General features: G+C 44.0%; 8 protein-coding genes across 10 annotated transcripts in view; 6 read left to right on the forward strand and 2 right to left on the reverse strand.

Moving 5' to 3' along the window:
• Positions 1 to 4350, reverse strand: part of creb5b (cAMP responsive element binding protein 5b) — a 34442-nt gene extending 30092 nt beyond the window's left edge. Inside the window, exons 1-4 of the mRNA XM_084471325.1 lie at positions 4273 to 4350; positions 3369 to 3462; positions 1548 to 1669; positions 1 to 108 (exon numbers count right to left, since the gene is read on the reverse strand). The exon at positions 1 to 108 is cut by the window's left edge and continues 29 nt beyond it. Of these exons, the coding sequence (XP_084327451.1) occupies positions 1 to 108; positions 1548 to 1669; positions 3369 to 3462; positions 4273 to 4326 (378 nt within the window). The 5' untranslated portion in view covers positions 4327 to 4350. The remainder of the gene's footprint in view (positions 109 to 1547; positions 1670 to 3368; positions 3463 to 4272) is intronic.
• A 9539-nt stretch (positions 4351 to 13889) lies between these two features.
• On the forward strand, positions 13890 to 31070 carry jazf1b (JAZF zinc finger 1b). The gene is made up of 5 exons (XM_084471352.1): positions 13890 to 14148; positions 24831 to 24903; positions 26265 to 26464; positions 28093 to 28262; positions 28934 to 31070. Exons 1-5 carry the CDS (start codon positions 14034 to 14036, stop codon positions 29102 to 29104), a joined length of 729 nt encoding a protein of 242 aa, XP_084327478.1. The 5' UTR covers positions 13890 to 14033; the 3' UTR covers positions 29105 to 31070.
• A 25-nt stretch (positions 31071 to 31095) lies between these two features.
• tax1bp1b (Tax1 (human T-cell leukemia virus type I) binding protein 1b) lies at positions 31096 to 53835 on the reverse strand. Its single transcript, XM_084471351.1, has 18 exons — positions 53748 to 53835; positions 51322 to 51514; positions 48357 to 48459; positions 47793 to 47983; positions 47392 to 47550; positions 46427 to 46575; positions 46202 to 46292; positions 45424 to 45609; positions 44119 to 44370; positions 43468 to 43632; positions 43249 to 43324; positions 43050 to 43168; positions 42744 to 42869; positions 42177 to 42263; positions 40307 to 40490; positions 36056 to 36213; positions 32602 to 32687; positions 31096 to 32167 (listed from the first exon to the last, which is right to left on the reverse strand). The coding sequence occupies exons 2-18, from the start codon at positions 51457 to 51459 to the stop codon at positions 31969 to 31971; spliced, it is 2469 nt and encodes an 822-aa protein (XP_084327477.1). The 5' UTR covers positions 51460 to 51514; positions 53748 to 53835; the 3' UTR covers positions 31096 to 31968.
• Positions 53836 to 54279: 444 nt separating this feature from the next.
• Positions 54280 to 60989, forward strand: hibadhb (3-hydroxyisobutyrate dehydrogenase b). The gene is made up of 8 exons (XM_084471638.1): positions 54280 to 54366; positions 54996 to 55156; positions 55235 to 55344; positions 55436 to 55557; positions 57809 to 57942; positions 58038 to 58114; positions 58224 to 58380; positions 58664 to 60989. The coding sequence occupies exons 1-8, from the start codon at positions 54297 to 54299 to the stop codon at positions 58820 to 58822; spliced, it is 990 nt and encodes a 329-aa protein (XP_084327764.1). The 5' UTR covers positions 54280 to 54296; the 3' UTR covers positions 58823 to 60989.
• Positions 60990 to 62755: 1766 nt separating this feature from the next.
• On the forward strand, positions 62756 to 63892 carry LOC311352173 (homeobox protein Hox-A13b-like; the record flags this gene model as incomplete). 2 transcript variants are annotated; one of them, XM_084472392.1, is made up of 2 exons in its annotated part: positions 62756 to 63397; positions 63644 to 63892. In XM_084472392.1, the coding sequence occupies 2 exons, from the start codon at positions 62756 to 62758 to the stop codon at positions 63890 to 63892; spliced, it is 891 nt and encodes a 296-aa protein (XP_084328518.1). The 2 variants fall into 2 exon arrangements, with proteins under 2 accessions (XP_084328518.1, XP_084328519.1); XM_084472393.1 differs by having other exon boundaries at positions 62756 to 63392; positions 63651 to 63892.
• Positions 63893 to 72160: 8268 nt separating this feature from the next.
• LOC311351351 (homeobox protein Hox-A10b-like) lies at positions 72161 to 73948 on the forward strand (the record flags this gene model as incomplete). Its single annotated transcript, XM_084471471.1, has 2 exons — positions 72161 to 72923; positions 73381 to 73948. 2 exons carry the CDS (start codon positions 72161 to 72163, stop codon positions 73653 to 73655), a joined length of 1038 nt encoding a protein of 345 aa, XP_084327597.1. The 3' UTR covers positions 73656 to 73948.
• Positions 73949 to 76032: 2084 nt separating this feature from the next.
• hoxa9b (homeobox A9b) lies at positions 76033 to 77555 on the forward strand (the record flags this gene model as incomplete). Its single annotated transcript, XM_084471245.1, has 2 exons — positions 76033 to 76558; positions 76975 to 77555. 2 exons carry the CDS (start codon positions 76033 to 76035, stop codon positions 77211 to 77213), a joined length of 765 nt encoding a protein of 254 aa, XP_084327371.1. The 3' UTR covers positions 77214 to 77555.
• Positions 77556 to 89055: 11500 nt separating this feature from the next.
• skap2 (src kinase associated phosphoprotein 2) lies at positions 89056 to 98892 on the forward strand. Of its 2 annotated transcripts, none has more exons than XM_084471396.1 (12): positions 89056 to 89174; positions 89422 to 89527; positions 89644 to 89669; positions 89755 to 89853; positions 90681 to 90761; positions 90841 to 90924; positions 91024 to 91148; positions 91516 to 91579; positions 91744 to 91845; positions 92052 to 92126; positions 92837 to 92949; positions 98510 to 98892. In XM_084471396.1, exons 1-12 carry the CDS (start codon positions 89141 to 89143, stop codon positions 98600 to 98602), a joined length of 1002 nt encoding a protein of 333 aa, XP_084327522.1. In that variant the 5' UTR covers positions 89056 to 89140; the 3' UTR covers positions 98603 to 98892. The 2 variants fall into 2 exon arrangements, with proteins under 2 accessions (XP_084327522.1, XP_084327521.1); XM_084471395.1 differs by having other exon boundaries at positions 92837 to 92944.
• The last annotated feature ends 20565 nt before the right edge of the window (positions 98893 to 119457 follow it).

Raw genomic sequence — 119457 nt, forward strand, 5'->3', positions numbered from 1 at the left:
TGTGATGACGGAGCTGGACTGGGGTGAGGGCAGGGCCTGCTGGATCACCACGCTGCTGTCATGGCCGCTCATCCTGGAGTGGGACTGCTGGTGCAGCATGGAGACGGTCTGAGAGCAGAGAAGAACATCAGACACAGAGGAAGAGACACGACAGAGAGGGAGGGGAACACGAGGGGCTTTGTGAGAGTACAGAACTGCAGGTTATTGTTAAATGTCCCTTTAGCTTTATCACTGCCTAGCCGTCAGCAGCAAACCACCGGCAACAAGATGGTGGTGGTGGTGGTGGTGAGAAAGTATGTAAGCTGTGATCAGACGGGAGTCCTCAGTGGAGCTGGTGAGGAGCTCTGAGCGCCACGTTGTTATTAACTCACAATATGTTTGTTTATTTCCCCTTCAGCACAGGTGATGACCGATACATTTCAAAATAGCATACTAAGTGAAAATAATGAGCACTCCACCGACCGCAGCCCGTCTGGGTTCACAGGCTGAACACGTTAAGGTGTGGACCTTCACATCGACGCCTGAATAAAGGATACATTCAAATGAACAAAAGTTATACTTCATAGATAAACCTGGAGAGTCTGGGGGCTTTAAAATCAAAAGCTTCAGATATGAAAAAGAGCCCTGGGTATAATTTTATTCTATTTTTCATAAATGGAAATATTGGGTTTCAATATTATAAAAACCATTTGCACTGCTGGAGCGTTCAACGGCTCAGACATGGCTGACCAGCGCACAGACAGGCTCAACAAGGCCAGCGTGGGCCAGACCATGTTTCTCCCAGACGTTAGATAAGCATAAACTGTGTGGAGGCGATCTGGACTAGTCATCCATGTCCCAGGTCCACGGCCCCCAGGGCGGATACGTACATAATGACCAGCGCTGCTCCAGACAGACGTGAGCTAGCCCTAGCTCAACACTAGGCTGCACATGCATGTGACGTCTTAGCGCCCCCGCAAAGTGCTGACTCTCAATGCGTGCAGAGAAGGGGATATGATACGTCTCCCGCCCTCGGAGGTGAAGCGGGTGAGGCTGTTTGAAGTACAGGTGGAGGACTGGAGCTCTAATGAGGGTGAGAGCGCTCTGTGTGCGGCCGTCCCCGGGGACCCAGGCACACGTTGTCTGGACGTCTACTACTGCATATCTCTAGTACGTTATATTATGTGTTTGAAAACTGTAGTAGGTATACTGTTACATATACTATAACAGCATTTTAGCTCCTTAAAAATAAATCCATTGAGAGATTTTGGGACTGATGAAAAATGGACTGCAGTAATATAAAGATCTTATTAACTTTTTTGCAGTACAGCCACTGAAACCTCTACCTGGTACAATGCATTACAAACAAGTCAAAGAGTGAGCCCTGGTAGGGGACCATCAGCTCGTTAGGAACAGATAGGGGCTTGGTGCCTTGCTCAAAGACACCTCAACACTTTGTAGTTAGGGGAAGCACTGGGAATCACACCGTCATCCACCCATTGCTAACTACTGCGCTACTGAGAGATAACGAAGGAGAAAAGGCCTGAGGAGGTCTCCTCTGCGTCTACCTGTTTGTGGTCCTCCTCTTCCTGGGCCTTGCGGAACTCCTGCTCGATGGAGCAGTCCAGCTCGCTGAACAAGCCCACCTCCTCGCAGTTCTTCAGGAAGCGCGTCGGAGTCGGTGTCTGGTCTGAGATTTAGTGAATGTCTTTGAGTCAACTTAACAAACAAAAATCACTTTCCTCAATGTAACAATATGCATTCAATGACCTACGTGCTATCAGTGGATGAAAATGCTCAAATGATTTAATGTTTGAAAACTGTAATTCACAGGAAATAAAACATTGCACTCATAATGTTTTAAATAGAGTTAGATCCTAGCTCGGTGTTTCAACCGAGCCCAGGCCAACTGCGTGAGAGCCCCATCGCTTTGTCTCCTGCAAAGCTGTGATATTCTGCTTGACTTTGGGGAGGAATCAGGTTTCAGACAGTTCAGGTGATTTTTGGATCAAGCTTGTTTAGAGGACTAAAGCATACACTGTTGAGCTACTCTGGCTAGACTGGGGATTGACTTCAACATTCAAGCGCTGAGTACTCAAAATACAATTTTGCTCAAAATTTTCTCTAATTCAATCTCATTAAATCATTTTAAAGATAATAATGACATATTTAAATAGCTATCCCTCAGTGATGTTCTACCATACCAGTGGTGGACTCACAATACTGAAATAGCCCTCAATAATCAATGACTTAACCGCGGACAATGTTATGCATTATTACATTTCAGGCTCTCCACGACTGGACAGTTGTGAGCTGTGACTCAGACAGGATAAGGACACTTGGCCTAGAAAACATGATCCTCTTGTCCACTGGTTGTAAATAATGAAACAGGACAGACACAATCTCAGCCTCAGTGATCACTGTGGGCCTTCAGCAGAACCACAGCTTGGCCTTCATCTGCCCTTCACAGGTAGAGAGGTTGTTATGTACATTATTACACCACCTCAACGATTCTTCATCTTCCCTCACTTTAAATAGTTGTAAAGCATTGTCCTACACATAACCCATCGCCATCTTGACTGTCAGAGGGGGACTGACGACAGTGAGGGGGCCAACGGGGGTCCAGTGGAGGATTGAACAGTATTTCATCCTTGGCTATACAAATCAAATCCTATACATTCATACAATACATTCATCATAACACACTTTTGCTTCTGCTGTTCCTTCTGAGTTAAAGAGAAAAGCTGGTGGTGGAAAACGTTTCTCAGGACATTCTGCTGTTCACTCATCTTCTGTGTCACCGTAGGCGACTGGGACAGACATGTTGGTACATTGTTCTCAACCTAAATGCATGTCTGGTTGTGTGTGAGTCAGCAGCAGCAAACAGACCTGATTATAAAACAAGAACTCCACCTCCCCTGTGGGGATGGTGCGCAGTGTGAGGGTGGAGCTGGCTGTAGCTCCCCTGATGGTGCAGTGTGAGGGTGGAGCTGGCTGTAGCTCCCCTGATGGTGCAGTGTGAGGGTGGAGCTGTAGCTCCCTGATGGTGCAGTGTGAGGGTGGAGCTGGCTGTAGCTCCCCTGATGGTGCTCAGTGTGAGGGTGGAGCTGGCTGTAGCTCCCCTGATGGTGCAGTGTGAGGGTGGAGCTGGCTGTAGCTCCCCTGATGGTGCAGTGTGAGGGTGGAGCTGTAGCTCCCTGATGGTGCAGTGTGAGGGTGGAGGCGGCTGTAGCTCCCCTGATGGTGCAGTGTGAGGGTGGAGCTGTAGCTCCCCTGATGGTGCAGTGTGAGGGTGGAGGCGGCTGTAGCTCCCCTGATGGTGCAGTGTGAGGGTGGAGCTGTAGCTCCCCTGATGGTGCAGTGTGAGGGTGGAGGCGGCTGTAGCTCACCTGATAACAGGCTGTCATTCTTTATTGAGGGGAACTTCAACGTCATCTCATGCTTGTGTCGGTGAATCATCAGGTGGTCCTCGGTGGGAAATCGCTGTCATGATTCAGATTGTGAAGAAACACATTTAAGCTCTCACATTGATCACAGTACACACGCCATACATGTCTTTAATATTTCCTTCTAAACCAAAATTATTTCTAACACGTTTTATAAAAATGTCCTTGGGTGTTTATCTTGGTCATGTTGATGATATCAGTAGACATCTTTCTTCTTTTTTGAAACCTGCAGCAGAAAGGTAGTGAACTTTACAGAGTCTCTGACTGCTGTGTGAGCCGTATCCAAGTCCTCAGGCCTCCTGGTCATGTTACAAGTGTACACACACACACACACACACACACACACACACAGGCTAGTACAGACACACACACACACACACACACACACACACACCACACACACACACACACACACACACACACACACACACAGGCTAGTACACACACACACACACACACACACACACACACACACACACACACACTACACACACACACACACACACACGCACACACACAGGCTAGTACACACACACACACACACACACTCACTCATTCACTCACTCACTCACTCACCTACACACACACACACACACACACACAAAGGCTCGTACAGATACACACACACACACACACACACACACACACAGGCTAGTACAGACACACATACACTCACTCACTCACTCACTCACTCACACACACAGACACACACACACACACACACACACGCACGCACGCACGCATGCACGCACACATGCACACACACACACACACACACACACACACACCCCCACACACACACACACACACGCACACACACACACAGTGTGGTCCTGTCTGAACTCACCTGAGAACATCCAGGAGCGCTGCACACAAAAGGCCGTTCCTGCTCTGAGTTCATCACTCCAGCCGAGTCCTCATAAAACTGCAAACAAACCAGGCAGGAAAACAAGGGTTGAATGACTGCAGTTTACCCAACAGCACCCCCACACACACACACACACACACACACACACACACACACACACACACTCTAGATCAACACACACGCCCTGGCCCTGCCGTTCTACATGGAGCGAGTCGTTACACCTGAACACATCCCAGTGGTTGTTTCAGGTCATATGCTGCGTTCCTCCCTGCATCATCTACAGACATGACAATCAAGGTTTGAGTTTCAGGGGAATATTCTAAAGAAGAGGCGGATGTATGTTAAAAATGTGTGTCATTAAAAGTGTCATCATCATTTTACAACTTGGTACATTGCATGTTTGTTGCATGTGGTGGTAGGCATAGTGATGTTTGCCAAATTGTATAAAAAAACAACAAATAATTGGAAATGCTACATGTTTCATATCGATTGGCCGATAAAGCCCATCCCAAAACTCACTTGTTCACATTGAACTTAGTTGGATCTTGTTGTTAATTTGCTGCCAATTTAAAATGTATTTGAATTGGCTAAGTAGTGAAACATATAACAACAACAGAGAACCACCACCATCATGTCTGGATGATTGTGACAAAGGATGTGTAAATTAATTCACGTTGATTCAATAATGGCCATGCACAGTGACAGTGTGACAGGAAGCAACAGAGCATGAGAAAGACAAGTGCAACGGATTGATCAATTGGGTCAGGGAGACCGTTTTCTACTTTGTCGCTACAAGTTACCGACATTGGGCAGTGCATGCAATGCACCTTCTAATTGTGCCAAGGGTGTGTTTAATAAAGTATTCCTGTTGCCCATTGCCTCATTAACTATGACATGAATCCTGAAGATGAAGAAAAAAGTTTACCACTTATCAATGACTCTGTAGTAACTTGTAAATCAAATCCTTTTGTAAAGCTTGTTCTAACATTAATTTACACAAACAAGGATTACTGTCTGACCTGGTTTCAGCTTTCATTATGTTTTTTCTGTGCTATGAAAGAGAATCACATAGGCTACCTGGTCTTTGAGTTGAACAAAAATACCATGCATCCTATTGTCAAAGGGTAAATTAAAAAGCATTTTGAAAAGCAAATAGATGTACTGTTTTGTGAAAGATAGTACATATATTTTGTGTATGTTTATTTTAAACGTATTCAATATGTATTATATCCTGGTTATAACATTTTACATTTTATTTTATATGCTGTGTTTGGATTTGACAAACACAGCAGTTGCCTGTGGCGTCATTGCTAGATCTGTTTTCAGAGATATGTCACTATCCACTGCTAACTAACCTCCTCACATATGTCTCCATTAAAGTCATGCCAGATACACACATGGATATCAATTGCAAATAATTATCATACATTACAGGTGAGACTTTCAGCAAGACGAGAACATAAATGTATTATTTTCAAGCTGACTGCAAAAAAGCTTTGGAGGAAGAAATGATTATGGACATTTCTTGTATCCTCTGTGCTGCGCTTAAACAATATGACAATTATACAATCTAACAAAATCAGCAAGACAATGCCTCTTCCTCCAAGGTCCACGTGGAACTAAAGTGGCACCAGACAGTCCTGACATATTTATTTATTATTTATTTTTAACACCCATTAAGTCTAAAAGTGCTCTACAAGTCCCCATTAATACGGTGACAACTTGCCCCTGCACTAAGAAGAAAATCCTCCACACCTCCATCAGGTAAAGAAATAAAGGGTAAGAAAGGGATAAAAGTGTTTGACCGTAACTAGGGCTCTCCAAATCCATTGAGTACTGTGGTTAACATACAGCTGTCCTAGGGTAAAAACCTGCATAGATCCCCCCAAAAAAGACATTTCCGTATACACTGTGATATACTTATGTGTTTGTACACTGAAACAGGCTATTTCTTTAAGCCCAGTCAAAACACTTTAGTATTTTGTTATGGTCAGCAGTGGTGTTTTCCTAACAAGCCATACTTCACGACAGAGCGCGGAGAAAGGCTCTGGACAGAGTCTCTCTGTCAGAAGGAAAGGCTGCTGCTCTCTCTCTCTCACCAGCTCAGCTCATACGTCCTATCACCTGGCTTGTTTTGACATAAAGAACTTCAAAGTCAAACCTTTAACGTCTACCGATTCAAACACAGCTTTCTAGTTGAAGTTTGCATTTTGAAAAAGCTATTTATGTTGTTACAGCAAACACACAATAGGCCTACTATAATTATAATCGTAACTTTTTTTTCTTAGCTTTTTTTGTTTTTGTTTTCTCTACATTACAACTCTTGGTGACTGTTAATCGGATTAAACTCCTCATTTGTTTTTATTATTAAAGTGATTTGTTTACATCATGTTTACAGCTATGTTCATTTGATCTAGTTACACTATTAAACCTTTCCAACACTTGATTAACAAACATATTTGAAGGAAGTAATATTCGGACATATGGCATACATGATATCTGAAGAGTAGGGAATGGGTGAAAAACTTTTTTTCTTACCACATTCCTCTTTAAAAAAAAAAAAAATATATATATATATATATTTAGCAGGAAATCCAAACCATATGGCATTTAAAACAATGAACATGGATTCTGTCTTTACCTCTGTTAATTATCCAATAGCGTTCACACTTCAAATGATCAATGCCCAACATTCTTTCCTTGAAATGGGCCCTTGGATACATTTTGTATAGATGTTTTAGTTTAGCAGAGGAAATTTGGTTACACTTTACATTCACTAAACCCGGAAGGCGGGGAAGAATTAGGGGGCAGAGTTGGGGAGGAACTCTCCAGGTATAGGTCACAAATTAGAATTTAAACAATATGCTAACGAAAGGGAAAGGGGTGGGTTGGAGTGCACAGGCATAAAGGGTTATAGGAGCAGGCACAAACATGCACCACCGCTCCAGTCCTGCTCCCTGGCCTTTGACAGAAAGGTTCAGGTGGACCCCTCGGGCAGAGAACGGGGCTCTCTGAAACAACGCATATTGTGAACCTGCACTCTGCCAGCATAACAAAAATGTCATGATTAGGTAACCTAAAGTAGGAGTTTTGGAATAATATTGAATTGCTTATTCAGACCCGATCAAGTCTTGCGACCCGCTGTTAGATACCAACCGTGGTTTCTCTGTCTCTATTTCTTTCTTATTGTGTGATTGTTGCACAGAACTCGGACATTTTTATTCTGAATGTACATACAAATGTATAGGCCTACATTTTCAAAGGTAGGCCTATTACTTAGAGAAAATATTGGCGACATTTGGAAACAAGTAGGCTAATCAATGTTATGTGATATTTATTGCAGGCTATTAATTATTTGAATTGATTCTTAAAAATGAAATCAGGCAAAATAGTGTAACTTTATCATAAGTAGCCTACTTCTAAAATGTTAATTCTAACTTTTTAGTTAATCAAATAAATATTAAAATAGGCCTACTTCAAAACAGTAAACATAAATATGAGTTGCAGCTGAACCTGCCTGGAGCTCTGCCATCGAGCGACACGCTTGAAACGAGTTGTTATTGATCAACAAGCCCCGTCCGTGAACACAACAGGGGCTTTAAACCGTACAACCCCTTTCGACTCCTCTTTAGTATTGCCTTGACAGAAACCTCTGATCGAAAACCCAATCGATCAAATCGATCAAATCAATCAAATCCGGCCTGCAGAATTACGCGATATCGGTTATATTTCTTAATCCACAGACAATGCACATGAACAACTTATCACTATTACATATCGAGTCTCAGTCTCCTGTATTTTGGATAAAGCACAATTTCATCAATGAGATGATCCGTGAAGCGGACTCCTGCAGAACATCAGTGTGACGCCGGCTCCTATCCCGGGACGGGACAGCCGCGAACGGGACACCGTGCAGACAGAGCTCCCCTCGCGCATTCTGAGACCACTGTGGCGCTAAAATGTTTCTGGGTTTAAAGTCAAATGAAGCAACTGACATTGTTGTGTAATTTTTCTATTCGATTGAGCGCTTTTGACGTGATGAACGATATAGCCTACTTGCCTTCAATGAGGTAATCCTCCCTCATTGAAGGCTTTGACAGTCCGGAGCAGCACTTGACTCGCAGCGCAACTCCTCACAGTCAACAGATCGGTCCGATATCAGGATCAACATGAGATGCTACCCTCACACTAGCGGAGGAACGTCGCATGCAAGGCAAAACAACGGGTTATTATGCCTTTACTTTCGTGCAACACCAGAACCAATATGAATAGAACCATAAATGATTTAACAACTATCGCAAACCAACAGTTGCTGGATGCACCCTGTTCTTGATATTTACAGAATATTTGTAACTTACCAAACAATTGTAGAAAATGTGAAGCAGCCTCTCAGATGAAACCACGCTGGACTGAGAAAAGATTACAATACGATCTATTTAGAGAGCATCACGTCACCCTAGGGTGACGTCACGTGGGATTCCTGAACTTCTAAATCATTGCAGTCCGCTTGGAGGCGGTGCAGCACGAGGCTCGCGGGCACGAGGCTCACGGGCTGTGAAGTGGGTGTGGCGCACAGAATGGCGCTCGAGCACCACTGTTGACTAATTAGCTCTGCAAAGCACCACTTACAATTAACTTTGCAACAGTTTATGAGCGACATGCCTTAGCTAATTTGATCAGCAGAAATGTTGATCCGTTAAGTAGATGAAGTGTCTTAACTAACTGTAATTGGAAATGATAGGCATGAGATCCACATTGGAAACATAAATAATGAATGTAGGCTAGATTTGTATGTAATTCCGGCTTATATACTATATAACTTCATTCATTTGATAGGCCCACTCTTTCTCCCCCTACTTTATTTGCATATTTCTGTTTTAAACCATTTGTGAAATACGTTGTGAATATATGACTATTGGCTATGCATACATCTGTATACAATTGTCAGGTTAGGAAAAGCGTACAATATTAGAGCATCAGATTGATATGAAATGCATTCTGTGTTGATTAATACTAGATTTTACACACATGTGAAATATGAATGTATGTATGAATGTATGAATGTAAAATTTTGAGGCTTATACTGTTGGACTCCTTTGAGTCCACATAAAGAATATCGTTTGTAAGCATTGTTGTTAGCATATAGCTTCTTCCGGAAGTACATAGCACTTTGAGATAACTTTATGAAAAGTGCTTTACAAATAAAATTTATTATTATTATTATTATTATTATTACATCGTATATAGAGCTCGTAAGTTGCATGCTTCCATTTCTGGTGCATGGGACCTTTATGATCGATCTCTCATAATGAAGACCAAATGAAAAAGATTTTCTGGTCCTGTTTGAATTGTGCCATTGAATGTCAACATATGTTGTCTGTGAATTTTTAAAGGGGACATATTATACCACCAGGTGTGGTGTGATTAGCCGTTACATGCCGTTTTGAAAATGTGTCGCTTCTGACATCACAGGTGGGCGTGTCCACTAGATGTGTGACAGATAGATGAGCAACGTTTGCTACGGTCCACTGGGTAGACTGGTAGACTGATCTATCCAGCACACGTCTAGGTGGACACGCCCACCTGTGATGTCAGAAGCGGCACATTTTCAAAGCGGCTTGTAACGGCTAATCACACTCACACCTGGTGGTATAATATGTCCCCTTTAATATAATTTTTCGTGCAAAGAATGCTACAATTTAGCAGGTAGAAGTTTGATACGGTTAGTTTTTGAGTGAGAGTGCTTCGTGGACTACAACTCTTCGCTGCTCTCGACCCGTATGATATACGTCACCACTCGCACACGGATCCCACTCAGAACACATTCGGGTACAGAACACACAACAGGCAATCTGATCATGTGGATGGCTCTGCAGACCGTGGCAGAAGACGCAGCATCAGCACTGAGAGGTGGGAAGTGGAGGGAATGTTATGACTGAGGTGACGTCACATAGGCCACATGTAGTCTTTCTCGTTACGTCTTTTCCACAGCCGTTAGCCGAAGAATCGTACAATATACTATCAAACTCTTAACATGAAAAATTTTATTAAAAATTCACAGACAACATATGTTGACATTCATGGCACAATTCAAACAGGACCAGAAAATAATTATTTTCTCACATTTTCTCACACTTGCATTAACAATTTTTCAACCTAGAGGTCCACTGGGGTTTAGCGGAAGGGGCGGGACTTGCCAGCTCTAGTTCAGAAGCACCAGAGCTGGTCTATGGAGAGCCTTGGCACCCAGTATTATGCCCCATTGCGGGCGAGTGCAGATTGGGGGTCTATGGAGCTAGACGGCTGAATGTATCTCTTACACCTGCCTGTCGTTGAAACAACGCAGATTTTATTGTAGGTTCCGCAAGTTCAATATACAACATAGATTATAGTTCAAAAGTCGAATGAATGAGTATGTCCTTTCGATTTCTTACAGTTTGGGCCGTTGTTGGCCGTACACACTAGCATTCTGCTAATGAATGCTGATTGGTCAGGGACGGACTTGCGACTGATTACGACCAGAGACCCCGCTTGATGGCATCTGAAGCTGAAGCACAATCAGAAACATTATCTTAAGGAGGACTTTCCGTCAAAGTAAAAAAAAAAATCGTTATATATGTATTGTGAAAGTACATGGGTATAAATGGAACGCCCTCGCATGGACAGAGATGTTACCGCAACCAGTTCAGAAACAGGAAGTTACCAGCGAGTGCAAATTCTCTTCATATTAGACATTCTGGAAGCACGAGCTCCTAGTCACCAACATCCAATATATAACAATCATATTTCCAATTGATTAATCATTTTAGCATCAGTGAAACAAGAAGTACTGTAACAGTTTACGCTTAGCATTGTGCCTCTAGGTTAAATATTGACATTGTTGTGCTCCGCGACGTCTGAAATGGTTAGCTTTTGTGATAGCCTTAAGTGTGGCTATCACGTGATCCGCTCTAGCTCAAGCTAGAGCGGCTGATGTCATCACGCTTACAACAGAATTGTAAATAAATATATTTTAAAAGTAGAATATCTTAAAAGGTTTAAGATATTTTAGAAATTTGAATGGAAGCGCGCGATTCCAAGCTAATCTGAACATTTTAATGTCTTAGGTGAAAAATTGTGGAAGGAGTAGGGTCCCAAAGTTTGTAGAGAATAAGAAAGAAAGAAAGAAAGAAAGAATGAAGAAAGCCTAAGAAGAACAATAGTTGAGCGCTGCATGCAGCACTCACCTAATTAAAGTGAATAAAGGCTGTAGGCATAGGACAGAAGTAGACTACACTGTATCCAGGAAAATAAGCGTATCAATGATACAATCATTCAGAACGGTAGCTTGACAACTTCATTTTCCACCGTTTGTCTACAAACCGCTTTTAGTGGAAATGCAGTGTACAGCATTTTAAATGAGTTGAACGTGAAGGTGTTTCATAAGTCTGTACCAACAAGCCACGTCGACATTGTGCTACTTTGCAGTTCCCATAAAGGACTTCCCGCCATTCACCTGCAACGTCACAACCCACTCCTCCACGTGCAGTCAGTGCGCTCGTGTTTGGAACTGGAAGGTGACAGTGATGAACCGTGCGGGCCGTAAAGCCACTCTAGACGGAGAGAGAACCAGCCTTTACCTTCTGGGAGTGGAGCTCTGTGACCTGTTGGTGCCGGCTGGCTGTGATTTCTCGGGCCATAGACAACGGTAGTGAAGCTACATCCCCTCCAGGGATTAATGACTCCTCGTGAGGGAGAGAGATGTTTACCGCTGGCTCTGCAGCACTCCTCCAGAAGCAATAAGAGTCTGTCACTGAAACAATAACGCAGTCTGAAAAGTGGCCATAACTCAGAGCTCCTCCGCCGTGTCTGCTAACAAGCGCTTTAATCAACGTTTATGACATCCCTGTGTCTCTTTATTGCCGATATATTTCTCAACCAATCCAAACATTATGTTCCCAGAGGACGCGACTATTAGAGGTGTAAAGAGCCGATACAGTGTGGGTCAATGACCCCCACTAAAGCGGAGTTGATCTATATTATACTAAAGCTTTTACTATACCATCTAGCCCTTTTTCTGAGCAAAGTCACATTGAAAAACGGGGGGCTGTTAATTCCACTGCTGGTCGGAGTAGGCCTAGTTGTAAAATGAGCCAGAGGCTCGTATGTATTTCTTAAGGATAGTTTTGGCTATTGTATATGTATGTGTCCTATACCTCCTGGACATGACAGAGAGCTCTACATGGTCCGTTGTAAGGTTGAGCAAGCTGAATGACATTTGACCAATCCAAAGCCTGTGAAATATTACAATACTTGCAACTGTACAAAATACACAATATATCAATTATTTTTTGTTTATTTGAGTCATGTTTTACATATTATACACACACAAATGACAACTATCCTATTCCTCATATGCTTATTTGAATTAGTCCAATGGTCTTGGTCTTTACGTTAAGAATAAAGAATATAAAACAATTCATTTACATGTTACATTGCTTGGTAATCAGTGAAAACTGTTTTTAGCAGTTTAGACACTGTCCACATTGAGATGGTTAAACAACCTATTCCGTAATTGCTAGCACAGAGTATCACACGTTTAACTACTATTACCTCATCTTTTTTACTGGCCTGTAATGAATGAATTGAATGAAGAGTATTGATTAGTTAGTAGCTATCACTCATTACTAAAGTAAAAAAATCAACAATTCAGCCAGTTAACTAGCCTATTGTAATGGGGTGTGTTGCAATGCTTTTGCCGTATTATCCCACACTGCTCTCCAGCATCCTTGGAAAAATGAGTTTGCCATTACTTGTGTGCCTTGACGAAGGGTTGGGCCCAGCAAGGACCCATTACAGCACCACCAGGCCTAGACCCAAGGCTCTCCGCTGCCAAAGACACGCGTAGAGAGAGTAACTGGATACAGGCACCGTTTAATGGATTGGTGGAAAAATCAAAAGGTTATAGGAATAGGCAATGACATCTTTGGGAACACATTTCCAGTTTCATCATCTGCCTGTGTCAGATGGGTTTACCTTTATAATGGGGAACAATGGAGGTGGGAAAATTGTATTATCGTCATCATCGTTCATCGTTCATCGTTCACACCACCATCATCATCATCACCACCACCACAAACACAAATGATGAACAGCTTTATGCCTGTTTTTCTTCCACAACTGATTTGAACACTCGTACGCTAGGCTATCAGATCCCTGGAAGTTGATTGAGTTGAATAATGTCGTGACATCAATCAACAGCTGGTCTACTTGCGTTGCTTTACGGATGTATGATACTCATTGTCATCTTTGTATTAAGTTTGTGGATATCCTACTGACTGTTCCAAAGTCATTCACTGATGTGTTGAAAAACACTGCCACTCTGTGGCTGGTCGATATAAATGGATGTCTTCTTTATATTTCTCAACGGCGCTTATTTGTCACACTGCACACTGCAAGGGGTTGACACTTCCGTAAGTCGAGAGCTGTGATATGTTTATGGAAATTCACATATTGACAATGTGCACACACACACACACACACACACACACACACACACACGCCCCCAAAGGCGAGAAAGCTACCGCGAGCACTGCCTCTCCAGCTGTTCGCACCGCTGTCTGCCTGCTCTCTTTCTGCTCACCGCTGACTGTCTGTCTGTACATGTCTGTCTGTCTGTACATGTCTGTCTGTCTACACATGTCTGTCTCTGGCTGCTCTCTCTCTGCTGTCATCACTGTGTAACTAATGCGGCAGCGAACATGACCGCCATCGCCGCCGCCTCCTTCTTCTCCAACATCTGTCGGTTTGGAGGCTGCGGGCTGAGCTGCGAGTCTCTGGCCGAGCTGATCGGACACATCGAAGATCACCACATCGGTAAGAGTCTCAACACTATGCATACTCAGTCTACACTCTCAGTCTACACTCTCAGTACACACTCTCAGTACACACACTCCGCCATGGCCGAGTTTTGCCGCTAGCAAGTAGTGGCTAGCAAGCTAGCTAGTGACTTCCTGCGTCCTGACATTCATGTTACTAGGTGGACGGTCCTGTTACTAGGTGGACGGTCCTGTTACTAGGTGGACGGTCCTGTTGCTAGGTGGACGGTCCTGTGCTAGGTGGACAGTCCTGTTGCTAGGTGGACAGCCCTTTTGCCAGGTGGACGTTAATGTTGCTAGGTGGACGGTCCTGTTGCCAGGTGAACGGTCCTGTTGCTAGGTGGACAGTCCTGTTGCTAGGGGGACAGTCCTGTTGCTAGGTGGAAAGCCCTGTTGCTAGGTGGACGGTCCTGTTGCTAGGTGGACGGCCCTGTTGCTAGGTGGACGTTCCTGTTGCTAGGTGGACGGTCCTGTTGCTAGGTGGACGGTCCTGTTGCTAGGTGGACGTTAATGTTGCTAGGTGGACGGTCCTGTTGCTAGGGGGACAGTCCTGTTGCCAGGTGAATGGTCCTGTTGCTAGGTGGACGGTCCTGTTGCTAGGTGGACAGTCCTGTTGCTAGGGGGACAGTCCTGTTGCTAGGTGGACGGTCATGTTGCTAGGTGGACGTTAATGTTACTAGGTGGACGGTCCTGTTGCTAGGTGGACGGTCCTGTTGCTAGGTGGACGGTCCTGTTGCTAGGTGGACGGTCCTGTTGCTAGGGGGACAGTCCTGTTGCTAGGTGGACAGTCCTGTTACTAGGTGGACGGTCCTGTTGCTAGGTGGAAAGCCCTGTTGCTAGGTGGACGGTCCTGTTGCTAGGTGGACGGTCCTGTTGCTAGGTGGACGGTCCTGTTGCTAGGTGGACGGTCCTGTTGCTAGGTGGACGGTCCTGTTGCTAGGGGGACAGTCCTGTTGCTAGGTGAATGGTCCTGTTGCTAGGTGGACGGTCCTGTTGCTAGGTGGACAGTCCTGTTGCTAGGGGGACAGTCCTGTTGCTAGGTGGACGGTCATGTTGCTAGGTGGACGGTCCTGTTGCTAGGTGGACGTTAATGTTACTAGGTGGACGGTCCTATTGCTAGGTGGAAAGCCCTGTTGCTAGGTGGACAGTCCTGTTGCTAGGTGGACGGTCCTGTTGCTAGGGGGACAGTCCTGTTGCTAGGTGGAAAGCCCTGTTGCTAGGTAGACGGTCCTGTTGCTAGGTGGACGGTCCTGTTGCTAGGGGGACAGTCCTGTTGCTAGGTGGACGGTCCTGTTGCTAGGTGGACGTTAATGTTGCTAGGTGGACGGTCCTGTTGCTAGGGGGACAGTCCTGTTGCCAGGTGGACAGTCCTGTTGCTAGGTGGACGTTAATGTTGCTAGGTGGACGGTCCTGTTGCTAGGGGGACAGTCCTGTTGCTAGGGGGACGGTCATGTTGCTAGGTGGACGGTCCTGTTGCTAGGTGGACGTTAATGTTACTAGGTGGACGGTCCTGTTGCTAGGTGGACAGTCCTGTTGCTAGGTGGACAGTCCTGTTGCTAGGTGGACGGTCCTGTTGCTAGGGGGACAGTCCTGTTGCTAGGTGGACAGTCCTGTTACTAGGTGGACGGTCCTGTTGCTAGGTGGAAAGCCCTGTTGCTAGGTGGACGGTCCTGTTGCTAGGTGGACGGTCATGTTGCTAGGTGGACGGTCCTGTTGCTAGGTGGACGTTAATGTTGCTAGGTGGACGGTCCTGTTGCTAGGGGGACAGTCCTGTTGCCAGGTGAATGGTCCTGTTGCTAGGTGGACGGTCCTGTTGCTAGGTGGACAGTCCTGTTGCTAGGGGGACAGTCCTGTTGCTAGGTGGACGGTCATGTTGCTAGGTGGACGGTCCTGTTGCTAGGTGGACGTTAATGTTACTAGGTGGACGGTCCTGTTGCTAGGTGGAAAGCCCTGTTGCTAGGTGGACAGTCCTGTTGCTAGGTGGACGGTCCTGTTGCTAGGGGGACAGTCCTGTTGCTAGGTGGACGGTCCTGTTACTAGGTGGACGGTCCTGTTGCTAGGTGGACGGTCCTGTTGCTAGGTGGACGGTCCTGTTGCTAGGTGGACAGTCCTGTTGCTAGGTGGAAAGCCCTGTTGCTAGGTAGACAGTCCTGTTGCTAGGTGGACGGTCCTGTTGCTAGGTGGACGGTCCTGTTGCTAGGGGGACAGTCCTGTTGCTAGGTGGACAGTCCTGTTACTAGGTGGACGGTCCTGTTGCTAGGTGGAAAGCCCTGTTGCTAGGTGGACGGTCCTGTTGCTAGGTGGACGGTCCTGTTGCTAGGTGGACGGTCCTGTTGCTAGGTGGACGTTAATGTTGCTAGGTGGACGGTCCTGTTGCTAGGGGGACAGTCCTGTTGCCAGGTGAATGGTCCTGTTGCTAGGTGGACGGTCCTGTTGCTAGGTGGACAGTCCTGTTGCTAGTGGGACAGTCCTGTTACTAGGTGGAAAGCCCTGTTGCTAGGTGGACAGTCCTGTTGCTAGGTGGACGGTCCTGTTGCTAGGGGGACAGTCCTGTTGCTAGGTGGACGGTCCTGTTACTAGGTGGACGGTCCTGTTGCTAGGTGGACGGTCCTGTTGCTAGGTGGAAAGCCCTGTTGCTAGGTGGACAGTCCTGTTGCTAGGTGGACGGTCCTGTTGCTAGGGGGACAGTCCTGTTGCTAGGTGGACGGTCCTGTTACTAGGTGGACGGTCCTGTTGCTAGGTGGACGGTCCTGTTGCTAGGTGGACGGTCCTGTTGCTAGGTGGACGGTCCTGTTGCTAGGTGGACAGTCCTGTTGCTAGGTGGAAAGCCCTGTTGCTAGGTAGACAGTCCTGTTGCTAGGTGGACGGTCCTGTTGCTAGGTGGACGGTCCTGTTGCTAGGTGGACGTTAATGTTGCTAGGTGGACGGTCCTGTTGCTAGGGGGACAGTCCTGTTGCTAGGTGGACGGTCCTGTTGCTAGGTGGACGTTAATGTTGCTAGGTGGACGGTCCTGTTGCTAGGGGGACAGTCCTGTTGCTAGGTGGACGGTCCTGTTGCTAGGTGGACGTTAATGTTGCTAGGTGGACGGTCCTGTTGCTAGGGGGACAGTCCTGTTGCCAGGTGGACAGTCCTGTTGCTAGGTGGACGTTAATGTTGCTAGGTGGACGGTCCTGTTGCTAGGGGGACAGTCCTGTTGCCAGGTGGACAGTCCTGTTGCTAGGTGGACGGTCCTGTTGCTAGGGGGACAGTCCTGTTGCTAGGTGTGGTGCGTGTCCATGTACATTGAGGAATAGTCATTTCAGTACGATGCACTTCTCAGTTCACGACGAATAAATGAAACAATAAGCGATAAGGAGTAGACACGGAACACTGTACCCCCCCCGTGCAGACACGGGGCCGTGCGGGTGTGGACGGAGACCCCCCCCCCGTGCAGACACGGGGCTGTGCGGGTGTGGACGGAGACCCCCCCCCGTGCAGACACGGGGCCGTGCGGGTGTGGACGGAGACCCCCCCCCGTGCAGACACGGGGCCGTGCGGGTGTGGACGGAGACCCCCCCCCCGTGCAGACACGGGGCTGTGCGGGTGTGGACGGAGACCCCCCCCCGTGCAGACACGGGGCCGTGCGGGTGTGGACGGAGACCCCCCCCCCGTGCAGACACGGGGCCGTGCGGGTGTGGACGGAGACCCCCCCCCCGTGCAGACACGGGGCCGTGCGGGTGTGGACGGAGACCCCCCCCCGTGCAGACACGGGGCCGTGCGGGTGTGGACGGAGACCCCCGCGAATTGTTTTTCAACAAAACGGTTTCCCACCAAGGGTATTTGCTGTAGGTGTTGTAGTTTGCCTCTCGTTGGAACAGGCAAACTTAGGCTACTGTTCAATGACAAGTTAACACGAGGCAACTAAAGTTACAGTAATGCAGTAATTAGTGTCACACTATTGATAAAATGATTTGTGTTGGTTAATAACAACACGATTCATTTATTTGCGTCCATGATTTTCACAAGCCCTCTGACAAAGTCCCAGCGAGCCAATCAGTGATGAGTTCAATCATGAATATTCATGAGGGAAAAAAAATTGCCGCGCAATCAGCAATCCCAGTATTATTTATACTGGGTGATCTGTTGTTGGACAATATGTTACTCATCATCATATATCATCTTCTTTTATCAACATGTAATATAGGCCAACCATAGATTTTTGTAATTTATCTACGTGGTGCGTGAAATTACTTACATATTATTTGTTCTAGTTTTGCACACTGTTATAACAGAATAGATGGTATTAATGACTTGTCTTATCCACTCGACTAACTATGTCTACGAAGTAGGCCTATTGACCATCCCGGAGTAGATTAATGAGGCCATCCGGCATGGAATAATTTAATCGGAATCTATAGCTCTCCGAAACAATAGCTTGTCATATGCTGCATTTGGGAATAAATCGGGTCAAACTCGTATAAAGAAGATCCGCATGCACTGAGAAGGTGTCTCTGTTTATGTTAACATGTGAGCCTAAATAGAGTTTGAAGTTAGACTTGTTAACAAGTCTACAGGCATCACACTGTGACACAGAGAAAGGACTGGAACTCATCTATAATGTAGGTCACTGCCTCTGGGATCCACAAGGGCTTCTCATGTGCAGAAACACCAAGCTTCTTAAAAACTGAGTCGTGCCTTATTTCTGCTGGTTACAGAATACTGACCTTGTGTCTTATAATAGTATAATTTGTTAACATTGTTTTACTTTTGGTTATCATGAATCATTATTATTACTAATAATGATAAAAAAAATAGGAAGACTGAAACGCAAGAAATCATACAGTTTGGAAGGTGTTCAGAAAACGATGCTGACCTATATGCTTATACTAATACTGTCCACACTCAATCCCTCCCCCTCGTCCTGGCATCACACATGTCTATGTGGGCTCACCCAGGGCTGTGTGAATAGGTCGCTATGAACATAACAGGACAACTTTTGATAGCAAGTGATATCAAAATATGTTAACAAGAAAAAAAAAAAAGATTTGCAAGAAATTCCAAATCTGACAATCTTACTGTTTATTTATAGCTTTCAGGATGTCTTGAACACACAGAATGAACATGAGATGTGAGGAGTGATACAGTCCACATCTCCCTCATGTTACTGTCATGCCTTCCAATCTTAATATAGGTGTGGGAAACAGGATCTAAAAACATAAAATAACCATAGGACCCAGGAAATTGTCCAAAAATACTTTAAACATATTTCCAATGTGAGTGCTATGTGGCTCTTGAACGTTGAATCTTTAGATACTATAAATGTAGAGTAAAATCTACTCCACTTCCTCATGGTTGAGTGTTAAAACGTTGTGCCACTGGTCCGTTAGGGCCGGGTTCTGGCCTCAGACAGTGTTTACTGGCCCTTGGCCGGTTCAAAAGGCTTCTCAAAGTATTCACTCCACGCTCCCAGATCAGAGCTTTGCTGCCATCGCTACCTTTTCTCTTTTTGTTGACCTTGCGTCCCAATATTATGGTTTGCCTCGTGCCAATGCGTGCTGAGCGGTCGATGGCACATGTTTAATGTTTGTGCCTACTGCCTAATAACAAACGCAGGTTTCCATTTTAGAATCTTTTTATATTGCTTTGACCTGAATGGGACAGTGGGTTAAAAGCTTTACTGACCTGAATGCAAACGTTTTGAACTGGCATCATTTGGCATCCCTTATTGTTTTAATGTGTTCACGTGGACTCAGTCTTATTGTTTTAATGTGTTCATGTGGACTCAGTCTTATTGTTTTAATGTGTTCATGTGGACTCAGTCTTATTGTTTTAATGTGTTCATGTGGACTCAGTCTCCCTTATTGTTACAGAAGCAGGAAGTGGTGTTGTTGTACTGAACATAATTCTTTTATTTTCATAATATATTATAATATAATATATACATTTGTCTGCAGCCCCCCCCCATTCTCTCAGTGCACTTCTCAGTGTGTTCAATGATTCACAATTGTGCATTCCACCAATGGACTATATGTTATAATAACTCATAACACATAAACAGATTTTCCTTATCTCTGCTGCTGAAGCCTTTCAACTTCTCTCCAGTTGTAATTGAAGTTGACGCGTGCAGCTGCCTCTCTGTTGTTCTTGTTTGTTGCTTGACTTGTTTCAATTTCCTCCCCACTCTGGTTGTGTCGTGCATGTGTCCGAGGTGTGAGGCCGTGGGGAAAAAACTCGGAATGACTTATTGGGGAATAATGAGGCAATTATTTGGACTACAGTGGAAAAAAAAGTATGCCCCCCTTCTACCTCTCCTTGGTCTGTGCCCGCTTGGAGCCAGAAGTGAGAGATCTGGCGCGTCCCGCCAAGTGGCTGTGAAGCCTAATAACAGAGAGGGTGATAGATTTGGCCTCTCTTCCTCCTCATCTGGTGGCCGGCTGGTTAAAACACATTCTGCTTTATAATTAGGCGCCTGGAAAACTGCACAGCACATTCCTTCAGCATGTCTTCCCCTCTGACGCCTGCTGGTTTGGTGTTCAGCCAGCAGATGGCACTGCTCTACTGTGGACTGTGGAGGACCTGTACAACAGCACTGAGGTTTAGTAATGGCGCATTTCCACCGGCGGGTGCGCTTCGGCCCAGCGCTCCTCAGCCCAGTAGTGAAGGTGCGGTTTGGCCCGGCTCAGTTTACGGCTCGAGTCCGGACCACGCCCACTTTTGGCAGTGGAAACGCAATTCATCTCGGTGAGGCGTAATTACTTTGTTTAATTGAGAGTGTTATCATTTGATTTAAAGGATGCTGTTTCACAAATATATCTATATTTATTATGTAGTTGTCATGTGTTATAGGCCACCCATGAACAAAGGCAGTATGGACGGGGAGACATGTGTACATCACATTTGTTTGGTCTTATAACATAACAAAGTAAGTCGTTATTATACACCTCATTGTTGGCCCACTTGAAAGTATTTAAAAGTTGATAAATATCATCTAACTTTCTAACTAGGTAAACTTTTACTTGAAGCCCCAGTATGATCACTGGAAGTGGACTGTTTTCAAATGCCATTGTAAGCATGCATGTGTTCAGTATTCTCCTGAAGGGCAGGGTGGTCTTGTGTGGCATAAAAAAATTCCTCTGATTTGTTGACTGTGTTGCTACGGTTCTCTGCCTGCAAGGAGCAGAAGTGGAGTGCTGTTTTTGTTTCTTAGTGCTGTTGTGGCCTGTGGCCAAATAAAGTCCTGAAGTGTCAGAGCCTAGTAGTAGTAGTACCGCTATGCAACAACAATAGCACTGTGTGCCCCTTCACTAGGGCTCATTTAGAACACTAATTCACCCCCACCAACCTCTATCGGTGCGGAAGTAATACATTTGGGATGTAGTAACTGGTGCCCTCTGCACCTGGTCAACCTAATTACATTTCCTTAAGACGCCAGCACTCCTATTCTAGTAATGGGCCAGGTAGAGCGCTACACAACACGTCTTCATGGATGATAGTGTGTTGGTCATGGTGACAGTGCAGTGGGATACGTGAGGCAGTGATGTCTTTTCCAAAATGTTAGCTTTCTTAGGAGTTGCATTTAAGCACAGCGGCCTCACATTCACATGACGTAAACATCATGGCTCTGTCTATAACATGCAACATGGCCTGACTGCACACACCACTGAAAGGGGTTTTCATTTCCTCCGGAGAGGGTCCCTTCTTAATGAATTACCTGTGCCACCACTCTCTTAAAAATGTCCCCCACTGCTCGGAGCGCTCATAAACATGTCACCATGATTCTCACCACTCTGCACTTCCCACAGCGCCCTTATAGCCGGGAGGGACGGACGGGACAGCCCACGTCTGGTGGAAATGAGGGGGTGAGGTGTGACTGAGTCTGGGGCAATCTAAGTGTGTGTGTGTGTGTGTGTGTGTGTGTGTGTGTGTGTGTGTGTGTGTGTGTGTGTGTGGAGAGAGAGGGTGGGGGGGGTGAAGGGATGAAGTAGGCGTCACTTCCCCTGCTGCCTATGGTTTGTTGTGGGATTAATCCCGGGTTTCCTGTTGTGGGCTGCCGCGCTACAGCCGCTGCTCTAATGAGGGCCGCGGTTGTTGGCATCGTGTTTTTCCTACTCCCCCAAAAGCTCCTGCCTGCTGAGTCAGCAGGACGACTCACAACATGATGCTGGGTCGCTGTCTTTATTTAAAGAGTAAAAGACAATCCATGAAACCTTCGTAAACCATATCTTAAGCAACACAGTGTGTTGATCTCATTGCAGCCATTGTAATTAGACACTTGTTAGTATCTACCTATGATTTACATCTTCTATGGGATTGAAGGGAAAGCCTAAATGTCAAACGGGTTGACCACCAAAGTGGACCACCTGTGTAGCCTTATTAGACGGCTTTCCATCTCCTCTCATAAGCCCTAGTCCTGGTTCCAATCTGAGGCCCTAACAGGGGGCCCCGGGTGGGGTTCAGTGCTGGTGGCCCCACAGAAGAATAGAGTGGAGAGCTGGAGGTTTGGCCGTCCACGTCTCCGCCTCGCGCCAGGTGTGTGAGATTTACAGTGTGTGGGAGTGGACTGATCCACGGCTTCCATTCCTCCATGCTCATTAGGGAAGTGAAGAGTTATTTCTGCTCGTTGGACACACAAACACACCGCACAGCAGTGTGTGAACCTGCCCCTGGGGGGTTTGGCAGGGGGATGGTGACATTAATGTGTGTTTCTCACTTTGTGTTTCCATTAACCAGGTTGGACAACAGAGAGCGCTCTGCTGTCCTTCTCACTCGTGCTAAATCCACTGTTAATGAAACACTTGAGGCCCATCTCGTATGATCCTCTGAGGCGCTTTCAGCTGCTCCCAGGGCCCGTGGCGTGTCCGGAGGTATATTTATACATACAGTATAAACACCACTGGACCAGTGGTGTGTCTGGAGGTATATTTATACATACAGTATAAACACCACTGGACCAGTGGTGTGTCTGGAGGTATATTTATACATACAGTATAAACACCACTGGACCAGTGGTGTGTCTGGAGGTATATTTATACATACAGTATAAACACCACTGGACCAGTGGTGTGTCTGGAGGTATATTTATATATACAGTATAAATACCACTGGACCGCTACGCAATCAGGATTACAATAGCAGTGTTTCTTTACTTTGTGTTGATCGTTAAAATGATTAAAATGTTCTCTTAAATTAAAAAGGGATTTTCTTTTTTTCTGGAGGCAAATGTTAATGAATCATTTGACCTGTGCTTATTTAAAAAGCTTTTTTTCCTCTGAGCTTGAACAGTTAGCCGTTCTAGTTTCTGTCCTTTATGGCAGGATTAGACTTGTTCTTTGTGTTGCTAGCATGCAGTCAGCGTTGGGACTTTCCTTTGTGCATTGTATGAGTTACGCATCTGCAAGTCATTAACACTGTAAGAATCATTTGTTGTGTGCATGTGAACATGATGTGTGTGTCTGCATACTTCTGTGCCATTGCATGCGCTTGTGTGAATAAAACTTTAAATACAGTCTAGAAAAAAAGGGTCAGTAGAGCTTTCACTACAGTTCATTCAATTGTTTGAAAATAACACACACAATTAAAGGAGCTTACGGAACATATCATTATAGGAGGTGAAGCCTGTGGGCTCCGTCCTCATGCAGTTTGAACCTGACACCAGCGGCCCGAGCCCTGACACACCAAACACTGCATGTTGTCACTCCGTCACTCTTCGTATAATTTGGAGGTGCAATAAGTGGTTTCATATTTAAGTGGTTTATGCAGCAATATTTTGGTGTGAAACACCTGTTTTATTGTTTGAAGATCCAATGCAACTACAGCCAAATAAGAGGACTAGACTGCAAACTGTAGGTATCTTGGCTTTATACTTGCTGTATAGGAAAAAGCTAAAACTCTGTTTTAAAGAGGTATTTAGTTTGACAATGTGTTGCCGTTGTATGTGGGTCAAGACAGACATTATTATTGATCCAGGAGTCCACTTGCGGACTGGCTGACTGAGGTCACACTGGGTTCACTACTTGCTACAGAGCTTCTCAAATATAGCACTCTGACATACAGAACATCTAAACACATATATACAATATGATACATACAAGCATCTAAACCAGTCTTTGACTCATGCTTGTACTCAACGATGACTAGTCTAGACAAAGCTGCATGACATCATGTTGGGTCTGGTTGATAAACGCACAATATCCTGCAACTGCCACTAAAAAGTGTATTCATTATTTAATTTAATTGAGGAAACATGTGCCCACTAATACCCTGTAAACAACCTGAAGCACTTGGGCTTGAGTTAACTTTGATGTTTGGTTGCAGATGCCTGGGTGACTTGGGCTGAGTTGTCACAACGGAGGTTCCTTAGCCCTCATGTGTCCACTGATACAGGAACCTGCAGGCTGCTCAACACATTGGACGCATTAATGATGATAATGCTCAAGGCCTAATGTTCTCCTCCTTGTTCTCCTTGTTCTCCTCTTGTTCTTCTTATCATTCTCGTTTGTCTTGTTCTTCGTCTCATTTCTTGTTCTTGTTCTTCTCATTTCTTGTTCTTGTCTTCGTCTTGTTCTTCTCATTTCTTGTTCTTGTCTTCGTCTTGTTCTTCTCATTTCTTGTTCTTGTCTTCGTCTTGTTCGTCTCATTTCTTGTTCTTGTCTTGGTCTTGTTCTTCTCATTCTTGTGTTATCCTCTCTGTCTCTTCTTCAGACACAGACCCTGGTCTTCTGGAGAGACAGGAGCAGCAGCAGCCCACCTATGTGGCCCTGAGCTATGTCAACAGGTGAACATGCACCTCACAAGTAGCACACTTTCACAACAAATGAAGACAGCACAATCACATGTATTTGTGTATATGAAAGTATGGGCATTGGCATAACTTTACTCTTTGATTATACAAATCATTATCACAATTCCATCAGTATAAGTGGGATGAAAAGATAATATTTTAACTACGTGTTGCATTGAGGCAGGATAGGCCTGGTTTCAATCTACTTCAGATGCTGCTACTATGTCGATAATTAGTTTAATTTCAAGATTGATCTGTTAATAAACAGGTTGTGTTGTTGAGAGGCCCTGGGCCCACCCCTCTGACTCAGGGTCCTAAAGGCCTAACGTACAGCCAGGGTCCCCAGGTCTCTGACTCAGGGTCCTAAAGGCCTAACGTACAGCCGGGGTCCCCAGGTCTCTGACTCAGGGTCCTAAAGGCCTAACGTACAGCCGGGGTCCCCGGGTCTACCGCCGTCCTCCTGAGTTCACATCTTGAAGTGCTTTCAATTTAATCTGTTGATTCCACTTTTGCTTAAACTATGTCTGTGTGAACATTTCATTTTTACGATTTACGTAAACGATTTAACTATCCATTATAAAAAACAAAAAGCAACAATTAATCTTACATATTCCTTTGATGGGATCCGCTCTAATGATACATTCACTCCAAACAGACAGCTTCATTAGTCATTAGAGTAGGCAACTTATTTTAGAAGCATTTTTTGTCATATTTCTTGAAATTCTCTACATCCTGACAGCAATTAATAAATTAAAGGCTATGAACAAAAGAAGGAAAAATAAAGGTATGTGTGTCTCTTTTATTCGGGCCGAATGAAACTACTTGCAAGTACTCTGCCCGAGAACTCAATGCCATGAGCAGAGCCTTCCACAAGGCTGGTGGACTTAAAGCTAGCCAGCACAAGGCTGGTGGACTTAAAGCTAGCCAGCACAAGGCTGGTGGACTTAAAGCTAGCCAGCACAAGGCTGGTGGACTTAAAGCTAGCCAGCTAGTCCCGTGTTCTGGGGGCGTGGCTTTGGAGGGAACAGAGCGCTGTGATTTATTTTTTTGGGACACTCAAAAGAACAAGCCTTCTCTGGCTGGTTCCTCCAAACTGCCGACCCTACCTTTAAGGAGCAGGTAAAGGGTAGGCCCCTAAACTTGACGATGCCTGCAGATAGACTGCACAGACTCTAAACACACCCTAAGGCTTTTGGTGAGGGGTCAAACAACCTCACCTCTAGGCCTGTCCGACTCTTGCCCTCAGAGTCACCCTTAGAGACGGCAGCGTGTCTCTGGAGGACAGACTGGGGTAGAGATCCCAAATGGTGGATGAAGTCTCCCAGGCTCACCCTAACGTCTCCCCGGCTTGGCAGGTTCATGACGGAGGCGGCGCGGCGAGAGCACCAGCCTGTGAGGAAGAAGTCTCAGCCCAAGCTGTTGCTCTCCTGGAGCAGCGCTGGGGAAGGCCTGACCCAGAGCCTCCACACACCCACCCCCCGGCACGCCAGCCTCACCCCACCAGTCACCCCACCCATCACCCCCTCCTCCTCCTTCCACAGCAGCACCCCGACAGGTAACTGGGACAGAGAATAGTCTCTCCCTCTCTGTCTGTCTGTCTGTCTGTCTCTTTTCCACTGTGTTGAAACATATGCATGCTCACAGACCGGCAGTTAGAATACTTAGCGAAGATGGTGGAGGCGTTTTAGGCCGTCTGATAACTCTGAATTCAGAGTGCAGAGCAATATTTCAATATTTAAATTGCGATGGTAAATCTAGGAGGCTGTGTTTTTTAACTGATTGGAATGCAGAATAAGCTTTTTAATCCAAATGAGTGCTTAATTCACTGTTGTATGAACACAATGTCAACTTGGCACAAGATTAACTTTTCCCCCACTTAGCCAATCCATGGCTAGCCTGGAGAATACCTGGAGAATACTGATCTGTGTCGTTTTGGGACACTGATTGGTCCTCTAGCTGCCCACATTGATTAGGCGGCAACATCACAGTGCTAAAACGCTGCCACTGCCTTCGTTCAGAACTCCAACTCAGCGCATCGGCCAATAAGCTCAGAGTGGACCCTTTGGATTTGTTGGGTTATCGGGAGAGCACCACCTCAATAGTGCAGTTCAGATGAGCTTACTTGTTTTGGGCAAACCATAATACAGGAATTGGATTTTCTAAACACCCGTTTGGAATATAATGAATACCAATTGATTGCCAACATCCCAATTACTGAACGTGTCTGCAGAGCGAGATGGGGAGAGTTTAACAACAGTCATGGCTGATTTACATCTGGACATAGACAATCTCAAACATGTATCTGGATTCTTAACAAACTAACTTTGCAAGAGGCGGGTTGCGTGGTATTGGGGAACGACACAGGCCAGTGAGACGAGGAGGAGATTCTCACCAGAGCAACGTAGGCACTAGGGAGTACATTTTCCCATGTCTATGTTTGTCAAAGCTGATCTTTTGTTAATGTTAATTTGGCCTTCAGCATTTTGTTAGTCACACACATTTATTTAGCAACCTTATTTAATAATGATTACATGATTCACCTGTTCCCCAGGACTCCAGGGAGTAGGGCTTAGTGGTTTAGGTTTCTCACTGGCCCCAGGCCCCAGAGGAAGTAGGGAACCTGGGAACACAGAGCCGAGCCACGCCCAACATGGAGAAGGACTATCAGCACGAGGCTTTACCTTCTCTCTGCTAACAACCAGTTCAATCATTCAGCTAAAGCAAAGAGCCACATGTCTGATCTGCTGTCCGTTGCTAATGTTCTCACTCACGTACACATCAGTGGCTCACTCATACACACCTGGTGTCAACACACACCTGGTGTCAACACACACCTGGTGTCAACACACACCTGGTGTCAACACACACCTGGTGTCAACACACACCTGGTGTCACACACACCTGGTGTCAACACACACCTGGTGTCAACACACACCTGGTGTCACACACACCTGGTGTCAACACACACCTGGTGTCACACACACCTGGTGTCAACACACACCTGGTGTCACACACACCTGGTGTCAACACACACCTGGTGTCAACACACACCTGGTGTCAACACACACCTGGTGTCAACACACACCTGGTGTCAACACACACCTGGTGTCACACACACCTGGTGTCAACACACACCTGGTGTCAACACACACCTGGTGTCAACACACACCAACACCCCCCCAGGTAGCGAGTGTGATGAGGAGGACGTGGACTACGAGGACTCGGACAGCGACGAGTCCTGGACCGTGGAGAGCGCCGTGAGCTCAGAGTCCATCCTCGGCTCCATGGGCCTGAAGGGGGGCGACGAGAAGCCCTTCGCCTGCCCCGTGCCGGGCTGCAACAAGAGATACAAGGTAGACCGCTGTCTCTCCCTCGTGACACTGTCCTCGATACAAAGCCTGAGTGGTTCGTCTAGAGCTCTGTCTCCCTTCCAAAGCCCCCATCACCGCCTCACTGCCGAGTGGAGACACCACGCTGCTCCTAGTGGAGAGCAGGGTGTTAGCTGAGCCTCACAGCGTGTCAACACAGAGGCCTACATGAGTACACGCCAATGATTTAGAGTTTTTACTGCATTTTCCATTCACATCTGAGGGTGTGTGGTCGGAATAAATGATGTGCAGCTTGAGAACATTGCATGACTGATGTGAAGGACGTGGTTCTGGGCGAGGACACAGACTCACAGTGGTCAGAACTGGCACTACTGGACAACAAAGAGCAAGTTTACTGTTTACCCTGCAGACTGCAGAACTCTGAAGCTTTAGCTGGGAGTCCAACAGCCTCACCACCACGCCCTCCTGCCCACTATAACGTTCTGTTACAGTTACAAGGGCTGTGTCGTCTTTGTATTAGACACCTCAGACACTCATTCTTAGCCGGCCATTTGAGTATATTAGAATTGCACTCTTGTGAAGTTCCTTCTGTAAACAAAGGTGACGTGTGTGCTTTGATCATGAACACACACAGTTACAGGTGAGGAACACAATCGCCCCTGGGCCTGATTCATCATCTTTGCCTTCCTCTTCAGAATGTGAACGGGATCAAGTACCACGCGAAGAACGGCCACAGGAACCAGATCAGGGCGCGCAAGCCTTTCAAGTGCCGCTGTGGGAAGAGCTACAAGACGTCTCAGGGCCTCCGGCATCACACCATCAACCTCCACTCGCCGCTCTCCGCTGACATCATCTGCAAGATGTAGCAGTGAGGTGGAACCAGCAACCACCCGCCACTTCCCTTCTCCAGTCACACAAACAGCCAACCACCAGACAACACAGCCAACCACCAGACAACACAGCCAACCACCAGACAACACAGCCAACCACCAGACAACACAGCCAACCACCAGACAACACAGCCAACCACCAGACAACACAGCCAACCACCAGACAACACAGCCAACCACCAGACAACACAGCCAACCACCAGACAACACAGCCAATCACCAGACAACACAGCCAATCACCAGACAACACAGCCAATCACCAGACAACACAGCCAATCACCAGACAACACAGCCAATCACCAGACAACACAGCCAACCACCAGACAACACAGCCAACCAACTCTCTCTTTCTCTCTCTGGCCTCGGTTCTGCTTATCTTTTAGGTGAGACTTTTGAGATTAGATCTCTCCAGGATGGATAAGGCCTAGCTGTCGGGCACAGACGCTCTCCGATCAGATCTAGGTCGCATTTTGATCCAATGGGCAGGGTTGCATATGGTTTGGCCCACACTTTAACATTTGGTAACAACAGATAACTCAAAGCCCCCTGCCCTGAATGCATAAAACAGGAAAGCATGTCATGAGTGAGTGTGAGCTTTTGTTTGGCCTCCAAAGTGGTTTGTTTCATATTGTTTATGTTGAAACAAGATCTTATCACATGTCTGGTCACGTATGGTCAACATGGTGGATCTGGTAGATCCCATCACAATAGTACCTGTGATTGACTAGTCTGACCACGGCCTCTCTTTATGTCGCTATCTTTCTATTAGCTTTTTATTCCCTTACATTCATTCTTTATCACAGTGGTTGATCTAAAACCATTCTGTGTATCAAAAACACATTTTCTTTTATATGTTTCCTCAAAAAAGGTTATTTATACACATGAAGGCTCTGGCTTTAATGCTGGAGCTCATGTGGAGTTCAGTTTAGTATTTTTTGCACATTCATATTTATCGTTATTTTTCTTCATAAATGACTGAGGCAGAACACAGATATGTTTATAAGTTCATCACCACAACAAGGTGTGTTGGTGTGGAGGTTTAGTTAGCATGGCCACCAAGAAGCGATGGGAGAACACACTGGTGTCTCTATGGAGCCCAAGCATGAACCAAAAAACTATCATCTGAATCTTTTATTTTGTACTTGTTTCGGGAGGAAGTCTTGTTATTTAGGACCAGAAGATCTCAGGAGGCAATTTAAGCATTTAGTGCCACAATTCTGTCAGGATTTTTGTGGTTTTGACAGTATGCACTAAGTATGCAGTACGTCTTATTTCTATGTAAGAATTAAGCACTCTTTCTAACTAATTGGCCACACATAAGGAGGCTGTTTGGACCACATCTGTATTTAGAATATGAACCGGTCCATGATTATCAAAGGAAGGTCATTGAGAGCAGCTATTTTGAACTGCTCCCACCCCACCTCAAGTATTTTTGTATTTGGACCTTCTGTAGGACTTTCTTCAGTCATAAAACACTGCATTTCAGTCCTACTCTTTCTATACAGCCTTTTAACTGTGTGGTGAAGCAGGACCAGATTGTGTGCCATTTTCATTGTCTTGGACTGACTTGGGGTTTTGTACAACTATGTAACCATCATTAGCGTTACGTTCTTCAAGAATCTTCCCAGTTGAGGCATGCCTCTGTCGGTCTGTAAGGTTAGTGCCATATGTGTGAATTTGTGTGGAGCAGCTGTTTGCCCGAGAGATGCTACACAATCAAAAGAGCCATACAAGAGCCATGTGAAAAACTGTGGCGTTGATGGATTATTCAAGGCCAACGTCACTGCACGGCGTTGATGTTAAAATACCATTTGTATGGCGAAAAGTATTGTACTGCCAGTATCTATGGTACTGAAATATTATGTATAGTGAATGTATTGTTAAGTGCATTAAAGTATATTTTCATATATTTTGGGTAGAATAAAATATATACACACATCAATTGCTTTTGAAAACAAACCAATCAATGACTTTTGAACAGACTTTATTCGTTAATAAGCAATACATGGAGCTTGCTAAAAACAAATCAAACATTTTCAAATACATAAGTTATCGTTGGAAATCAGAAGAGAACAGAAAGACATAACAGAAGCCTGGCATGCACCAAAGACCCAAATAGATGCAAGGCATCATCCAGACTTTACTTACTTTGGATTTGTTGGTTGGGTTATCGGGGAGAACCCAAAAACTGAAATATGAAATAAAATTAAACATCCGAAGTGGACCAACACAGACAATAGACAAGTGTACATGAATCAAGGCTTTTACAACATCATTGTTTATATATATGAAAAAAACTAAGCATACGATTTCACCATATGAAATGATTAGTTAATGTAATCACACAAGCAATTCCTTCTCCGCTCCGGCATATTGTCCACTAGGCTGCTATTTGAAGAGGTTGTTTGAGTTTGGTTAGATGGACTCAAATGTACGTTTGGTAAACATGTCTTGCCTCTTTTCCTGATTTGTAAAATCGAGTGAAAAAAAATAGACCTACGACAGATAAAAAAAGAACAGAGTTATTTGAGTAGAGTAGAACAGTCTTAACTCTTAATTCAGCCATACCCAAATGATGGAAGCATCATTAAAAATAAACTATTTAGATCTGCACATCTCATTGCCGACTATAGTAGCCCTGGGTTATAAGTGAAGGTCAGATACAATCTCAGGGTTTATTTTATGTCAAACCACCTCCTAACTGGAACAAAAATAACAGCAGACAAAACCAAAATACCAAAAGGTCCTAAAGAGCAGATCTTCACACTAGAACATGCGTTAAGAGAAGTTGATGTGTTTGAGTGGAGGAAGTGTACAGGCCAGGCAGCTTTCACCACCGTCTACTCGTAGTTGAGCACGTTGCCGTCAAAGTGCGTCAGCACGTGGTTCTCAAAGATCTTCTGCTCGCAGTCGAGCGGGAACTGTTCGCTGCACATGGGGCAGACCTTCCAGTGGCTCTCCACGTGCTCCTCGAACTTACTCTGGTCGTAGTTGGGCGGAAAGATGACCTCGCAGAGGGGACAGCGCTTCATGTCCACACTGCGGACGAAGCAGACGACGGGGGGAGACGGAGGAGAGCTGCTGTTACGGTCGCCATGGAGGGATTTTCACAAATCAAAGGAACCGTTTGAATGTTGTGTCCACTCTAACTGGTGTCACTGGTGTGAGTGGCTTTGGTCCGTCCCCAGGACCATTCTTTTAAACAAAGAGGTCTGGGGCTGGCCAGCGTTTTAGATTTGAGGAAATGATTTGTGATTTTATCAATAAAATTTAAATCACTATTAAAAAGCATTGACTACAGATATGTCAAGATGACTTTAAGCTGTTAGCTAGTTGACATGTGACACATTGTGACTTTAATAGAAAAGGGATGAGCAGTAAAAGGCCTCTGGTTGTCCTGCTGCAGACTAACGGCAGCAGCAGGACAGACGTGTACACCACTGTGCTGCGTGGGGGGGGTGGGGGGGGGTTACCTGGGCTCAAAGCAGAAGGGGCTCTGGCCCTCGCTCATGAAGGGGCTCTGGGCGTCGCTGGCTGCCGGCGGCTCGTTACCGTTGCTCTGGGAACAACAAAGAAACCAGTTTAAAAACAGCCCACAGCGCCCTCACTTACTGTGAACTGTTGAGCAGAAACCATATGATGGGAGGCAATGTTTCATTACATATCAATGACCAAGCACCTGTTCCATAACCAACAAAGTCAACTTCACTTTCATTATAAGGTGGCAGACCACCGTTATATTACCCTTATATTGAGAATCTATTCTAAGCTGCATTTCATTTTGTTTTAATAACAGTGTATGCAGAAACAAACATTCACGCCAAGTTGTTACACAAGTAGAACACAAGTCAGTGAAATAAGCTTGGACATAAAGAAGTACAGCCGACGGGCCGTCCTCATCTGTAAACTAAAACACGCCCGTCTTTAACATCCCTGGTCTCTACATCGGGCCGCAAAACGGGCTCCAAGCAAGCAGTGATATGTTGAAGTTGGCGTCAAAATGGAGGTGGGGTTATATCGATGTGCGCTACAGCGAAGGTAAAGAGAGTTTAACATGGAGTTGAAACCAGCCCATGGCGGCTGAGGCCTTTATGTAGATATTTAATGTTCAAACCGATAAACTTTGTTGTTGTTTGCAAATATTCACTCAATTTGAATTTGATGCCTGCAACATGTTCCAAAAAAGCTGGGACAGGGGCGACAAAAGACTGGGAAAGATGAGGAGTGCTCAATAAACACCTGGTTGGAACATTCCACAGGTGAACAGGTTCACTGGAAACAGGTCAGTGTCACGATTGGGTATAAAAGAAGCATCCCCGAAAGGCTCAGTCATTCACAAGGATGGGGCGAGGTTCACCGCTGTGTGAAAGCCATATACCAACAACACCCAGAAACACCGCCGGCTTCTCCGGGCTCCAGCTCATCTGAGACGGACTGACGCACAGTGGAAAAGTGGGCTGTGACCAGTCCACATTTCACTTTTTTTTTTGGAAATGATGGACGTGGTGTCCTCCGGGCCAAAGAGGAAAAGGACCATCCGGATTGTTATCAGCACAAAGTTCAAAAGTCAGCATCTGTGACGGTATGGGGGGGTGTTAGTGCCAATGGCACGGGGAACATGCACCTCTGTGAAGGCACCAGTAATGCTGAAAGGTACATACAGGTTCTAGAGCAACATATGCTGCCATCCAAGCAACGTCTTTTTCAGGGACGTCCCTGCACACACACAGGTAACATGCCCCTGGCCCAGTGTGTGTGTGTGTGTGTGTGTGTGTGTGTGTGTGTGTGTGTGTGTGTGTGTGTGTGTGTGTGTGTGTGTATATGTTATATATATGTATGTTATACACACAGGTAACATGCCCCTGGCCCAGTGTGTGTGTGTGTGTGTGTGTGTGTGTGTGTGTGTGTGTGTGTGTGTGTGTGTGTGTGTGTGTGTGTGTGTGTGTGTGGTAACATGCCCCTGGCCCAGTGTGTGTGTGTGTGTGTGTGTGTGTGTGTGTGTGTGTGTGTGTGTGTGTGTGTGTGTGTGTGTGTGTGTGTGTGTGTGGTAACATGCCCCTGGCCCAGTGTGTGTGTGTGTGTGTGTGTGTGTGTGTGTGTGTGTGTGTGTGTGTGTGTGTGTGTGTGGTAACGTGCCCCTGGCCCAGTGTGTGTGTGTGTGTGTGTGTGTGTGTGTGTGTGTGTGTGTGTGTGTGTGTGTGTGTGTGTGTGTGTGTGTGTGTGTGGTAACATGCCCCTGGCCCAGTGTGTGTGTGTGTGTGTGTGTGTGTGTGTGTGTGTGTGTGTGTGTGTGGTAACGTGCCCCTGGCCCAGTGTGTGTGTGTGTGTGTGTGTGTGTGTGTGTGTGTGTGTGTGTGTGTGTGTGTGTGTGTGTGTGTGTGTGTGTGTGTGTGTGTGTGTGTCCCTGGCCCAGTCTTTTTGGAACGTGTTGCAGGCATCAAATTCCAAGTGAGTGAATATTTGCAAAAAAAACAATAAAGTTGATCAGTTTGAACATTAAATATCTTTGTAGTGTATTCAGTTGAATATAGGTTGAATTTGTAAATCATTGTATTCAGTTTTTATTTACATTTTACACAACTTCATTGTAATTGGGGTATATATATATTTATAAAACGGGTGGCTTAAATCAAGCGATCTGATTTGTTCCCAACTGTTGTATATTGAGCGTATACACACAGCTATGACGCCCGTTCAGTTTACAGAGTCCAGTATCACTCCGCGCCTAACTTGAACTGTTGTTTATTTATATATAAAAGCGATAGCATAATTCACTGAAGCCTAAAAACATGTTGATTGCTGGAGAGGGTGGAAATGTTGTAAAGCAATAGGCACACGGTGAGTGAACTCGATAGAAGGCTAAATTGCCGGCGAACCGAGCTACCGTCTCTAGCCTTCTCTCTGAAGGACGCTACAGTGTGTTGCATAGCAACCGCCGTACACTTTGCCGGCAGTCAGGAGGGACTACTTTTTTGTATTCGTTAAAAAAAATGCTTTTCCGACTTTCTAGCTTTTTCAAAATTGAGGGTGTCTATGACTTTCATTTCGCCATATTTACGTAACGCCGTCCCTCCGCTGCGCGTCGGGACGGACAACGCCCCTTAACTGTGGTATAATGAGCGTATATCACAGCCTGTCGTGATCTATTGCTTAAATATATGTATGTATGTATGTGTATATATATATGTATATATATATATATATATATATATATATATATATATGTATATGTGTATGTATGTATGTATGTATGTATGTATGTGTGTGTGTGTGTGTGTGTGTGTGTGTGTGTGTGTGTGTGTGTGTGTGTGTGTGTATATATATATATATATATATATATATATTTAAGCAATAGATCAGATATATATATATATATATAGTCTATACTATCTATATATAGATAGTATAGCGAAATGAAAGTCATAGACACCCTCAATTTTGAAAAAGCTAGAAAGTCGGAAAAGCATTTTTTTTAACGAATACAAAAAAGTAGTCCCTCCTGACTGCCGGCAAAGTGTACGGCGGTTGCTATGCAACACACTGTAGCGTCCTTCAGAGAGAAGGCTAGAGACGGTAGCTCGGTTCGCCGGCAATTTAGCCTTCTATCGAGTTCACTCACCGTGTGCCTATTGCTTTACAACATATCCACCCTCTCCAGCAATCAACATGTTTTTAGGCTTCAGTGAATTATGCTATTGCTTTTATATATAAATAAACAACAGTTAGAGTTAGGCGCGGAGTGATACTGAACTCTGTAAACTGAACGGGCGTCATAGCTGTGTGTATACGCTCAATATACAACGGTTGGGAACCAATCAGATCGCTTGATTTAGGCCCCCCGTTTTATACATATACAATACATATATACACACACATACATACATACATACATATATATATATATATGTATATAGTGTCAGAACTCACGTTGTTGTTGTTGTGCTGCTCCTTGGGCTGCTCCAGCTCGTCGGGCCGGCTGTGGTTGCGGCTGGGCTGGATACACACCACGTTGCTGTCCCAGGACGGCGGGCCCACCGGGGGCAGGCGCAGCAGCTGCTCGTCGGAGAAGTCTTCGTCTGACTCGCCTGCTCGTGTTGGTCACATGAAATATGAATATATACATAAGGGTCAGAAGGGCTCCGACCTGCGCAATCCAACTCTTCACTGAGTTTGGGGAGATGGTTATAGGTGGTTATAGGTGGTTATAGGTGGTTATAGACGGTTATAGGTGGTTATAGACGGTTATAGGTGGTTATAGGTGGTTATAGGTGGTTATAGACGGTTATAGGTGGTTATAGACGGTTATAGGTGGTTATAGACGGTTATAGGTGGTTATAGACGGTTATAGGTGGTTATAGACGGTTATAGGTGGTTATAGGTGGTTATAGACGGTTATAGGTGGTTATAGACGGTTATAGGTGGTTATAGACGGTTATAGGTGGTTATAGACGGTTATAGGTGGTTATAGGTGGTTATAGACGGTTATAGACGGTTATAGGTGGTTTGGTTATAGATGTTATAGGTGGTTATAGGTGGTTATAGACGGTTATAGGTGGTTATAGGTGGTTATAGACGGTTATAGATGTTATAGGTGGTTATAGACGGTTATAGATGGTTATAGGTGGTTATAGACGTTATAGGTGGTTATAGACGGTTATAGGTGGTTATAGGTGGTTATAGATGTTATAGACGGTTATAGATGTTATAGGTGGTTAGACGGTTATAGACGGTTATAGATGGTTATAGACGGTTATAGACGGTTATAGGTGGTTATAGATGGTTATAGATGGTTATAGATGGTTATAGGTGGTTATAGACGGTTATAGGTGGTTATAGATGTTATAGGTGGTTATAGACGGTTATAGACGGTTATAGGTGGTTATAGACGGTTATAGATGGTTATAGATGGTTATAGGTGGTTATAGGTGGTTATAGACGGTTATAGATGGTTATAGATGGTTATAGATGTTATAGGTGGTTATAGGTGGTTATAGGTGGTTATAGACGGTTATAGGTGGTTATAGGTGGTTATAGACGGTTATAGATGTTATAGGTGGTTATAGACGGTTATAGATGGTTATAGGTGGTTATAGACGTTATAGGTGGTTATAGACGGTTATAGGTGGTTATAGGTGGTTATAGATGTTATAGACGGTTATAGATGTTATAGGTGGTTATAGACGGTTATAGACGGTTATAGATGGTTATAGACGGTTATAGACGGTTATAGGTGGTTATAGATGGTTATAGATGGTTATAGGTGGTTATAGACGGTTATAGGTGGTTATAGATGTTATAGGTGGTTATAGACGGTTATAGACGGTTATAGGTGGTTATAGGTGGTTATAGATGTTATAGATGTTATAGGTGGTTATAGGTGGTTATAGATGTTATAGGTGGTTATAGACGGTTATAGGCGGTTATAGATGTTATAGGTGGTTATAGATGTTATAGACGGTTATAGGTGGTTATAGATGTTATAGGTGGTTATAGATGTTATAGATGTTATAGGTGGTTATAGGTGGTTATAGACGGTTATAGGTGGTTATAGACGGTTATAGGTGGTTATAGATGTTATAGGTGGTTATAGATGTTATAGGTGGTTATAGGTGGTTATAGGTGGTTATAGATGTTATAGGTGGTTATAGACGGTTATAGACGGTTATAGATGGTTATAGGTGGTTATAGACGGTTATAGACGGTTATAGACGGTTATAGATGTTATAGATGGTTATAGGTGGTTATAGATGTTATAGATGTTATAGGTGGTTATAGACGGTTATAGGTGGTTATAGACGGTTATAGATGTTATAGATGGTTATAGGTGGTTATAGGTGGTATAGATGTTATAGGTGGTTATAGATGTTATAGGTGGTTATAGATGTTATAGATGTTATAGACGGTTATAGATGTTATAGGTGGTTATAGATGTTATAGATGTTATAGACGGTTATAGATGTTATAGGTGGTTATAGATGTTATAGATGTTATAGACGGTTATAGATGTTATAGGTGGTTATAGATGTTATAGATGTTATAGACGGTTATAGATGTTATAGGTGGTTATAGATGTTATAGGTGGTTATAGATGTTATAGATGTTATAGACGGTTATAGATGTTATAGGTGGTTATAGATGTTATAGATGTTATAGACGGTTATAGATGTTATAGGTGGTTATAGATGTTATAGATGTTATAGACGGTTATAGATGTTATAGATGTTATAGACGGTTATAGATGTTATAGGTGGTTATAGATGTTATAGATGTTATAGACGGTTATAGATGTTATAGGTGGTTATAGGTGGTTATAGATGTTATAGGTGGTTATAGATGTTATAGATGTTATAGACGGTTATAGATGTTATAGGTGGTTATAGATGTTATAGATGTTATAGACGGTTATAGATGTTATAGGTGTTATAGACGGTTATAGATGTTATAGGTGGTTATAGATGTTATAGATGTTATAGACGGTTATAGATGTTATAGGTGGTTATAGATGTTATAGGTGGTTATAGATGTTATAGATGTTATAGACGGTTATAGATGTTATAGGTGGTTATAGATGTTATAGATGTTATAGACGGTTATAGATGTTATAGGTGGTTATAGATGTTATAGATGTTATAGACGGTTATAGATGTTATAGATGTTATAGACGGTTATAGATGTTATAGGTGGTTATAGATGTTATAGATGTTATAGACGGTTATAGATGTTATAGGTGGTTATAGATGTTATAGGTGGTTATAGATGTTATAGATGTTATAGACGGTTATAGATGTTATAGGTGGTTATAGATGTTATAGATGTTATAGACGGTTATAGCTGTTATAGGTGGTTATAGATGTTATAGATGTTATAGACGGTTATAGATGTTATAGACGGTTATAGATGTTATAGGTGGTTATAGATGTTATAGATGTTATAGACGGTTATAGATGTTATAGGTGGTTATAGGTGGTTATAGATGTTATAGGTGGTTATAGATGTTATAGATGTTATAGACGGTTATAGATGTTATAGGTGGTTATAGATGTTATAGATGTTATAGACGGTTATAGATGTTATAGGTGGTTATAGATGTTATAGATGTTATAGACGGTTATAGATGTTATAGGTGGTTATAGATGTTATAGATGTTATAGACGGTTATAGATGTTATAGGTGGTTATAGATGTTATAGGTGGTTATAGATGTTATAGATGTTATAGACGGTTATAGATGTTATAGGTGGTTATAGATGTTATAGATGTTATAGACGGTTATAGATGTTATAGGTGGTTATAGATGTTATAGATGTTATAGACGGTTATAGATGTTATAGGTGGTTATAGATGTTATAGATGTTATAGACGGTTATAGATGTTATAGGTGGTTATAGATGTTATAGGTGGTTATAGATGTTATAGATGTTATAGACGGTTATAGATGTTATAGGTGGTTATAGATGTTATAGATGTTATAGACGGTTATAGATGTTATAGATGTTATAGACGGTTATAGATGTTATAGGTGGTTATAGATGTTATAGATGTTATAGACGGTTATAGATGTTATAGGTGGTTATAGATGTTATAGATGTTATAGACGGTTATAGATGTTATAGGTGGTTATAGATGTTATAGATGTTATAGACGGTTATAGATGTTATAGGTGGTTATAGATGTTATAGGTGGTTATAGATGTTATAGATGTTATAGACGGTTATAGATGTTATAGGTGGTTATAGATGTTATAGATGTTATAGACGGTTATAGATGTTATAGGTGGTTATAGATGTTATAGATGTTATAGACGGTTATAGATGTTATAGGTGGTTATAGATGTTATAGATGTTATAGACGGTTATAGATGTTATAGGTGGTTATAGATGTTATAGGTGGTTATAGATGTTATAGATGTTATAGACGGTTATAGATGTTATAGGTGGTTATAGATGTTATAGATGTTATAGACGGTTATAGATGTTATAGATGTTATAGGTGGTTATAGATGTTATAGATGTTATAGACGGTTATAGATGTTATAGGTGGTTATAGATGTTATAGATGTTATAGGTGGTTATAGATGTTATAGATGTTATAGGTGGTTATAGATGTTATAGATGTTATAGACGGTTATAGATGTTATAGGTGGTTATAGGTGGTTATAGATGGTTAGGAGGACAGCTACCTTGTGGGTCTGAGGTGGAGTACGGATTCCCGAAGTGCAGCTCTGTGGAGCTCTGGGCGACCAGCATGGGGGTGGGGGCGTCCAGGGCGTATGGGATGGGGTACTGCAGGAACACGGGGGTGCTGGCCTCGATGCTCTCAGCCTCCCCCTGATCCCCCTTCCTGCTGCTGCCCGTGTTCACAACCTGGCAACACAAACATTATTATTACAATTTCAACCAGATTTGATGTTCAAAATCTACTTTTAGTTCTTAATTGACACGGTGATGTGGTCCATATGTGTGCAGATACTTCTTTATCTTTCCAAGCCTTTCGGTGTTCAAGACGATCCATCAAGTCCTACAACAGCTCCTTTGGAGCCCCCCCCCCCCCCCCCCGGCCACCCAACACAACACACCACACCACCCAACACAACACACCACCCAACACACCACACCACCCAACACAACCCAACACAACACACCACTCAACACAACACACCACCCAACACAACACACCACCCAACACAACACAACACACCACCCAACACAACACAACACACCACCCAACACAACACACCACCCAACACAACACAACACACCACCCAACACAACACAACACACCACCCAACACAACACACCACCCAACACAACACACCACCCAACACAACACACCACTCAACACAACACACCACCCAACACCCAACACAACACACCACCCAACACACCACACCACCCAACACAACACACCACCCAACACACCACACCACACCACCCAACACAACACAACACACCACCCAACACAACACACCACTCAACACAACACACCACCCAACACAACACACCACCCAACACAACACAACACACCACCCAACACAACACACCACCCAACACAACACACCACCCAACACAACACACCACTCAACACAACACACCACCCAACACCCAACACAACACACCACCCAACACAACACACCACCCAACACAACACACCACCCAACACAACACACCACCCAACACAACACACCACTCAACACAACACACCACCCAACACAACACACCACCCAACACAACACACCACCCAACACAACACACCACCCAACACAACACAACACACCACCCAACACAACACACCACCCAACACAACACACCACCCAACACAACACACCACCCAACACAACACACCACTCAACACAACACACCACCCAACACAACACACCACCCAACACACCACCCAACACACCACACCACACCACTCAACACAACACACCACTCAACACAACACACCACCCAACACAACACACCACCCAACACAACACAACACACCACCCAACACAACACACCACCCAACACAACACAACACAACACACCACCCAACACAACACACCACACCACTCAACACAACACACCACTCAACACAACACACCACTCAACACAACACACCACTCAACACAACACACCACCCAACACAACACACCACCCAACACAACACAACACACCACCCAACACAACACACCACCCAACACAACACACCACTCAACACAACACACCACCCAACACAACACACCACACCACCCAACACACCACTCAACACAACACACCACCCAACACACAAACCATTTCAAAGGGAATGAGAGTTTGTGTTTTATGGAAATTTGTTGCAGGCGCCAATTTCATTTATATTCTAAACCTCAAATTGGTCCGTTCCAGCGCTCTGAGCCCCGCCCCTCCAGGCGGTACTCGGGGTCAGAGTCATGGAAAATCACATCTCATTGACTTCTCCAATTAGAGAGACATGTTAAACCTAGACCAGACCGGGAGCACCAGACGGCCTGGGCTCCTCTGAGAGCAGAAACAGTTGATCAGAAGGAGAGAACGAAGGCGCTCCCCCACCTCCTCCAGCTTCTCCTTCTCCTTCACCAGGAGCGTGAGTGCGTCCTTCAGGTCCTTCAGCTTGCGCCCTTTCTCCGCCACCTGGCTCTGCAACACAATACAACATGAGTTACGAAGCAACGTCTAGATACACCGCAACGTGTTATACAGACCTAAACTCATTCATTCATGGTCAAGTGGCTGTCCGCCTCTCACAGGGACTAATACATAGAGCGAGATTTAAAGCAAAACATCCTGTTTGGATTCCTTGACTAGCACTGAGAATGTCTCTGTGCCCGGGTTAAGCCCGGTTACAGCACCCCGGCAACAAGGGGAAGACTCCTCAGAAGTCCTCCTGTCTGCAGAGCCCGACATAAACAGTCATAAAAGGTCCTCTTAGAGAACGCCTCATAAACAACAGCAGCACTGGGGCTGAGCGGGCCGGGCCCGGCATCAAAGGCTACCTCCTCCAGGCCACACACGGCAATAAAGAGAAACACACACATCTTATCAGCCGTCCATAGAGAGCCCCGTTTGGTGGAGCATGTTGTGCCTGCTGCTGCTGTGCTCTGAGCACTGAGTGGTTACCTTGTAGCGGTCCTCCTCGGCGGCCAGCTGCAGCTTGAGGTTATCGTTAGTCTTCACCTGCTCCTTCAGTTTCACCTCCATTTTGGAAAGCTCATCGGCAAACATGCAGCTCCGCTCCTTCTCCTCCTAGAACATTAACGCCCGTCAACAGCTGGAATTCTCTTCACAAACGTATCTTCTGGTAGGCCAACTACAGCCTGGGTATAGAACAACTTACTTAAGAAGAACACCCACAGCACCATTAAAGATATTACAGGACCTGTTTGATGTACTGCGGGTATAAAACAGGATGAAGGAGTTTCTTACAGTCAGCAGCTTTTTGCATTTCCTGTACATGTCGTTCCTGTCGGAGGCCTCTCTGCTGATGCCTTTGAGCTTCTCCTGGATGATGGCCTCCAGCATGGGGTCGGCTGAGCCGGGGCTCCCTGCACAGACACAGCAGGGGGTCAGGCTCTAGCGGCGCACTCACCCCCGCTACGGCCCGTAGAGTCAGACGGGTCTGTACCTGGAACAGAGGTGTCCGGACTCACGGACACATGGACGGTCGCAGCCTCAGCAGCTGCTGAGCTCTTCCTCTGCTCCTACACACACACACACACACACACACACACACACACACACACACACACACACACACACACACACACACACACACACACCATTAGTAACTAACTTGGTGCTATGGTTTGACCTGTGGGAGCCTGGGCGTGTGGCGGGGACTCACCCCCTGCTGCTCCGACAGCTTGGACACTTGTCTCTGCAGCCGCTGACACTCCTTGTACTTCTCCTTGTAGTGCTCGGCCGCCATGTGGAGGCGGAGCTTCAGGTCCTCCACCTCCCTCTGCAGCTCCGCCGCCGGCTCCTCCGCCGCCTCCTCCTCCGCCCGGGCCTGGAGCCACACAGCACCGGGGGGGGGATGAACGGTACGGTAGGACACGCACATATCATCACGTCACAACACCGCTGGTCGTACACACACGTCACCACACAGGTAGCTGGACGCCAGTCCTGCGTCTTAAGGGCTGACAAAGGAGTTCAAGAAACAACACCTTTTCCTCGATTGTGCCTCCACAAAATAGGGGGCAAAATAAATATTTTAGATATTATATAAATATATATATATATATATATATATATATATATATAATAAATATTTTAGATATTTAGAGGCCACCACAAAGTGGTGGCCTCCACCCCTGTGCGAGAAATTAGGAAATGCAGACGCTACCAAAGACCTTTGGTTGACAAAGCTTCATTGTGTCATTCCTTCACAGTGGGTTGTTAATCGTTTTAAACTAATAACGGTAATGCTGCATCAGTGCAGTGTGACGTTTAGAGCTCCTGGTGACTCGCCCGGCGCCCCACAGACACTCACCGCCTCCTGCTTGGCCTCCTCCCTCAGCTGCTCCACCAGGCGCTCCAGGCGCGTGCACTGGGCCAGGGCGTCGGCCTTGGCCTGCCGCAGGGCGTCCGCCTCCAGCTTCATGCGGTACAGCTCCGACATGCTGCGGTCGCGCGCGCTGGAGGCGTCCCGCAGCTCGGCCGCCAGCATGGACGACTGCTGCCGCGTGGCGTGGAGCTGCTCCTCCTTCTGCCTCAGCTGCTCCTTCAGGGCCTTCATGTCCCCCTAGGAGAGAGGACGCACGCCTTAAGGCCCCACAGTGAGCCACGGGAGAGGACGCACGCCTTAAGGACGGAGGCCCCACAGTGAGCCACGGGAGAGGACGCACGCCTTAAGGACGGAGGCCCCACAGTGAGCCACGGGAGAGGACGCACGCCTTAAGGCCCCACAGTGAGCCACGGGAGAGGACGCACGCCTTAAGGCCCCACAGTGAGCCACGGGAGAGGACGCACGCCTTAAGGCCCCACAGTGAGCCACGGGAGAGGACGCACGCCTTAAGGCCCCACAGTGAGCCACGGGAGAGGACGCACGCCTTAAGGCCCCACAGTGAGCCACGGGAGAGGACGCACGCCTTAAGGCCCCACAGTGAGCCACGGGAGAGGACGCACGCCTTAAGGACGGAGGCCCCACAGTGAGCCACGGGAGAGGACGCACGCCTTAAGGCCCCACAGTGAGCCACGGGAGAGGACGCACGCCTTAAGGCCCCACAGTGAGCCACGGGAGAGGACGCACGCCTTAAGGCCCCACAGTGAGCCACGGGAGAGGACGCACGCCTTAAGGCCCCACAGTGAGCCACGGGAGAGGACGCACGCCTTAAGGCCCCACAGTGAGCCACGGGAGAGGACGCACGCCTTAAGGCCCCACAGTGAGCCACGGGAGAGGACGCACGCCTTAAGGACGGAGGCCCCACAGTGAGCCATGGCCACAATCAATGTTCTGTTATATTTAGGGTAATATCAAACTATCAATGGTTCTTTTTTAGTTTTTTACAAGGTAAGGAGACTGTGCTCATTTGACTAAACACAGTATTTGGTGGGACCTGGGTCAACACACTCCGGTCACAGCATGACAAACACTTTTGGAACCCTTGCTTTGGGCTACGTATTTCAAAACGATCTATATTATTACAGTAACACAAACTAGTGTCACATAAATAATGGGAGATTGAACCTCAGTTGAACTAATCATCAAAACTAACAATGTAGGAAACAAGGTAAAAGAGCGATGTGCGTAGCGCTCTCTGCCTGAATGGAGACCAGCTGGATGTGAGGGTCGCACCGGGGGGCAGGCGGTGGCCAGGAGCTGGACGTGCTGCTTCTCCTGCTCGGCGAGGCAGGTCTGCAGGTGCGCCACCTCCTCTTTGAAGCGAGCGATGCTGTTCTCCTTGTTCACGTCCACCGACTTCAGCAGCTGCAGCTCCGCGCTCTGCTTCGTGTTCTCCAGCTCGCGGTTCTTCAGGTGAATCTGTCGACATCGGACAGAAGCACGCACAGAAACAGGCCAAGTTTCAAACCTAAGGCTACTTGTCTTAGTTCATACGGTGGCCCACAGCGAGTCGGCAACAAATAGCACCAAGACCATTAACATAAACGTTGACCTTAATTACAAACCAGAGACTGAGGAAGGCCCATAAAGTCACCCGACTCGCTGCAGCCCGAATGCGTTACAAGTTAAATGAGGTGTCTGCTCCTTCTCTGTGGCAGCAGGGTGTACCACTCCCAGCCCCTCGGCCCGCCACAACAAACCCTAACCCTCAACAACAACAGATCCACCAGAAGGCAGACAAATAGACGCCCTGTTTAGACTAAATGAACACAGGAATGTACAATACTGAGGCCACGCAAAGGAAGAAAAACTAAGTGAATGAAATTGAATGCCAGCATGAAAATTAATGCAGACTATCATTTGCATAAAAACGCATAGCACAACAAGTAGTTGTGCTATCATTTCAAGGTTCTATTTACCGTCATTAATGTAAGGTATAAACCTGAACACACAAACACAGAGTGGCTAAACTATTTTGCGTCCATTATTGTACACTTGATGTTCACGGTACCTTGTAGAGTTCCTTCTCATCCTTCTCATTCTTCAGATGGGACTCCAGCACCTCTTTCTCCACTGTCAGCTTCTTCACTTTATCTTTCAAGCTAGGACAAAACAATATCATGTTAACACAAAGTCCATCCCCTCATAACAAGCACTCCTGTCCAATAGCAACACCAATCCAACACCAACAATACAACAAATAAGATAACTCAATCTGACGCCCAACATAACCTACCCATCTAGCTCAGTCTCCTTCTGCAGACCCTTCTGGGTGACTCCAATCAGGTCCTCCTCCAGCTGCAGGACCCTGGCTGTGGCCTCCTCCAGCCTCCTCTTCACCTCCTCTCTCTCCTCCTGCAGGGCCTGGGAAGAGTTCTGCAGCTCCTGGACATCAAAGCACACACGTCTTACTCTTCTGCTCACCACCAGTGTCTCTTTGTACAGCCTTCTAGTTTGTTTACATCCTCTGTTCAAAAAGGTCAAAAAGGCAAGCTGTTGTTCATGATATAACTTTCAGTTCTGGACGATATCCTTATGCTAGTGTGTTTATATGTAAACTATTGGAAACACATTAAAAAAATATCAAAGTAGTAGTAATAAACAGCCACCAAAGTTGTAATAATTGTATTTTTAGAACGGATTTATGGAACATACACCACGTAGAATATCCCAAGGACTGCATTTGCGGTTACATTTGATGATTTGCAATAAAAACACTGCAAATTCATAACTACGTTCATTACCCACATTTACAGCTGTCACTATTTGATTTAGTCTTCTTCTCAATGCACTGTGAAGCACTGTGATGCACTGTCTCAGTAGTGTGGAGTTAAAAGACGCCGTTACTCTACCTTCCACTAGGAGGCGCTGAGAGACTACATGGCTTAACCTGAGACTTAAGCCTTTAGACAGCTTTAACTAAAACAATCCTAATGTACCTTAAACATTTAAACGTAAAGATAATTCAAACAATTCAAGACAGAAGCTTTCATGTGTATTAACAAAATCTTCAAACCAAGTTTGACTTAAAAAAATGCAGTGATGTGTACGTTGCAAACCTTAAGTAAAATATATGCAACACCGAATTTCATACATCAAATGCATACGGTTTAAATAAGTATCTAAGTATCTACCTACCTATTGAATTGGTCTGGTGTGTGTGTGTGTGTGTTTAAGATGGACTTTGACAGAGGTGCTTACTTGGTGTTCTCTTCTCAGCTTGGAGTGCACCTCCTCCTCCTGCTCACAGCGCTTCTGTAAGCGCAGCTTCTCCTCCTCCAGCTGCTCCTTCTCCTGCTGCAGAAGCTCCATGTTTCCCGACAGCTCTTCCTTCTCTCGCTGAGCTTCTTCCATCTTGCGCTGTGTAGGAATACAGGCAGGCATTTTGACTAACTATTCCCAAAATCCTGTAGCTGTCATACCAGACCCTACTGTAGCTACGGGCCCCCATGCTGAAAACACTTAACAATTTTATGTGTTTTACAAATAGTCTAGGGCCCTGTTGAATTGATATGTTGATATAAACAATTATCCACATTGCGTGCCAGGGCATAACCCTTTCTGTTGCCAACACGGCTGTGGGTCGTAACGTGGCCCGCTACCTCCAGGAAGCCTGCCTTGGTGGTGACCACCAGGATGTCAGAGTTGCATTCATCCTCCACGGTCAGGAGCTCGTCCTCGGAGGGGCTGTTGGCGCGGAACAGGAAGGGCGTGCTGGCCCCTCGGATCTCCCCTTTGTGGGTCACGTAGCAGAACTGGTAGAACTCCCCGTCGTCGTTTGGCACATAGTATCCTGGACAGGAAGGGCTCCAGTTAAAGCAGCAGAGCCACACATCGCTAGGGGAGGCCTAGAGGTCCACTGCTGCTCTACGGCTCTCCAAAGCCTGCACCATAACAATAATAACCAAGCATCTAGTCCACTTTTTTATCATGCTGCCTGGAAATACTTATCCTGCATATTTTCCCCTACTTGCATGTATTTTATAGATTATTAAATTATTCGTGAATAGATCATTTAAACAAAGGCATTTTCGGCATTGCTATTCCAAAAAGAAATAGTCTGACACATTTGACTGGGTCCACGTTCTTTGTGTAGACCTACCACTATCTTGGCGAATGCATTATCAAAAGGTGGCAAAGAAGATGATGTTATGCTATGGTCTTACCCTGAAAGACCACCACTCTGTTGACCGTGGTGCCTTCCACATAGTTCTCCAGGAGAGGGGACCACAAGAAGGTGTAGTAGTCCCGTGCAGTGCTCCAACCGACCTGAAAGAGGATGAGGTGAATCCGTTTAACGCAAGCAACCTAACAGTACAGGATAGTGAGTGATCCAAAATAATCCTTCAAGAAGGCTGCGTGACTGACACTAGCCGTGGTGTCGTTTAATGAACGACTGCTAGGGATCGGGCTCGCGTTTGCTGTTAAATTATTTCTTAAAGACAGAAAGGGATCCCTCTAACTAGTCCTTTCTTGCTGTGTTCATGTTGCATATGGCAGGTCTCTTGTCAAGAACCAGCCAAAGTAAGGAGTAGAAGCTACAACTCACTTTAGACAGGAAAAGGGAAATAGGTGAAAATTTTATACAAAGGCGACTTCAAAATGAAAACCAAAATGTAATCATATGTATTTTATGTGTTGTTAACTGATGGCTGATGAGGGGGGAAAGCACAGAAAATACATCCATAACTTCAGCCAACTGCCATAAAACTGTCAACCTAAATCACACTCACGTGGTGTTGGCTGGTTCTCTGTCTGCACTGAAGGCAGACTTCCAAACACACAAACCTCTCTATGCCCAAACCGGAGCTCTCCATTTATTTTATTATTTTATCAACCATGCAAATTAGCACACAACGTATGTTGGTCCACTGTTTCGAAAACCATCTGCAGCCGATGTGGCCTACATAAAGGACATCATTCCTTGCTTTAACCTTATTTGGTGAGTGGCACAATGCTCCTCATACTTGGTTGTGTTCCTCAGAGCCAGAGATACCAGCTCTGGGCTCAGAGCCGCCCGCTTGTTACCAAGGGGCGCTCCAGCCTACAGCAGTAAAGAACAGGAAGCCATTAAAGTGTGCACCTAGTTAGGCAGTATCGTTACTGAAGGCCATTACCACTGCACTCATTAGAGCAGGGAAGGTGGCTGAGAGAGCTGGAGAGGAATTGAGAGGTACTACGGCTCAGGCCACAAGGTCTTCAATGTTCCTACATAGTAGGAGAACTTCTGATTGAGGCAATGGCTGGGCTTTCATATTCCATAAACTTAGCAGGAAGCAGATGCCCAAGCTATGAAGTTAGACCAACAAGGCAGACAATTTAGACAAGCACAGTTTAATGAATAGCCTCAGAACCCATTGAATCCCTGGATCCTTTAACACCACATTATAAGAGACGGTTTCACCAACATTCCAGGAAAGTTGTGCATTAAGGAGTGTGTCAACAAAAGCCCATGGCAACAATTGCAGCAGATAGTATGCTGTCTATGTGTCAGACGGTAGGCCTCAAAATGTATGGGCGGGCAGGTTTTTGATCAATCATTTACAGGGGTTGTGCTCAGTGACAGTTTAATTATAAAGATGCTTGTGTCTTCTGCTAAGCCACTCCAACTACCTGTTCTGACATCATGCTTCATCCTAAATACAAGCTTACATTTCTTTCCTGGCAAGACCTTCAATGAAGCCATCTTTTTAATGCTAAAACATCTTTACCTGTATGGTTTTCACACCAGACCTGTATTTTTTTGGATTCTTAAGTCTGAATGTTGCCTGGATAACATCTCTGAAATAGTTTCTAAGTCTTCAAAACAACAAAGAGCCACATATTGATTGAAACCAAAAACCTAGTAATCTGCCTAATAAAGCTACACGGCTAAAGTATGTTTGAGATTAGTTGATTGGTTTTTGGCTCTAATGGATTAGAGCAAAAACCAACCATTCACCTCTTTATAGTGCTGAAACAGTTCCTCTCATGGAGTCATTGTTAGAATGGCAGTAATGATTTATATTCATAACTCCCTACTTCTATAACATCATGCAGTCAAACAAAACATTGGCCATCTGATCAAATGTGAATAATGCTTGAGCAGTGGTCTCTGTGGGCCACAAATTCAATCAGAGCGACTATGCCTACCAGTTTTCAACTGTTCAAATTTAGTCCCAGAAAAAAAATGATCTCCAGCTCCCTGGTGAAGTAGCAGGCTTCAGCAGGAGTCAAAGCCCTGTGCTGCCCTCCTCCCTGCTCACTACAGAGGAGGTGAAAATTAATGACATCCCCCTCCACGTTGGATTCAACATGCTCCCTTTAAGTGGATCCATCTGGGACATTCAAGGGTGCAGAAAACCTGGCTCCCCTTTCCCAGCTTTTGAATTCCACTTCACTCAAAATCCTCAGATATGGAATTCACTTGAATCTTATGAATGCATCAACTCTTTCTCACTCTCATTTTGAAGTGTAAGTGTAAGGGCTATCCATTTATTTGCACCATAAACTGCATGCAAACACGTCAAGCGGTTTCTGAGGATAAAAGTAACAAGCCGAGATTTAGAAGGTAGGTCATTACTCTTCATAGCTCTGATAATGTCCTTGATACATCGACCATTTGGTGAAGTCTGGGAGGTACAGTAGGCCTGGGCGATATGGCTGAAAGACATATCACGATATAACTTGATCATATTGATCGATAACTATTGATCATTTAATGACCTAAAAAGACTAGGAATTACCATGCTGGATTTAAACACTTCTGTTTAACACTTAATATGACCTTCCACTGTTCTTCATTGATAAATACTATGTTGATACAACAATGAAAAACACTCAAATATTGTAAATAAATATGGAACTGTGTTTGTGTAACAAACCCAGCTGCTAGATTCGGTGGTCCAGTCTCTTATCGATATATATTGAACATGTTTTATATTGATATTGCTCAAAAGTCTATCACGATACGATAATTTATTGTTTTATTGCCAAGACCTAAGCTACGTAAGAGGTTTGGTCTTTTATAAAAGTGTATTCCCCTTAATAAAGGCTATCAGAGGATATAGGCTGCCAATAGATTCTAATAAATGTAAACTGACATAAGTAAATCCAAAAATTCCTTCAAAAATACTAAGAAATTGTGCTTACCTTAAAGATGCCGACCCAGTCTTTCTGATGAGGTTTGATGAACTGTGTGAGGGTGTAGTGACACTCCAGCGCAGCATGTGGCAGGTAGCTCTTACCCACATTTTGAAAAATGACATGGGCAAAGTTTGACATGTCCATGTTGTATTCTGTTGATGTTCTCTCTTGAAGAGGGTTGGGAAACAATCAGCAGTGGCTACAGAGAAAGACGACAGAGCACAAGCAGAGAACATTATCATTATTATGCAATAATAAACAACCCCTATCGGAGAAGCTAGTAGGGTAAATTCATTTGCATGTGTCAATAAAGTGTCTGGCCACATAATGCTTCAGCTGAGGAAAATAAAATGTTACCATGAAAACAACAATCCAAACCTATAAACATATTTAGCCTATCCTCGCAAACCAAGGTCAACAATTTATCACATTATTCTCTAAATTAGGCCTGGGTGATATGGCTGAGAGACATATCACGATATAACTTATCGATAAGTTATATCGATAACTATTGATAATTTTAATGACTTAAAAAGACTAGGAATTACCATGATGGATTTAAACACTTCTGTTTAACATTTAATATGACCTTCCAGTGTTCTTCATTGATAGATACTCCAATGTTGATACAACAATGAAAAGCACTCAAATATTGTAAATAAATATGGAACCGTGTTTGTGTAACAAACCCAGCTGCTAGATTCGGTGGTCCAGTCTCTTATCGATATATATTGAACATGTTTTATATGCCTACTCTAAATATTGCAATATAAATGGCAGCTAGGCCACAAATGCTATTGCAAACAATTTTTCGTTTTTTTCATAGTTCGGTTCAGGCCTTGATTCTTCAATAATGCTTAAAACAAGAATGAATAACAAATACAGTAAAGCAAATTGATTTACATTCAGTACTGTTAACTTATATCATGCGGATAACTTCCACATCGACATGATGTAATAAATTAAATCGGCACAATAATCCTGATTGTATCAAGCATATTGTGCTGGTTTAATTCAGTAGTTGTTGAATAAATCGTAATTTGTTTTACAAAGAACAGAGTGTATAATTTAGGCAAGTACTTTCTTATCAAATAATGTTAAAGCATAGAGAACAAACACAGGGGATGAACAAAATAAAACCCTGCAAAGGTAAAATTAAAATTAAAAGATAAACTATGTTAATCTATTATCTAACATTATTAATGAATGTAGTATTTGAGCTTTAAGTCATTTTGTACTGTATCAATATGACACTAGAAGTAGTATTAAGTTAATTCCCATAACGTTACTAACTTTGTGTTAGGCCCCCAGGCGTCATGAATGCACATCACCTCTTAGGGCATGTATGAACGCATAGCTCCTGTCTTCTTATTGTTAGTTTTTCATTGAAATCCTCGGGTTGTAATGTTAATGGTAATTGGTTGATTCTAACCCTAACTATTACTGTAGCTGCATTAACTGGTTGGAAGCCCTGGCCTGTTTGATAAGAGAGAGCATCGTTTATCTTTACATCCTGACATCGTTGATGACAACTACGATGAACAAATACTAATGCGTTGTCTTAATCCTTAATCCACTGACTTGAGGACAGCGGTGCCCCCTCGTAACGGGCCGGGACTCTGTATGTGTCTCTATGTACTCTGTTACTCTGTCTCTATGTTACTCTGTCTCTATGTACTCTGTGTTACTCTATTTCTATGTACTCTGTGTTACTCTGTGTAACTCTATCTCTATGTACTCTGTCTCTATGTACTCTGTTACTCTGTCTCTATGTACTCTGTGTAACTCTATTTCTATGTACTCTGTGTAACTCTATTTCTATGTACTCTGTGTAACTCTATTTCTATGTACTCTGTAACTATCTCTATGTACTCTGTGTAACTCTATTTCTATGTACTCTGTGTAACTCTATCTCTATGTACTCTGTGTAACTCTATTTCTATGTACTCTGTGTAACTCTATTTCTATGTACTCTGTAACTCTATTTCTATGTACTCTGTGTAACTCTATCTCTATGTACTCTGTGTAACTCTATTTCTATGTACTCTGTGTAACTATATTTCTATGTAGTCTGTGTAACTCTATTTATATGTACTCTGTGTAACTCTATCTCTATGTACTCTGTGTAACTCTATTTCTATGTAGTCTGTGTAACTCTATTTATATGTACTCTGTGTAACTCTATCTCTATGTACTCTGTGTAACTCTATTTATATGTACTCTGTGTAACTCTATCTCTATGTACTCTGTGTAACTCTATTTATATGTACTCTGTGTAACTCTATCTCTATGTACTCTGTCCTCCAGAAAGATGCGACCAGATTAGCCATCTAGCTAACGACCTAGTTACATTAAATAACCATCACATCTGATGGTAAGTAAGCCTTTAGAAAAACCACTTTACATCAACATTAGGCAAAATATGAACTCACCAAGTTGTCATGTCTAAATGTAGAGGAAAAACCGAACAAATCTGCCAGAATATTTGTCTACGCAGTTCTGTACTTTCCCGTCTTCTTCCTGGAATAACAAAACATTACGTCACTTCCGGATAAAACTGGACTCCCAAAGGTTGATCTATATTTAATCTATTATACATTATTTGGTCTAAAACGTTATTAATGTTGTTGGTATACATTTAAAAACCGTTTGAATTTAAATTTAAACGGTAATAACTTACTTACGTGTTACTTGTTACGGGTGTATTTACATGGGACACCGTACGCAAATTCATAATTGGTTTACAGAAGCTAAAGCAGCTTTAAATAAACGCGCTTATAAAATGAGTCGGTTTACAGTAGGCCTAATACAAAATCATATTTTAGTATATATGTAGACAGCAACTTGTCGTAATGTACGGGCCAACCCAGACACGCCCTCTCACCTCATTGGCTCGCTCTGTGGGGGCTGCCGTGCGGTGATTGGTGGGGGTCAGATATATGACCGCCTCTGACGTCACGCTGAGGTCAAGAGGAAGAAGCATGGCGGCCGCTCTGAGAGGGTCGCGGTACCTTGGGGGAAGGTTCACCAAACATGTTGGCTTTGCGTTCGGTAAGGGATGTCAAACCAAGTGTTTTTACAAGTTGCAATGTCTGCACCTATGGAAAATGATAACATCGTCCTTTAAACCTGCTTTTACGTGTGCTTTTTGAACTGATGTAACGAAGTGTATGTTTTTGTACATAATGTACGTTAAGTAACGTTAAAACGTGGCGAAAAGCCTTAACTTCGATAAAGTGGCTCTGGTGATATCAAGTCTAAACCTAAGTTGACCTGTGGGGACTGCATGGCGCGGAGGAGTCATTCCATTCCGTCTCCTGTTGTGGAGTTAGGGTCTTTAACCCTTGGTAGTGGAGGGAACAGGATTAACTCGTTATAGGCCTACAATGTCATTTTATCAGACTTATTTACTGCAAGTAAATAAAGTGGAGGTGTATGATTAGCGTTAGTTGACATTGATCTTGAAGGGCAGGCATCAAGCGTTCAGTAATACGTCAGAAACACGGAAAGACCTTGTACTACATTGATATTAATGGTTATGAACATGTAATGGCGATCTACTGTCAAGGTGGAGAAATTATATTAATTATATAAAAAATATATTTAAAAAAATCAATTATACGTTTTTATCCATATGATGCTGACTACTGCAAACTGTTACTTTTTGTTTGCATGTTAAGTGTCAACGAGATCCATGGCTTCGAAGACACAAGTGGGATTCATTGGACTGGGCAATATGGGAAACCCAATGGCAAAGAACCTGCTGAAACATGGATACCCAGTCATTGCTACAGATGTGTTCCCAGAGTCTTGCAAAGAGTTGCAAGAGCTAGGGGCTCAGGTGAGAACCTTTTAGATGGCTCAAACACTGCATCTGATGTGTGATGGGTCCTCATGACGTGCTCCTGTTTGTTCTTAGATTCTGGATAATCCAGCTGAAGTAGCAGACAAGGCCGACCGCATCATCACCATGCTTCCCTCCAGTCCTAATGTCATCGATGTGTACACTGGGCCCAATGGCATTCTCAAGTACCCCTTTTTTTTATCCTTAATTGAGTTGTGTTAACGTCCAAATGTCACTATTCCATCAGTTGTGTGAGGTTGATGTTTGGCTCAACAGGAAGGTGAAGAAAGGCTCCCTGCTGATCGACTCCAGCACCATCGACCCCGCCGTCTCTAAGGAGATGGCCTCCGCAGCGGAGAAGATGGGGGCTGTTTTTATGGACGCACCAGTTTCAGGAGGTCAATCTTTTTTATTTATTATAAATATTTCTTTGCACACCTAAAGGATTGCATAAATATTAAGTATGCGTTGGTCTGGTTCAAGAGGTTCTTTGAAGATTGCAGAATGGCTCACTAGAGTTCAAGGTCAATTTCTATTCAGCGTACATATTCATTGTTTCATTTAAACAAAAGTTTAAATAACCCTTGAATATTCCTATTCTGAACAAAATGGTTTAACCCTAGAGATTTGTCTCTTAATTATTAATCAAATGAGACGCCTATTAGAATGAATAATTGTTTGTCTGTCTGTTTGTCTGTGCATACATAGCATCAAGCTCTTAAGGAATAATTCACCCTAACATAAAATCCATTTTTGTTCTTACTCTTGAATAGTTCTTTAAGATTCTTTAACATTTAATCATTCATTTTGAATGAATATCTTTTCTAGATAGCTACGATTTCTATTGAACTCAATTCCCAAATGCACTGTTTGAGGGAACATGGATGCCCTTTATTTAAAAAAAAAAAAAAAAAAAAAACATTCATAATGATGAACCCTATCTCCAACCTCTGTACTCTAGTGCTGTAAAGCAACAGTGCTGCGTTGTTTTACAAAGGGGGAGTGCTCCGCCCAACCCACAAAGAGTGTTTTTGACACATGCATGTTTTAATAATGATTAATAATGTCATTTTGGAGTTAATCAATCCTTTTCATCTGTTAATTAACCCCAGTTTCAGCCTTGGCTACCAGTTCTGAAATGAGGAAGGACAAGTTGGTTATGCCAACTTCATTCAGTATAGAGTTTTCTAATAGCACTTTTGTAGAAGGAAAGCTTCTCACACTGTGTGTGAGAAGCTTTGTTTGTTACGGCTTCTCACACTGTGTGTGAGACTGTGTGTGAGAAGCCGTAACAAAGAAAACGGGATCAGAGTTCCGAGTGGAGTTGACATTCATAAACTTGTTTGCAGAGACTTGCAAAATAGTAATTTACACCAGTTTTGTTTTTCGGAAGTTGGGTATTATTTAAGGAAAAGTGACAAAATGGCTTTCAATACAATGATGAAAATAACAGAAGAGATACTCAAATAAAAATATGAAAATATTAAAATGTTAAATTGATGAATGAATGGCCACTGGCAATGCGTAACCCATTTTTGAAGTGTTAAAAATCCAGTTATCCATGACTCATACGTTTTATTAAGCAAACACTCATAAATCAATAGACATTAGCTTTAATTGTGGTAGAAGGGGAATATGAGTGTGACCCCTGACATCTGAAACCTTCCCTTGCTTTGCACGTTTTCAGACCTGGGAGTCCACACAGACTCTCAGAACCTTGCTGCACTGAACTTTGAATCTGTCTATTTTAGGGTGTTTAATAATTTCTCCAAGGATCATTTGGTAATATGAATTTCATTGTAATGCTAAATTACCATTTCTATCCAGTCCGACAGGATATGTGGGGTAATTGGGGCCACATGTGTCTCAATTATTATATGTGGGAGCAAAGACTTGGATAAAATTTCCCTGAGAGTGAAATGTGTTTGCTTTGGGAAAAAATTTAATTGCATTAAATTGAGACGTTTTTGTTGCAGGGAAGGACCACACACATTGTCAGACTTTAGACAAATCCACAACTCTTTCAGAGTTGCTGACTAACTTCATATGCTGCAAGTCACACCACAGTTCATCACAAATATTTGTATTTCTTTAAAAAATGGCTCAACTTAAAATAAAAATGGATTAGATAACCATCTGAATTTGTACTCGAAGCACGAAAACTAACATGGGACCAATAATTGATATTCTTTAAACATATTGTATATGTTAATGTGTCAAGAATTTGTTTGTAAAACAGGCAACAAGTATCTTGTGTTCAAGTTTTAGTTTTATTTATTCATATGAATACTTGGAAAACCTGCGTCCAAAATAGACAAGTGTAAAAATACACCCCTTCTAGTATTGCGCTCCATTAAACTGTTTTTTAATATTTAGGAGCTACACAGATTTACTGAAATCTGTGCTGTGTGTGTGCTTGGCGCTTAAGTGGGAAGAACAGTGAATAGAACAGTAAAGAACAGTAAAGAACAGTGAATAGAACAGTAAAGAACAGTTAATAGAACAATAAAGCAGCTGATGAGTCTCAACCGTAGCATCAGTGGCAGCTACCTTAGCTAGCTAATATAGTATGCTATTATTTTTTTAGTTGAATAAACCCAGAATGTTTGGTGTGATTTTCTCCCAACATCCTGTTTCCCCGTCCCACAGGAGTGGGAGCTGCCAGTTCAGGGAAACTGACTTTTATGGTGGGAGGAGCTGAGGCGGAGTTCACCGCGGCCCAGGAGCTTCTGAACTGCATGGGAGCCAACGTGGTGTACTGCGGTCAGGTCGGCACCGGACAGGTACCAGTCAGCACGGGGGAGAGGATCGGACTGTTCTATGGAAAATGTATGCACCTGTAGATTCACTAACTCGTTATTTGTTGTTGTTGTTGTAGGCTGCTAAGATTTGCAACAACATGCTGTTGGCTATTGGAATGATTGGTACTTCAGAGACCATGAACCTGGGAATCAGGTGGGCTTCACTTCAGAAATATGTCCTGATCAATATGATCCATTTAACCACATATACCACTGGTGACGTGGCCCTTTCTCCAAACCACTCCCAAACAATGTGACCACAGACTAGGCCTTGATCCCAAGCTGCTGGCCCAGATCCTCAACATGAGCTCTGGTCGCTGCTGGTCCAGCGACACCTACAACCCCGTCCCCGGGGTCATGGAGGGCGTCCCGTCGGGGAACCAGTACCAGGGCGGCTTCGGCACCCAGCTGATGGCCAAGGTCCGTTCACTCAACGTCCGCAAAGGAGCAGGATTTCTGTCCGCTTGAATTATCTGGAATTGTTATTTTTATATATATTTTGTTGTGAGCTCTAGTCCAAATTTTAGTCCGAACTCTGCAGAGAAATCTAGCATGAAACTGAGTCTCTTCATGTTTTATTATGATGCCAATTATGAACTGTTGCCCTACATCATCTATGCTCAATAGTTGAATCGAAACGTTGTTTATTTGTCTTTTCTAAATTCTGTTTGCCTTGAAATGTCTCTGTTTCTCCTCCCTCCAGGACCTGGGTCTGGCCCAGAACACGGCCACCAACACCAAGACCCCGGTGCCCCTGGGCTCCTTAGCCCACCAGATCTACCGCATGATGTGCGCACGGGGCTACGCTAGCAAAGATTTCTCCTCGGTCTTCCAGTTCCTTCGCGAGGAGGAGAGCCAGTAAAGGAAGCCAGACTCCAGCCCAGGCCACGGCCCTGAGAGGCCTGGTCCTTCTCTGGAGGACGGGACTGTTTTACCCAAAATACTGTTTCTTCATGTCAAGATGTGAATTGAGAAAGGGGAGATCTCAAACACAACCATGTGAGCCTTCTTCCACGAGAAACACTCCTGCTTTCTTATTTTAAACAGTGGTTTCAGAGGCGCCAGGACGATGTCCAAAGCGTCTGTATTTTAGTCTCAGCAGAAATGACAGCAAAGCTAATGTGACAGCGTTTGTGTGTCTCCAAAATGGAGGAAATGTTGGTGTTGAAAAGAAACTGACAATGTCATTGTAGGTTAGATTTTTTTGTTTATGACTTTGCTCTTTTTCCTATTGTTAATGGGTTTTATTTTCTTTTTTTTTCTTAGTTTAGTTGACATTGGAATGGTTACTTTGAGATTGATTAAGTCATATCGGTGTTCATAATAAAGTTAGATCGCATAAACTTAAACTGGGTCTTGTTGTTTTAAACAAAGGAAACTTTCATTGGTCTGCTAGAACCATCAAAATATTATTGGCCAATCTGACACATGCTCTGTATTGTAGTTGAAATAATTGAACAGGCATTAAAATTAGAGCAATTGCTTCACGTGAAAGTAATTTTTTCAAACAAATACACAATTGTGTTTAAATCTCATGACCCAGATTCTTGTGTGAGAAGGTAGTACAGTCTAACTCTAGTTTGGGATCAACAGAGTAGGTCTAAATCTTATTTTAAAGGTCCCATGATGACATGCTACCAGGTGTGGTGTGATTAGCGTTACAAGCGTTTTTAAAATCTGTCTTATGACATCACGGTGGGCGTGTCCACCTAGATGTGTGACGGCTAGATGAGCAACGTTTGCAACGCCCACCTGTGATGTCATAAGAGACAGATTTTCAAAACTGCTTGTAATCCCACCACACCTGATGGCATGTCATTTAAACTAGGCATGGTTCCACGAAGCTTTGACATTATCGTGTTAAATAACAGCGAATTATCTGTAGGCCAATTAAACAAGACAATCTGTACAGCGGTTAAATACGAATGAATTAGTATGTATCAAGCTATTGGATTTATATTGGGTCACCTTCAGTGGACCAGACCATCACATTGGTGTGTATTAGAGAAAAAACCTGCCACTTAAAAATAACATTGAAAGCTTTATAAAACGTTTCCATTATAGAAAGTGTACATCTTGGGAGAGGGAGCAAGCCCAATCTAAATCCTTCCCTCTGTATTTGTTGTCGGTCTATATAATATATTATAATCAAGTGATTACCTTGCAGAGAGCCGCTGAGGGGCCACGGTGCACATACAGCCCATAACAGCCCATTACCAACTGAGACCGAGAGCTGGCTCATCTGCTTGGATGGTATAAACTCTTTGGGTTTGAAGTAGACTTTTTTTCATAATTGACACTGAACCGCCCCTCTAATTTGAAGTACGTTAGGCCTATGCATAGTTCAGATTCAACTTTGTTTTAAATCAATAATAGCAGGCTGATTCTCTTTCATCTCTGGCTGCTGAACACTCAAGCGCATCACGGCCTAAAAAAACCTCTGAAACGATGCTGCGATAAAAGTCCAGACCCGAACAATTACTGAGCCTGTGAACCATTCATAGGTTTAGTGGGACACTTGGCACTTTTTATTGTAGACATTTCGAATTCGATGAACATCAAATGTTTTACAATTGTAAAAAAACAACAACACGCAAAGGGATCCAACATAGCAGTAGCCTACTTTAACATTGTTCTTCAACACAAATTAGATTGGATCTCAAAGGTTAGAGCAGAGGGACTATTAGAAAACTAGAGGCTGAGTTTCTAACTTCCTAACCGCCATCGAAACAACGTTGTTGTGGTTGTGATTAAACAGGCCTAGCCAGGCCTTCCTGTCTTTGGAACAATCTCGTTTTTTAAATCCATCAGTCGGGCTGTATTAGATGTTAGGATACAGATGAACGAAGTGCCAGATACAAATCCAATGGCAACAATAATCGTGTTTTAGTTCAAACATATTAAACGATGTATTTGTTACTATTTTAATATAATATTAAGGTATTATTAACACTATCCCTCTCCGATTCTCTGTTGATGGTATTTCTGTCTGATGCTCTCAGAATAAAGGTTTACTATCATATATTTGAGATTAATGTTGGTCTTTTTGAGTGGGACTCATATATATCATCATAGCAGAACTTAGTTGAAGTTACAGCACTGATAACGACCTCTTTCAACACACTGAGGCTCTGAGGCGGGAGTGTCCTGGCGTTAGAGTATGGTCCAGGCCCGGAGGGGGTCTCCTGCCCCCGGACAGCCTCCTGGTCCGGCCCAGAGTCAGGGCGGTCTTTCACAAACCAGTCGAATCTCTTCTCTTTGTTTATTTAAAATGTGGGCCATTGCACGTGAAGTCCAACAATATTGTAGGCCTTGGCCTACAAAGCAAGCCAATGAGGGAACTAGGCTATAGGTTATATTTATTTAAATAATCAAGGGATATTATATTTGTTTTTTTGCAAATAATAATATTATTATTTTAAGGTGGTTGCTCGTTCTTTTATTTTTTATTTTTATTTTTTATTTTATTTAAGAAAGTCGAAACACGGCGGAGTTTATAAACGAAGCAGCAGAGATGTCAAGACATTTATAGACAGATGTAGTCTTCTTTAGGCTCGGTTGTTGTATATTGTAATTACATGTCTAGTCTAACATTTTAGTAGTATTTTCAATTAAACTTTCACAAATGGCTATAGGCCTCATCTCAGTGTTTAGTGTTCCTCTCAATTGCATTGCGTTTGTTTTCTAAATAAACGCGCTATATTAACTGACGGGATCCTGATTTCAAACTCTTTGTATTGATGACTTTATTCCATTATTCCTCTGGATTTACGCACAGGCCGCGCGCGCGTTTCGACTCGTTTCGAGAACTCTTTGACGGGTCTGGAGAGCCGCCACCAGACGGCCAGGGTCCATCCTTGACCTTGACCTTGACCTCCAGGTTGTGTCTGCGCTATGGGGGATCGCTGCTGAGTTGGTGGTCGGCTTAAGATATTTCACATTTGTTTGGTTATGTTCTTGATACAATATGTAGATATATAAAATGTCACTATATAGGCCTAATTGCACAATTGATGCTTGCATTATAGATAATTGGCGTAAACGAAAGCTACGCCTTCTTTTGCGGATTTGCGAATTTATTTGTCTCTCTAAACGAACGAACTGAAATTAAACCAAAGGCAAGTTCATTGTGCAACAATTTCACAAATTTCTTGGGAATTATATTATAAATCTGCACTGACTCATTCCACATAAATATATATATATAACTGCAATGATTAAATAGGCCTACACGTCTTTGTAAATTTAACGTTTCGTCTTTTAATTATGAATACTTATATAGGCTACGTAATCATTATTAGATTAGGCTAATGATATTGTAACCTTAGTCAGATCGGAGATATGCCGAAAATAAAAAGAAATATGCTGATATTTCATGGTGCAGAATAGGTCAGAACCTACTTCATTGAAATGAAGATAAATTCATGTATATTATTTCTTTTGTTAACTAAAGAGGCTCCATATTTTAATACCAGCTGTATTGTACTTTTTGCCAACTTAAAATATATTGTATTATGACTCCAACAGGTTGTTGGAGTAGTTGTTTGCTAGTATTTTGGTTTAAAATGAAAGAAACGACCTGAAACATTGAAACAGAGCTCCAGCCTGATCTGCAGGACCTGTGGTCTCGACGTGTAGGCTCTCTTTTGCATATCACGTGCTTGGCCCTGGCCAATAACCTTGCGATCTTAAGGTACCCAGACGAGTTGGTATCGGTTACTCTCACCGATTCCGTATCTCTGTTCAGTCGAGAGTTTTTTGAAAAAGAACTGGGCGTTTAGATGTAGAGCATGCTATGACCGCATCATTACTCCTTCATTCTCGCTGGATCGACCCGGTGATGTTCCTCTACGAGAACGGCATTGATGAAAGAAGTAAAAACATGGATGGATTTGCAGGAGGCAATTTTGCTGCAAACCAGTGTAGGAATTTGTTAGCTCATCCGACCTCGCTGGCTCCGAGCACCACCTACACCTCCAGTGAGGTGCCAGCTTCTGGCATCGGGGAGCCTGTCAAACAATGTAGCCCCTGTTCTGCGACTCAAAGCTCGCCCAACGCATCACTGCCCTATGGATACTTTGGCAACGGCTACTACCCGTGTAGGATGTCACACAGCGGCGTAAAGACCTGTGCGCAGCCCTCCGGCTATGGGGATAAATACATGGATACATCCATCTCTGGCGAGGAGTTTCAGTCGAGGGCAAAAGAATATGCCTTCTATCAAGGCTACTCTTCCGGACCCTACCAGGCCAGCTATCTGGACGTCCCTGTCGTCCCTGCTCTGAGTGCGCCCTCTGAGCCGCGGCACCATGACGCTCTGCTCCCCATGGAGCCCTACCAGCCGTGGGCCCTCGCCAACAGCTGGAATGGGCCGGTCTACTGCACCAAGGACCAGCCACAGTCCAATGCTCTGTGGAAGTCCTCGTTACAAGGTATTGTACATTAACCCATAGCAGTGCATGAATGTTGAAACGCTTGTTTTAACATGCTGGTTATAGGCATGCGACTATTTCTCATGCTGAGGAATTTACAAACTAACCTTTAATGTGATCCGAGATTTTTTCAGTGAAATACAGCCCAGGGAGATATTGTGAATGTATATATGCATTGAAGTATGATAAGCGGGCCAATCACACAAATGTATGAACGTTTCTTTTGAAAGCAGGCCACTGAAGTGTGTTTCTTTGCAGAGCCTTTATCCGGAGGAGATGTGCATTCTGTCCGCCGTGGGAGAAAGAAACGCGTCCCCTACACCAAGGTACAGCTTAAGGAACTGGAACGGGAGTATGCCACCAATAAATTCATCACAAAGGATAAAAGAAGAAGGATATCGGCCCAGACTAATTTGTCAGAGAGACAAGTGACAATATGGTTTCAGAACAGGCGCGTCAAAGAAAAGAAAGTTGTCAACAAATTCAAGAGCACCAGTTAGCTTTGGATATAATCCTAGAGAATAAGGGTAGCTCTGCCCCCCAATGAACTCTGAAAAGTTATAATTTATTACTAAATGAACTGTATCTATGTGACCTAACGGGTTCTGCCGGATAGGCTTTTCTGGGTTCTCCCTTTCCTTGTTGTTTCACTGGAAACACTCGAGTTAGACTCCAGAGGAAATTATTTGCAACAGTCTAACGCGATCTGAGAGAAACGGGGACACACACACACATATATATATATATATATATATATATATATATATATATATATATATATATATATATATAGAAACCTAGGCATTTATATATATATATATATATATATATATATATAAATGCCTAGGTTTCTTTGGGATAATGCCCCTGGGTTAATCTGCGGGCCTCTTTTTTAACTTGTTATTTGGAATTGCTGTAGGCTAGGCTATATCTATTTGTTGTTCACAACGAACGAAAATATAGCTTGGACTCAAAAAAACATAACCAGTAGGCTATTATCAATAATTGGATTAACATGTGATGTGCAAATTTTGGATTGACACAAAAAGATTCCACGGACACCACCGGGCGCTGTCTTGTTGAAGTTCACACGCAGCATATTCAAGTGTGACCCCCCAGTCATTGCTATTTTACAAAATACCTATTTATACATGTACATACTTTCTGAATGTAACGTAGGCCTATATACATTTTGCATTTTCAACTGCAATCGCAGAATATGTCCTAATAAATATTTGAAAGCCGTGATATACATTTTTTGTTGGTTAACATTTTAATTGTGAGACGAGTAGGCTACCAACAATGTGTTTGACTGAATTTCAGTCAGAATGATACTCATCTATTGATCACACTGGCTCTTTAGATCTCATTCAGCTTACTTTGCATAATTCTGTTGGCAAATTTCTCGGAGGATTCATGCAGTCTTCTTATTTTAGAGTTGTTGTTGCCATCTAGCGTCCAAACTGTGCTAGTACATAGGGCTAGTACATAGGGCTAGTACATGGGGCTAGTACATAGGGCTAGTACATAGGGCTAGTACATGGGGCTAGTACATAGGGCTAGTACATAGGGCTAGTACATGGGGCTAGTACATAGGGCTAGTACATAGGGCTAGTACATGGTGCATATTGATTTTTAAAACTGCTAAATGTTGATTGCATGCATGCAATCAACATTTGTATCTTGCATCTTTGCATCTTGCGTGCATTACTTTATACCAATTCAACAAAGCCCAGCAACGCCATGTGATTTATAATAACTTAATGTTCAGTAATGTTAAGTAAAGTAAACAGTAACTCAGCAATTTCTCTAAAAGTTGAAAGAATTGCAAAGACGCTGAGTGTGTGTGTGTGTGTGTGTGTGTGTGTGTGTGTGTGTGTGTGTGTGTGTGTGTGTGTGTGTGTGTGTGTGTGTGTTTGTGCGTATTAATAAGTAGTGATAATAATAATAATAATAATAATAATAATAATAATAATAATACATCATAGACAATTCATACAATTATTCTAATATATTATTTGATCGTATTTAGCTTATTTTTTTTAAATAAACAATAATATAAACCATTTGTTTCACAATTTCAGTTCTCTCGTCTTGGGAAATATTTGAATAATTTGGTGTTAAAATTCAGAAACAATAAACTGTAATGGTGCCAGACTAGAAGATATTACATCTTTTCCGTAATAAATGCATGTTTGGCGATACAATAGCCTACACAAGGAACCCCAATTTAGTCTCATCATCAACGATGTCCCTTATAGGTCAACTGGGGTGAAATTGTAAAACGTGAGATCTAACAAGTATCCTATGTATACTTTGCTAAAGCAATAGTGCAATATAATTAATGTACCATAACGTTGTTGACTTAAAAAAAAAAGAGCCAAATATAACTAGAAACGCCGACGAAAACCACCTCAGCGCTTCTGCATATGCCACAGGCATGAAATGACACGATGTGCTTACGAATAGGTTTATTGGAGCTATGGAACAAACATAGCCTATCGGAATGTTTATCAATGGCTGGACAACAACAACAACAACAACAACAACAACAACAACAACAACAACAACAAGTATATTGATCGGCCCTAATGGGGTAGGGAAAAACTAAATCCATCTATTACAGCACTATTAGACTGAAATATCCCGCATTTAAATTTTCCGATTGTAATTTCCATTTATATATTTTTGTAAGGGTAGCCAAGTTTATGTTTTTTCCGCTGTTTAAAGTCGTCATTTGTGTAAAGCTCCAGCTATAAGGAAACATGTATTCAGGCCTATAGGCTACTTCAATATAATTACGAGGGAGGAGTAGGCTTAGAACTATATTTCGTTGATTCGTCTTGTTTTCAAATGTTGATAGGCCTATCTCTGTATAATATGTCCATGTTTTTTTTTTAAATGTTTTATTGTATTTAATGGAGGAGTGCGTGAGGGCAGTACAATACACACAGAAGGCATTTAGAAAGGCTTCTTCTTATTATTATTATTATTATTATTTTTCAACAAATGATAACCAAATTTTATTTAAAAAAGAAGTTAACCTAAGAACGAGCTGGTTATTTAAGCACCACTTGCTGACCATAATTCACTTCACTTGAACGGGCCCGTTGCAGCCTTACGACCCAGTAGACTGGGCCTTGCTGCTTTGCATGACCTTCCAGATGGTCCGAGGCCAGAGCCTCCAGTCACAGCCAATAGAAGAGTCGGCCAAGGTGGTGTTTTTGTGAAGTCGCTCTCTGTTGCCGTATTGAAACGAATATTTGCGCAGTAAACATGGTCCTGTAGTGTGGTAAAACACGCAGATCAGCATCTATTTATCTCGCAAAAGGCTTTTAGGTGATGCAGGAGTAAGTTGTGCACATAGTCGAAGAAAAGGTTTCAGTTACATTCTATTAGATTTAAGAATATATAAGGGTTCCTAATCTACTAGATTAAAAACAAAGCGATTTATTTCTTATTATGAGACTTTTGTTGTAGTTGTATTATTTATTAAAATACTCGAACAAAAGCAGATATCAAAGAATAATTGTAGCCTATTTGTAAGATTTGTCTAATAAAACTGTGCAGCATATATGTAGACATACATGGACCAAAACATATAATAATATAATATAATCCGATCCAAATAAAAAATCGATTAAAAAAAAGTCGGATTTATGTTATTCTATCCATCTAAAACATTTGCCTTAATGACCAAGAAGTTCATCCATAAGTCGTTATTGTAAAACGCATCGTCTGAGGCGGACGTGTCAGCTGGTGGTCACATGTCCCTCTGATGGAGGGATCTGGATGTGACGCGCACACCTCTGCTCACAGGGACCGAGCGCCCCGCCACGGAGGAGCTCTGCGGGACTGTTACAGGCACGGCCTGCATCACAATATGGTTTTTGAGGAACGGATCTCTGGGTCTAATATGTATTTGCCTAGCTGCACGTATTACGTATCCGGATCCGACTTCTCCAGCCTCCCTCATTATTTAACACAGAGTCAATCTACTTGTCCCGTTACATATTCTTACCCCTCGTCCTCTCTGCCCCAGGTCCCGTCCGTCAGAGATGTAGCTTTCAGGGATTATTGCATTGATCCGTCCAGTAAGTGGCCCCACAGGGAAAGCCTCTCCTCTCACTGCTACACTGAGGACTTCGTGCACAGAGACCCTTCACTGGGAGAGATACTGTTGAAGAGTAACCCTAGCGCAAACCCACCGCCCAACTTCTGTCGCAGTGTCGGAAACGGAGTATTACCACAAGCATTTGATCAGTTTCTGGACAGCGCCTACGGTAATGGGGAAAATACCCCAACAGATCATCCCGAAGACACTGAACTCAGTAGGCCTCCGGCTCCCGGCTCCGACCCATGTCGCGATACGAGGCCGAGGAGCCGGGATGAGGAGAGCTGCAGTCCCGAGTCGTCCCCCGGCCACAATGAGGAGCAGTACAGTAAGAGAAGCAGTAAGTAGTCTGCAGACAACCATTCTCACTGCTGCTCTTAAAGCTTTTATATGCTGTTTTATAAGCGCAAGGTTTATGGAGGGCCTGCAGATTTACTTAACCTTCTTATAAACGACAAGATCACGTGCTTGGGATTGAAATTGGCCGTGAAGACATCAGAAACATTTGTGTCTGTCGTTGAGGAATTACCAAAGTGTCTCTTCTTCTTTACCTGAGCTTCTTTGGTACAATACACAGCGGGTTTGTTTTAATGGACGTCATTATAGACATTTATGATTATATTTCATAATTTCTTGCACCATTTATTGAACCATATATTGAACCTGTTTATATATATATATAGAAAAAAAGAATTACCCATGATATGCTCATTTATATTTGACTGCTTTATATTGGTCACATAGTAAATAATAATTCAAATTAAAATAATAATTATATCGGTAGGTATATATATATATATATATATATATATATATATATATATATATATATATCATGGGTAATTCTTTTTTTCTTTTTCATTCTGGCAAACCCACATGTTGAATTTGTGGGGACAAATATGAGCAGAAATAATTATTTTTAACCATGATTCAGACTGGATGTTTCCAGATTTAGAATAGCATATGGCTGCACACTGTGTCACTGCAAACAACCAGGGTATGACTTTTGGGCGACTTTACGGCTACACACACTTGTTGACCTTCCAAGATCATGTTGATATGTTATAGCATCATGATCTTGTTTATATATCAGACCTAATACTTTACATTTCATCTCGTTTTTCTTGGTGGTACAGGCTCGAGGACGCGCAAGAAGAGATGCCCATACTCAAAGTATCAGATCAGGGAACTAGAGAGGGAGTTTTTCTTCAGCGTGTACATCAACAAAGAAAAACGCGTTCAACTGTCAAGGATGTTGAACCTCACAGATCGCCAGGTGAAAATCTGGTTTCAAAACAGGAGAATGAAAGAGAAGAAGATGAATAGAGATCGCTTACAGTACTACACCCCTATGCTATAAGTGAACAAAGACTGCCGTTGGTATGCGTTTTATATCATGCAGCTATTTCCTCTCATCCTTATTTTCTCTCAGATATTTATCAATGTTATGTGTTGTATTATAATTATATTCACAATAATAATAATAATAATAATAATCAGCCTATTATTATTATTATTATTATTATTATTATTATTATTATATCAGCCTTAGCATAATTTACTATTCACAAAGTATTGTTTGACAAAGCAGAAACTACATTCGTGTAAAGTTTAATCCAGACAAATTATATTTGAATGAGCCGTTGGTACTGAAAGGTATTTTGCACAGCACAGAAAAAGTTCACTTATATGATTTGTGAAAGGCGGCCTGATATAGGCTAAAAAATATTTTTAAATAATGAAGAATGGCCGCTGTAATATAAAACAGGTTTTTAAAAATTATAGAACAACATATTATGTTCTTCATTGTTTTAATAAGTTTCCGTTGAAAATATCCCTCCCAATGTCCAAAGAAGATTGCATGTCTGGTCCAACTAATCCCCACATTGGGACCTTGCTGTTGCTGTTGAGATGCACAGGCCTGGGCATATACACATTGAAGTGTGTAGATATATATCTTTATATCTATCTTATATATATATCTTTATATCTATCTTATCTCATGAACTATGCATTATGTGACACATCAAACGTATGCCTGTTTATGAATGTTGTATGACAGACATTATATGTAAGGTTGCCATTTAAAGGGCTACAGAGGACCATCAGGTGAAATGTTATACTGGTCCCGTTTTTATACGACGGCACGTGAGTCAGCTCACATTCATGATCTGTCGGCCTTCCTGCCTTCATTTCTGGTGGCTTGAAATTTGACCAGGCTTTGTATCCATTACAAAGGAACTCAAGGCGGAGCGGGCAGACTCTATAAACCCTTGCAACCCACCACATACATATTACAACTATTCTCCTGGATTAATGATGCCATTACGTAAATTAAACATTTTAATGTGAATGCCAACCCGCTTGATTTTAGTATAGGCCTACTTCTAAAATACTCGGATATCGGCTTAGGTCTACTCTTTCTATAACTGATTGGATGTCCAACCGGTTGCCTTTTATCAATTTGTATCCGATAAATGAATGCACTGCTTGCATTGATTAATACCCTAGTAGCAGTAACAACGAAGAGCTTCAGCAAAAGGCCTGTGATGCTCTTAGCACGCATCCTCTATGGCTGTGATTGCGTTACATCCTCCCAGTTGCTCCAGCAACTTGGCCATAAAACGCGCATTCGTCTGGAGCATTTGGAGTGAAGAGCAATAAACCGTCTGAGACCAAGGTTATTAACTGTGACTAGGGGCTGAAAACAACGACCGGGTGCACTGAAGGCTTGTGTTCGCGGACCTTCCAGCGTCATTTGTTTCAGCGTCTCACCGCGGATGGAGTATCCAGCCTGCAGACTGCAGGGAGCCCCGTAATATTCTGTCCACTGGGGGGCGCTACTTTGATCAAAGTCATTGCCGTGAATTGAGACTTTTAAGGACCAGCCATATCCAAAAGGGCTACCTGATATTATTTGAATTATGAAGGTAAGCAGGAAGCATAATAATTTAACGTTTCGTTGTGCATATATGCGTGTGTGTGTGTGTGTGTGTGTGTGTGTGTGTGTGTGTGTGTGTGTGTGTGTGTGTGTGTGTGTGTGTGTGTGTGTGTGTGTGTGTGTGTGTGTGTGTGTGTGTGTGTGTGTGTGCGTGCGTGCGTGCGTGTGCGTGTGCGTGTGTGTGTGTGTGTATTTTGCTTACTTTATGACAAATAAACAACGTAAACTAACTTTCCTAGCTTCTTGGACTACATTAAGGGCTAGTTGACTATGGTTTCTGAAATTATTATTCAGCATTGAAATGGCGGTAATGGTTTTATTGATTGTAATGACAATGGGATAAAGCAGATCATTTGATTGTATTTTACTCATGATATACAATTGATCATGTATCCGGCGCTTTGAAGTGCCTTGGCCTACTGCGACGTGTTGCAACTAACATTATAAGATCTTTAAGGTCAGATCTAAGATCTACGGTCTTATCCTGGCGCTCTTTGTTGTATACGGGGAATGGGTTAACCTAGTAAGTGTTAGTGCTTGGCACTTTACTGTAGCGAAAGCGATATATTGTTTCTCTTTCTTCTGACAGATGTAGGCCTACTACGACGCTTTGGATAAGCGTCTGTTAAAGCCGTAAATGTAAATGTAGGCTAATCTTTAAAGATAGGGCTATTTTAAAAAGCCCTCATTTCTAAATAACAATACAGCCTATATATATATATTGGTTTGTATTGTAGGTAGGCATTCATGTATTTAAGGCAACAACTAAAATCTAGACCTTGGTCTTCAGGCCCAGATCGTCCATCTCTGAACACAGCGGGGTTGAAGATGAAGAGCACCGACCATACAGGCTGCATATTTACTTCAAGACCATTTCTACTCGGCATTGTATCTAATCCTCTTAGGCAGTTTATTATAGATTATAACGCAGCTAAAAAGCAAAACATAATACAACAATTTAATGCTAAGACACAAGTATCATCCTACTTAGACAAGAGAAATAACAATAGATAGATAGGATAGATAGATAGATAGATAGATAGATAGATAGACACACAGATAGGCTTACGTGGTCATTGTCTTCTATTATGCGGTATTTGTTATTTGCAGCAATCCACCGGCTATCTGCCGTGAGCCATGGTGTCATGCAGCGCATTAAGCGCATTAAGCGCATCTAAAGCAGAGTTTATAGGCAGAAAACAATAGACGGACATCACAATGATTCTTAAAGAAAATGGTTCAAATCGTATCATTGATAATAAACTCAGACCTGCAGTGAAATTGTAACATTTAATGATGTTTTTGAAAGCATTAAGCCTATTATAATGGTCTTCAGTCTACCTTTTATTTGCCGACAAGTGTAACAGTCCCATATGTAATCCAAGGCTCTTGCACCAGTTGAAGCTCTCTTATAGTGACCCGGAGGGCCTTAACGCTGAGCTGTGGTTCTCTGTGAAGGTGAACATTGTGCAGAACAATCACGTGTAAACCGACTTCTTGCTGCACTTGAGTTATGAGGAACGGAGAAACACTGCGTTTAATTCTTCAACTATTAACATTTGGAGATATTGATGCACCACACAGGCTACAACTCTGACACAGTCCAACGCTTGTGATGGGAGGAGTCTGTCGTCATCTGCAGTTTTAATTGGCTGGAGGCTAAAGTGAGACGCACGAGTATCTCTAATTATATTCACCATGTTAGCACAAGAAATGTCAGCCAGAAAGGGCTTCCTTCATCCTCCGCCAAATTACTCTACAACAATGACATGCCCCAACAACCAAGCTGGAAATTCATTTTTTGTGGACTCTCTGATCAACGTAAGAGGAGACGGGTACTACCCGGGCAGCGGGCTGTATTTGCCCCCGGGGTCGGAGTATTCCTATGGACTGTCCACCGGCTCTTGTTTTCCGGGTATTGCTAAACGCAATGAACCAGGTTCTCAAACCTCGAGTCCTCTTTTTGGTCCATATGTTCAGGGAATGGACGCCTGGTTGGAGACGTCCAGGTCTGGTGAGCCTCCCAGGATCCACGACCCAACGAACTGCTCATTTGCTCGACTCTCTCCGACGATAAAAGAGGAAAACTCCTATTGCGTTTATGAATCGGATAAGTGTCCTAAAGGAGCCGCGGCAGAGGACGCCTCCAGCCCCAGGAGAGCGTCGGGACCATGCCCCGGGACTAACAGCCCGGTGCCGTTCCCTGGGTACTTTCGCCTCTCTCAAACGTACACATCTCCAAAGCTGTATCACGACGATCAGCCAAATTTTACTTTGCAACGACATCCCCGCTTCGACGCTTCACAAGCAGCAGTCCGTTCGGACGAGTCGGTCCCCGCAGGCGGTCCCTGCGCCCGGGAGAGAGAAGAGGCGCCGTGCGCCCCCGCTAGAGACGATGAGAGCCTCTCCCCCGAGAGCCGCTCCTCCCCTGAGCCCCCAGAGACCTGTACAGAAAGCACAGACAACACCAGCAAAGGTGAACGGTCCACAGATTGTAGATTGGTTTTAATCTGATGCCAAGGTGAATAGTCCAGTCTAAGGTTGATCTGCACCGCTGCTAAAGGATATTCGGTAACACCCATTTATGCATTTGGTTAAGCCTGATATATTACAACACCACAGTGTAGTTTAGAGAAGCAATCGGTGCTTATTGACAGTGTCAATTAAGTATAATAACAACTGTCCAAAAGCTGTGTCTGATTTCTCGGTCAAAGACATAATATTGTCTTGGTTAAACGTTCAATGTTTTAATGCTCGAACCAGTGTCGCCCTATTTTGCTCCTCTGAACCTCAATCGTGTAAACTTTAGTGGGACGATTGGTTCTATATCCATGCTCCATGCTGTTATGTAAAGATTCGGACAAATTTGGCCTTCGGAATAGAAATCATTGTTGTGTTGATGTTTAATGTCTCTGGTTTTATTTTCCTTGTAGGAGATGGGACGATTGGAAACACAGCTAATTGGCTGACAGCTAAAAGTGGCCGAAAGAAGCGTTGCCCCTATACCAAGCACCAGACTCTTGAGCTCGAGAAGGAGTTCCTCTTTAACATGTATTTGACTCGGGAGCGACGCCTTGAAATCAGCCGCAGTGTGCACCTCACTGACAGGCAAGTCAAGATATGGTTCCAAAACAGGAGGATGAAACTAAAGAAAATGAGCCGGGAAAATAGAATCAGAGATCTCTCAAACAACTACAATTTTTCCTGAGAGTGTGATATCTTTTGCACCCTCCTCCATCCACGAAGTGGATGCCTGTATATCCTCAGCTGAAGAATGTCCAATTGGAATTAGGAGCCCATCACTTATTTATTATTGTTCTTTTGAAACGGTATTTCCACTTTATTTTATTTGTGGAGGTTATGTCGTATTTATAAACAATTATATGTTAATCCACAATGGGAAATATTCCGTGTGGTATATGTCAGAGTTCCAGGCTTGTATTGTATCGTCTGTGAGCCTTTGGGTGTCGGAGCGCTGATTCTGCTCATTAGTTTCTATGTTTTCCGCCCACGGGTCTGCATCAGGAACTCAGGAACCAGAGTCTCATGCACATGCTGCTCTAACTAATAAAAGAATCCCCTGGAGTTGTAGACGTCTGACTGTATACATGTTACAATCCATTTATTTATGACAATAAGTGCAAAATATTATTGCACTTTTGCTGCAATACTCTACTTTGTGAAAAGGGTTTACAAGAGGACCAATATGCGTCAGTTAGTTTAGCTCGGCGCGGTAAGGATACGAGCTGCTGATTATCTCTGTTCAATAATACAAGAGTTTAATACTAAAACGTCACACTATACAATAATACAAGAATTTAATACTAAAACGTCACACTAGCTGTAAGCTAAATGGTAAAATATTGAGATATTGTAGCCTCTTTATTTGCAGCAGTTCACCAGAGTTGTGATTGTGGGAGAATTTAATCGGATGAAAAATGGATGGATTTGTTCTGCTGAATTTCCCTCAAAGGTATTTAGAGACGATACAAATTCAACTGGAGTATGACTGGAGGAATGTTTTTGGACTTGTATAAATATTAATATCAAATATTAATTTGGCATATTTTAGAAAAGGTCAGATTCTGACGTTTACCTATTAGGCCTACATTGTTAATTGTATGTTTACATTGAAGGAAAAGTGGGCTGTTGAGTGGTTTAGGTAGTCTCATGTTGTTGGGCTATTTCTGTTTCTCCCACAACACCAAACTGCCTTGATTACCACAGTAAGACTCGTCGACGACACAAAACTCAAATGCGTCGCATTTCCTCACTTCCTCTACAGTAGACAACAGACCCCGGACCAAGCCACCTTACAGTGGATCTGCTCAACAACATCTTCGGACATTATTGTCGATGCATATGCCATTGATAACCTACATTGATGTCTATAGAAACAATGCAATAATTATAAAAAGCATTATGTTGAATGTGTATATGTTTATCTATTCCGTAAATGGATGGATTACTGTGCGGTTGTCACAATAGCCCAGACAGGCACACAGCAGGTAGGCTACTAGTTGGTATGGTCCAGACGGGACAGGGACACACAAGGCCTCGGTTAGGATAATCGGTACAGGACGAGATGGTATTTTCCAGGCGGAGAGGACAGACAAGGCCTCGGTTAGGATCATAGGTAGAGGACGAGATGGTATGTTCCAGACGGAGGGGACAGACAAGGCCTCGGTTATGACCATTGCAGTCTGCGTTCCCATGCACAGCTTCTGAAGGCCGGATGCGTCCGCTGGCTGCAGAGAATGGACACAAAGGACGGGCTTTATTGGTGTTATTAAGCTAAGACAGCTAGGTTGTAACCCAAAAGAAAAACAGCCAAATTGCCCATGATAAAAAGGAACTGTTATAGCGCCCAAATAACTTTCCGTTTTGGACTGCCTTAAGAGTAGACCGAGACCATAGAGCGGCTATTACACCCAATGTCCATCTTTTGGTCCAAACATTGAATATGTGGACAAAGATTTACAACAACACTGCTACTAAGGAATCCTTTAACCTTCTCAACTTTTGAAAACCTTGCCCAACAAATTTTCCTTAAACGACAGCTGGGTAGTTCAGTAAAAAGTAATATAATATTGACTAATATTGACTTATAGACTATTATCACCTGGCCTTTACCAAAGCAGATCGACTCCATTATATTACTTGTTTTGAGTGAAGAACTGTCGATTAAATAACATACATTTGCAAATTAACCTATTCAAATCAATGTAGTAATATCTCTAATAACCGATAGTTCAATACCTACAATTTCACGGTGTTAAAATCCATTTGTAGGCTACAATGTTACAACACAGAGAGGATCATGACGCAAATGATACAGTTTATTGGTTATAAAACGAAGTATCCTTCCAATAAAGGCGTATGGTTTAGCTATTTAAATATGATCGGGGAAGGCTGGCCGTGGTTCAGCTGATTTATCCTCTGTGTTGTGTCCCACGGTCACGTGTCCGCGCGTCCTATCCCGTCCATGGCGAGGTTCATCCTCCCGCCCGGCTCCTGCACACAGGAGGCTACAATGAGGCAGCTTTTTAAAAAATTGTAAGGGATTGAAACGTTGTGGTGTTGTCATGTCGACATTGGGTACGAGCTATTATGTGGACTCGCGGATCCACCCCGAGCAGGAGGAGATGGCCCCCATGTATTCGTCTGTGGTCGGGGTGGAACAGGCGGGACAGACGATGCTCGGTGAATATGGCGGACAAGAAACCTTTCCTTTCCAGGCAAAATCTTCTATTTTTGGAGGATCTTGGAATCCTATCTCGAGCCACCCTTCGACCACGACCAACCCGACATACATGCATCATCATTACACAGCGGGGGAATCCGATGGCATGTTTGCGCGCACTTGGGCGTTGGATCCAGTTTCTGCATCTATGTGTTTAAATGGTTTACCATCTACGACCATGCATTATGATATCAAATCCGAGCCTTTATTCGGCGGTGGTGACTGCACGACTTTGGAGAGTTGTACACCTCGTGTGTCGAGCAGTGGGAAGGCGCCGTCCATCCCGGAGATGGCCGGTGGTCCTCCTCCTCTGAAGCCCGTCGAGGAGAGCACGTCGGCAGAAGAAAGAAACACAGTCACAGACGCAAGTAAATTATGTTTTTTTATTGGGAATGTTTAATGCACACATTTCGAATCATTCTAGCGTTATATCAATGCGAGTTTGCAGTCGTATTCGTGTTCATGGAGGTAGACACGGTTACGCACGAAATGCAATTTTTGCAATCCCCCATAAGCTGTAGGTGTCCAGTCCACCACAAGGCCGCCTGCACCGGGGCTCTGCTGCCGGGGACCTGGCCTAGGGGCTACGGCCTAGGGGCTATTTCTTAATACAATTTCTTTAACATTTCAGAAAGAAATGTTAACCAAACCCTTTATTTAGTAGGGGATTTGGCGTGAAATAATGCATGTAGTAAAATTGATCAATAAATGTAAATAGCTATGTTATTTGTAGGCTAATAAAAACGCTGAAAGCTTGTCTCTCTGATGTGACCCTCTACTCTAGACGACCCCTCATCAAACTGGCTTCACGCCAAATCCACCAGGAAAAAACGGTGTCCATATACCAAATATCAGATTCTGGAATTGGAAAAGGAATTTCTGTTTAACATGTACCTCCCACGGGATCGTAGATATGAAGTTGCAAGACAGTTGAATTTGACCGAGAGACAGGTCAAAATCTGGTTTCAGAATCGCAGGATGAAGATGAAGAAAGGCAGCAAAGACCAGCGGAGAGACAATTAAATATGATGATCATCTGGAGTTGGGATTACAAAAGAGTAACATTACTATTTAATTTCCTTGAAATTGTATATGTTGTTGAAACGTCTGTGCGGTTTTAAAATAGGCCTAAATAGTTTCTATGGTGTTTAATGTTTGATATTATTAGAGGTTATTGTACCTCAAGATGTAGATGTTGAAACTAACTGGTCCATTTTAATAATTATTTCCTGCATGAAATTTAGCTTATAGCATACGTTCAATTGTTGTTGTGATGTTATTGCATTGAATATATGAATGTATTTTAACTAAGTACTAATTTATTATTGCATTTCCAATTCTTAATTTTTAATTTCAAGTTTATTTGCATTTGTAAAAATTGAACAACACTGTGCACACTTAAAATACCTCGTCGTAAAGTCTTACCAATAAATAAAACAGTTTGTATGACCGAAATCTGTACAAACTATTTCTTATAGGCTAATTATATTTTTTATATCTCTTTGAGAAAACACCACATTTAGGATCATGACATTAGGATATAACTTGAACGAACAAAACATATACAAAATAATCTTAATATATGATAGTATAGCCTAATGAGCCTAATGAGGGATATACTTAATCAAACAAGCAAATAAATATACTACATGAGTTACAATAATGTGGGCATCAAACACCATTGGGTGGTTTAATATGTGACCTTGGGCTGCGTCAATGATGACTATTTATTCTGTGAAACATTTATTAGGGATTTGATATCCTCGACGGCCATGCACACAATCGTTTCCACTAGGTAGTATACAGCGCTCAATAAAACAGCATAACATTTTTTAGTAATGCTGGAAACACAGGGGAGTTCAGGGCCATATAGGTGAATGTCCATGCTCTTATACTGCCTGTTTGCATGGCTCTTCTCAATTGTAAACACAACAATCTGCTCCTGACGGCCAGCCCGTTCAAGGATTCCATTATGCCTTAGAGCACAACCCCAGCTTTATAAGGTGTGAAGACGGTAATGGAGTAGAGCTGTCTTATACTATACGGCCTGGTGCTGTATAGGCAGAGGAAAGTTGGAGGTTCAGAGAGAAATAGGGCGGCAGATGGGTCTGTTTCGGAAGGTCTAAACCCAGGAAGCACCATAAAACTCGATAGGCATGTCATGCTGTCTGGGTTCTTTTTCTTTTAATTACTTTACAACAGTTCACCAGCAATTCCTCTGCCGCCGTGCTCAGACTGAGACCTCCTCCAATACAACCAAACACGAACCCAATGAGCCTCGATCATTTAGATAGAGGTGGAGATGGATGATTCTAAAAGTACTTATGGTAGTATCACTAATTTATATAAGTTATATCACTAATACAACTGCTACTGATCTACGATTAACAATAATAAGCATGATCAGGCCTAATCAGATAATTCGTTTAGAATTACTAATTCATTATTTATAAATTAGGTATCATTTTTGTGAGTTATGGAGAAATTTCTGGGTCCATCTCAATCCATCTTTGTTTGTGGTTGGGGTTTGTGTGTTGCAACCTTCTACTGAGGTGTCGTGCTGTTGTTCTGATGTAACCAGCAGGTGGAGGCAGTGTGTCACCCGATAAACAAAGAAAGAATATCATTCATTTTGTGTTAACATGGCTGCCGGCTTGGGGTGTCGTACGCCTAGTGTCGTTTCCAAACATTGACGATTGTTTGTGAACCACATTTTGAACAGTTTACTTAAAATAACCAAAGCAGGATTTTTTTTTGTTTTGAATAATAAGTTGTAGAGAGAAAGACTTTATTAATGCCAGAACGGAAATACTGGTGTTATTGCTGCAAAACAAAAACGTTCAATCAGTATTGAATAATAATAGGAATAACTACAATATATAGGCCTATATACACTTGTATAAACAATACATTTCACAAAAAACAATGTGCTTTCGTGGACACTACATGACACACCACTACAAAATTATACATTGTGACTCAGAATCCTATTCCCTATTCAAAGACAATAAACTGAACTCTGAACATTCCTGAGCAGAACAAGTGGTAGTCACTGTTATCCTTGCTAAGCAAAAAAATTATATCAAATCAACATTTATACAACGTTTGTACAACATTAAAACATATAATTAAGGTGCATTGTATCTGTAAGTGGCATCTAGCAGTGAGGTTGGAAATTGCAACTAACTGACAACCACCCCATTCTGGGCTACTTTAGAAACCTGGCTGCATTTCAGGCTCCGTGGAAGCCTGCAGTGTTGGATAACAATTCCGTTTTTTATGGGATTATACACTGTTTAAAATATACATATTTATATGATATTCCAGTTTTGGAAGTCCGTTCAGCTCGATGTCACTAAATTCTACAGACTACACCTTTAAAATTGATGTTTAAAGTATGCTAAGCATATAAACATATACAATATTAATACCTAATATGTAATGCAAGGCTTATATCAACATTGATACAACATACAACACACCAACATCGATATCAAACATATGGTCTTACTAGCATTGATACAATATTAAAATGTGAGGCAGTGATGCAATGTACAATGTATGTTGTACGCCCTTGCACTTAAAAATAAGAAGAAAAAAAGCGTCTGCTAAATGCCCTAAATGTAAATTTAAGTATATCCACATTGGAACAATGTTAAATGGGCATTCCAACATTGAAACATTGTAATGCAATGCATATATCAATATTGAAACAATGTTGTAACATATGAGCTAACTAGGATTGATACAATGTCGACATATATCAACTTTGATACCATCTGCTGAGGAATTGAGCATTTGGTCATTTAAATAATGGGCCTTCATTCAAGTATTGGTATATGTAATAGTATCCCTTCTCTACCATCATGATGTAGTTTATCAGTCAGCCAGTTGCAGATACATTAACACAATGCGCCTTTCTGAATTTCCACCTTGTTGCAATGTCAGAGTGGATAGGTTCCATGGTGTCTCTGGTTGAACCAGTGTCAGAGTGGATAGGTTCCATGGTGTCTCTGGTTCAACCAGTGTCAGAGTGGATAGGTTCCATGGTGTCTCTGGTTGAACCAGTGTCAGAGTGGATAGGTTCCATGGTGTCTCTGGTTCAACCAGTGTCAGAGTGGATAGGTTCCATGGTGTCTCTGGTTGAACCAGTGTCAGAGTGGATAGGTTCCATGGTGTCTCTGGTTCAACCAGTGTCAGAGTGGATAGGTTCCATGGTGTCTCTGGTTGAACCAGTGTCAGAGTGGATAGGTTCCATGGTGTCTCTGGTTGAACCAGTGTCAGAGTGGATAGGTTCCATGGTGTCTCTGGTTGAACCAGTGTCAGAGTGGATAGGTTCCATGGTGTCTCTGGTTGAACCAGTGTCAGAGTGGATAGGTTCCATGGTAAGTTCCTGCATGTTTTTTGCTGCCTTTCATGACCTCTCTCCTATACATCACCCCCTGTGACACGCTCAGTGACAGAGGGCATTAGGGAAAACTCTGGTGGGGAAGTGAGGGGCCTTGCTAATGGACACCTGGTCACTCACTCACACTGAGAGCCATTAGATATCCCATGTTCCCATATATAAGAAGTTCAAAGCAGACAAGGGCAGTGGTTGGATATACTCTGTGGTTAGATATGCTGTTTTTGTGTTAATAATCATCATTTGGGTGGTTTAGGGACTGTTCAGCACTTGACACATAGTTATGGACCATTGCAGGAACATCTATCAATAGTATTCACCGACACACATTTGTCCATTTTGATTTAATTGTATTGCAGCTGCAAGACCTGTTTATTTTATGGTTATTTTTTCCTGAGATACATTAAATAATCCTGTTCTGTTGAAGTTGGAAGCTTATTTAATTTAAAAAACTATTCAAATAATGTAATTGCTTAATTTTTAATGAACAGGTCCCTCAAATAAAACAAGCTTTAGGTCAGATAAAACCCTGAAACACTTCCAAATAACAGGTCCCTGAGAAAGCCCGTGAAGACCTTGTTTACAGCATTGCAGATGTCAACTTGACAGATGGCAGACGGGTCTCGATAGAGCTTTGCACATTTCTGGCATTGTTTTGGTTCCACTTGGCCTAAATTAGGCAGACTAAGTAAAAAACCAACAAGAAAATCTAGTTTAGAATATGGGCCAGCATGTAGCCTAATGTCTCGAGGTATATGAGACGGACGTCATATCTATTACCCTTAGGCTACCATCTATAATAATTATTAGGCTAGATCTGAAATGTATATAAGAATGATCATCTACAAGTTTCGTAGATAAAATAATTGACAAAATAACAATAATAAAAAAGATTATTCTCACAAACGAGGCCTTCTCTTAATTGTGGATTCGACTATGACTTTCAAACCAAATTTACAAAAAACCTCTGTCAGCCGAACTCAAACATAACCTTATCTTATCTGTATATATCTGCTCATAGGGCTGTTTTACATAGAGCTTGAAAGTGTATTTTATATCATCCACAGAGCATATGGTATGAGAGTGAAGGAGATTAATGCAGAATACCAAGTCCAACAAAAACGAATTAATCAAAGCTGATCCATTCCTTTATACAACACTAAGAGAGCATAACGAATATGCAGTCCATATATTTATATCATATAGTCCACGTCCGGTATCACTGTTGTCCTGCATGGTCAATCGAAAAAAGTCCCTTCAATAACTTTTTAAGGAATTAAAAATATAAAGGCTACTGTACGTCATCATATCAATATGAGAAGGATTTAGTTCCTAACACAACGGATTTCAATCTTTAAGTGCCGTGTGGTTCTCATCTTTCTGGTAATATGTTAGATGGTTTAAGTCTGTTCTCAGGGCCAGGATGGAGCTGTCAGCCTCACGCCGAGAAGACGGATCACCGCAGCTGTAGGACCTTTGTCGGGGATCTCCCCCTCTCTGTTTACCGTGGACCATCATTATGCTTTCTGGGATCAAAAATAAAAATAAAAATAACAACAACAACAACAACAACAACAACAACAACAACAATAATAATAATAATAATAAAAGGACTAACGATTTAGCCTGTATGGCTGTTATCGAAACTGAAATCATAAGCTTAGACTCAATACATGTCAAGGCCACACGTTCTAAGTGGGAGGCCTCTATGAACCACAGAACAAGGGTATCCGTCTATAAAACCTACTATAAAAGCAGTCCGTGTAGTTCATATTTTTGGAGAAACAAATTGCAAATTGAATAGAAAATAAATGCAAATAAACCATTACAAACGAATATAGTACATAGTAATGTATTACATTAGGCTAATAATAGGTCGACATTTCTTTGGTCAGGTTTAATAAACTGGTCCAGGGCATGTAGCCCTATGTGAGTAAGGCCCGGGTCTAATTACATTGTAAGACATAATGCGGGCAGCGCGATGATTTGTGGGCTGAGACGCTCGTATACACGTTATGGGGCTGCGCGCGCACGGGCAGTCAAATGGCCTCCAATGGGTGCACATTGTAGAGACAGCCCTGAAACACGGGGTACCTTCTGGGGGCAGGACCAATATATACACCAACATGTGTAAATAAAGCCCTCAGGATGAGGCGTTACCTCATCACTCAAAGACGATTCTTTAGATGAATCAACCAATGGTTGGGGATTGGATAAATGTAATCAAGTTACAAGAAGCAAGGTCTAATTCTGACCACCAATGAAAGCAATAGTTAATGGAAAAGAGGTCACCCTGCGCCGGATAATCCATTTAGAAGTTTGGGAAAGTTGTGATTTATCATATATTGTACCTGGTCACACTAAAATTAAATTTCCAATCCATGATATCCAACCTGTAGTAAATAATATGAATAACTAATCTGAACGAGAAAGTGGTTTTACAACTTTCAGCCGTCGCTTGCTGAATGCCTGACATCTCTGACCACTGATGCATTTCAAAGTTCATCAATCAGGAGCTCGACTGTGTCACGTCGACCCTCCTCCTGGGAGCAGACCAGTCCAGCTGGACTGGTCACACCGACCAGCATCATCCCACCGTAGACCAGTCCAGCTGGACTGGTCACACCGACCAGCATCACCCCACCGCAGGAACACCATGGAGGAAAGAGAAGAAACAGAACGCCATGACAACGGGTGACTCCTCTCTACCTCAATGATTACCAACCTTCATCTGACGGTGACTGAGGGACTTAATGCATTTGTGTTGGTCCTCTTGCTGGTGTATCAGGGGCCCACCAGGATTTTGATTCAAGAATTATTGTCATTGACGTGATGCAGTGTGAGAATGTGAGTCTCTGACAGTAATAGTGATATATTACTCCAGGTGGCATGTTCATTAATCTTCGGCGTTCGATCGTATTCTCCCTGTGGCCAATAAATCTTAGATTTTCTTTATTTATATGAAAAAAATAGTTGACGACTTTGTCTTCCAATAAATCGGTGTTATCATTTCGACCAAGGCATTCATTTTGAGTAAATTATATTTACAAATGTTTTCATGGGTTGACCGGAGATAGCAGAGAGGGCATCCCGCAGGCGGAGGAGTGGGTCTCCCACAGAAGAGGAGCTTCACTGTGATGCCTCTCACACCCAGTAGTGGACATAACAGCTTGGCTGGATTTAACGGATAGACGAGGGAAAATGTGGCTCCAGAACAGGAGCATGAAGCATAAAAGACCAACCAGGTTGAAGGAGACCCGGGACCCAGATGGACTACAATGCACACTGAGAGCCCTGGGAGCGGAGGACCACCTGCTGCGAGCTGGAATGGACGTTTCTGGTGCGCTTCGGAAAATGAGAGGTATTGTCATCGAAATAGCTCGTATAACAACAGCCTCAGAATAGTAAAAATGGCCCAGGGCTCGACTGTAACTCGTTTAAACATAAATGACAACAATGCAAAACATGTCACCTGCCCGTTCCCTGCTGGTCCTTCACCAGACCTTCATCTGGGACCTGGTCCACCGCCCGGGTCCTCCTAGTCCTGTTCCTCGACCTCTTTATCCGTAAGAAGCCCTTTGGCTTTATTCATCCAAAGCTTTGGCATTTGTCTTAGCAAAGCGTAGGCTACAACAATCGATAATCAAATACGAAAAATCGAAATAAAAAAATCGACCGTTTCGCCAGAAAGACACTTGGCATATATTTGTATGCATGGAATTCCTATATTTTCCTGAAATAAAACGTTATACTTCCCTAATCGTTTGGGATTTTCATTTGTTCAGCACTTAAATACCACGATTGTTCAATGACGAATGGCCACACTAATGTAGACACTAATTAGTTGCTGAAGAAAATGATGAGAAATGAGTAGGGTCCTATGCTGAGACCATAATGGTAGGTCTCAAGACAAGGCGCCGGGACACGAGTGGTTGGCGATCCGCTCCACACTTCACTTTATAGGCTATAAACCCACAGAGGCTCTTTAGTTCAAAGCGCCACGTCGGCTGTTCTACCAACGGTATTGTGCCCGTGGCCAAACATAGACGCAAAACATGAGATATTGTCTGCTTTAAAGGTCAGCACCATATGTTACGTGTTTTATATAAATAAAAACACATTGGCCTAACATATTGTAAAATATAATATTGACATTGTAAAAGTTTTGCTATGTCCGTGTATGAAGCCTTATCTATACTTATCTATACAACAGTTAGTTCCGACCACGTAATTTGATTGGACGAGAGGCTTTCCATGAGTGCCGATAGAGTAGGCCTATATAACAACACTGGGACTTTTAACTATAGACCTCTGAAGAATAAGTCCCGCCTCCGAGGCTCCCGGTTCCCTCGGTCAAATGTTTATGGGAAATAACATGGGGTTTTTGAATGATCGTACATAGCAAACTCTGTAGGTGGCGAAGAAGTAAAAGATGCGTCACGTTTTGAACTACACACATTTTCCATCTAGTTTCGACTGGCTTTTTGGATTGTCGGTGCCGTTAAAATAGCATTTATAATTGTTTACTACTTTAACGGCACAGACAATCCAAAAAGCCAGTCGAAACTAGATGGAAAATGTGTGTAGTTCATAACGTGACCCGGTTTACGGGTGTTCTCATAGCCGTTAATGTTATTAACAGTGTTTATGTAGCTTAGATTGTAACTAACTTTGCACAGCAAAGATGAACATGTTTCCAGGCATAACATTTGAGTTGAATTACGAATGGTCATCAGAAGAGGACCAAGGGAATGTAACGGATGTAGACCTATACAAAGTAGCAAGCTAGTGTGTTTGCTTGGCAACAGTTCAGTCCCAGTCCAGTTGCGAATCTATTTGTGTTGACGGAGCAAAATAAATCATTAATGAACAAACAAATCATAATCTGATAAATGGTGCTTGTTGAACTGTTGTATGTCATGCTTCACGTGAAGGTTTATGGACTTTCATTAAGCAATATCACACTCTGTGATATTGCTGTGATATCATACTGTGATATTGCTTAATTAAACTCCATAAACCTTGAATGCATGACAAGGTAGTGAACCCAGGACTGAACCACTGGTTCTGTCATGACGGAACAACTAGTTTGGAAAATAGGCCTACTGAAGTTCAACGTTATCATTGGGGCTGAAACAACATTATTGCAGTTATTGCAACATAAGTTATTAGAAACCATTGCTTGACTAATTTGTTGTCGTGTTTTACTGTACGTTCTGACAGTCTCCAGTAAACACGTTGTTTCAGAGGCCAAACACATGCAAGTAGCTGTTGGCTAATTGAGGTAATCTTTTACCTGTTGGTGTCTTGTACCACTCTGTTGTCTTAAATGAACAACCACTGCAAGTTTCATGTAACCTAGTATGCATGTAAATGTATTTAGACAACTTTTTGAACAAAATCATTGATTTTATACAAAGTTAAAGCCAATATAAAATGTACATCATTGAAGGTGAAGGCAGGAAATGTCTAATTAAAGTTAATAAACGGACAGACGAAGGCTCGACCAGCATGTACCAGTAAGAACATTCTATATGTATACCTTATCATTTGTAATTAAGACAAAATATGGGGATATAGATATAGATATTTATAGTTATTACACGGCTCTTCTCAATTCTGTGAAATGCTCTGTTCACTTGCATGGGCCTTCCCGACTTCCGGTGGTGAATAAGTTAACCCAGCAGGTTGCCCGCTGACTTGTCGGTTGTACTTGCTGCTGACTGAGCACAGCGTCATCAAATAGTAGACCAATACGCCGCTTGTATTTTTTTTCTATCACAGAAATTTCAAACATGAGGTAAAAAAATTGTAAAAATAAACCTTGTTTAAAAAAGTTTCTAAAATGTGTCGGAGGGTCAGTCGTTACATAGTTTCGCAAGCGAGATACAATGTAGCAACTATGTTATTAAACTAGTGACCAGATGCAGCCTTGTGTGGTTGCTATAGAAACTAATTAGCTACAGCTGAGCTAACGTTATTCACCGTAGTTCTAAAGGGGACTACTTTTTGACTCAAACAGAGTATACATTTAATAAGCATGCAATACGAATAAGAAAAAGCATAATTATTAAAGTATTTGAATTGTTTTATTATGTTGGCAAGCAAGAAGTGGAATAAATGGGATAAGCTCCTCAAGGCAGGGCAATAAACAGTTTGATATGCCTGGCTCGTGGAAGGTTACCAGCCGTCCACCAACCGGGCATATCAAACTGTTTATTGCCCTGCCTCTCAGTGATTATTCCTTGCTTATTACACGACTCTTCTCAATGCTGTGGAATGCTCTGTTCACTTGCGTGGGCCTTCCCGACTTCTGGTGGTGAATTATTTTTCAATAATGACCGTTGCTAAGCATATAATGACCGCTGTCAAGGAAAGTGGATTTTTTTTCATGTCTTTCGTATCACTCCGCAAGTAGTCCGGTAACTTATCAACCCCAGCGTACTCGGTTGCTAAGCGACGTCAACGTCTTTGGCGGACTATTTATCTGCTGATCAACACTACGAATGCTGGTAACAAATAAAAATACAACAAAACAAATAAAATAAAAAGACACACCGTGTGAAGTTATTTTTTCTTTTGAGCAAGTAGCCGTGTCATTATCTAAAATAAGCCCCTTTAGGGCGAAGAAAGACACCTCCGCTTCGCGTCGGTGTCCGGTTCGCCCTGCCGGGGCTTATTTCCCGATAATGACCGGCGTTCTATACATTATCCCTTACCTATCTATCTCATTTTTGGGTCATCAAAATGGTTTGAGCTCCAGGGCTGAGCATGTTATAAAAGGTTTATTTTATAACTTTTAGCTAACATTGTGCTACTTTATATATTTTAAAGTTTTGATGTTGTCATTTCAGGTCATCGGACTAAACCAGACCATTGGACCAAGACGACGAAAAATAAATCGAACCCTGCCTGTCCACTCTCATAAGAAGCCTTGTGGACTTTGTATCGCATTTATTCTGGTTTTCTTCTTTTTTGTTTTTCGAGTCGCAAAAAGGTGTGGCCCTTTTGTTAAACACACACACACACACACACACACACACACACACACACACACACACACACACACACACACACACACACACACACACACACACACGCGCGCACACACACAGTGATATGTCTTGTATGCACTTTGGGCTTTATAGACTTAAATGGCTTGCATTAAAAGCAACACTGTTTCTTTGTGAAAATATTCTAATTGCATAATTTTACATAATTTTATGTTTAAAGCATTCTGAGGTTAATTTTTAATTACTGTTACAGCAGCAACAAGCAACAGCAGCAATGTTGTATTACAGCATTTATTTGTTTATCTTTTTTCTGGGCAGTTGCCAGCTAACTGCTGTAAAATAAATAAACCATGCTGTAAATTAGATCACACCAAATGATGTCAACTAGATTATTCTCATTGAAAGAATAATAAATAATATCATGTAGTCTACATTTCTATAAAACAATGAGCTGCAATTTGTAATACAACAATAAGCTGTAGTATATCCAGCAAGATACAGTATTCATTTTGCTGGCTTTTTTGCCAGCAACTTGCTGTACATTTTACAATCAGTCTGTTACAGTTCCGTTAATATTCAATCACAGCTCAATCAAATCCCAAACGTCATCCAATCTGAGACACGCCTACAGCATCTTTTGGCCTATTGAGCAAAAAGTGTTGGTAAATGTATTTAGTCTTATTATACATAGCCTACCTTTTATACACAAGGTGATTTAAAAGCTTAATTATCATGGCAGAAGTTCCCCCAAATTATTTATTCTTATTTTCTCAGACACAAAAGGTCAACGGTCGAGCTGTCCGTAATCTCCTTCACCGCACAGGATTAGGCCTACACTACCCGGTGTGAAGTGTCTTGGCTGTTGTTACTTCACAAAATTGAATTGGATTGCAATCCAAGGCTATTGTAAAAATAAATTTAAAGAGTGTACTATGTTGGTCATTGCAATAATAAAGTCTTAAATGTTTCTTTCATGTCACTTCATTTACGGACCTTAAAGGCACATGCTTATATAACCAGCCTATAACCATTTAATGCATGACATAATATACATAATAATTAGACTACATGGTTTTGATTGACCTTAAGATGCTGCCAGCTGCCGGCTATTGGGTATATCCTCCTTTAATCCTGTTGATTGTTGATTCCTCCGTCATTCATATGAAAAAGATCTGGAGAGCCTTGGAGTAGGCTTCTTCAGTCCTATAGAGAAGCCGCTACCTGCAGGTACTTTTCAGAGCTGGATCAACAGTTCTGTCTTACTACTGTTTTAAATTATTTTACTCAAAGATAAAGCTTATTAAAAGGTATGGCTGTCTAATCAGCCTTCATGTGGGAAAGACTGGACTTCACAGCCGTCTCCTCCTTCATACGGGGCGGCGGACGGTTCAACACCTTCTCTCTGTCAGTCAATAATTAGCAGCGCCTCTTCCGGTAACTCGGAGCCCAATCCACTTGCTTTCTTCCGGGTTAATAACCGCTCTCCGCTCCCTTCGGTCTCCGGTTCATGTTACCTCTGTAACCTGTTCACTATGCGCTATGAGGAGTTAACAACCCTTGTTTCAGGTAAATTTGGTATCCCCGTTTTAAATCTGTGTTTGTATTATTTTTGCTTGCTTACCAAACGAGTTTACGACTGACAGACTTTTAAAAAGGAGAAGTAGTCTCAACACAACTTGGGCGGCTGAGTGTCTCACCGTCAGACTGCTAGTATGGGACATAAAGCAAAGGCATCGCAGCGTGGAGAGCTCAAACCAGCAGGTGAGGGTGGCTTCACAGCTGTTCTGTTCTGCCCTCTCTTTGTTCTTCGTAGATCTAGAAACGTTCCTCTCTGATGGATTAAAAGGAGAAAATTTGAGCAAGAAGGCAAAGGAGAAGAAGGAAGCCTTCATCAAGCGAATTAAAGAAGTTAAACTTGGGTATGCATATAGTTACACCTCACTTCACTGCTGATGTTTTTGGCATCTTACTGAAATTACAAACTTTGATAGTTTTCACTTTTCTAATAACCATTGCCTAATGCCTCTTCCAACAGTTTTCCACAAGACTTCAAAGAGAAAAGTAGGTTTATCTTCTTGTTATCTTTCTATGCTTTATGCATTCTGTACCATGACATGCAGCCCATCACCTTTATAATATCCAACAGGCGGAGAAGATTCAGGGGAGGAGGACGAGTCTGACAGCCACAATGACGAAGGGTCGATGCATTCAGAGCGCACCGACAAGGATGAGGAGGCCAGTGAAGGTAGTGTAACACTGTGAATGTGCGCCGTATACGTGTGGCATATGGCAGTGTAGAGGAAGCATTGAAAACACTGCGGTTACAAATGAGTGAGTTTAACAGGTAATCCAGGGAGCTATCGATATAATCAATCCATAGAGTCTTTCCATCAAGGAGAAATCTGTTTTCATGGACATGGTGAGGAAGACATTCTGTCTGTCGCCTAGCAACATACCAGGAAGCTATTTGGGGCCCAACTGTTGCTCTCCCTCGTCCCTCTGGCAACAAGACTACTTTATTACCCACAACCCCCAGTCCACAGAGCCTCAGCCACTGGGCTTCAGGTTGGAATACACAGGCTAATGTGTTGCTGCAGTCGTTTTTAAACCATGCGTGACCCACCATAGTCAATACAAAGACGTCATTGAATTTACCTTCTTAAATGAACGATCAGGGGAACCAAAGTCCTTGTGAGAGTCAGACAGCGCTCTGCGTTCTGCGGGCGGCAGTGGCCTCTTTTATGGCCGCTCGTTTACACAAAGCAACTTTGACTCGGCGGTCGGACCTCTCCCTGAAGGGTCTCCGTGGTCCATGAGTCACAGGAAACACGGCTGGCTGACCCTGACCCCCAGGACACTGCTGGTTCCAATCACTAGGAACTAGGGCAACACAAACACACTGAATCCCATTTCTTTGACCTAATCACATTTTGTTGAAGATTAGAGAGCTTGACGTTGACATTTGGATTGTTTTGCTCAGAGACATTGTTGTTCTAGTTTGACAGATGAAATCTATTGGTATAAAAGTGAAGCAATGATAATTATATGCAAACATGTTTCCACCCTGTGTAGGCGTCCAGCAGGCGCCAGCCATCGCAGCACAGGATCTGCCTTATGTGTTCAAAGCTGGATACCTAGAGAAACGTAGGAAAGGTAGGTGGGGTGGGGAGGGGGTGGGAGAGGGGGTGGGGGTGTGTGGGGTAGTGTTTATTTTTATTTTTTATTTTTGTAGAGCACAGCTTCTTTGGAACAGAGTGGCAGAAGAGGTGGTGTGCCCTGAGCAGTAACACATTCTACTACTATGGAAATGAAAAGGGTACCACATTCATGTTTGTTTTTTTTAACCATTAACTTTAATTGCTGATAATATGCTGTTGTTATTATGATTTGAGGTTTTGAATTTTTTTTTCCACAGACAAACAGCAGAAGGGTGAATTCTCGATTGATGGCTATATTGTCAAACCGAACCACACCTTAAGGAAGGATTCAAAAAAGGAATGTTGCTTTGAAATTACCGCTAGTGACAAGCGAGTATATCAGGTAGGGCGAATAAGACCGTTGGTCTTTATCCACAGGCCTACCAAGCTAAATTACCTTAAACTGCATCAACAAATCAGTCTATTTAATGAAATAAATGAAACATGTAATGTAATGTAATGCCCTTTTTATGTGTTTATCAATGAGCTTTCACTTAATTAAAAAGTCATTAAGAAAAATGTCTGCCAGTGCCCACATTTACATTTGCTACAACACTTCACCTATATTAACATGGCTTTAAATTCGCATTAGCACCAAATGACCATTCAGGCCTTTCCATGTGGTACATTTTACGATGCATAAATATGGGGTTGTTTGCTTATGTTGGTATGTAAATAACACTGTGATGTTGATATTCCGCCCGTCATAGTTTTGCGCGTCATCTCAGAAAGAGGCAGAGGAATGGGTTAAACAGATCGACTTTGTTTTGAGAGGTGTGTACAGCATTTAATAAGCAAAATCCTCACTTTATTAAAAGTTCAATGTATCATCCCTGCAATCAATGGGAATTAGTAGTATTGGAAAGAAAGTACATCACCACACTAGACTGTGTGTTCCTGTATACATGAATTAATTTAAATGCGTATAATCCATGTAGACATGTCGGGCGTTATACCTGAGGACGAGGATGAAGAGCAGGAGATCTACGACGACGCTGAGTCGCTGCCCATCGATGACGACATCTATGAAGAACTTCCAGGTGAGAGTGGCACCAAAACCACAAGCATGTTAGAATACTCACACAGGTCTCTCTGGGTACGGTAACTTAAAATGAAACAATTAAACTAAGAATACTTAATACGTTTTGTGTTACTGAAAATGAACTTGACTGCATTAAGTTAAACGTATCCATGGTAGTGAATGTGAACCTGTAAGAGCAGCAATGTGACCCATCTCTCTCTCCAGAGGAGGATGTGCCCTCTCCCCCAAAGCCTCCTCCAAAGCTGGAGACAACAAACAAGCCTGCTCCTCCTGTTTCAGGTACTTCTTGTCTGTGACACAGCAAAATTGCATCATCAGCCTACCTTAGTTTTGAGGATATATAATATTTTTCAGTTTTAAAGTTGTCTTACTTTGCCAATAAGTGAATGTGTAGACTTATTGTGGCGGTAATGCACCATAACGGGTAATGCACCATAACAGGGTTTGAACCCTTTCTCAATGTGTCAACCTACTCCATCCATCTGTTTTACGTATCTTAAAAATATGACGCTCAACCTTTGTAAGCTAAAGAGGAACTAGCCCAATGGATTTTATGTGGGGAACATTCAAACATAAATTTAGCATGAGGAAATTACCAGGGTGACTTACTTCCTCTGTTGGTGTATGTACAAACTGTGTTTTTTCCTGGTAAAGGTTTTTTTTATTAGTTTGCTCATTGTCTATGTAATCCAGATAAAGTCAAATAGAAAGATGATTGGGAATTTCCAAAATATGGTAAACATGTTCAAAAGTATGACACTAACTTTCACATGTGTCGGAAGTGGTCATTATAGAAAGTTGACAAACATTGGTAATGGTCTCTGAAATTCATTGACTGGAAACTTCTTGTTTCATAGTCAGTCTGTTCAGTTATTTATATTGACTCTTTACTGCCTCCTGTTGGTTTTACAGACGAATAGCGTCTACGGGGGAAGGAATTAATTCCAGAAAAACAAAATATCTTAACATGTTCTGTTCTCCCCGTCCAGTTGATAAGAGCACCGACTACCCCAACTACTACCAGAGTAAGTGGGACTGCACAGGAGGCATATCGGATGAGCTGTCCTTCAGGCGTGGTGATGCTATTTATATCCTGAGTAAGGTAGGCCCAAACTTCATCACCTCACTCTCTCCTTAATTATATTAGCCCTGTAATTAATGAATTAATGGTCTTTTATATATATATATATATATATATATATATATATATATATATATATATATATATATAAACAAACTAACTTAGCACAAAAAGTAAGGTGGGCCCACCACCTGCAGGGAGACCCGCTGGGGTCGGGTGCGCTGCAACATGGGTGGCCGTGAAAGTCAGGGGTCCCGACGGACCAGACACAAGCGGCAGAAGCTGGCTCTGGGGACGTGGAACGTCACCTCACTGTGGGGAAAGGAACCGGAGCTTGTGAGGGAGGTGGGGCGCTACCAGTTAGATCTGGTGGGGCTTACCTCTACACAGTCTCAGCTCTGGTACCGTACTCCTGGATAGGGGTTGGACTCTATTCTTCTCTGGAGTTGCCCAGGGCGTGAGGCGCCGTGCGGGTGTGGGGATACTCATAAATCCCCGGCTGAGTGCCGCGGTGTTGGAGTTTAACCCGGTGGACGAGAGGGTCGCCTCCCTACGCCTAAGGGTGGTGGGGGGGGAAACTCTGACTCTATTGTTTGTGCGTATGCACCGAACAGCAGTTCGAGTACTCTGCGTTCTTGGAGACCCTGAATGGAGTCCTGTATGGGGCTCCAGTAGGGGACTCCGTAGTTCTGCTGGGAGACTTCAACGCCCACGTGGGCAACGATGGAGACACCTGGAGAGGCGTGGTGGGGAGGAACGGCCTCCATGATCTAAACCTGAGTGGTTGTTTGTTACTGGACTTCTGTGCTAGTCATGGATTGTCCATAACGAACACCATGTTTGAACATAAGGGTGCTCATAAGTGTACCTGGTACCAGAGTACCTTAGGCCGAAGATCGATGATCGATTTCGTGATCGTGTCAGCTGATCTGAGGCCTTATGTTTTGGACACTCGGGTGAAGAGAGGGGCGGAACTGTCAACCGACCACCATCTGGTGGTGAGTTGGATCAGGGAATGGGGGAAGATTCTGGACAGACCTGGTAAGCCCAAACGGGTAGTGCGGGTGAATTGGGAACGTCTGGAGGAGGCCCCCGTCCTAGAGATCTTCAACTAACACCTCCGGCGGAGCTTTTCTAGCATCCCTGTGGAGGTTGGGGGCATTGAGCCGGAGTGGGCGGTGTTCAAAGTCTCCATTGCTGAAGCTGCGGCGATGAGCTGTGGCCTCAGGGTCTTAGGTTCCTCAAGGGGCGGTAACCCTCGGACACCGTGGTGGACACCAGTGGTCAGGGAAGCCGTCCGACTAAAGAAGGAAGCCTTCCGGGGTATGTTATCCCGGAGGACTCTTGACACAGTTGCAGGGTACCGGCGGGCTCGAAGGGCTGCAGCCGCTGCCATGTCGGAGGCTAAGCAGCGGGTGTGGGAGAAGTTCGGAGAGGACATGGAGAAGGACTTTCGGTCGGCACCAAAGTGTTTCTGGAAGACCATCCGACACCTCAGAAGGGGGAAACGGGGAAACATCCAAGCTGTGTACAGTAAGGGTGGGACTCTGTTGACCTCGACTGAGGAGGTAGTCGAACATTGGAAGGAACACTTTAAGGAACTCCTGAATCCGATTAACACGCCCTCTATGATGGAGGTAGAGCTCGAGGTTGATGGTGGTTCGTCGTCAATTTCCCTGGTGGAAGTCACTGAGGTAGTTAAACATCTCCGCAGTGGCAAAGCCCCAGGGATTGATGAGATCCAGCCAGAAATGCTAAAAGCTCTGGGTGTTGAGGGGCTGTCATGGTTGACACGCCTATTCAACATTGCGTGGGAGTCTGGTACAGTGCCAAAGGAGTGGCAAACCGGGGTGGTGGTTCCCCTGTTCAAAAAGGGGGACCAGAGAGTGTGTGCCAATTACTGGGGTATCACACTTCTCAGCCTCCCTGGGAAAGTCTACTCTAAGGTGCTGGGAAGGAGGGTTTGGCCGATTGTCGAACCTCAGATTGAAGAGGAACAATGCGGTTTCCGCCCTGGACGTGGAACTACGGATCAGCTCTTCACTCTCGCAAGGATCCTGGAGGGGGCCTGGGAGTATGCCCATTCGGTCTACATGTGTTTTGTGGATTTGGAGAAGGCATATGACCGGGTTCCCCGGGAGAAACTGTGGGAGGTGCTGCGGGAGTACGGGGTGAGGGGTTCACTCCTCAGGGCCATACAATCTCTGTACTCCCAAAGCGAGAGCTGTGTCCGCGTTCTCGGCAGCCAGTCAGTTCCGTTCCCGGTGGGTGTTGGCCTCCGCCAGGGCTGCGCTTTGTCACCAATCCTGTTTGTGATATTCATGGACAGGATATCGAGGCGTAGTCGTGGTGGGGAGGGGTTGTAGTTCGGTGATCTGAGGATCTCAACACTGCTCTTTGCAGATGATGTGGTCCTGATGGCATCATCGGCCTGTGACCTTCAGCACTCACTGGATCGGCTGGCAGCCGAGTGTGAAGCGGCTGGGATGAGGATCAGCACCACTAAATCTGAGGCCATGACTCTTAGCAGGAAACCGGTGGATTGCCTTCTCCGGGTAGGAAATGAGTCCAAGTGAAGGAGTTCAAGTACCTCTGGGTTTTGTTCGCGAGTGAGGGTACGATTTGAGAATGAGAATGAGAATTGGAGCAGCGGGGGCGGTATTGCGTTCGCTTTACCGTTGTGACGAAAAGAGAGATTAGCCGCAAGGCAAAGCTCTCGATCTACCGGTCGATCTTCGTTCCTATCCTCACCTATGGTCATGAGGGATGGGTAATGACCGAAAGGACGAGATCACGGATACAAGCGGCCGAGATGAGTTTTCTCAGAAGGGTGGCTGGCTTCTCCCTTAGGGATAGGGTGAGAAGTTCAGTCATCCGGGAGGAACTCGGATTAGAGCCGCTGCTCCTCTGCTAGGAAGGAGTCAGTTGAGGTGGTTCGGGCATCTGGTGAGGATGCCCGCTGAGCGCCTCCCTTGGGAGGTGTTCCAGGCACGACCAGTGGGGAGGAGACCCCGGGGAAGACCCAGGACTAGGTGGAGAGATTATATCCCAACACTGGCCTGGGAACGCCTGGGGATCCCCCCGTCAGAGCTGGTCAATGTGGCCCGGGAAAGGGAAGTCTGGGGCCCCCTGCTGGAGCTGCTGCCCCCGCGACCCGACCCCGGATAAGCGGATGACGATGAGGATGAGGATAAGGAGCGCAACCCACATACTCAGCTCTGCTGCTCATCCCACAAGTCCATGTTCCTTACAAATGGGGCACCATTTGAAAGGGAACTAAACAGGCTTTCCAACGGTATAAGATTTATTGCCAAAAAGCATTGTTACCACAGAGAAATAATCTACCAAACACAAATTTCCTTACTTCTTGTGCTAAGTTTATTTATATATATATATATATATATATATATATATATATTATCTCAACATCATTTCCTCCGACTATGGCGGAAGAAATGGGGTCCCCCTGGGCATGGGGTCTGATGGGAGAGGCTGGCCCGGGCCCTGGGCATGGGGGGGGGGGGGGGGGGGGGCATACAGAACAGGGGTCATCAGCCCACACTCACAGGCGTGTCTCTCTCACCTCGCCAGTCGGGGGGGGGGGGGGGGGGGGGGGGGGGGGTGTGTGTGTGTGTGTGTGTGTGTGTGTGTGTGTGTGTGTGTGTGTGTGTGTGTGTGTGTGTGTGTGTGTGTGTGTGTGTGTGTGTGTGTGTGTGTGTGTGTGTGTGTGTGTGTGTGTGTGTGTGTGTGTGTGTGTGTGTGTGTGTGTGTGTTCTTTTTAGATTCAAGTATGCCATCTAGTGGTGTCTCGGATCTGTGCAAATGAAATCCCCTCCAGCTCTTTAAATGATACGCACTCTCCATTTGTTGTTCCATTTTGAATCTTCTTTAAATTTGTTTTCATATGTGTGTTTTTATGTTTTATTTACATTTTGGATAATGGGCAAATTCCGAGCGATGGATTCATTCTGGTCGAGTGTCGCTTCATTAGTTTGTGTTTTTGCGTCTGTGGAGAAGAGCTCAGAGAGCGTTGCCCTTTAGACCGGAGAGCCATTAGCTCAAACCTTGGTGTTGGGGGTTGTGACCTGCTGTGGGGCAATGACCATAAAACCTGTCTGGACCGCAGCAGCCAGCTGCTGCAGAAGGGTTGGTGGGCCCCGCCCCCCCAGCCCCCCCACTCTTCCTCCTCCATTCTCCTTTTTCTCCCCTTTCCTGTATCCCTCCTCCATTCCACAGGCCAGAAATAGCTGCCGTCTTTTCTTACCACTACAGCCGTGAGACCCCCCAGTCTGGGGGGGGGGGGGGGGGGCAGGACATAAGCAGCACCCCTCTCCCTCTCCCCCACTCAACCCCACCCATCCCAGCTCGCTGCTGCACTTCACAGCACGTAAAACTAATCCTGAGATGTGACGTCTTGCTCACCGCTGCGGGGCTGAAACAATGTCAACATGTCGCTGTTATAAAACACACACACACACACACACACACACACACACACACACACACACACACACACACACACACACACACACACACACACACTACAAAGGATTCTGCACTGGCATCCAACTTGGCAGTCCTTCCTCTCTGCCTGCGGCCTCAGTGTGCGGCTGTGTTGTTTCGGGGCTCGTTAGCTCCGTGTGCTGCTCTCTAGTTGTAGCCTCCCTACTCAGGCACGGCCCGTCTAGGGTTTGGTTTGTAGCCCTCTGTAGCCCGTCTAGGGTTTGGTTTGTAGCCCTCTGTAGCCCGTCTAGGGTTTGGTTTGTAGCCCTCTGTAGCCCGTCTAGGGTTTGGTTTGTAGCCCTCTAGCCCGTCTAGGGTTTGGTTTGTAGCCCTCTAGCCCGTCTAGGGTTTGGTTTGTAGCCCTCTAGCCCGTCTAGGGTTTGGTTTGTAGCCCTCTAGCCCGTCTAGGCTTTGGTTTGTAACCCTGGGATGTGAGGGGCCGAGTGAGGCTCCCGTCCCTTGGCCTTGATTTACCTCGTGACGTCCAGAGTGATTCATGTCCTGGCGGGACTTTGATGTGAGGTTAGGCTCTTGACCAGAGGGAATGGGCTGTATCCTCTGTTACTCTGGGGTCCCTCCCCACTGTGCCCTCCTCACATCTCGCCACGCTGGCAGGCATCTGGAGCTATAAGCTGTCACGCCGGGGCAGATTTATGCCTCATGGCTTCTATTCCTGTTTTTTTTCTTTCTTTGTGTGTGTGTGTGTGTGTGTGTGTGTGTGTGTGTGTGTGTGTGTGTGTGTGTGTGTGTGTGTGTGTGTGTGTGTGTGTGTGTGTGTGTGTGTGTGTGTGTGTGTGTGTGTGTGTGTGTGTGTGTGTGTGTGTGTGTGTGTGTGTGTGTGTGTAAAGATGTCAGAGTTGAGGTCTGCACTTGTAATATGTTTGCCATTTATTCCGCTAATGAGTAGAAGAAAAATAACTTTGTCAGCCACCAAAGAATGAAGTCTGAACAAATGTACACGCTGTAGATTTATTAATCATATATTTGATTTCTTAGTTGTTTGTCTGTTCATTTGATGTACCTCTACCACTCTGCATCAAAGCAGGTTTACAGCTTCTGTTTTCTCACCACTCTCCAGGAATACCAGAGCTTTGGTTGGTGGGTGGGGGAGCTCCAGGGCAGCGTTGGCATCGTCCCCAAGGACTTCCTCGTGCGGCTCTACGACGTCTAACACGACTGGAGGAAAGGAAGTGCCGATCCTTTGGAGAAATGTACTCAGATGACTCACTACCTTGTTTGTCTTTCAGTTGGTGAGGCTGAATCAAGTGAAACAGTTTTTCTTATTTTATAAAATTTTATATTTTATTATTTTATTACATTTCATTTTGCACTGTTTTGACTGCACATTCCTTTTTCTGATCCATGCAAACTGTGACTTGTAACTTGTAAACAGATAATATAATATGCTTTATGGTTTTTTGTATTAAAGAAAAGCAATTCAATAAAGATGTAGGCATCGTACCTGGTGTACGCCTCACGCAGTTCTTAAACCTAATGCGGTGGGCAGCCCGGCGAGGGCCTGCAGACTGCTCACAGTACACATCTACTGACAGCCCGGCGAGGGCCTGCAGACTGCTCACAGTACACATCTACTGACAGCCCGGCGAGGGCCTGCAGACTGCTCACAGTACACATCTACTGACAGCCCGGCAGCAGAGGGCCTGCAGACTGCTCACAGTACACATCTACTGACAGCCTTTGTTAGGAGCCTGATGCTTAGAGAGAGCACGGCCTAGTGCATGGAGAGCAGAGCTAAGCCTAAAGAGTTCTTAAGACCATCAATACATTACCCCTCAAACATTATGTGCACATGCCATGTTTGTTAAACAATGAAACAAACCATTTGGTGTGATTGTGTATGTATGTATATGTATATATATATATATATATATATATGTGTATGTATGTACGTATATATATATATATGTGTATATTTATATATATATATATATATATATATGTGTGTATATATATATATATATATATATATATATATATATATATATATATATGTATATCTTTTTAGATGATTTCTTCGCCATACCCTGCAACGCGCTGCCATGTTTTTCCTCTGCCTGAGATGGAGTGGTAGAGCGCGGTCAGAGCGTAGGGTGCAGCAGATGGCTGGCTGCTCGACGTGTTTTGAAATGCTAAGTCTAACCAGTGAGACTTGATGCTGCATGGCCAGCAGGATGCTGATCGCCCTCTGTGGGGCTGTTTGACAACAGGGAGCAGCTCTTAGCCCCGACCCGTCCTGTTGAAGGATGTTGCTAAATCCTATCTGCCATGTGCCTCCTTACCACAAAACCAATATTTAATCTCCCTTTTATCACTCTTTTGCAAACACAAAAAGCGCTCTAAGCCTCCTCGGCTAATAGCTCCCGTATCTCTTGTCTCTCTTCCTCCTCTTCCTTGTTCAGGCTCTTGTCTCCCAGTTCTGCTGAATGATGCCAGGCTATCCTCCGTCCTCTGGGTGACATTCAAAGGCAACATAAATCCTGCTTTTTATGGTGCGCAGCAGCAATAAAGCCTATCTGCTAATTGAAGATGTAATGAATTACCATAATTAGTTATTGAATACATTATATTGGATGTAGAGAGGAAGGCTTTGTCTCCAGGACGGGATGGATTTGGATGTGATCTGTGATAGGAATTGTAAGTGCTTGATAAGATTGCTTAACTCATTTAGTTTGTTTAGTACCAGCTGTGAACTGCTTTCTGCTGTGGGATGCTTCTGTGAGGACATTTCGTCACCTTTGGTCGACCAAGTAAGCTGTTTTCCACTGAGGCCTTCTTCTTAATGTCAGGCTGCGGGTTAGGTTGCCAAAGGCAGGCTAGGCTTAATATTGCCTCTCGTTTTTATGTTGCCAATAAAAGATTTCCTTAATGGGTGTCAACTTCACCCCATCCCCCCTCGTCTTTGGACAGTCATGTCCTCAGAATATACAAGGCCTTTTATTGCAATTTAACATCAAGATATAATGTTTCATAGATAAATGCCATCGTGCAATTAATCTACTGGGCACTAAATTTCACTAATGATACCAGAATATCACTAATTAATACTTGCAACCATAAAGATACACTTTTACCAGCAAAATATATTGATTGAGTTGCTCTGTAATAATAAACGGAGAAAGTGTTGCTGAAAGAATTGATGGAAATCTAAAATCAATTTGTCTCTCAGACACCATTTCCTATATCACACAGCTTCCTGCAGTCAGCTTAATGTATGCTTGCCAAGCTGAGAGTAGAAACTAAATCAAAGAATATCTTGTTGATTCAGAAACATTTCACCAAGTTTACCTGCCACTTATTCTAAAGATGCACTTTATTCTAAGCTGTGTACTATGTGGCTAATCTACAGACCTCGGAACAATTAAAATCACAGTACACAAATCTACCCAATGCGATGTGTACAGTTGCACTGTGTCATAGATAACATTCCTGCCTTACTTCTCCTCAATGGCCAACGCCTTGATGTACAGCGCTTTAGAGCAGTAGTTTTGATCAAGCTGTCGGCTGTTCTGTTGCTCTTTAACCAGGTTGTCCAGCCGTAGATCACCAGACCACATCATAGACAGCTTCTGTCGGGAATAACACAGGCTTATTTATGTGCTATCCCCGGGCATTCAGGGGAGATGTATTACCTCTCCAACTGGCCCTCTTTCAGCATTCCATTAAAGGTTCTCGCCACGTCTGAATCCTTAAATCTGAAATAGACGCTCTTTAAATGGAAGTCTCTTTTAATTGAGGTCAGTTTCTGTTGATGCAACTCATGCCACTGACAAATTGAGAGTTCCATGGTTGGCTTATGGCATTGCAGAAGACACAGCTTATTTACAGTGCAAGCTAATTATGATGACAGCCAGTTTTTGGGGCCATAATGGACACAATTCACCGGGACATATTTTGTTCTTGTCCAGGCAAATAAGCCAGTCACTGAGAGGAGCATTGGCGTTATTTGTTTTTGGTTTCTAGAAACTTAATGGTCAAGAAATATGTAGTTCTGACTCTGACCCAGGGGATCTAGATTACACACTTCTTAGAAAATAGATCTAAACATCGTCATGATAATATTTAATAGGACTCGATAGCAATAATAGTGATAAAACCACTTCTGTATTTAATGAGCCACGCTAAACTGTGTCTTCCCTTCCCCACGACCAGACTGGGATGACTTGTGAAAAGCTGCCGGCTCATTTCTCCCACATGCTGTCACCTAACCTGCTTCAGGCTGAAGGGTCTGAGCGAGTTTATCCGGAAGCCTCTAGGACAGAGACCAAGGGACCGGTCTGAGACTCACCTGATGGCACCACAACCACCCCAGCAACCATTAACCAACACCTGGAAGAGATCACTTTAACGCTTAGCTGGTTTTATTTCAGGTAGTCAGTCATTGGCTGCTACTCAGTTCTGTGTATTTGAACATTTATAGAAAGTCCAGGCTGTCATGAGGGAGAGAGACGGGGGGGGGGGGGGGGGAGGGGGGGTGTACAGGCTGTCATGAAGGAGAGAGACGGGGGGGGGGGGGGGGAGGGGGGGTGTACAGGCTGTCATGAGGGAGAGAGACGGGGGGGGGGGGGGGGAGGGGGGGTGTACAGGCTGTCATGAGGGAGAGAGACGGGGGGGGGGGGGGAGGGGGGGTGTACAGGCTGTCATGAAGGAGAGAGGCGGCGGGGGGGGGGCAGAGAGGGATGTGCTGACACGTCTCTCTGGATAAATCAGGCTCATCACTGAGACAGGTGTTTGTCCACCTGCTGTAAACATATCTCCCCCGCACCCCCCCCCGCATGCCGCTCTGACACTATTTACTATGAGGGCTGTTTGGTCCGTGTTATTTCCTGGTTCGTACCCAGAGGGGGGGGGGGGCACGCTGGACCCACTGGTCCTCGTTAGGGAGTTGAGTAACGAGCCCTAGTGGTCGGGGAGACCCGGAGGGTTCAGTGGACGCCAGAGATATGCCACGACAGTGATTACAATCACTGCCCCCACCCCCCCCCACCTGTCACTCCTCTCAACATCTCTGTTCGTGCTTCCAACCCTAATCCCCGCACCACCATTCCCATTCTCCCGGACACACACACACACACACACACACACACACACACACACACACACACACACACACACACACACACATACACACAGTTAAAGCACCTTGGGTTGTAATGACCTCACTCACTCACACTCTCTCACTCTCACACTCTCTCACTCTCACACACACACACACACACACACACACACACACACACACACACACAGGGATGTTAAACCCCAGTGTCACATTCTGAACGTTCCTCCGTGAGAAGTGTCCCGCGTTCCTCTCAGACTGGGGTTGGGTTACGGTTCTGTGAGGTAACAGAGTGTCAGTGGGTCCTGTGGAGCCAGGCCGGTGGTAACAGAGTGTCAGTGGGTCCTGTGGAGCCAGGCCGGTGGTAACAGAGTGTCAGTGGGTCCTGTGGAGCCAGGCCGGTGGTAACAGAGTGTCAGTGGGTCCTGTGGAGCCAGGCCGGTGGTAACAGAGTGTCAGTGGGTCCTGTGGAGCCAGGCCGGTGGTAACAGAGTGTCAGTGGGTCCTGTGGAGCCAGGCCGGTGGTAACATGATGTCTCTCTGTGGCGCCGCGTGGCTCGATGTCAAACCTATGGACAAACAAGACTCAACAAAAATGTGTATTTTGAATCGTTTTTTTATTTCTAACATTATTTTCATTAGTTCAATACTTTGCAGACTTTTGTGCCACAGTAGTGGGGAGCTTGTGTGTGCATATAGAACAGACTTACCCTAAGTGGTAGTTGAGACAATTTAGGGTAGCGATTACATATGTATTACATGAATAGCAGGTGGGGTATTTTGAGTAATTTGAGCCTATATGCAGACAAGGGCGGTGATAGACGGTGCATGGAGAAGACAAGGCGAGCCGGCCCGTGGATCTATTGCAAAGTAAGGAGAATTTAGACTCATAATAAAAGATTTCTCCTTGCCTCTTATTTCACTTGGACACTTTTATGTTTTTTTTATTTTCTACCTCATTGCAGCCGTGAGCTGTCTGCTGATTTACACACACTGGTGCTGAAGCAGGAGGCCTCCAGAGACCATCACCCCTCCGCCTCTCCGCTCCACCTCTCTCTCTCCACACCCTCTGTTCTCTGGACTGCCTGCACCGCCTGGCTCCTCTACCTCCTCTCTCTCTCTCTCTCTCTCTCTCTCTCTCTCTCTCTCTCTCTCTCTCTCTCTCTCTCTCTCTCTCTCTCTCTCTCTCTCTCTCTCTCTCTCTCTCTCTCTCTCTCTCTCTCTCTCTCATCATGGTTCTTACAGAGCTTGCCGTATTCTGGTCCTAGCTGTTGAGTGTGGTGACATCACCACACTCCCGGGTGCATGACGAACGACTCTGGTCCTCTAGGTCTCCAGCAGCTCTCTGGTGGTAATGAAGTGATCTTAACTCCTCCCCCCCCTCGGCTGGGTGCTCTGGTTCCCCACCGGTGGCCTCCTGGAGATGGGGGACCCTGGCCAGATACTTTCTATGTTACACTGATCACCTGTGTTCTCGGTAATTGCTGCATTGGCTGCATTAAAGGGGTAGCAGCATAGGCTGGGGAGGGGTGGAGCAACAAGGTGGAACCAGGGAAGGGGGGGCTGGCCCATCGACTTTTATGATTGACGGAAAACTCTGAAAATTGCTGTTCATAAGAACGGGTTTCAGCCTTGAGATGAGATGAAACAAGTGTTCTCTTTATCAGGGCTTGAGGTCCGTATGGTTGGCTTGCAGTACATATTTATACATCCATGCGCATAAGGAGTTAGAATTAATACCAGATAATGCTCACAAATCACATGTGTTTATGACCTTTGTTTGTGTTTTGGTGGCCAACAATGAAAAAAGATAAACATTCAAGAGTCAGTGTGATCATGGTAGTTCACACTCTCACGATGCACCCTATCTTTACCCTATGCACCCTATCCCCCATTACTTCATAAGAAAACACCCCAGTAGCACCTCAAATCCAACCGTCCTTTGATGTGTCAATGCACATCTCCCTATGTCTCTGCTCCTCTCTGACCCTAGCTGGCTCTCTCTCTGCTCCTCTGGGCTGGCTCTCTCTCTGCTCCTCTGGGCTGGCTCTCTCTCTGCTCCTCTGGGCTGGCTCTCTCTCTGCTCCTCTGGGCTGGCTCTCTCTCTGCTCCTCTGGGCTGGCTCTCTCTCTGCTCCTCTGGGCTGGCTCTCTCTCTGCTCCTCTGGGCTGGCTCTCTCTCTGCTCCTCCTCTCTGACCCTGGCTGGCTGTGTCTCTCCTGGAGTTAAGCTGAAGCCCCGAAACAATCATCTCGTCCAAGGTCCCGTGGAGAGTGTCAGTCGCAGTAGAGATTTAATATCTCAAGAGGTGTTGAGGGCTCCTGTTGCGACTAATGGATCCTGTATAATGTGGCTCTTAAAATGCACGAGCAGCCACTGATTTATCTCATTTGCCTCCAGTCAGGCACATCACCTCGCCGATCCCGCTGGTTGGTTTTGGCTCTGCTGGTCGGTGACCACGCTGCTTTTTCCAAGCACCTTGATTTGGGGGTTGATGCTCATATCAGTTAGACGGCCAACACAGTGGATTGTTTCAATAACATAAAATAACATTTCAAATATTGTTTGTTAATGCTGCCTATCACATCAATGATTACATGACAACTCAAGTGAGAGAGGGGGGAGGGACAGCAGAAAGGGCTGAAGTAGTTACAGGCAGATGGGCTTTTCTCCCAGCGGAGCCGTCCTATAAGCCTGCTCGCCCCGTCCTCAACACACACACACCGTAGTGCGGAGCCCGAGGTCGCTGCACCGTGAGAGGACAGACAACGGAAAAACTGAACCAATTGATGTGAGAACGTTCAGTTCCATGTAGTGCACTTCTCCTGGGCTCCTGCAACCATACACTGGAACTGCAAGAATACAGGAAAGGTTCAAAGTTGTTCTAACAGTTCAAAAGTAGGCCTTAGTATGTCCAACAATAGACTGCTCAGCTCAGAAGACCACAGAGTGCTCTGTGGGCTGAATTCTACTGTATCTTATATGTTGGCTATAATGTTAGTGGTCATCCAATTGATCTACTTCAAAATGTCTCACTCCATTCAACGTTTTAGCCAGGGAAGTTTGAGTGGCTTGGAGGGAGATGACACAAGACGTTCCCCCATTGATTGAAACATGTTGAAACTGTTGCCGTTGTCATGGCAGCAGAGCAGCATACACAGGAGAGACTGGAACAGCTCGAGGTTAACAGCCGACGGAGCATGGAAAAAACTGTTGAATGGACAGTCAATACACTGAACACAGCAGGAGAGTGGTGGTGAGCACGAGGATAGTATAGCAGACTGCCACTGCAACCCAGAAATATTGGAGTTAGCCACGGCTTACTGAAATATGTACTGAACGGCTTAGGTTGTTTGATAATAAGCATCTAACATCACTTTCTAAAGTTTTTGCCAAATAAAAACAACAGCGGTTAAATATTCCTGGAGCACAATCAGCACTACACCAGGTTCAGAATAAAAGGAACCTATGCCGACACACACACACACACACAAACACATGTAGTACCACAAACACACACACACAAACACATGTAGTACCACAAACACACACACACACACACACACACACACACACACAGAGAGTACCACAAACACACACACACGTAGTACCACAAACACACACACACACACACACACACACAGAAGTAATACCACAAACACACATACACACATACGCATGCGCGAGCAGTATCACAGCCTGCCATAGACACTATCTGCACACAGACACACACACACACATACATCTTCCTTCCAATAAAAGAGCAGCAGTATTGTGATTTAAGAAGCTGCCTTAGGGGATACACGGTAGCCCTCTTCCTCTCCCAGTGTAGCTTTATGGAGCGCCTCCTTCCAGAGCACTGGGCTCACTGGGCCCCTCCGCTGCCCTTTCTACCTTCTCTCTATTCCTCCCTTGGATCCATAATGAAATATCACAGAGGCCCTCGGAGAGACGGATACTCTAATTAGCCAACTGTCTGCGTGCCATCACTCTGCTGGCCGGCTGGCACTGTACGAGCTGAGGCCCAGGGGGCCAGCGACCGCGCGAGAGAGAGGGACTGAAAGTCAAACTTGTGTTTTATGTCCAGCTGTGTATGAGATAGAGACAAACATAGGAGGAGAGAGAGACAGACGTGAGGTAGAGATAGCGTGCTCGTAACCTGTGCTCTCTCTCCACCGTTCGACCCGAGGCGGCTGTGTGACGCCGCTGACGCAACTTCCGGGTAGCTGGCTTGGTTTGTTTGGTTTGGTGACTCCTCGTGCACACTACCTCCGTCTGTCGACAGATCTCAGTGACTTTGCATGGGGCGCTCTTGAAATGCATAGTGGGTCTGTCCGTCCTTTCGGCTCCGTTGCCTGCGTCAAAAGTAGAGAAATGTTAAACTTTTCGGGCAGTGACGGATCCGTCCGCCAATCAGATCGGGGTTATGCAAATACACTACTGGGACACTACTTGGACTCTGCTACTGCTAACCTATAAAGCCTTGCATGGATTAGCTCCATCCTACCTGAAGGACATCATTTCTTATAGTCCTTCCGGTCTTCGGGAGCTGGCCTTCTTTCACTACCAAAGATTAAAAAGAAATCGGCTTGACAGAGCGTTCGCCTATCGAGCCCCCTTCCTATGGAACAGGATCACAGGTCTGCCACCTGTGATCAGGGAAGCTGACTCTGTGGAGCTATTCAAAGCAAAGCTTAAAACGCACCTCTACAGCCTAGCGTTTGAAACATAGGGGTGCAAAAACGATACAGAAGCGATGCAAAGACTGCTGCGTGTTTGTTTGTGTTTTGTTGCAGTTACTAAGTTAGTAGCAGTAGCATTTCCACTAAGTACTTTTTCCTTTCTAATTCACTATTCAGTCTGTTCTAGCGTGTTGCAGTGACTATGACTGGATGCCTGAATAAATATTTGGCCTGTTAAGCCCTTTGAGACTGTAATGGCGATTAAGGGCTATACAAATAACATTGAATTGAATTGAATTGAAAATAAGGAATGAGAGAAAATGTGAAAGAGAGAAATTAGGATAGAGAGAGAAGAATAAGGAAAGAGAGAGGTAGACCATGTGAAAGAGAGAGAGAGAGTGCTATTGGTTGTCACTGCAGCTGGCACATGGTCCATGGTCCAGCTGCAAGCATTTCAGGCTATCTAGATGCAAGACCCTTCAGACAGGAGCGGGTTTGCAGGGAGGGGGTCCCCAGACCCCCTCCCTGCTGCACACCTGATGGGCCGGGGGCTCTGAGGGCTCTCCAGAGAGGTCTTGTGCGTTTGTTACACCTCAGGGGCCACAATATGATGCTTCAACCCAAACAAGAGCACTGACAAATCTGCAATATATAAATCTGCAATATATAAATTTGTATTCATTTTTGTAGTAGTAGGCTTCTAGGCCCTATTATGGCACGTTTCCACCGGCGGGTGCGATTCGGTAGGGTATGAATAGGTGCGGAACGGTTCACGTTTCCACCATCAAAAGTGGGCGAGGGCCATGATTAGCCGTACTTATCTGTCAGTACTCCTCCGGGCTGCCACGCGGCCTGAAAGGGCGCCAACAAGTTCGAGCTACGCACGCCGTTCGTTGATTGGTGGACAGAACAGTGGTCACTTCCATGCGACAGGGGATAATAACAAACAAACACAGTACCACAATACCGAGAGGTATTTCTGGACAACGGTGAAAGCTTTGTTTATTGAAGAAAATGACGCGCAAAAGTTTGCTGTCCTTCTTGGACGTCCTTCATTGTTGCTTTTTGTTTAATGTGTTGCTTTCTTCTTTCTTGGATTTATTAGCAGGCTACACTGTGTCGGGCTGCTATGAGGTCACGATTCTTACGTAGCTGCCGTGGCTATCGCCATCCGGCTTAAACCCCACCCACCATAAGGGTACTGTCGTCTTAAACCCCGCCCACCATAAGGGTACTGTTGCTTAAACCCCGCCCACCATAAGGGTACTGTCGTCTTAAACCCCGCCCACCATAAGGGTACTGTCTTAAACCCCGCCCACCATAAGGGTACTATCTTAAACCCCGCCCACCATAAGGGTACTGTCTTAAACCCCGCCCACCATAAGGGTACTGTCTGTCGGCGGTGGAAACGTGAGCCGTCACTGAGCTGCGCCAAACCACACCTACACTACCGGACCTTATCGTACTGGGCCTAACCGCACCTACACTACTGGACCTTATCGTACTGGGCCTAACCGCACCTACACTACCGGACCTTATCGTACTGGGCCTAACCGCACCTACACTACCGGACCTTATCGTACTGGGCCTAACCGCACCTACACTACTGGACCTTATCGTACTGGGCCTAACCGCACCTACACTACCGGACCTTATCGTACTGGGCCTAACCGCACCTACACTACCGGACCTTATCGTACTGGGCCTAACCGCACCTACACTACTGGACCTTATCGTACTGGGCCTAACCACACCTACACTACTGGACCTTATCGTACTGGGCCTAACCGCACCTACACTACTGGACCTTATCGTACTGGGCCTAACCACACCTACACTACTGGACCTTATCGTACTGGGCCTAACCGCACCGCCTGGTGGAAACGCGCCGTTAGTATTTAGGTGAGGGCTGCATGCAGCGCTCAACTATTGTTCTTAAGTTTTCTTTTTTCTTTATTTATTATTCTCTACAAACTTTGGAACCCTACTCCTTCCAGACTCCATTCCAATTTTTTAAAGTTCAGATTAGCTTGGAATCGTGCACTTCTATTCCGATTTTTTTAATATTTAAAACTTTTTAAGATATTCTACTTTTAAAATATTATCTTTTACAATGGAAGTCAATGGGAGGACAGCAAGGCCGTCCGCCGATTCTCTGACACTTCAACTACTTCAGACTTCGTAACTTGGTCAATTTTGAACCGTTAACCTTCGTTCAAACATTTAACAAATCAACACACTTGTATCTTCAAGAGATAGAAGATATCGATATAATTTATACTCAATATCATTTATACTTTTTTCAGAATCACAGTTTAACAGTTTAATTTCATACCAGCTTTGCATATTTTCAGTTGGTCTCATTGTCTTCCATTGAGGCTCTAGAGCGTGAGGACATTCTAGAGATGACCTCTAGCCCAAGGTAGATATCACAATAGCTCACCATTGCGGACATCGCGGTGCCTAAACAACGTCAATATTCAACCATAGAAACACAATGTCAAGCTTGAACGGTTACGTTATTTATTCTTACACTGGCTCTGAAATGCTTAATCAATTGGAAATATGATTGTTATATATCGGGCGTTTGTGTTTTGGGACCCCCGTTTATATGGCTAGAGGCTAGGTGCTGGCTACATATGCGGTTAACTCCCGGTAGAAGCTAATGCTAACAACAATGCTTAAACTATCGTTTTCCTGACATGTTGCCAGATTGGACGGTTTCCCTACTTAATCACGTCAGGCTGGAAAATTGAGCATTTGGCGGGTACATACAACTTGCCATCAGACTTGTCACTCAAACCTCTGCAACGGTTGTAAGGTGATTTTATTCCAACACAGTCTCACTCCGAGAACGTCAAATTCCGACTATTGGCAAGGGCACTTTAGCGTCAGTCACTGACGGGAAAAGTACCCTTTGGCATCGTCTGCAGACGGAGAGGGGGTTGAATTCACGACAATGTAATGCCATCCCCGGTGATGTTTGACGTTCAGAGCGGGTGCTCCAGCAGCCCATTCACTCCTGTATTAACCCGACTATGGCTCTAATAGACGTTGTGAGCATCTTTCCTATTGGATAGTTATTAGGATTTTTTTTATGTGAAAATGGCGGACATACTTTTTATTCTGGGTGGAAAATATGATATTTTAGTATAGTTATGCCATTAAAAGTGTTTATGTAAACATTTTTAGCGAGAAATGTGCATTTTACTTTCATAATCTTCGCTCAGTGAATGTGTAGGATGTTTGGTTTGATAGTTATGACGAAGAATATTTCAGGTCTCGACAGTAATATAATAACATGGTTGCTATGACGGTTGCTATGGACGCTGAAACCAGCAGCTCGCGTGCCGTTTAAATCATGGCTATAACACCATTGTCTGTGCTGATTGTTATTTTATGTAACCGTGTAATGATGTTCTCTTATTTAACACTTAAAAAAAAAACAGGGATTTAATAGAGCGGGTTAACAGACCATAATATATATTTTAATATTTCATTAATTCAATATTAAACAAATGCATCTAATGCATTATTATTTTTTACTATTAGGCTGCACTACATTTGCTGAGTAATGAAGTTGTGTTCATGGGAACAGGTTGCCAGGTTGCCACGGGAACAGGTTGCCATATCAGGAAAAGATCTGTACGGATGCCGTGCCTGCAGTAAATGGGACCATGTTTGTGTGGACGGAAAGCTTCATATCTGCCTCCTAATTGTCTTGGTTCATGTTATGTCGCCTATGTAGTGCCTGCTTTGGAGATTATGTCAGAGGAACATTTGAAGGGTAATGCTACCATTAGATCTAAGCGTGATTTATTCCATCAGAACTTTCAAGTTGCTATTTCAAGATCAGAGATTATCTTCTGCTATCATTCCACACTACGGTGTCACAGTTGCTCTTGATGAGATTATAGAGTTGGTCTTTGGGAGGATGGCTAAGTGGGTTGGGTGGGTCTATATTAGTCCAAATCCCACTGTCATTTGTCCTTCCCATTATTATGCTCTATGTGGTCATCAAGTTATCTCTCTGTGTGTTTCACAGAATCAATGGCCACCAACCGACCCCCACAGCCGACCGACCGACCCGATCCCGACCCGATCTTGTTGGCCCCCCTTAGAACATGAACAAACCCCTGAATATATTGATTCTAGGTTCCTGTGATAGGAGCGGGACGCTGTGATGAGGAACATTAATGTACACAATGTATGCACCGTTCACGTTGCAAACGACTTCATGAGTTCAAACATATGACATTCAAACATAACATTCATTCATAGCTCTGCTCCAAACCACAGTTGCCGATGTTAAGTGCGGCAACTGAGCTGCCGTCGATTGTGTTGTTTTTGTCGTAAACTAGGGTCCGCTGGCTAGGAAATAGACAACAGATATTCCAAGGTGTCCTTCAAAATTCACCTTGGAATATCTTTCTATTTTCCGCAGTTTAGACTTTCGTCACTCTGAGATGCGCATGGACAGATTTGGTAGTGACACAGCCTATAACCTATTTGTGAAAGCGAAACACCAAGCTCATTGATTTAATGAGGCAGGGTTTTGAAACAATTAATTTATCATGTGTGAGAGGTCATTCCTCCTCCTGAGTGTGCTTCCTATTTATGTCTGGTTTACCCCTACTGTCCACAAGCACCCCCCCTCCCCATATGGATATGGAGAATTGTTGCCACGTCCCAGTGTCATATATATGAAAGAGGGCATTCAAATATACTACAATGATCAATGAGGAGGCCGAAGGAGGTGATGCAATAGGTGGCTGAGGTGAGGACATTAACAAGTAAGCTATAGACCTGGGATCTCTTTTATATCAAAGAGGGTCTCAAAGGACGCATACGATTATCAACTTGGGGGCTCCAGCTCTACAGGAAACCAACATCAACAAATGCTCCATTGAAACACATTGGCAACAAGCCGTTGCTAGAAATTAATCTAAATTAGTGAGATAGAGATAGAATCTTGTCCATTAGAACTTCAACCAGGGTGCATCTTGGGATTACTCTGTGAAAATTGTGGGTCTCTGGAAAAAAGCCAGCCCTAACCCTAACCCAAAACCTCAGGACCCCCCCTCCCTGCCCTCGGGGTCCGAGAAGGCCAAGTTTCGGTGTGGGGGTCCCAGTTAGGCCCTAGAATAAGGTAGTCAAGTTTCAGGGTGGTAGGACCTTCCTATCGCAAAAACTTTCTTTCCACCACATTCTGATCCACTAGGTCTTGCACGCAACACTTCTGAGAGGCTTTGTCCAAAAAACAGTCCATTTTACAAAACTTGTAAAAACTGTAAGAGCTAGAACTCCAAATCTCAGATATGTCATTCTCAGGACCCTGGTAAATGTGTGTATACATTTTGGCATCTCTAGCTATCTCAAAAAGGTTGGAAAAGGGGCATGACCTCCAAAGGTAAGGTAAAGGTAAGGTAAATGTGCATAAAACAGGTTAGTTTCTAGTCCCCATTTTTGGTGGGATGGAGGTGAGGTTAATGTGTACCTCAAGGTGTGTAGACACAGCTGGCCTGTGGACAAGTTTTTGAAGTCTGGGGTCAAAAGGAGCAAGCACCACGCCCCTTATGAGATAGCAAAGTTAATGTGAATTTCTCTCATAACTTTTTGTAATTATTAAAGAGAGGCCTGATTCTCAGATATGCATGTTGGATGGCTAGGGTGTAGGTCTGGGAAGAACTTCAGGCAAAAATCTGAGATCAGATGGAGCACTTGCTAAGTAGTTTCTTATAGGGCTGGAGCCCCCAAGTTGATAATCGTATGCGTCCTTTGAGACCCCTGTTGATATAAGAGACCCCAGGTCTATAGCTTACTTGTTACTGTCCTTGACTCAGAAGTTACCTATTGCATCACTTCCTGTAGGGCTTCAGCCTCCTCATTGATCATTGTAGTATATTTGAAGGCCCTCTTTCATATATATGACACCACCACCACTGGGGCGTGGCAACAATTCTCCATATCCATATGGGGAGGGAGGGAGGGGGTGCTTGTGGACAGTAGGGGTACACTAGACATAAATAGGAAGCTTGCAATAAGGATTTCAATCACCAGAAATAGTCAATACACAATCAGGAGGAGGAATGACCTCTCACACAACATAACTTGAATGAATTATTTCAAAACCCTGCCTTGTTAAATCAATGAGCTGTGTCACTATCAAATATGTCCATGCGCATCTCTCAGAGTAACGTAACTAGCCACCAGACAGTGATTAAAAACAAAAGATTACAAAACAAGTTGATTACAAAAGTAACTTATTAATTATACAAGTCTAAACTGTGGAAAATATAAATATATGGGGGGCGGTTGATGGCAACCACCATAGCAAGTCACGTGACGTGGACGCAGGCCCATTGAAAAGAATGGGCCAAAAAAATGTAGGCGTGTCACATGTTCAGAGCCGTTATTATAATGTGTTTTCTGCTGTGGACTAGTGGTGGCTCGTTCGCGAACGAATCAGTTCGACTCTTTAAAACGAACGAACCGACCTGATTCACCGCACTCGTTCGTCGTTGTTCGTCTCGTTCGTTCGCCGAGACTCGACTTCCAGCTCCTCCCACTAGTCGCTGACTCGCGAGTCACCGTTCGTTCACTGACTGTGTTTAGAGGTGAAGACTCGAGGACGGAGAAGTCACGAGAGTCAGCCGGGCAACAACATCCCGATTCCGAACATGAAGCACTCCTCAGCTAAAAGGAACTTAGTTAATGTTGTGTTGATTGATGACCGTTTGCACCATTGCACGATCGTGATTCGTTTGAGAATGAGAACGAGGGAGGAGCTGAGTCTGACCGACTCGGCTGAGAACGTGCATTCGCGATTTGTTTGAACGAGAACGAGGGAGGAGCCGAGTCTGACCGACTCGGCATTCGCGAACGTGCATTCGCGATTCGTTTAAACGAGAACGAGGGAGGAGCCGAGTCTGACCGACTCAGTGACTGAGAATCATGATTCACCGCTACCGGAAATGCGAACGAACGAACAAACGAATGACTCTTCTTGGCGAACTGAATGACATCCACCACTACTGTGGACCAACGCAGTTTTACTACAGTCTGGTGTGAGACTGGGTTTAAGGGACGTGGTTAGTTTCAGTTTTTGAGGGGGTCTGCTAAAAGAATCTGATAAATTGGATTATTGTACTTGTTTTGACGAATCCTGCGCAGCCCGCCCCCCTTCTGAAATCGAAAATAAATTCCCAATTTATTTATTTATTTATTATATACGGAGACCACCAGACCTCCTCGAAGCAACGAAAATGGTCTATTAAATCCGAAAAGGTTTTTTCAAAGTTGTTAAATAAGAGAACATCATTACACGGTTACATGAAATAACATAACAAGCAAAGACAATGGTTTTATAGCCATGATTTAAACGGCACGCAAGCTGCTGGTTTCAGCGTCCATAGCAACCGTCATAGCAACGATGTTATTATATTTCTGTCGAGACCTGAAATATTCTTTGTCTTAACTATCAAACCAAACATCCTACACATTCAACAAGCAAAGATTATGAAAGTAAAATGCACATTTCTCGCTAAAAATGTTTACATAAACACTTTTAATGGCGTAACTATACTAAAATATCATATTTTCCACCCAGAATAAAAAGTATGTCCGCCATTTTCACATTAAAAAATCCTAATAACTATCCAATAGGAAAGATGCTCACAATGTCTATTAGAGCCATAGTCGGGTTAATACAGGAGTGAATGGGCTGCTGGAGCACCCGCTCTGAACGTCAAACATCACCGGGGATGGCATTACATTGTCGTGAATTGAACCCCCTCTCCGTCTGCAGACGACGCCAAAGGGTACTTTTCCCGTCAGTGACTGACGCTAAAGTGCCCTTGCCAATAGTCGGAATTTGACGTTCTCGGAGTGAGACTGTGTTGTTTATTCATGATTTATTAAAAAGAAAATGAGCATTTGGCGGGTACATACAACTTGCCATCAGACTTGTCACTCAAACCTCTGCGATGGTTGTAAGAAGATTTTATTCATGATTTATTAATCGAGCGGGCGTTGACTGTAGCCTACATAGTTCTCCGGTTGATGTTCTTTAAGTTCTTGTAGGATTATTTCAAGTTGAAGTTTTACAAAAATGTAAGATCATTTGATCATTTTATGACTATTTTGAGGGTTGTTTTATTTTAGCTCATGTACCAAACGATAGTTATGTTATTATAACTCTAGTTCTATGATTGTAGGCATAGCCATCTAGCCTTCGCCTTATGGGCTTGTCCCGTGCGTGTGCTCACGCGCACTGAAAATTTCAGCTATGCACCCATCAGCTACGGCACTGTGTATATAACGCGGCGCAGAGCAGCGTTCGTCCTCCTCTTTCAGCAATTGGAGGAAACAGCAGGTGGGAAACTAGACGGTTACGCCTACAATCATAGAACTAGAGTTATAATAACAAACTGGATCAGTTGAAGCGGCGGGAATGCAAACATAAGAGCCCGCGCTTTAGGAGGGCGCGCCAATGCGTCTAACCCCCAACGAGGAAGATCCTGATGGCTGAGAGAGAACCGCACCCTGCAGGGGGTGTTCTCTCTGGACACTAAAAGGTCCAGTTGAGCCGCTCTGCAACTTGTCTCGGCGGGGACTGCCACGAGGCATGAGGTGCGCCCTGAAGTTCTGGGCGCCCACGATGTGCAGGACTCTAGGCTGGGCTGAGCAGATCATGACACGCTGTCTGTTCTGATCAGAACATAGCGGCCACGCACCAGGTGAGGAAAAGGAAAATAACACTTCTTTAAGTCTCTAAGTTGGGGAGTCCCTCCCCAATGCGTCAACGAGGTGGCCGTAAAGACCACAACGTAAGACGTCACTCAAAGAGAACCACATGATAGACGGTGTGGTCACGCTCCTGCGAAAGCGGGAGAGTGCCAAAGGACTGCATCTCGCAGAGGAGGCTAAGTCGTTCATTGCTAAGGTTGGTCTGAAGCGCTGTACAGTAACCTTTAGAAATCCCCGTTGCGCATGTTCATTCCAAGTTCGCATCCGTAGCCAATTGAGGCCAAATGAAACGGCATGTTTGAATTAAGGATATTGTCTCGGCTGTTCTTTATTTTGGGCCATGGGTACAGCAGGCAAGGTCAGCTCGACTCACTTCCAATAATTTCAAAAACTCGAAACTTCAAAAAATTATTTTATTTATTTTACAATTCAAAAATGAACAAATCTTCTAAATTAAGGAAATGATACTGGGAAACGAATAAACCATTATAAGCAACGAGTGAACTTAATAAGCGATCAAAATACTTTTTGCAACCACCACCTCTTTCCCTTGACGTTTAGTTTTCACCTTAAATATGCGACAGATGTAATTAAGGCAACCTAGTCTCACAGGAATCCATGAAATGAGTCGGTCTACGTCCCATTTACAAAAGATAATGCCCATAAAAGGTTTGAATATTAAGGGCTGCATAATATTTGTTTGAATATTATAAAAAATAATAATATTTGAATAACGAAGTTCGGAGTCAAAGCCCTAGTCCATACACAGGTAAACAGCGGTGTTTATTATCTCGTTCCACTGCTGGCTTTTTTTGATGTAGGCCTAAGTTTTGGAAAATGCCTGCGGAAGCGATGTCTGAGATGCAGAGACAGCTTCACGCTACCAGCGTCTGTCTCGTACGGTGTGGAATGAGAGCTTGTGAAGGGACGCAGACGCTATTGCGTACTTGCGCAATAGCAGACTGCCCGAGAAGGCAGTATCGCTGTCAAATCTGTCCCTGGGAAAAGTAACGTTGCGCCGAATTGAAAAAGGTAGTTAAGTAGTTACGTGTAACTTGACTTTTTACATGAACAAGTAGTTACCTAACGCGTTACACACAACACTGTCTACCGGTCACACTGGTGTCACGGTATCATCAAAATCCATACCGTAGCGCAAATTCACACCGGTGTAGCCTACTTTCTATACCGTTTATACCGTACACCCCTACCAAGGGCCCCCTCTCACACAGCTCTCACTCTTTCGGAGCAACGCCCTGGTGATGAGCATTTTTCTGCGTAACAACCGATTTGCTGAAGACGCAAGATCCAGAATGGGGGGAGTCATGTCCAGAGTCATGCTCTCAGCGGGGACCTAGCTCAATAGGCCGAGGGTGTGCAAAACACAACGGCTCTATAAATAACCCTAGATTCTCCTAAGAGCACGCAAAGCGCTGATCAGGAGAATAGAGCGAGTCTGTAACTTCTGACTCAACCCCATTTCATAGAATATATGAAAAAAGGGCGATGCAGAGCAACAAAGCTTCTCCTACGTCCGCCACTGGGGGCGGAGCTAGGACAAACCCAAGCAGCCGACTGCGGCGAGCAACACGGCCCCTCCCAACGAGAGGAGCGGAGTGATGGAAGAGCTCGTCTGCAGGCGGAGAACACCGCTGCAGGGCAGGCCGACGCGACAGAGGACCGTGCCACAAGTGTAACGGGCCGCCTCCTCCATACAGCAGACCGACTGTAGAGGGAGAAAGCGGGGGAAGTCAGGGTCTAGGGGACTGGTAGACGCGGCCGTACAAACGGCGTCAGGTGACGAGTCCCAGCCCACTCATGAAGCACACGGGAACGCCGCACGGAGACGGGAGAACCCCGGGCTATACCACGCTGCCCTACAACCGTCTTCACACTGTGTTGAGTTGCTTGTCTGCAAGCGGAAAAACCACACTGAGGTGGAACCTTTCTACAACCATGTTGTAGAAATAACGTCGCTCTCGCCAACACGCAAAGCGCTCGGGGAGAGGGCGAGCAGACAGCTGATTAAAGCTGTCTGGCCCCTCCCACCTTCACATCGCGTGTGATGTCTGGCTCGTCTGCAAGCGGAGAATACCGCTGCTGGGCAGGCCGAAGCGACGGGGCGACAGGAACGTACAACGAACAACTCCGCCTTCTCCTTACAGCGAACCGACTGTAGGGAGAGGAGGGGCGGTGTCGGGGTCCAGGGGGCGGGTACACGACGAGTCCCCAGCCTGCTGATGAAGCACACGGGGTGGCCGCATGGAGGCGGACGAACACGGGCTGTACCACGCCACGCTACAACCACCGGGCTGAAGGGAGGGCGAGGGAATTCTACACGCGGTTGTGTAAAGTGTGACTTTAGAACTTTCCATAAATTATATATACAACATATATATCATTATGTGAGGAAAGAAAGATAAAACAGGTCCTTCCGCGGTCTGGTCCCAGCGTTTTCTATGTCGTCTGGCAGGAGACTGTCATGGCCGACAGGCAGAGGAGAGCAGGTTATGTTCATAACATCCGCAGCGCTCAGTGAGGCACAGACACGTGTGTATCCCACAGAGGCGAGCTGTTTGGGGATGGTGGGAGGCAGCGGCTCTACGTTCGGACAGCACCCGGCGTCTGGACAGTACACCGCTTTTAGGGGTCCTTCCTCCACCACGTTAAGTCTTCTTCTATGATGCCGACTTCACTGGCACCGTCGAAGCGAACGGCGTGGCGCCGCCGGCGTGCTGCTGGAAGCGCCGGCGGAGGAGGAGGAGCAGAGAGGCCGTACCTCTGTGGGCTCCGTCACACCGCCGGGCAGGAGGAGCAGAGAGGCCGTACCTCTGTGGGCTCCGTCACACCGCCGGGCAGGAGGAGCAGAGAGGCCGTACCTCTGTGGGCTCCGTCACACCGCCGGGCAGGAGGAGCAGAGAGGCCGTACCTCTGTGGGCTCCGTCACACCGCCGCTGCGTTTCTTCATCGTAGATAGTCGAAGTTGTTGACTGGTTTAAAAAATTGCTGAAAGAAAAGGGAGGACGAACGCTGCTCTGCACCACGTTATATACACGGTGCCGTGGGGAGTGTGGGCGGGGCCCACGTTGATTGGTGCATAGCTGAAATTTTCAATGCGTGCGAGCATGCGCACGGGACAAGCCCATAAGGCGAAGGCTAGACGGCGCAGCCTACATGAAATAGAACATACATTTTCTGTGGCTGTGTCTCTGCACATGTGCATGTGCGTGTGCGTGTGTGTAACGTAAAAGTTCAATTAGGTCGCATTCAGGTGTTCATTGTGCTCACCATTGGTCTTTTACATGCCTATTTTGTGTGTTTTGTATTAATGTAATCTCATTGAAGACCCATTTTCTGCTGCTGTCAGTGTGTTCTTTACACAGACCTTGTGAGGTTTGTGTGTGTGAGAGATAGATGAGAGGTTCCTTGTATACCACATAACGTCATAGTTAATAATGAGGTTGAGTTTAGGTGTGTATTTGTGTATTTGCCATTGCATGAGTATATGATCAATCTTTGGTTG

This window comes from Micromesistius poutassou (genome assembly GCF_964030765.1).
Source record: "Micromesistius poutassou genome assembly, chromosome: 8".
NCBI classification, from domain to species: Eukaryota; Metazoa; Chordata; class Actinopteri; order Gadiformes; family Gadidae; genus Micromesistius; species Micromesistius poutassou.

Excerpts from the sequence above, each read along its gene's own strand:
- tax1bp1b (XM_084471351.1), bottom strand. The coding sequence starts at position 51,459 with ATGGACATGTCAAACTTTGCCCATGTCATTTTTCAAAATGTGGGTAAG. Across the intron at positions 47,551-47,792 it reads CCAAGGCAGGCTTCCTGGAG|CGCAAGATGGAAGAAGCTCA; the intron begins GTAGCGGGCCAC and ends ATTCCTACACAG. Across the intron at positions 42,870-43,049 it reads AATGCAAAAAGCTGCTGACT|GAGGAGAAGGAGCGGAGCTG; the intron begins GTAAGAAACTCC and ends TTAATGTTCTAG.
- jazf1b (XM_084471352.1), top strand. The coding sequence starts at position 14,034 with ATGACCGCCATCGCCGCCGCCTCCTTCTTCTCCAACATCTGTCGGTTT. Across the intron at positions 14,149-24,830 it reads CATCGAAGATCACCACATCG|ACACAGACCCTGGTCTTCTG; the intron begins GTAAGAGTCTCA and ends TCTCTTCTTCAG. Across the intron at positions 24,904-26,264 it reads GCCCTGAGCTATGTCAACAG|GTTCATGACGGAGGCGGCGC; the intron begins GTGAACATGCAC and ends CCGGCTTGGCAG.
- skap2 (XM_084471395.1), top strand. The coding sequence starts at position 89,141 with ATGCGCTATGAGGAGTTAACAACCCTTGTTTCAG. Across the intron at positions 89,175-89,421 it reads GTTAACAACCCTTGTTTCAG|ATCTAGAAACGTTCCTCTCT; the intron begins GTAAATTTGGTA and ends TGTTCTTCGTAG. Across the intron at positions 91,149-91,515 it reads GTGACAAGCGAGTATATCAG|TTTTGCGCGTCATCTCAGAA; the intron begins GTAGGGCGAATA and ends CGCCCGTCATAG.
- hibadhb (XM_084471638.1), top strand. The coding sequence starts at position 54,297 with ATGGCGGCCGCTCTGAGAGGGTCGCGGTACCTTGGGGGAAGGTTCACC. Across the intron at positions 55,558-57,808 it reads GGACGCACCAGTTTCAGGAG|GAGTGGGAGCTGCCAGTTCA; the intron begins GTCAATCTTTTT and ends CCCGTCCCACAG. Across the intron at positions 57,943-58,037 it reads GTCAGGTCGGCACCGGACAG|GCTGCTAAGATTTGCAACAA; the intron begins GTACCAGTCAGC and ends TTGTTGTTGTAG.